The following is a 144,179-nucleotide window of genomic DNA, read 5'->3' as shown; positions in this document are numbered from 1 at the left end:
CTGTACTGAGCATTTTATACTTATTTTTCATTTAATTCTCTCCACAACCTGATAAAGTAGTGAAGCATATTCCCAAACTACCATTTTACAAATGAGAAAACAAAGCTTCAGAAATTAAATAACTTTGCCAAAGTAGCACAGTTACTGAAGGATGATGCCAGGATTTGGACTTGTATCTATCTGATTCCAGACTCCAAGTTCTTAACCAGTTTTTGGGTAATCTCTTTTGTATATTGCCTATGTACATCTTTGAGTTATCTCTTAGGGCTAGTTAACACTACAGTACATACTTATCTATATGGGAAGCTTCACATGTGGTAGAGACTGCAGTTTCTTTGACTCTCAGTTCTGTCTCAAGGCTTTGGGCATTTACTTACTCTTTCTAAGCCCTGAATTTTCCTGTAAAATGTGGATAATAATTTCTGCCTCAAAGGATTATTGTAAAGGTTTAAGTGTCCATCACACATGGACCTGACACATGAATGCAAATGGTAATCTTGAATAGTATCATCCTGTCAATAATATGTTTCAGTTCACAAATACTGGGAAAAGGCCTCATTGGCTATAAAGTACACATAGATGGGAATAAGCTTTTAAAAATGGAAATACATTTGATTTATAACATTGTGTAAGTTTCAGGTAAATAACATGATGATCTGATACATTTTTATATTGCAGTATAATTGCCGCTGTAGCATTAGTTAGCATCTCCAATACATCACATAATTATCATATCTTTTTTTTTTTTTTGGTGGGAATAATTAAGATCTACTGTCTTAGGAAGTCTGATGTTTATGATCTAGTATTGTTATCTATAATCACTATACTGTGATTTCATAGATCTCTAGGACTTATTTATCTTCTAGTTGACAGTTTGTACCCTTAAACAAACTCTCTTCTATTACCCTCACCCCTAGCCCATAGTAATCACCATTTTACTCTCTGATTTTTTAAGTTCTGCTTTTTTAGATTCCACACATGAGTGATATCATACAGTATTTGCCTTTTTCTGTCTGACCTATTTCACTAAGTATAATGTTCTCAAGGTCTATCCATGTTGTCACAAATGGCAGGATTTCCTTTTTTCTTGTGGCTGAGTAATATTCCAGTGTGTATGTGTGTGTGTGTGTGTGTAGAAATATATATACACACACCTATTCGATATGATATATATATCACTTATTCTTTATCCATTCATCCATTGATGGGCATTTATGTTGTTTCCATATCTTGGCCATTGTGAATAATGGTGTGATAAACATAAGAGTGCATATATCTTTTTGATAATATGTTTTTATTTCCTTTGGGTATATATCTGGAAGTGGAATTGATCAATTATATGGTAGAGTCACCATTTTTCATGTTGTAATACCGATCAATGCATGAAGGGTTTTTGGCCATGGCTTTCCAAAAATGAGATTATAAAATACACACTTTTCTTATGGTTCTTGTTAATCAGTATCTTGTGGAAATCTTCCATGTCAATTGGGGCAGCTTTAATGTGTTCTTTCTATGGCTGCATACTATTCCATTATGGATATACCATAATTAATTCAGCCATAATAAATCTGACTAAAAACACTCACTTCGTTTCTAGTTCTGTTTATAGTTGTTTACAACTCCAAAAATTCATCTTTAAATAACCAGTTCCATGTATCTTTATGTATTAGTATTAGATTTTTTTTAAATGGTAGATTCCGATGAATAGGGTTACTGGGTAAGTCATTTGTATATTTAATTTTAATAGGTACTGTCAGATTATTTTCCAAAAAGGCAGCAAATACATATGAGAATATGCTTTTCTGAAACATTCCCCTGTTGTTCATTTTTGGTTTTGGCAATATGATAACAGAAAGCAAAGTGAGACAGCAGAAAAATGAGCACTGGAAAGTAACATATTCAAATGTTTCACAAATATATATTAAAAAAAAACCAACTAAGATAAATTCAAATGAAATGAAAATGAGATACCACTTTATACCTAATAGATAGGCAAGTTCTTCCCAGGCACTGCTTTCCTGAGGTCCTTCCTGGGGACTTTATTTTGCTAATCCTTCAGTCCAAGGGACTGCAGGCTAGGGAGCACTACTGTGTTCTCTGGCTCCTCCTGTGCTTTGCTTACCTCCTCATCCCAGCCACTGCCTAGTTTGGGTGATGAGGCTGGAGTTGGAGATGAGAGAGGAAAGACGATTGTGTTAGTTAGCAAGTCATTCTTTCTGAGAATTCTCTGCCTATCTTTTGGAGAAGTTCATTAAACTCAGAATTTCATGAAGCAACAAAATGTTCATTGAAAATGACTGAACTCACATTAGGGAGTAAAGTTCTTTGCTGTTTATTATATGAGGCAGCCTTGCATATTTATGTTACTTCCTTGGCTTTGGAAAGGCACTGTGTTTGGGACCCCTGGTCCATTTGCAGCAAAAATATTTGATGTTCTCCACCTTCCATGTGCAACCCCTATGGCTGGGCTGGGTGACTAGCTTTGGCTAATAGACAATGAGTTCCTGTATACATATGATGTTTCTCTGATGAGACAAGGAAATCTCCCTCCACAATCAGCAGAGTCTTCCTTCTTGGAAGCCATGTGCTGAAAATGTGGGGACATAAGATGGAAATATGCTGGATCCTTGAGTCAGTTGCAGTTTGGGGAGCTCCTGTGAACTCCTAAACCCACAGAGGATTTTGAGTGAATGAGAATTCGAACAAATTCCTGCGTGTTAAGCCACAGAGATTTTGGTGTTTGCTACCACAATGTAACTTAGCCTACACTGACTATCATACTATTAGACCTATTCTAGGGGCAGCTCCTGTGTGTAATTAATGTCTCACAGATCAACAAAGTCATTGATTACCAATGGAATACATATGCCTAGAGAACACAATTGACAGCAATTCTTAGGTGAGCTCTAGACAAAAAGGAATTTGGATGTTTCAGGCCTCCTATAAGCTAATATACATCAGAAGACAGTTTTCTGGTGGTCAAAGATGGCAGCAGCCATATACAGGCAGACAGAAAGCTGGGCAGTATGGGATGTGGTCCAGGTGATGGCTAATTTGTGCCACTAATTCACTTTTCTATGCTTAAGTGAAAATATCTTAGATTTTTATAAGTTAAACAATTTTAGTGTTTTTAAAAATTTATTTTATTTTCTTTTCTCATGATAGTAAAATGCTGGCAAAAATGTCAGCCAGTGTATTAGCAGAGGTCAAAAAAAAAAAAAAAAGCTTTTGTCTATACATGGACAAGAATTGTAAAGGGAGATTGCTACAACCCTAGTGTAAGGGGCATGGTGGCAGTGGTGGAAGCAGTGAGAACCCCAAGAGGGTGACATTCAGGGAACAGAGTTCTTCTAGCTCACTTTAGAGATTCTAGATATTAAGCTAGATGGAATCTCCAAAGGTTGAGCTGGGGCTATTCTGGATGGAGAACATGGAGCGAGCATAGAGGCAGGAGAGTGATTGCTGGGCAATCATGGGTGAGGTGCTGAGGGAAAATGCCTCTCCCATCCTTTCTTCTCACAGAAGAACTACTCATCTAACTCTATTCTTTTTCTTTCTTTCTTTTTTTTTTTTTTCTGAAACAACAGACTTTTATTTTCTCACAGTTCTAGAGTTTTATTTTTCTCACAGATCTGGAGATCTGAAGTCCAAGATCAAGGGTCAGGAGGCTGGTTTCTTCTGAGGCCTGTCTGCTTTCTTGTAGATGGCTATTTCTTCTTCTTCTGTCTTCACATGATCTTCCCTCTGGGTGTGTCTGTGTCCTAATCTCCTCTTCTTATAAGAATCAGTCATATTGGGTTAGGGCCCACCAATATGACCTTATTTCAAATGGAATTAAAATAAGTGTAATTATCTCCTTAAAGACACTCTCTCCAAATATTGTCACATTCTGAGATCCTGGGGATTAAGACTTCAACATATGAATTTTAAAGGGACACACAGTTCACCCATAAAAATATCCAAATTGGGTAGTTTGGGAGAATTACTCAGGAAGCTTTAAAAAATAAAAATTTCTGAACCTCAAGCCTAATCTCTAAGAACCATGAGAGATAGAGTCCAGGGATTTGCCTTTTTTTTTTTTTTTTGTATTATGTTCAGTTAGCCACTGAATAGTACATCATTAGTTTTTGATGTAAGGTCTAACTCTATTCTTTCAGGGCTCCTGATTGAACCATGATGAATAGGGAACCAGTTCACTGCCCAGAGGAGGTAGGAGAAACTACTCCCCTGTAGTAGCATTCCTTGGCTCTCTCCTGGCATGCAGTTGATGCAGAAAGCTGCCCTCCAGCATGTATCTACTCTGACATCTGTCTGCTCTTTGCTTCTCCCACGTGAACTGAGGCAACTCATCTCCACAGCTCCCTTAAGCAGAATATGGGGGAGGTTTTTGGTTCAGCAAAAGGGGAGAGATCCTATAAATCTGCATGTTAGGCTCAAGGGAACCATAGGGCTCCACATTGGGCATAATGGGTATGATTGGGATTAGAAATAAATGACCATGTGTCCCATTTACCCTATTCTTCAGGAGCTCCTGAACAGAGGATGGGGCAGGAATTGAGCATTCCTCGGTCCTTGCCAACCACTGGCTAAAACCAGCAAAACTCTATGAGTAACTCTTAAAGATGGATTAACCAATATCTGAAAATAAGGATACCGATGATTTAACAACCTTCCTTTAGAGTAGTTGAATGGTAAATGACTGAAAAAACACTTTATAATTTTAATATATATGTATACGCATTGTTTTTTTTCAAATGTGAATCAGTGTATGAGAGTTTGAATCAAGTAAGACTTTCACAGCTTTACAAAATAGGGAATCCTATTTTTAGATTTTTTATCTTTTTTATGGTGTGATTAAAATAACCTGAAATTTTACCAAAAAGTTCTGTTTCCTAATTCTTAAATATACATAGATACTCATCCTAAGACTCATATATTCAGATCAGCAGTAATATATCATCTATTTAGATACGATAAGGTTTTTTTCCAAAAAAACCCAACTTACATAACTTTATTCTATTAGTTGTGTACTAGCTTGTGAGGTTTTAGGAAAGAAGTGAGCATGGAAATGTAAAAGTGGGCCAAATTCCCCTTTTTACTCTAAGAACGCAATAAGCAAGAATGAACCTCCTACTGCTCCATGCATATCTGTGAGCAGTAGGATAAAAAGGAATACTTTAAAGATGCTCTTCCAAATGAATTCTTTAGAGTTCAGCAGTAGTACTCTATGTACAAAGCAATCAGGGGGTAAAAAAATTGCTTTTTTCTTTTTTAAAAAATACAATGTATTTTGTATTTTTGGAGACCTCCTCCTAAAGTTTTTCATTCTACATATCCCAAGATTTTCTTTAGACATTTGGGACCCTCAACTGACATTTTCCAGTACTTAGAACTCTATCTTCCTTCTGAGATTACAGACTTGTGATAACTACAATATTCCCTTTTAATGTCTGCAGGTACCGATTAAAGAATCCCATACTTTCTCAACCAATTGTATTAAATAAGTAAAACTAAAATATGTATTATATAAAACACTATTTAACTCTTTGCTTCTACAAATGACTTGAGGTAGCCATAGTATGGCAGATAAAAGCATGATCTCTAAGATCAGCAAGATTATGAGAAGTTAGTCAGAGCTAAGCCCTCCAAGGCTAAATTTTTCATCTGTAAAATGAAAAACAATAATTCACATTTTATCAGGATTTTATGAAGACTAGTACTTTCATCAAAGTCATCAGTGACCTAAAGCTTGTCTAAGCCTTACTAGTCTTAATACCTTAGCTGTGTTTGGTGGGGTTGACTCCTTGCTTCTTGAAATGATTTTTCTTCCTTAGGTTCTGAGATACCCACTGACCTGATTTTGGCTTTCCTGTCCAATTCCTCTAGCAGATTCTTGTTCTGGAAAAGTATAGGCGGTCTCCTCAGGTCTTCTAGAACTTCATATATTCGCTCTAACCTGGCTATAAGCTGACAGGACTCAGATTTCTACCACTAGCCCAGACCTTTCTCTTAAGTTCCAGAATCATGTATCTAACTCTCTATCTCACATCCGGAGGTCTGATAGACATTACAGCCTTAATGTGATTAAAACCAAAGTCTGAATCATGCCTCTAAGCCTTTTTCATCTCAGTCAATGGTACCATCCTCGGTCTAGTTGCTCAGACCAAATTCCTAGGAGTCACTGTTGATTCCCTTCTCCTGCTCCATCTCTCAGTAAGTTCAATAAGCTCTACCTCCAAAATATAGTCTTGACCCATCCACTTCTTTTTTTTCCCCACTTTTTAAAATTTAAATTCAATTAGCCAACATATAATAGTACATCATTAGTTTCAGATGTAGAGCTCAGTTATTCATCAGTTGCATATAACATCCATCCACCCCTTACCACTTCCACGACTGCGATCCTCCTCCAAGGCATAACTGTCACTTGCCTGTCAACCACAACCAGTTTCTCTACCTCCACACTCGCGCTACTGCAGTCTGTTTTCCACTTAACAGCTGAAGTGATCTTCTTCATGCACTAAGCATGTTCTACCCTGCTTAGAGCCCTGGAGTTACATTACAATTAAATTATATCTGAACTCCTCACAAGGCTCCTCATGATCTCCCCAAGTTCTCCTTGCCTACCTGACAGGTCTTATACCCCTGCTCTCATTGATTCTGCTCTAGTATCCTGGTCTTTGTTCTGTCTCTCAAATATGTCACGTTTATTCCTATCCAGGAGTTTTTACCACATACTTGGAAGCTTGATCCTGGGTTTGTTATGGCTGCCTCCTTCTCATTCCTTCAGGTGTTAATGCCAGTGTTGTCTTCTCAGAGAAGTCTTCCCTAAGTTCACCAATGAAAACAAATCTCTAATTACTCTCTAGCATGTTGCTTTTTTTTTAAAGCACTTATCAATACTTAAAATTTATTTAGTTACACTTTCATTTACTGCCTGCATCCCCTAATCTTGCCACCAGATTATAAGTTTCTTGTGGTCAAAACAATTTAGTTTCCTATAGACTGCTGTAAACCCAGGGCCTAGGGCCACGCCTGGCACATTTAAGGGTGGACGAAGTAATTATTGGAGTTGTCATATCGCTACTTCAGCTGAAATTCAAACATTCACTAACGTGTGCATTAGTGATGGCCTTGTGATAATTTCTACCTTTGTTAGTCTTTTTATTCTCAAATAAGGTGCTACATCTCGATTAGAGTTGTTAACATGTGGAATATTGGTTAACCATGACTTCATTAGGCAAGGGAGGACTTGTAACTGCAGGGTTGTGTGTTATTTACACACCTGCAGTTACCATCAATGCATATAACCTTGGAGCCACAGAAATCCCAGTTAAGATCAACTAGTTTAACCACCTCATATTAAGGGAAATAAACTAGGTAGAACTTTCCCCCTAAGGAAAGTTTTATTAATTACTTAGATGTATAATTAATTGCATCACTGATTATTTTTCCCTACTTAGAAGCATTCATCAGTTTTGTTCTTCAGTTAACTCCTTTTGCCTGCCCCATCCTCCCCCGTCCCCCTTGTCTACCTTTTTAAGATGTTTGATTGATTTTAGTCATTTGAATTTTTGGTTCTTGTTAGTTTATTGAAAAATGTGTAGAATGATTCTATTGATTATATAATCTTTTATATAGTGTTGAAATTCACTTTCCTTGAGACTGTTGTAGTCCTATTAAGGATTTTACATATGTTTACAATACCAAAATTCATTTAAATAAACTTTTCCTGGCTTAAAAGTTTTGAGTAAAAGTTAACAGACTTTTATTTTAGAATTTAGTTTCAAAGTTTAAGCCACTTTGTTTGCCAAACAGAATTCAGGTATATGATGAATGCCAATTTTTCTTTGAAATTTAATAGTTCTTTCCAGGTTTTAGTTCCATGCACTAGATACTCTACCTCTACGAGCCCCTTGCAGACACAATCGTCGATTGAAAGCCTGGATGTTCATGCAGCACTGCTCTTGCTCCATGTTGCTTTTACATTTATATCAGACTAAAGCAGTAAGTGGATCCATATATAAATAAAGCTAATGAACCTAAGAAGTCATACTTTATATTTTATTGTCCTCTTAAAATTTGTTGTGTATGTATTGTTTTGTTAGAATTATTTTATTTTTTAAAAGATATTCAAAGGGAGGTGAAAAGAAATTTTGACTATAGAAACCAACCAACCAACCAACCCATAAGAAATGTCAATCCAGGGAGAGACAAAAGGAAAATCTGTTGTTCTGGAGTCCCACTTGGATTAACTATATGAGAATAAAAAATATGCTATAAAGAGCATCTGCTACTGGCTCCTAGGATGGTAGGAAAGCAAGAACAAAATAAGAATTGCTGGATCAACTGCTCAGGAATTTGATACCACAGGATATTGTAGTCCTTTGGGATTCTAAATATTCAGGCATCTGTTAGGTAGCAAATTCAGCTAAATATGGATCATCAAAGGAATACCAGAATTATGTTGAGGACAAGCTTATAATCTATAAAGAAGGAAATCAGTCACTGGGGAAGTCATCCTGGAAGAACATAACAATAATAGTTGTGCTACTAAGTAGAAGTTCTTGGGAAAAAGTATTTCCAAAAATTTAACCCTTTCACTTTTTTTTCCCATTCCCACCTTGCCAAAAAAGAATACTGGCTCTGGGGGAAGAGGCTGGCTCTGAGAAAATCAAGTCGGGCTATAGAGCCAAAAATATAACACTCATCGCTAGATGCTATTCCAATGGACTATCCCCAAATGAAGTATAAATTAGGATGGTTACCCCAATTATTTTCTGGCTTCACTTTATAGTCACAAAGGGAAAGTCGTTTCCTTGTTCTTCATAAGTATTTTATTTCCTTAAATTATCCTTTGAATAGTTGATTTCTAGAAGGAGAAATTGAAATGGGAAGCCTAACCTTTAAAAAGAGATTTAATATAGATCAGGATTCTGAACTATGGAAACTTAAAATAAGGTAGAATCTATTATCACTCTATCATTTCAGTAATATTAGGAACATGCGTTCTTTCATTCAACAAGTATTTGTTAAGTGCTGACTCCAGGTACTAGGTTTTAAGAATACAGTAATGAAGAAAAATAGGCACAAATTCCTGTTTCCATGGAACTTCCTTTCTTTCTCATAGGAGAGGGTTTGGAATTACAAAATTGCAGAGGCAGAAGACTCCCAGAGAAGGCTGATGTTAAGGGTGTATCCCATCAACCTATCTACCACTCTTCACTTTAATGCTAGAAATTCTCTCCACAAAATGACTTTCTGGGTTATATTATTTAAAACTTGTTTTTGTACTTACCAGTTTTTACCAAATAATGAACCAGCAATAAATTTGTGAGCCTTCAAATATTTGATAAAATGAGAAACAACTGGAAAATGTATACACCTTTCTTTTTATTTGCTTGCTTGTGGGCTTAGATAGTCCCTGAGCCTTTGTTCCTTATACTGCTGGTAGATCCATGAAACCCGGAGAGTAAAGAGAAACCAAATACATTTTGGAGATGCTTTGGAGAAGGATCAGGAGGAAGGAAAAAAATCAGTTACAACATCATAGGTCAGAGGTCAGGATTTAAACCTGTCTACCATCAGGATTCTTCTCATTAACCCATAGCCCTCTTTCTCCTTTCTCTGTTTTAGATAACCCTTTTATCTGCATTGACCAATTTGAGGTCCCCATCTATAGAACCACCTGAAAATCTTACTAGCATATCAGAGGAATGACTTGTGTGTTGGAAACAAAATATGGGTCAAATGAATAGTTGATATGCCTGTAGATGATAAATTATAATAGTGTTAATTGGCATTAAAAATTTCTCTTGGCTACACTCATTTTTTACCACCAGTTGCTATTGTACACAGGTTGAGAATTATTTAGGCCCTTTGGTTCTTCTTTGTCCAATTAGTACCTTTAGCTCCTGGTCTTATTGTCCACTGACAGCTCTATTAGCTATTCCTCAAATTAATTAATTCTGATCATTGTCTGATATAGTTTGGTGTCTGACATAGGTTTGGGGGCCTATCCTATAATTTTGACATCGGGGACTGATAACAAATTTGGCACAGGTAAAAGACATTAAGCTCTAACCCTTCTGAAAATTCCCAGGGCTTATTTTAATGGGTTAAACATAGTTCCATTGCATAGCTCGGATGGAGCTTTCATATTTACTTTTACAGCTCACCTCTTTAAGAAAGAACCTTCACAATGGAAAACAGCAGCAACAGTTGGAAGACTTTAAAAAGGAAGCTGTTAGTGCAGCAGTAAAATTTGGCCAGGTAAATTTTTTTCTCTCTCCCTCATTAGGTTTCAATATTCTTTAGTATTATGACTTATCCAAAACAGACTAGCATTGACTCGGAGCTTTCCGTTTTTCAAAAATTATGACATTTTTGTCTAAGCTCTATTTTAACCTGAATCAGTGTTTTCTGGGCTTGAATTTCAGTAATTCTTTTATTAAAAATTTCAGAATAAGGACTGCAGAAGTAAATGTTTGATCTATGGCATTAGTTAGGTCTTGCAGAGACTTATTTAATTTAATAGAATCTTTTTAATAGTTCCATCAGTATAGACATATGATCTCTTATGTTTATGTATTTTTCTTTAAAAAAAAAGCTTATTATGAAACTTTCCAAACATAATGAAAAGTAGAAAGTACAATAAACTTCCATTTATCCATCACCAGGCTTAAACAACCATCCATGTTTTGCCACTCATGTTTATGTTTTAATAATCAAGATTACTAGATATTAACAGGGAAGATCATCATCTGCTATTATTAAAAATGCTAGTAAGATTCCTCAGTTTGCAAAACTATGATTTTGGGTGAATTTCATTTTAAAAAAGTAGAGTATTAATTGTAGAGCAGTGACCAGATATGCTATATTGAATTTTAAAAAATTAGTTCTTATTTCTGCTTTTTGTAGCTAGTATTTAAAATATTGATGGAGTATGAAGTTTTGTTTTCCAAATGTCAGCTGTTCCTTTCTCTATTCCTGGTTCAAAGCCAGCATTGTCAGAAGGGAGACAAGTTGGCAACTAGCCTAAATACCAGTGGGAATACATCGTCTCTTTTGGACTTATATTCTTAAATACCACCTTAAAAATCTGTAGATAATTAGTGCAGCAATCTTGAAAATATTAATTAAGAAAAGGGCTAATAATTACTATGCTTTAAATTGAAAGTGATATAATTAGACTTAAACTGTGAGGTTTTTATTTGAAATTGATTAAGACCTTCAATGAATTACTTGGCAAAGAGAAATTTCCCATTTCTGTTCTTTACTAGTTAATAGAAATATAAACAGTCTCAAATATTTGTTTACTTATAGATTCTCTTGTCTAATTCCATTTCATTTTAATTATTTATGGGTAAAATGCTCTATTTCCAATAATGAGATTGAGCAGAACCGGTCAAATAATCCTGACAAGAAATGAAGAGATCTGATTTTGCTTTTAAAAAGCTGTATAGCTTGAGCATGCAGACATTTTCTTTACTGAAATTTTAGAACATTTTCTATAAATTTACTTTAAGTTTTTCCCAAATCATTGTTTATGCATGGGAAATAATGCATTGAGTTTCTTTTTTCCCCCCTCTCAAAAAAAACCCCCTGAAATGGTGAATTAGAGAAAGGTCTCAAGCTGAATGATGCCATTTTGAATAGCCTGGTGTTGACAGGCTGGGTGATAGTTTAGAGCTTTGACTGCTGACACTACTCTTGCTCTTGTGGATGATGATATCCCTGTGAAATACGCTGCCCTGATCTGCCTTCAGAAATCTTAACCGCATCAGTCAACCCCTGTTGCCTGAACCTATGAGGTCATCATTATTACTTCATTTTTTATTCCTATATAATCCAGGCTGAACTTCAGAAGCCTTTCTGCTTTTCCCATCACAAGTTATTACTCTGAAATATGGAAATAATCTGAGAGATCTTTTATGAAATGTATACTCCTCTATTCATCCTAAGTATGTTATTGAAGCAACAAGCTAATTTTTTGAACAATAGAGTCACCAAATCTAAATAAACTTCAGGTGATCAATAGTTTCCCTCCATGCAAATAATCATCTGGGCAAAAAAGACAACAGTGTAATACTAATGGAACAAGAATGACAGTACTGTGGAGAAAGAAGATGGAGTTTGATGAGAATGAAAAGAAATTTGAACAAAAACAATTAATGAGCTAATGAAAAAGTGCCAGAGATTGTTGACATTACTAATTTAAGCAATTTATTAAAAATAGTGGATTTCCTCTAAGTGGAAAGAAAAGTCCATAAGTAGAAATAATAAATTAGCAAAAAACTTCACAGGTAAAAGCTGACTTATATAAAATATGACTGGATTAATGACTTATAAAACCAATATGGAGGTTAAAATACTAAAGCAGTAAGATTAGTTATATTTACAAAAATTAGTCAAGGGATACACAGAATAAAAAGATGTGGAATTTGACATCATATACATAAAATGCGGAGGGGGGAGTAAAAATTTAATGCTTTTAAAATGTGTTCAAGCTTAAGCAACCACCAACTTAATATAGACTGCTATACACATAGAATGTTATATATGAACCCAATGATAACCACAAATCAAAAACCTCTAGTAGATACACAAAAAATAAAGAGAAAGTAGTGCAAGCACAACACTAAAGAAAGCCATCAAACCACAATGGAAGAGAGGAAGACAAGAAAAAAGGAACAGAGAACTAAAAGTAGGAGAACACAATTAATAAAATGGCAATAATTACATGCCTATCTATAATTCCCTAAAATGTAAATGGACTAAATGTTCTAATGAAAAGATAGGGTGGGGGCGCCTAGGTGGCTCAGTCGGTTAAGCGACTGCCTTCGGCTCAGGTCATGATCCTGGAGTCCCGGGATCGAGTCCCGCATCGGGCTCCCTGCTCGGCGGGGAGTCTGCTTCTCCCTCTGACCTTCTCCCCTCTCATGTGCTCTCTCTCTCTCTCATTCTGTCTCAAATAAATAAATAAAATCTTTAAAAAAAAAAAGAAAAGATAGGGTGACTGATTGGATGAAAAAACAAGACCTATCTATATGCTGCATACAAGAGTCTCACTTCAGACCTAAAGACATATACACACTGAAAGTAAAGGGTTAAAAAAAGATATTCCATGCAAATGGCAGCAAAGAAGAAAAAGCCAGGGTAACAATACTTATATCAGACAAAATAGACTTTAAAATAAAGACCGTGGCAAGAGACAAAGAAGGACATTATGTAACGATAAAGGAATCAATCCAATAAGAGAATATAACATTTGTAAATATCTGTGCACCCAAAACAGGGGCACCTAAATACATAAAGCAAGTATTAACAGACATAAAGGGAGGAATTGACAGTAATACAATAATAGGAGATTTTAACACTCCACTTACATCAATGGATTAGATCATCCAGACAGAAAATCAACAAAGAAACAATGCCTTTGCACAACACGTTAGACTATATGGACTTAACAGATTTTTACAGAATATTCCATCCAAAAATAAGAGAATACACATTCTTGTCAAATGCACATGTGACATTCTCCAGAATAGAACATGTTAGGCCACAAAACATGTCTCAATAAATTTAAGAAGATTGAAATCGTATCAAGCATCTTTTCTGACCACAATGGGATGAAACTAGAGGTCAATTACAAGAAAAAAAAACCAAACAAACCCTGGAAAACGCACATACACACGGAAGCTAAATTACATGCTACCAAACAACAAATTGATGAAGAAATCAAAAAGAAAATTAAAAAATACATGGTGACAAATGAAAATGAAACACAACGGCCCAAAATCTTTGAAATGGAGCAAAAGCAGTTCTAAGAGGGGAGTGTATAGTGATACAGGCCTACCTTAAGAAACAAGAAAAATTTCAAATAAACGACCTGAACTTACACCTGAGGGACCTAGAAAAAGAAGAACAAACAAAGGCCAAAACTAGTAGAAGGAAGGAGATAATAAATATTACAGCAGAAATAAATGAAATAGAGACTAAAGAAACTATAGAAACGATCAATGAAGGCAAGGTCTGGTTCTTTGAAAAGATATCCAAAATTGCAAACCTTAAGCCAGACTCATTAAGAAAAAAGGAGAGTGTACTCAAATAAATAAAATCAGAAATTAAGGAGGAAGAATGATAATCAGCACCATAGAAATACAAAAATATCTAAGAGAATACTATGAAAAATCATATGCCAACAAATTAGATAACCTATAAGAAATGGTTAAATTCCTAGAAACATACAACATTCCAAAACTGTATCAGAAAGAAATAGAAAATTTAAACAGAACAATTATTACTAACAAAATTGAATCAGTAATCAAAAACTCTAAAGAAACAAATGTTTGAGACCAGATGGTTTCACAGGTGAATTCTACCAAACATTTAAAGAAGAATTAATTATTTTTTTCTCAAACTATTCCAAAAAAATAGAAGAAGGAAACTTTCCAAATTAATTCTATGAGTCCAGCATTACCCAGATATTAAACCAGAGAAAGTCACTGCAAAAAAAAAAAAAACTACAGGTCAATATCTCTGACGTACATAGATGCAAAAAATCTCAGCAAAATATTAGCAAACTGAATTCAACAATACATTGAAAGGAATCATTCATCAATGATCAAGTAGGATTTATTCCAGGAATGTAAGGATGGTTGAGTATTTGCAAATCATTCAGTGTGATACGTCACATTAACAAGAAGGATAAAAACTGTATGATCATTCCAATAGATACAAAAAAAAAGTTTGACAAAATGCAATATCTATTCATGATAACAACTCTCAACAAAGTGGGTTGACAGGGAACATATCTCAACATAATAAAGGCCATACATGCAAAACAAACAGCTGACATCATATGCAGTGGTGAAAAACTGAAAGCTTTTCCTCTACAGTCAGAAACAAGACAGGGATATCTACTCTCACCACTTTTATGCAAAATAGTACTAGAAGTCCTAGCCACAGCAATCAGATAAGAAAAAGAAACAAAAGGCATCTAAATTGGTAAGGAAGAAGTAAAACTGCCAGTATTTGCAGATGATATGACACTATATAGAGAAAACTCTATAGATTCCACCAAAAAACAACTATTAGAACTAATAAATGAATTCAGTAAAGTTGCAGGATACAAAATTAATATATAGAAATCTGTTGCATTTCTATGCACTAATAACAAAGTAACAGAAACAGAAATTAAGAAACAACCCCATTTACAACTGAACCAAAAAGAATAAAATACCTAGGAATAAATTTAACCAAGACGGGGCGCCTGGGTGGCTCAGTTGGTTAAGCGACTGCCTTCGGCTCAGGTCATGATCCTGGAGTCCCTGGATCGAGTCCCACATCGGGCTCCCTGCTCGGCAGGGAGTCTGCTTCTCCCTCTCCTACTCCCCATTTGTGTTCCCTCTCTCGCTGTGTCTTTCTCTGTCAAATAAATAAATAAAATCTTAAAAAAAAAAAAATTTAACCAAGACGGTGAAAGACCTATACTCTTAAAAACTATAAGATATTGATGAAAGAAATTGAGGACAACATAAACAAATGGAAAGATATTCCATGTTCATGGATTGGAAGAATTAATACTGTTAAAATGTCCATACTACACAAAGCAATCTATAGATTCAGTGCAATCCTTATCAAAATACCAATAACATTTTTCAGAGAACTAGAATAGTTCTAAAATTTGTACCAACTATGAAATATCTTGAATAGCCAGAGCGATATTGAGAAAGAAGAACAAAGATGGAGGTATCAGAATCCTAGATTTCAAGACATACAACAAAGCTATAGTAATCAAAACAGTATGGTACTGGCACAAAAATAGACATGTAGATCAATGGAACAGGATAGAGAGCCCAGAAATAAAACCACACTTACGTGGTCAATTAATCTATGATAAAGGAGGTAAGAATATACAATGGGGAAAACAGTCTTTTCAATAAATAGTGTTGGGAAAACTGGATAGCAACATGCAAAAGAAAGAAACTGGACCGGGACACCCGGGTGGCTCAGTCGGTTAAGCATCTGACTCTTGGTTTCAGCGTAGGTCATGAGCTCAGGGTTGTGAGATCGAGCCCCGCATAGGTGTCCTCACTCAGTACAGCGTCTGTTTGAGATTCTCTCCCTCTGCCCCTCCGCCCTCCTTTCTTTCAAATAAATAAATAAATCTTAAAAAAAAGAATGAAACTGGACCACTGTTTTACACCATACCCAAAAATAAACTCAAAATAGATTAAAAACCTAAATGTGATACTTGAAATCTTAGAAATCCTAAAAGAAAATATAAGCAGTAATCTTCTGGACATCAGCCATAGCAACATATTTATAGATATGTCTCCTCAGGCAAGGGCAACAAACAGAAAAAAATAATTGGGACTATACCAAAATTAAAGGCCTTTGCACAGGAAAGGAAACTAAGAACAAAACAAAATGTCAAATTTGTGAATGGAAGAAGATATTTGCAAATGGTATATCCAATAAGGGATTAATATCCAAAATGTATCAAGAACTAACACAATTCCACACCAAAAAACCAAACAATTAGATTAAAAAATGGAAGAGGACCTAAGTAGACATTTTTCCAAAGAAGACATACAGATGGCCAACAGACACATGAAAAGATGCTCAACATCACTAATCATCAGGGAAATGCAAATCAAAATGAGATATTATCTCACACCAGTCAGAATGGTTAGTATCAAAAAGATAAACAATAACAAGTGTTGGCCAGGATGTGGAGAAAAGGGAACCCTTGTGCACTATTGGTGGGAGCATAAACTGGTGCAGGCACTGGGGAAAACAGTATGGAGTTTCAAAAAAATTAAAAATAGAATACCATATGATCCAGTAATCCCATTGCTGGGTATTTACCCAAAGAAAATGAAAGCCCTAATTCAAAAAAATATACGCACCCCTGTGTTTATTCCAGCATTATTTACAATAGCCAGATAATGGAAGCAACCTAAATGTCCATTAATAGAAGAATGGATAAAGAAGATGTGTTATACATATGCAACGGAATATTATTCAGCCATAGAAAAGAATGAAGTCTTGCCATTTGCAACAACATGGATGGACCTCGAAGGTATTATGCTAAGTGAAATAAGTCAGAGAAAGATAAATATCATATGATTTCACTTATTGTGGGAATCTGAAAAACAAACCAAATGAACAAACTAAACAATAAACAGAATCTTAAATATAGGGAACAAACCGGTGACTGTCAGAGGGGAGGTGAGTGAGGGGTGGGTGGGTTAGGTGAAGGGGATTAAGAGGTACAAATTTCCAGTTTCCACAGAGATGGAAAGTACAGCATAAGGAATATAATCAATCATACCTTAATGACGTGGTGTGGTGACAGATGGTGACTACACTTAGAGTGGTGAGCATTGAATATGGTATAGAATTGTCAAGTCACTGTGTGGTACACCTGAAACTAATATAACATTGTATGTGAACTACAATCATAAAAAAAAAAAAAAAGTGAATTTCTGCCTCTTTTAAAAATGATTAAGAATGTGGGCCCTTATCTAGATAAAGTTTGACCTGGGTGTGAATCCCAATACTTCTACCTGCTAGCTAAATAACTTAGATCTTGCTTCCATCTATAGCAGGAATTGGCAATTTTTTGAGATATAATTGACATAAAACGTTATATTAGTTCGAGGTGTGTAACAAAATGATTCGATATATGTGCAAACTGTGAAATGGTCACCACCACAGGTGTAGTTAACACCCTCACCACACAGTTACAATTTATGTGTGTGTGTGTGTGTGTGTGTGTGTGGTTGATGAGAACTTTTAAGATCTACTCTCTTCCCATCTTTCAAATATATGATACAATATTATTAACTATAGTCACCATGCTGTGTGGGATTGGCAAATTTTTTCTATGAAGGGCCGGATAGGCTTTGTAGGCCATATTGTGTCTTTCACGACTACTTAGCTCTGCTGTTGTAATATGGAAGCAGCGATAGGCAATACATAATGAATGAACAGGCTTTTTTGAATACAACATTACTTCAGTATCCACTGATATTTGACTTGCATGTGATTTTTTTTGTGTCACAAAATATTCTTTGGAATATTTTCCCTATATTTTTAAAGATTTTATTTTATTTATTACACAGAGAGAGAGCACAAGCAGGGGGAATGGCAGGCAGAGGGAAAGGGAGAAGCAAGCTCCTGTGGAGCAGGGAGCCCGATGTAGGGCTTACTCCCAAGACCCTGGGATCACGACCTGAGCCAAAGGCAGACACTTAACCGACTGAGACACCCAGGTGCCCTTGCATTTTTTTCACTATTCAAAACTAAAACCAATCTTAGCTTATGGACTGAACAAGAAAAAGCCCAGTTGGCTGAATTTGGCCTGTGGGACATGCTACTCTGAAACCTGATCCATAACAGTGGTTTCTAAGTGTGGTCCACATACCAGAACTACCTGGGAACTTCCTCAAAATGCAAATTCTTAGGACTTAACCTAGACCAATTGAATCAGAAACTCTTGGGCTGGAATGCAGCAAGTGTTTCAACACGAAGTTTTATTGATTGATTGATTGATTGATTGATTTTAAGATTTTACTTATTTATTTGAGAGAGAGAGAGCATGAGTGGGGGAGGGTCAGAGGAAGAAGCAGACTCCCGGCTGAGCACAGAGCCCCGTGTGGGACTCGATCCTGGGACTCCGGGATCATGACCTGAGCCCAAGGCAGTCGCTTAACCAACTGAGCCACTCAGGCACCCTAACACGTAGTTTTAACTCCACATGATTCTAATACACGCTCAAGTTTGAGAACCTTTGAGCTATAGATACTGTTACTTAACGGCACAGAACTTGAATTCTTGTGAGAATTAATGAGATATTGAATTAACAGTTCTTAGCATGATGTTGACGGCATCAATAGTGGTAAACACCTGTTTGCTATCATAAGCAAGGTCAAAGTAAGTTGACTTTAATTTTGAGCACACTTTTTCTTCTTTTTAGAAAGATGACTCTGTATGATAGTTTTTTGCAAGAAGGCCATAACCAAACTAATGTGAGGGATATATATATATATATATATATATATTTAGATTTTATTTATTTATTTGAGGGAGAAAGACAGCCAGAGAGAGAACACAAGCAGGGTAAGTGGGAGAGGCAGAAGCAGGCCTCCCGCTGAGCAGGGAGCCCGATGTGGGACTTGATCCCAGGACCCCGGGATCATGACCTGAGCCGAAGGCAGACACTTAACGACTGAGCCACCCAGGCGCCCCTAATGTGAGGGATATTAAGAGTGGATCATTCAAATCTTATTTGATTGAATTGATAAAACATGAAGATTAAGAAAATCAACTCTGGACAATACATCAGACTATGGTTTTCTTGGAAAACAGAATGCCTTTAAAGCTATTACTTCATTTGGCTTGTTAGTAATGAGAAAATGATAGACACAGAATCTGTGGTGTCACAAATCTCATAGCAGAATACATTTTTGCAAAAAAACAAGAAAGGCAAAATATGAATTTATACTTACAGAACAAAAGCACCTACTACACAACATTTCTTGTCTTTTATTTCTCCATGAACGTGTGGGCACAAGGGATGTTGCTGGTCATTTCCACACGGGTTATGAGAATCACATGCTGACTGACCTATCATAGGTTCTGGTTCAAAAAGGATTGAGTAGGTGAATGACAAAGGCAAAAGTAATATTACCTCACAAAATTATTTGTGCCTTTTGTAGAGCTGATGTCATGGAAACCTGCTTTCTTATGGAAACCTCCATCATTAGTGAGCTGAGCGTTTTGAAATATAATGAAAAATGAAAGAAGACTGAAAGAAAAAGACCATTTACATTTCTTTGACTTGAAGCTTAATACTGACTGTAAATGTTCCTAAATAATCACAGGTGAACACAAAACATAATGAAGTTGAGTTGACATTTTTCACGAATATGGACTTCATGGCAAGCCATACATAACACTATGTAGAGAAGAAAGGGAGGTTCTGTTCTGCCTTTCTCACAACCATCTGGATAAATTTTTTAAAATTAGAATTTTGGCTATGATTTATCTGGATAGCTATGACTATGACTATGTAGGTTTATAAAAATGTCCCACACAAAACATCCTGAATTTCTATTTTGCTTTTATATGTACATATTTTATTGCAGAGACTCACAGAAGTTCTTGAGTGACAGCTGGTCCCTTAATGTCCTCATCATGACCAGTGAATTTGCAAAAACAGATGAAATCCTTCTGTAAACTCAAGTAAACTAGAAATTAGAAAAAAAAAAAAAATGCTTGAGCAAGTCCCTGAAATCGAAATGTTTTGTTAAAAGTTTTCCTGTGTCTTGGTATTTTAATAAAGACCACATGATATAAAGCTTATTTTTTGGTTATTAACTTTGGTTGCCATTTCCGTAACAGTATATATAAAGATCAGACTTTTTTTGTCACTGTGGCCAGGATTTGCTAGAAAAGCAGCCGGAATGATGTCGCAACATGCACCTTGGCAGCATATCGATGCATTCTGACGGTTGAGTAATTCTGATCAAGAGAATATTAGATTTCATTCCATATATTGTGGAACATCTGACACTTTAGTATATTTCTTTATTCTGTAAGCTATCAGTGACATCTGCAAAGATAGCCTCTGTGGGAAATTTCTAAAAAATATTGTCAAGACTTTCTGGAGGACAAACGTTAAAGCGTCAGAGCTCTCGAGCAAGGATCGTGTTTGGTTTGATCCCAAATATAAACGACTACAATCCAGATGTTTCCTATTTTTCCATATCTGCAAGTTTCCTATGGTCATCCTTAACTTTACTATCTCAATCAGATGCCTCGCACTCTACTGTGGGAAGCCTGGAATCCGCCCCAATCTCGCTGGAGTTTTTCTGGAGTGCGTGTGCCCCTATGTGAGCGCACGTCTGTGACTTCCACGCGCTGTGGCTCACTCCCGGCCGTGGCCGGCCCTTCCAGCCTACACCGGCCCGGTGTGGGGTGCTGTTCCTCTTCCCGCACCCCAGCACAGCACCCCAGACTGGGGCTCCGAAGAGCCGCAGTCTTTTACCACAGCCTCGAGGGGTGCAGAAAGTTACCTACAGGTCTGAAAATACCTCAACTTTAATGTCAGGTACAGATATGAATGTTCCAAGCAATTTGTCAGCCATCCCCTCCTTGGGAAGTTTTCCATGGCTGTGTGCCCTTGTGAGCTCCAGCCTCCAGTTATGTGCCAGCATCCCTCTTTATTATTTTCCTAGATCTTTCTGGCAACCCCCCTTTCTCCTCATTCCCAGGCCCCTCTCCCAGGCTGCCTGCAGCCGGGCCAAATTCTTCTCACTTATTGTGCAGAATAACAGTGCAGCTTTGATTACTAGCTCACCCATCCAGTCCCAAACATCTAGGTCAGGGACCTGACCTTTCTCAATGAAAGGAAACCGCTTCCACCATGAAGGTGTTTTTCCCCAAAAAAGAGCTGTCTCCCCAGAGATGAGTTATGCCACATCTCTGGTGGGCAGAATCAACTCAGTTTTTCCTTCCAGTAGTGATTGCTTCTCTTTCTGATATATAGAGTATTTCCACCCAAGCAAACCGCAGTGCTCTTTCACAGGTAGATTATTTTTACCCCCTTGGTAAAAATACTGCTGCAAGACAATCTCTATAAAAGGTAATCCCATCATGCCATTCTTTTGGTTAAACTATGGGTAGCATCTCAATGCTCTCAGGACCAACTTTCTAATCTGTAACAGACCCTACAGAACTCTACGATCCCGGACCCACTCCCATCCTTGTACCTCACCAGCCTTGACTTGTCTGACTCTCCTTTTTCCCTGTCTTCTCGCTCTCTCTGAAGGTACTGGCCTTTTGGCTTCTGGAACAGAGCATGCGCTTTCCCACCTTAGGCTCTGTGCGTTTGCTGTTCTCTCCTCCTGAAAGTCTCTCCCCCTTTGTCTAGTGATTTCTTATCATGCAGATTTCAGAATGTTTCTTCTTAAGTTTTCCCTAACCCCCAGCTAAGTTTAGGGCTTCGGATGTGTATTGTCATTGCACACTGTCCTTCTCTTGCATGGCACTAATCCAAATTGTAATTCATTGATTTTGAAATTAATCCATTTTGCTATGGCTACTTCCATGCAGAATTGCCCAAGACTGTCTGTGTTCTTCTACTTAAGGTAGAAAAACTAACTTTTTTTCCTAGTCTGTTAACTGTCCCACCCCCTTCAGTGCTCCTCCAAACTCGGGGTTTGACCTCCATTGGCCAACCCAGGGTGACACCTTGCTCAATTGTGTCAATCACCTTGTTCCCCAAACTTCCTGTCTGCTTTCCAGTTAGCACACTCCTAACTCTTACCATCTTTTCCAATGTCTTGCATAATTGCGTAACCTTTGGCCTTTGTCTCTTGCCAGACATCCCTCACCCTCACAATCTCAGCTCAAACCACAATTTTTTCTTACGTCTTCTCACGGGCCATGTTCTCTGCACCTTCTGGGCCCCTACACATGCTGTTGCTATAATCAAAATAGATTATAGCCCTGCTAAGTCTTCCTTTTATCGATCTAAAGTCGACTTATCCTTCAAGACTTATCTTACATTTTAACCCTCTAAGAAGCCTTTCCTCACACTGTATATCCTTTTCACTCCAGCCTGCTTACAATAGGCAGAGTAACAGCCCTCAATGATGTCCACATTCTAGTCCTAATCCTTAGACCTGTATATATGTAATGTTACCGGGAAAGGCTGGATTGGGTTGTGCATGGACTATAGGTTGCTAATCAGGTGGCCTTGAAATGGAGAGACTATCCTGGATTATCTAGGTGGGCCCATGCAATTGCAAGAGTTCTTATAAGTAGAATAGGGAGCCAGAAGATTCAGGGTCAAAGTGTTGCAGCGTGAAAAAAACAAAACAAAACAAAAAAACAAAAAATCCCCAAAAAACTCCATTGGCCATGATGATTTTAAAGGTGGCAAGGGGGGACAAGCTAAGGAAGGCAGGCAGCCTCTAGAAGCTGGAAAAAGCAAAAGAAAACAAAGATTCTTTCCTAGAACCTCCAGAAGAAACATAGCCCTGCTGGCACCTTGATGTTAGCCCAGTGAGATGCTTTTCAGATTTCTGACCTCCAGAATTGTAATATAATACATTTATATTGTTTTAAACCGCTAAGTTTTGACAGTATGGTACAGCAGTCATGGGAAACTAATATAGTGCTCTTCCCAGGGCCTTCAAAATTCTGTACTTCTTTGTCATAGCTTTTATCATCCTGTGTTATAATTGCGTTTTTGCTGGTCTGACTTTATTAATTATTTTTATTATTATTATTTTATTATTATTATTGAGAGAGAGCATGAGAGGGGGTTGGGAGAAAGGTGGAGGGAGAGGGAGAGAGATACTCTTAAGCAGGCTCCATGCCCAGCACGGAGATCCTGAGATCATGACCTGAGCAAAGATCAAGATCAGACACTTATCCGACTGAGCCACCCAGGTGCCCCTGACTATTTTAATAGCCTCAAAAGTCCACAAGACAAGAGTGGTGACTTTCTTACTTACTGTTGTATATCCAGTGATAACTATAGTGTCTGGAAGATAATAGACTTTCAATAAGTATTTGCTGAGTAAATTAATGACAGAGCTAGAATTCAAACACAGATCTTTAAAATGATACAGTAGCCCTTTGGACCAGAAACAGGCACTACTTGAGATTTTCTTCCTCCAGGGAATCTGCCTAGAGGTCATCTGAAATCAGATGTAGGTTGGACAAATTTAGTTATTCGAGAAAAATTTCCCAAATATATGTTGATCCACAATGCTATGGCATCCCAGTTACCATTGAGAAGGAAAATATTTGTAAAAGAATTTATTGGATCCCATTAACTTCTTTAAGCAGGGGGATGGAGCATTTCTCATCTGCCCTTAAAATCTGTTACATACATATGTTTCCAGGATACACTGTTGGGAAATGACCAGAAGCAGCTTGGTGGAGAAAGGAAGGACCACACACTATGTTTCAGATTGCTTGGTTCACTGTGTCTCCACCCAGGACAAACTTAATCTCTTTAAAGGTTATTTCCTCAGGTGACATAAACACAGTTTCATCTGTTTGAACCATTTGCACAACAAAACTGGAACATCTTAGCATTCCCAGAGCAAATGCTGTGGGGAAGACTCTCTGCACGCTGCCAAGATCCTGCTTACCACCTCTGTGACAAACGAGAAAAAAACTTGGAGTTTTCATACGATAAAAACCAGATATTTTATTCTTTCCTTTTTGGTATTTCTCTCTAGTGAACAATTTGGTGGGTGAATATCAAAAGCTATTGGAACACAGTACATTATCACTCTCTATGCCTTATATTTTTAAGATGGAATGAAAGGAGTAAAAAAAAAAAAAACCCTCCTAAATGATTCTTTTTATCTTTTCCAAATACAGTAAAACTACCAACTAAAATCACTAAGAAATTAAAGCTGATTAAGGAACATTAGAAAAGCTGTCAATGTATTTTAAAAATCAGGCTAAAAGTTGCAGTGTTCATTAAGCCCTCAGGGGAGGAAGATAGGTTCTTTCAAATCACAACAACTGAAATGTATTTCTATTATTTTTTGCTCTAGACTCTTCCAGCACTTACCCTAAATTTTAGAGTGCTTCAACAACTTCAAACTGATAGAGAGGAAGGCTGGTGTGTGAGCCAGAGAAGGAGAAACATTCTGGACTCTAGCTAGCCGACAGGTTATTTTGCGGAATAGAATTTTGGTAATGTCTAGTCTAAATGACCCTGGAAATTTACACACATTTGCTTTGGACTAAAACAAGAAACATTTTGTTATAACTTTGTGGGTTAAAGTTTAAGAAACCTCCTTTAAAAACCTGGATATTTATTTCCTATAGAAAGAGTCTAGGGCGCCTGGGTGGCTCAGATGGTTAAGCGTCTGCCTTCGGCTCAGGTCATGATCCCAGGGTCCTGGGATCGAGTCCCGCATCGGGCTCTCTGCTCCTTGGGAGCCTGCTTCTCCCTCTGCCTCTCTCTCTCTCTCTCTGTCTCTCATGAATAAAAAAAAAAAAAAAAAAAAGAGTCTAAATTGCACGAAATTAGGAGATTTTAAAAGTAGTCAAGCAGACTCCCTTGGATCACAGGGACACGTCATCAGAAAGTTCTCCCCTGCAGTTTCTGCAAAGACTGTTCTATGAGAGGAGCCAGAGACTGGACTGCTTGCGGAAGTGTGAAAACTGAAGCATCAAACGAGCTGTGTGGACTCATCCCAGCCCTCCTGAATTCATCTGGGGTGTGAGCAGAAACCTAAAATCGGGCTCAAGGGCAGAATGCACATGGCTGGGTCTATCAGAGAGAAAACAGATTGACAACTTCAGGTCGGTTGGAAGATTTGGGAAATCTTTGAAAGTTTCAAAATGAAAGATTTTGTAAAGTGGTATGGGAAGCAATCCAGAGTAAAACAGGAAAAGAAAAAATGAACCCTCACAAAACTGGTTTCCATATGAGAACTGACAAGGCAAATATTCCTCTGATCTCTGTCTTGTATCTATTGGTAGGTTTCTACCTCCGGTCAGGCGATTCCAGGGATTTTTAAGCATATTCTAGAATAAACCCATGATTTCCAAAGCCCTCATTTCGCCTCCACCCATTTAAAAAGAATTTGAGTTGATTATGTCAGATTTTAATGCAGTGAAGCAGTTGCAACTTTTTAGGGGTTGGTTCTTCCCCAAATGCACGAAACACCTCACACTGTCTTCTCTTCCATCCGCGTTGGAACTGACCACCCACCACAACATACTTCACAGGTTTTGCTGGATCTAACCAGCTTACTGTGGCACATCTGTCTCATAAACATGCCATGTAAAAATGCAGTGTGGTAGTCATGGAGAAATAATGTAACCTTCAGTACTTTGAAAGCAGGTAATTTGCATTTTCTTTGATTATAGTGAAAATGAAGAGAATTAGTGTAAAGAAGTTCTGATAAAGCACCATGTTTATAGAAAAGACAAGAAACACACAGCTTGTGTTTTCAACACACCAGAACTTAAATTTATCATGAAATTGGGTAAATTATTTTGGAAGCTGGTTTCCTTGGAAAATAGAGGTCTGTTTTTAAAAATGGGAAAAATATAAAATGAATTCGTATTAGAGATATATAACAAGAAAGTATATTACAGCAAGAAAAATCTTACAATAAATTAAATATTAGATCTATGAGGAAGCACTTGCGAAAAGTCCTTGCGTGACATATTTGCTAGGTCGCTAAGTATTGGCTGAGTTTGGCGACACTTTGGCATTTCTGTTAGTATTTTCCACAGTGGGAAATTTCCTAATTAACAAAAGCTAATGTTAATGAAGAATGTAAGACTGTTTCCCTCTACCTAACTGAAGCCATAGACTGCCAGGTTCTGAGTTCTTGCCTTTTCTGTCTCATCCCTGATATTGGAATGACAATTTGTTTCTTGCCTGACAACTTCCTTTAAAATGGGATAGGTATTTGCCATTTCTGATTTGTTTGTGGGCTGCTCGAATTGCAACCTACCTGTTAATAGTGTGCCTGAGCATTAGTATGTATTCTTTAATTTGGAATCCTTAGAATACACACCTCCAGTTTATGAGTAGGGTTTGTTGCAAAAAAAAATTATACATTGTTTGGTGAAAACTCAGACTATGGTTTTCTATGGGGGTGGGGGTTTTCTAATGTTTTTTTTTTTATCCTTCAAAGATTATTTATTCAACCACTTCGTCCCATTGTAACAGATAATATTGGTACAAACTGGTAGAGCGCCTGGGCCTTGAGTCCTGCTCCAACCCCCACCTCCGCCGCAAATTTTACTTCCCTCTTGTTGCGCTTCTTCAATTTGAGGGAGGCGAGGGTGAAGGTAGATGGTGAAGAAGTGGTGAAGGAGCCTGTGGCTGGACATGAGAAGCTCCAAAGCCATTACAAAAGTCTCCCCTGGCTCAGAATTAAAGGGACAGGGGCTGGGTTAGGGCCCTGGTGGCGGAGACTCAGCGTAAGAAAATCTGCAGCTAGATAATGCACTCATAGCATGTGATGAGAAAACTTTGTCATTGACTATTACTGAATTAAATCTTAATAAAAGCCTGAGCTTTCCCCTCATCAAATCAAAACGGCTTAAGAAGTCACATATAATTTTGAATATCCTTTGAGCATATGTGATTTTCACTATAGTCATTGTGGGAGTTGTGTTATGGACAAATGTGCTCTAAGTCTCACCATTTAAGGCACTTATTCATGGCATAGACCCCCCATTGCAGTAGTCAGTAAAAATATGGCCCCCTCTTCTAGGAGATGAAAGTTTAGTGAGAATCAGTCCATAGGAAGGCAACAAAATTAATCAGTCTTTCAAGCAAGTAATTTGACAATTGTGAAAGGAGAGAGGCTTTTTCTTTTTATATATATATATATTTAAAGATTTTATTTATTTATTTGACAGAGAGAGACACAGCGAGAGAGGGAACACAAGCAGGGGGAGTGGGAGAGGGAGAAGCAGGCTTCCCGCGGAGCAGGGAGCCAGATGCCGGGCTCGATCCCAGGACCCTGGGATCATGACCTGAGCCGAAGGCAGACGCTTAACGACTGAGCCACCCAGGTGCTCCGAGGCTTTTTCTTTTTAAATTGGAAGTTTATTATCCAAATTGCAAGATAGTCAAATAATTAGCATACCTCATAAAATCTGAGTTTTAATTTAGCAGTCAAGGTGGTATCAATGATGGTCTATAGCTCGTGATAAAAGAAATTCATCTTCTTATGTGTCAGTTTTCTTGTTTTCAGAATCAGTGATGGTCAGATTTAACCATCTCTAAATGATGTATAGCGTAACTACACATAATTGAAGATACCTGAATTTATTTCCCCTGCTTTTCCTTGGTTGTGATAAATCTTCAGCACTTCAACCCTCCACTGCATCTTTATATTTAATTGAGGAATAAAGGAAACATCTTAGGAACAAAAGAACAAAAAAGTAGAAGTTGTCTCAAATTGATGAGTGAGGAGGATTAAGGACAGCCAAAAGAACTTGAATCCCCCTTCCCAACTTTTATTTTTAGGAACCCTTTCTACTCTTCCTCCCCCAGCTCTGTCTTCCACCTCAGGCCCTAGCTTTTTATTAAAACGCAGTATAAGATCAGTTTGCGGAGGGGGGGTGCCTGGGTGGCTCAGTCGTTAAGCGACTGCCTTCGGCTCAGGTCATGATCCCAGGGTCCTGGGATCGAGCCCCGCATCAGGCTCCCTGCTCAGAGGGAAGCCTGCTTCTCCCTCTCTCACTCTCTCTGCTTGTGTTCCCTCTCTTGCTGTGTCTCTCTCTGTCAAGTAAATAAAATCTTAAAAAAAAAAAAAAAACAGTTTGGGGGGCAGAGAAAGTGAAATATAATTTATTTAATAAAAATTACAGAAATGATTTAGGGAAAGTAAAAAGTAAATGCATAATTTGGAATCCAATTAGTAAATAAAAACTAATGTCTAATTCCTTTTCCATTTCTAAAAAAATTTAAAGTGAGGAAGTCTTTATTTAGTATGACTAACAGCAAGAAACATGATTTTATATCTCCTGTGAATGGCAACAGTATTGAGATATGTAAGAATTTTTAGTGGCAGAAGTAAAAGACATCTAAATAAAGGTCAAGCAAGAGAAGGACATTTTCAGAGGCCATTACCTAATTTTAAAACCCCATTTTGAAATTTATTAATTGAACATTTAATAAATTTATTTGGTTTTATAAAGGTGACATATATACTGTATCTTGACTTCTATAACCAAATTATAAAAGATAATATAACATTAACAGCAATAGTTGATTTTTTTTTAAAGATTTTATTTATTTATTCATAAGAGATAGAGAGAGAAAGAAAGGCAGAGGGAGAAGCAGGCTCCCCGCTGAGCAGGAAGCCCAATGAGGGACTCCATCCCAGGACCCTGGGATCATGACCTGAGCAGAAGGCAGAAGCTTAACCATCTGAGCCACCCAGGCGCCCAACAATAGGTGATTTTTGAATGTGATCAAGAAATGTGATGAAGCTTTCTCACTGAAAAATTAAAGCGAATGCAAATGCACAAAGGCAGTTTATACAAGGTTTATACTAAAGAATGATCCATTTAAATAGATGACATTTTACTACTTTTAATAGATGACTGGAAATGCAACCAAATGACAAAATGTATATAGAATATCTGACTATATTTGATTTAAAGAAAACTATCATAAAATCATGATTATAATTCATTTTAGTGACTTAGCACGATGATTACAGCAGCTATTAATCAAATGATTCCATGATCTACACAACAAATGGATATAAGAACAAAAGGTGACATTTAAAGAACTTACAGTATAACTTTAAAATGCTTTGACTTGTATACACTTGATTTTAATGCATCAAAAATAATGTGAATGTTAATTTTAGTCATATGTTACAGTGATCTGCCAAAGTACAAAATGCACCTCTGCAATTTTTACATTTCTAAAATTGTAGTTTTTATATCTGCATTCTCTCTGCACACTATTTTGAAAAGTGTCAAAATAGTTGTTTATTTAACAGTATAACATGGAGAAAGAGTGTATCACTAAAATGTATCTAATCAGAATTTATATAAATATATATTTATATAAATATATATATATTTACACCCCTCCATAACACACAGTTTGAGGTACTTTCTTGACCGTAATAATAAAATTAAATATTATAATTAGTATACTCCAAAACTAATAGAGATGAGAATTATAGACAATAATATTATTGTAGGACAGTTATTGATCAAGAAGTTCAATCAGTTTGGTTTTTGATATTTTGAAAGCACACACTAAAAAATATTTTTTGAGCCTCAAAAAATACATTACATTTATTTTAATGTAATTTAATTATAAATGATAACAATACAAACCAGTCATTTTGGGGAGAAACTTCATTTTCTAGAGCACGTCTGCGAGTAACTAAGGTTACTTAACCAGATTTTAAAACTGAACATGTTTGAACAAGCTACTTCTCATCTTAGTTTTCAAATTACAATAATGGCATGTCTTACAACTCTTAATGCCAATTATTTCTGTCTGAATTGGGTTGCAATCTTTATTGACACATGGAAAACCAGGGGGTTCTTCTCTTGCTGATGATTACATTGTTCTGGTTGTTAGAATTACAGTGTCTCTGTTTTGTCCAAAGCTAGTCAGAGCAAGTTTCTTGAACTTGGATTTATGACTCCTTCATTGTCACCAGTCTACCACGACCTCAAGAGTTGTGACCAAAGACTCTTCAACTTATATTTTAGCATATTAAAAGGAAAGGAACATCAGTGGGGAACCCTTGGCACAAACAACGTCTAGGAATATTTATTTGTGCGAGAGAAACCTAGCTATTGCCATTTATAAAAAAAAAAGACTTGCTTTAGCTTTCAGTTTTCTCAAACAGAAGAGGTAGACAAAGTACGTCCCCCGAATTTTATGATCATATTATGCCAAAGAAAACGAACGAGTCCATTTTAGGGGGTAAGAATTAAAGTACTTTTGAGCAATTTTTTTCTGTCGTCGTTTTCCCCCCTAATCTTTAAGTCACCGCTTCTTTTCTTACACATGGATACTTTTCCATTGTGACTTTACCTGTCTGTCTTCCCTCCCCCACCCGTCTCTCGTTCTCTTTCAAAGCATTTTTTCAATCAGCACATGAGGTTCTGAAAGAAAATTATTTAGTCTTGGCTTTTCCCTCAACTTTATTCAGCAAAGCTACAGACTTGAACAAAAGCAGTACTGTACCTGCTCCTGGCCGCTAGAAACAATGACGAGCGCCTTGATAAGATTAGATGTAATTTTAAATGCAGCAGGGACAAAGCCTCCTTCCCACTAACCCCACTCGCAATCCCCTACTGTAATTCCACCACAGTGAGCAGTTGAAAAATCCCTGACCAGAGCCAGACTGCTTGGTAAGCGCCACCTAACAGACATAGAAACATGATCTGCATCATTTTCAGGCTTGGCAGACATTTTGTGCATAAAAAAAGAAAAGAAAAGAAAAGAGAGGCAAAAAAAAAGGCCATCTTTGAAACCAGACACGAGCAAACTTTACATATTCCCAGTTTTATAGTTTCAGGAAGAACTTAAATCTGAAATATCAAACAAAAAAAGAGAAAAATATGTGAAAACACTTAAATCATTTTTAAAATTAGTTTTCTTTTTGAACAGCAACTATCCCTGTATGTCTAAGTTAAATTGTTCCGTGGATTGTGGAGTGTTTTGAATGACTGAAGTCAGCATAACTGTGTATGAATCGAAGAAGCTAGGTGCCGAGTGTGCGTTTTTTTTTTAACTCATAAAAGCTTACTTTTTAATTCTGTGAAAGCACCTATGGAGTGTTAGAGTTCTTTCCTTTTTTTTCCTGTCCTTTGGGTAAGAAATTTGACCTAATATATGTCTTTATGTGTATGTGTTATGTTTGTTCTGGCCACAAAATTCTGTTGATTCTTCTTTTCTTGTACTAGTATGTAGATAACAGTGTTAATTTTTATTGTCTTACACTGTATCTACTTATCTATCATCTATCTCTACCTATCAACTCTTTTCATAAATACAAAACACTGATTGTTAGATTTTAAGAGGAAAAGTATATTGACAGCACTAAAATGTATTTGTTTCATTAATTGTACAGATGCAAATCATGTGCCCCACACAAATGCTTTTATAACAATATATTATTTCAATTTTTGTGAAACAAATCATTTAAACTACCTTATATAAATTGTTTTTAATCAAAGAAACCCCCCTTTTATAATGTGGATAAGATCTCCTTAATTTGTCAGTTCTAATGCATTTTTTTTGTGTGTCAAATATTCTTTATAGGGGGCATGACTGCATGCCGAAAAGAAGTCAGATGTTGAAACTGGATAAAGAGTCTTAACTGACTAAATTTGAGAGGCTTACTAATCTCTGAACTTCTGATCCCTTAGCAGTAGGTATTTTTGAGTTAATACAAGAGGACAAATCTCTACACTCGTGTAGTTATGGAAATTAGTGGCGTTCTGAGCCTGGAGCCTACCCATTAACCTGACAAATACACTGCATGTGTGTGCCATGATTGTCCTTGTTTTTTGTCGTAAAACTTTAGAAAGCTGAAAAAATACAGTTAGAATCTCAATTTCTATTCCAGCCCACACTAAATGCATATGCTGTTTTCCTATAAGAGAAAAAGAAACCTAAACAGTAAGAATTTTCACAAGATTTCGTTTAATTAGATTCCACTAAACATTACTAAAATGTGTTATTTTCCTTGAACGTAATGGACTATATTGATTTTTAAAATTGTCTTGGTGGGAAAGAAAAGTTTTCTTCCTTTTCTTTGTCTCTTTTCTTTTCTTTCTTCTTTGCTCCTTGTTTTCGTTTTTTTTTTTTGGTTGTTGTTGTTGTTGTTTGGGTTCGGTTTTGGTATTTTTTGATCTTCCAGTAGTGGAACCAAATGTCTTCTGTGCTCTTCTGTCTCTCTTTTGTGTCCTCCTTCATCTGTTCCTGGAAAGATGTGCATAGGAATAGCCAACCACGTTAACATTGGGAAAAATGGTAAAGATTATTTTCCTTCTGACAACCTCTTCCCAGGTGTTTAGCAGCCTCTGTATGTTAGTAGATCCTCAGCAGTTTTTCGGAGCAGTTCCTTTTATGTTCCTCTCCTCCCTCCCTTCCTCATCTTACTTCCTGCAATGCACTGGACACTGTCTTAGGGGCCAGGGATTAACCAGACATGAGTAGGACACAGTTCCTGCTCTCAGGTTGCTCACAGCCTGGTGACAAGAGACTTAAGAAAAGAAGCAGTGTCTGCTTCCAGCCTTACCTTCTCACCTGCCCTTGATCAGAAGCAAAGCTTCCCAGTTTCCCATTCCTTCTCCCCCCCAGGAAGCTGGGAAACAAATGCAAGCTAACTTAACCGATAACCTTTACAAATGTTCTCATCTCAGACAGCTTTTTCATTTTAACTTCTGCCTGCAAAAGCTGGGTGACTACTAAGGCTTTTTGTCAGGAAAAGAGCACAGATAAAAGGGAGCGATCTTTTATGCTTGAGAACCTTCCTCAAAATCTCTTGATCATGACCAAAATATATTTATACTACGGTGGACCTCATCTTCTTGGTCCAGAGTTCATACAAATCCATCAGGATTCAAACTCAGAGAAATTAATTACAATTGTATGAATTTACTGTTTTTTCATTTTTATCATGTTCGGTGTATACTTTGTATAAAAGAAAAAGAAGCCAAATTACTATTTACGTGCCAACAAATTTTTATCATAAAACACACTTAGACATATATTGAAGTATTGTTTTCTGCATTACTAATATATCTTTGTAAAAATTAGAGATGACCTCCAGTTTCAGAAAGCTAATACCTGGCAACTGTCCAACTCTTTTTAGTGTATTCCTGCTAGCATTATTTTAAATCCATGATTAATACATGTTTGTTGACCTAAGATCACAATATCCACATAAACAAAAGGAACAAAAAGTAAGAGAAAACAATACATTTTTATTACGTTTTTAGTACTCTGAGATAGCAATTCTTAACATCTGCTTTCAACTTTTTCTGTCCAAATATTTTCATATTTTTCCACAACTGAGATCATAGTGTTCACAGCAGTTTTAAACCATTTTAACTTACCAGTGTATCACAATGCTTAAAGTTCACTAGAAGGATTATGCTTAATATTTCTAAATATGTTTCTATTTTTTTAAATATCTGCATTGCGTGAATGTAGAATTTATTCAAGATTACCTTTTGTTTCTTGTTTTCTCTCCGCTTCTATTATATGAATGCGTTCTCTTTTGGCTCTTTAACCTCCAGCCTCCAACTTTTTTTTTTTTTTTTTTTTTTTTTTCCCTATCCTGTCCCTTCTAAATGGAAAGTTTTTCCTTCCTTTATCTGCTTGTCTGGAAATTGTGTTCACCCCAACGTGACTCAACTGATAGGCCTTTTTCTCAACAAAATCTCCAATTCAGCTTTATCCTCTGCATTCCTATCATGCCTTTAGTATACTTGCATTGTGGAATTTATCACACTCTATATGGAAAGGTATTGTCAGAGATCCGACTCTGTAAGGCAGGCAAGTGTCATAACAACACATTCTCCTATGGGTCTATGTCGAATGTTCTGGGCAGAGCAGCCTCTAGATGGCACAGACTGTTTGGGGAGCTCCTTACTTGTCATGGAAAACAGAGGACCCTGAAGCAGCTGTCTGGCTAAATTTTATAATCTGCACGCGTTTATTGCACCACAAGTGAGAGAGTATGAACCCAGATCATAAAAGGGGTTCAGGCAAATGCAAATCTGATTGAAAGATTTGGGGGTTTCTCCAACGAGACTCAGGTAGAGGAAGAGATCGCAGGTCCCCAAGAGCAAATCCTGTTTGTTGAGAGGCTGATTACTGAGATCAAAATGTGAGAGGGGCAGGGGCCTCTGGGGCGCCCTGAGCCGGGGCTGGCGTGGTTGTGCCGGGCCGTGTCTCTCCTATGTGCCGGGAATCCGACCGCTGTGAAAATAAAATGACTTGTGCCACTAAGGACCTAAATGCTTTGCTCTGGAAACTGCCCCGAAGGGATGAGTCTGATCCACAGATAAAAGCTCACAAGCGTGGGTGCAGCCTGTGCCGTGTCGAGGTCCCGGTGCAGTTCGCTCTGGCCAGCAGGAGCCTGAAGGGTGGCAAGAGGTAGCTGAAGTCAACAGAACAGAAGAACCGGGCAGGTGCAAAGCCCGAACAGGGAGAGCCTCCAGGAGAAGGCCCCTGCCAGGCCCCCACTCAGCCCACTGACTCCTGGAGGGATCCCAAGTGAAGATCGTACTTCCTCTTGTCAGAGTGGTGGGGTTCAGAGTATGGCATCTAGTATGATACACAGATAGATGTAGAAAGTACATTTTTTTTTTTTTTACCCCTGCCTATTTCTAGCACTTAGTTCAGTGTCTTATAGATAATTCACTTATTTATTGAACCCATAAATATTATTATTATTGAGGCCTAATGTATATCTGGCATTCTTCTAGGTACTAGGACAAAAGTGGTCAGCAAAAAAACAGACGTGGTTATTGTCATGGAACTAAACATTCATTGAACTAGAATTTAAGCAAATAGATTTACATTTCATTACTTTCCTATCTCTTCATGCTGTCTATTTTGAGTATCATTAAATAACTCAATGTTATTTTCCAATATGTTCTTAAAAATGTGGAGGAGTAAGCAGTTCTAAAACATAAAGAACCCAACAGGTTACAAATGATCTTTTATAGGTGTTGTTAAGTAAATTAATACTTTGGAATATACGTTAGTTTTTCCAAGTCACTAGGCCCAAGTGACTTGCTTTGGCACCCTAGGCTGTAGGGGAAATGTACATTTTGTATATACGCAAAACTCAACTTATTTGGAACTGTCATTCCAAATCTCTTTATTTTGACCTGACAGTGAAGCATAAAATGAAGATTGATAATTATTTTGAACTGGATTCTTTAACAATTGTTATTGATTTCTTTTTTTTTTTAAAGATTTTATTTATTTATTTGAGAGAGAGAATGAGAGAGAGAGAGCACATGAGAGGGGGGAGGGTCAGAGGGAGAAGCAGACCCCCTGCTGAGCAAGGAGCCCGATATGGGACTCGATCCCGGGACTCCAGGATCATGACCTGAGCCGAAGGCAGTCGCTTAACCAACTGAGCCACCCAGGTGCCCCTGTTATTGATTTCTTAATGTGTTCAAGATATTATGCTTCATCTTGTGAAAGAAGAAAAGGCGAATAGAAGATTGTTTCTAATGTCACTGTAGTGTAAAACTAATAGATTTGGCCAAAGATGTAGTTTTTCAAAGCGAGTGAACTGCAAAGTGCTATTGTTGCCTGGGTGTGGACAGATCACAATCGTCCTCCACAGGGACCCGCCTACATGGGAGGGGGGGATGCGCATGTCGTCCTGGACACAGGCAGCAAATGGGATCACCCAGACAGCATGCAGTAGACTGAGTACTCTCAGGCACTCATTTGTGCATACCAAATGTATCCAAAGTGCCTCTATTCATTCCTCACTTGAGTTCTGTTATTTTTAAAATCCTAAAGTCGAAGAATTTTCTGTAATCACAATTATAAAATGGACAATAATTAGAAAATGAACAAGAGCTACCTCTTTTCAAAAGTCTTCTTCACTCCTGAAGGTGGCTCAATTACCAAAGTAATGTGTTTAGCATTTTTCATATTTTATAAGGAACAGCCACATGTTTAATTTTTATAGCAATCCCATGAACCCAGTCATATTATCTTCATCTTATAGGTGGCAAAACTGGGCCAAAGATATTAGGTAATTTGTCCAGTTTGACTGAGACAGGACAAGAATTTGTCAGTACTCAGAAAACACATAAAAACCACTTTTTCTTCTACTTTGGGCAAAACATGTTATACTTCTACGTAGTTTGGGCATATGCTTCTGGTGTGGGTGGCATGACCTCTGTCCATAAAGACTTTCTATTTGAATGGAGGTAAAGAAACTATTTATGTTAGACATGGAGCATCATATTAACAGTGCAAAATAATATAGAGTAAGTTGTAAGCATAAATTCTGAGGACTCGAGTAATGCCATAGCTCAGTAATATTAATGCTATTAATATTAGAGATATTGTTTTCTCAATGTGCAAGAAAGGTGTTCGGTGATTACCTTTGAGTCACTAGAATTTTACCCTAAAATAATAGCAGAGAAACCAGGAAAAGAAAAATGGCTGTCTCTGAACACTAGAAGGGTTTCATGGAGAGGCCTTTTCCTTTATAATTTCTAATTTCATTATTATGAAATGAAAAAGACAGGAAATAAAACACCACTAAACGGGGGGGAGAGAGAGAGAGGGAAGAGAAAAGAGACACAGAGGGAAAGAGACTCCTAGCTATAGAGAACAAACTGATGGTTACCAAGGGGAGGTGGGTGGGGGATGGGTGAAATATGTGATGCGGATTAAGGAGGGCACTTGTCATGATGAGCATTGAGTGATGTTTGGAAGTACTGAATCACTATATTGTACACCAGAAACTAATATTACACTGTATGTTAACTATACTGGAATTAAAAAATAATTTTTAAAAAACACTAAAGTTTTACTAAGGAAATGATGTTTTCCATATGAAAAATCTGTGTGTGTATTTTACAAATAAGTATGAAAGATTATTAAGGCAGAATCATTCTGTCTGAAGTTTTTAAGCCACGGTAGAAAGATGGACTCCCTTTACCAGGCCTTCTCTCTTCTCTCAGAAGGTGCTTGGAATAAATTGTCCAGGGGCGCATTTTCCTTTCGAGGAAAACCTTGAAGAAAGAGAGAATGTAATACCTCACCTCCATGTAATGCAAAGTGATACTTCTTCAAGTAGAGGTTTTATTTTACAACAGACCTACAGTATAGATTCCCACAGGTATAACACTGACCTACACCGAGAGGTTCTGAGATATCTACTAATTAGGGACTGAAGTTTTTGAAGAGAAAAAGATTAGCAAAGAAAAAAATTTCCCTACATCTTTCAAGCCCCAGGGCAGCTACCATGTACATGGACAGTGATGAGTTATGCTTGCCAAAGCATCTTCGCTTGCTGTTCTTAGAGAAATAATGGAAGCGAGTTTTGCTACAATAAATTTTTTTTCCATTTAGACTTTCTTCCTTATACCTTCAATTGAAAGAAATCCTTATGAAGGTTTTAAACAAGGAAGCATGTTTAAATTTAGACAGTTGATGTGTGACATTTTTTCTTTTCTTTATTTTTGTAGAGAACAATTGCACAGACTGATATTGCTTACAATGTCGATTAATTAATTCATTCTTCAGATATTTTGTCCAGATTCTAGCTGGTAAGCCCCAGGGTAAGAATTTGTTCAAGTAAAACAGGAATTTCTCTAAGCCAACATTTGAAACAATATTTGCTTGAATCCCACCAGCATTCTGAATTATAACCACAGAAATGAAACATTTTGGATGATGTCATTGTATCAGTATTTTTTAAGTTTTTGAAATGTTAATGTTTTCAACGAACATTGCCTTTTTGATTAATCTTAAGATTCCGTGGTATTTAACATTATTTACAACCGCTATGTTGTCTTTAAAAAATGCTGACACTGTGTTAAGTGAAAGTCAGCAGGGAGCCTGGATCAGACCTTCCCTTTGAGTTAGTCTGTGTGTGAGTTACCTCAGGCCCCTTAACTTCTTTGTGTTTCAGTTTTCTTCCTGTGCCCAGTGACGTTAATCAAACCCCTTTCCTAAGCCAGAAGATTTGGAAGGATATATGAGATACTATTTGTAAAAGAATTCTGAAAAAGATGAAGCCTTCATATATAAGTGATGTAATTGTGAAATATTCAATTCAGCTCTTGGTATTAACCAGACTATAATATGTAATCCTATTGATGCTTTCAATATTAGGTATTTATTTAAAACGAAGAATATACTTAAAGTGTGGAGGTCCCAAGAAGCAAGATGGCATAGTGCAAAATGCGTCGATTTGATGTCAGGGAGAATATAGTTGAAATCCTGCCTGCTACTTACTAGTGAAGTGATCTCGAACAAACTGTCTTCTCCAAGCCCCAGTTTCCCTACCTGTACAACAGGGATAGCAGAGTTATCTAACTGGGTTTTTACACAGATTTAATGGGGTTCACTGTTGGCCATAATAAATTTTGACTACTTCCAGGGATAGGTACTTTTAGAAAGTTGATTAATATATGAGCACAGCAGTTATTTAACTAGTGTCTGGTACTGTTGTTTCTTTTTCTTAAAAAAAATTATGTGACTATTACAGTAATCTGAAGGAATTTATGCTCCTCAAAGTATTTGAAATAACTAGGAGAACAGCAATGTATGGCTTTTATTTTCCCTAGGAAAAATTTTAGGGTTTCTAATTCCCTCAGAAAGATTTTAGGGTTGACATAACCAGATATTAGACAAATTGCAAAGTTTTAAAAAATAAGATATTTAGCCAGACCAAAGAGTATATGATTACAATAGAGGAATGGCTGCACTGTTTTCCTGGAGGTGAACTAAATAGTTTCTGGTATTCCATATGAATTTCTACACAGAATACATTTTCAGTCCCTAAGCTTTTTAGGATAAAGGTTTTTATGTATTTACCTTTTATTCAAATGAACAAAATTATAAGCTACATTAAATTATTATTAACTGTCAGTTTATGGGGAGTAGCTGGTTTTACTCATTCATCACTTGCTAACTTTAATAAGTTTTTCTTAAATTATTAAATTTCTTTTTAAATTTCAGCAAAAAATTTTAAGTGTTCGATGTATTTTCTCATTGTTAGGTTTCTGAAGAAATGAGGCAAAAATCTCTTTCTGATAATAAAAGTGATCTGGTATGATATGTACCATTGTCATAATGGTGGTAGAATTCTTAAATATTTTTATTATTTTTTAATATTTTGGGCCTTTAAAAAAAATTTATTTCTATACTCCCAATTTAAAACTAAGAGTCAAAAGTAATGACGTGTATTATTGAGTGTAGTTACATTCTTAGAAATGGAACAAAAGTCATGCATCTTCATCGCCTTAGAATAAGGCATTTGGGGATTCTCAGTTACTCTTGATCACTTGGAAATTATTTATTTTTGAAGAAGCTCACTGAAGCTCTATGCTAGGTTTTATGAAATATAAAACAAGCATTCAGTGCAGTTTTTAAAATAGTTTTTTAGAAAAAGAGATTCAGCTGTGAATGCTAGTTCTTTTTTTTTTTTTAAAGATTTATTTATTCATTTGAGAGAGCGAGAATGAGAGAGAGTACATGAGAGGGGGGAGGGTCAGAGGGAGAAGCAGGCTCCTCGGTGAGCAGGGAGCCCGATGTGGGACTCGATCCCGGGACTCCAGGATCATGACCTGAGCCGAAGGCAGTTGCTTAACCAACTGAGCCACCCAGGCGCCCGTGAATGCTAGTTCTAATGCATAAACATTCCCACAGTAATTTTGGTTAATGTAGATGAGGGGTGCCTGGGTGGCTCAGTCGATTGAGCGTCTGTCTTCGGCTCGGCTCATGATCTCAGGGTCCTGGGATAGAGCCCCACATTGGGCTCCTTGCTCAGCGAGAAGCCTGCTTCTCCCTCTCTCTCTGACCCTCCTTCCTGCTTGTGTTCTCTCTCTCTCTGTCTTAAATAAATTAAAAAAAAAAAAAAGAAGGTGGAAAACTAATTTTTTTGGGAAATCATTTTATACATTTATTCAGTATGTCCATATTAGTTAATGAAGTGATAGAGCTAATGGAAATGTCAAATGTAAACTTAGGGTGTTCATTGGGTACAGAGAAAAATTTTAGCATTTATATAGGAATTGTAACAATAATGGACTCAGAGTTAAAAATGAAAGGACTTCTTTTGAATTGGTAATAAAGAATATGAGGCCCTTCCAATGGCTTAAAGTTACTGTCAGTCAGTGATTCAAGCGAACAGTGGATTAATGGCATTTTGGTACATACTCTTTCTGAGAAAATGCAATAAGATCTGTTTTACTGATGTTTTCCTATAATGTGATATCATTCCACAGATATGCTTTTTGTAGGGAGTAATTATTTATACTGAAAATGAGAAGAGCCAGAAAGAAGATCCTTATGACCCAAAAGAAGAATTCTGTGAATAGATGCTATGCCATATTTTTAATGAGAAAGGAATCACAGTCTTGCTGATCAGATTCAGAATAAAGATGTGGCTATCATAAATTCACAGGGGAAGCTGAGTTAAAGCAAGCATGTTTCTGGGGGTTGGTATTGGGGGATTGTTCTCTTCACTGTTGGGCAAGCAGAACGAGAATATACTTCCAACTATGACTCTGGAGGACATAGTCCTACAAAAAGAAATAGAAGAGTGCCTGGAAATCTAAAAGAGAAATAGACACCTTGACTTTTTCTTTTTATTTTCCCCCCACCTTTTTTTTTTTTTTTTGATCAATGTTAATATTGTGGGCATATTCTCTGAAAAAAAGGGCTATTTAGGTATTAGACACTTAAAACTATCTCTTGAATGGATGAGATTAAATAATACACAGCAGTCAGGACTCTGGATTATTATTATTATTTTTTATTATGTTATGTTTATCACCATACATTACATCATTAGTTTTTGTTGTAGTGTTCCATGATTCATTGTTTGCGTATAACACCCAGTGCTCCATGCAGTACTTGCCCTCCTTAATACCCATCACCTGGCTAACCCATCCCCCCACCCCCTCCCCTCTAGAACCCTCAGTTTGTTTTTCAGAGTCCATCGTCTCTCATGGTTCATCTCCCCCTCCGATTTCCCCCCTTCATTCTTCCCCTCCTACTATCGTCGTCGTCTTCTTCTTCTTTTTTTTTTTTTTTAACATATAATGTATTACTTGTTTCAGAGGTACAGATCTGTGATTCAACAGTCTTGCACAATTGTGAATAAGACTCTGGATTATTTTTCCTGTGGTAAAAGGCTAATGTTAAAAATCCCCAAACATCCTTTCTGTAGTGAATTGCTGATACACTCTTAAATTTGGCTATAGAATATTAATACTTGCTGTTAAAGTTAACTTCAAATAACAAAGAGGTATCTATGTTAAACTTAGAGATATCTAAGTTCAAGTTGAGAACCATTAAGATTAGAGTCAAATCAACCCAGAAATAAACCCACAATTATATGGTAAATTACTCTTCGACAAAGCAGGAAAGAATATCCGATGGGAAAAAGACAGTCTCTTCAACAAACGTCCTGGGAAAACTGGACAGCAATATGCAAAAGAATGAAACTGGACCACTTTATTACACCATACACAAAAATAAATTCTAAATGGATTAAAGATCTAAATGTGAGACCTGAAACCATAAAAATTCTATTCTAGAAGAAAACAGAGATAGTAACTTCTTTGACATCAGTCATAGCATCTTCTTTCTAGATATGTCTCCTGAGGCAAGGGAAACAAAAGCAAAAATTAACTACTGGGACTTCATCAAAATAAAAAGCTTCTGCACAGTGAAGGAAACAATCAACAAAACTAAAGGCAACTTACGGAATAGGAGAAGATATCTACAAATGACATATTTGATAAAGGGTTAGTATGCAAAATATATAAAGAACTTATAAAACTGCATACCCAAAAAACAAATAATCCAATTAAAAATGTGCAGAAGAAATGAATGGACAGTTCTCCAAAGAAGACATCCAGATGGTCAACAGACACATGAAAAGATGGTCATCCCCGCTTATCATCAGGGAAATGTAAATCAAAACTACAATGAGAAATCACCTCACACTTGTCAGAATGGCTAAAATCAACAACAAGAAACAACAGATGTTGGCAAGGATGTGGAAAAAAACAACACTTATGCACTGTTGGTGGGAAGGCAAACTGGAGAAGCCACTGTGGAAAAGAGTATGGAGGTTCCTCAAAAAGTTAAAAATTGAACTACCACACTACTGGGTATTTACCCAAAGAATACAAGAACACTAATTCAAAAGGTAACATGCACTCTTCTGTCTATAGCAGCATTATTTACAATAACCAAGGTAAGGAATCAGCCTGGAAGTGTCCATTGGTCAATGAGTGGATAAAGAAGATGTAGTATATATACAATGGAATATTACTCAGCCATAAAAAAAAAAAATCAAATCTTGCCATTTGTAATGGCATGGATGGAGCTAGAGAGTATAATGCTAAGTGAAGTCAGTCAGAGAAAGACAAATACCATCTGATTTCACTCATATGCAGAATTTAAGAAACAAAACAAAGGGAAAAAATAAGAGAGAGAGAGAGAAATCAAGGAACAAATTCTTAATTATAGAGAACAATCTGATGGTTGCCAGAGGGGAGGGCGGCGGGGGATGGGGGAAATAGGTGATGGGGATGAAGGAGAGCACTTGTCATGATGAGCACGGAGTGATGTACAGAAATGTTGAATCACTATATTGTACACGTGAAGCTAATATAATAATGTATCTTAAGTAACTGGAATTAAAATAAAACTTAGAAAAAAGTAGAGTCTAAATAAAAAAAATTAAAACAAAGAAAAAAGTAAAGTCTAATCACCTTTTTTAAAATAAATGAACATTGTTTTAATGAATGCCTATTTTACAAAAGTAACTGATACAGAAAAAGTGGATGATGCTTATGTGCTTTTGTAATAATTTTAATTGACTTTTAAACTGTTTTAATTCACTAATGGAAGTAGACAAGGTGAAATACTGGCATGTTTTGTCTCTCTAGTTATTAACATAGCAATTTCCAATAAAATTATTAAAGCAAACTTTATTTTTTGAAAAATATTTTCTTATAAAATAATCTTAGCCCTCATATATTGAACTTAAAATTGAAGTTGGTTTTTATAAAAATTCCGGACCTTTACATTTCAAAATGACAGGAGGTGACGAGGTCAGGTAAATGACTATCATTTATGAGAGATGGCTTGAGGATATAAATCTTTAAATCTAAGTCAGGCAAGAAAAACATTTTGATATATAACCTGGTTCATTTTTTTCACTTCAATTTTCAGAAATTAAAGAAATCACTGCAAAGAGTAAAAGCATTTTGAGTATACAAATAAAAACAGAAAAGGACAAGCTAACAACTGGGTGCGTAAAAATCTACTTACACACACACAGTCACACGGGCCCCTTTGACTAGTCATCTACATAGCTAAGGCATTAATAGCTCATTTTTTACCTGATGATACACATTAGCTTCGGGGAGTATTTGAACCTTCCACTCAGGCTGCTAGTCGTGACACAGTTATTAAACTAAACCTATTTGTTCTTTTTGGAACTGCTACTAAATATCTGTGAGTAATGGTTAAGTACATATGCAAGGATAAGCGAGGTACCTCAAATGCAGTGGTAGAACCAAGAGGGGCAAAGATTCATATCCAACTTATTAAGGTAACTAAGCTAGTTTATATTTTTTAGTTTAATAAGTACTTTTACCATCACTTTGCAATATATTACGTATTTTCACCTAGAGAATATACTTATTCTGCAGACATATAATCTTGCCCCCTGCTGATAAACTAGTCTTATACATAGGTGATGCCCCACACCGCAGCAGTTTTAAGAGTTAAAATGGCCAGAGAAATTAACAGTGCTGATAGTACTAAGTTACACATTTAAAAGTGACACCTTTGTCCTTTGATATCATTTCCCAACAAGGTTATCACGGAAACCTCTTCCATTTGAAAGAATTGTGTTTCTGTCCGCTGAAGTAGCTGACAACACCGTGTGAGGTGACATGCAACTCTGGGTCCTTCGTTTTCTTTCTTTTCTTTTTTTTTTTTTTCTTTTTGGAGTTCCCCTAAAAGATTTTCGTTATCTGTCATCAGGCACAAGTTTAGATTCTACCGAGCCAAAGCAGCTTGGAATGTGTTGGTGAAGAGGACACTCCAGACAGGACAATATGCTTGTCCACAGGGCGAGCGTGAGGAAGAATGCTAAGAGGCTGCAGCGGGATTGCTTTAGCTGGGGTGAGCCTTGGAGGGGAGAGTGGAGCCACTGGGAAGGAATCCTGGTGCTGAAAGGGTGCACTTCAACCTTTCAGTTTGTACACAAGCCTCAGCACTCTCTGGCAATTGGCCTTCTTATGCCTAATTTCCAACCCACAAGTAGGAGTGAGGTTGTTGAGGATATCCTCACCCTTAGAGTTATTCACTTTGCATAATGACTCTACTTAGCACGTTAGGAGGGAGTGCTGATGTCTAAGTGCCCATCTGCTTCCATAGTCATTACTGTGCACCCTTCAATTAAGCAGTCCAGATATGAGTTCTTTCAAGATAAACTGAAAGCGATTATGGTGGTGGTTACACGAGTATGTACATTTGTCAAAACTCATCTAACACTTAAAATAGGGGAATTTTATTGTATGTAAATTATACCTCAATAGACGTGATTTAAAAAAAAAAAAGTTTAGGAATCTCAAAGTGTGAAGAATGTTAGATAAAATAAGAAAGCTGCTGTCAACAGGGACATGGTAATTTCTGCTACTGTTACAGAAATAAACTTTTCTGAGTACAGAATACATTAACCATTTACGAGAAATAGCAAAACCAGCCGACTACTGATGTATTTTACAATGATTTCCTAAAACAGCATGGCTCCCTTTTTCACCATTGTATTCCCATGGATTGTCTGGTGCACAGCACATAGCAGATACTCAGTAAATACTAGTGAAATCATTGATGTCTGAGTTGATGTCTGAGTAATTGATGTTCTGCACCATGTAAGTCTCAGGTGTTTTGAAAGATTCAGGGAAGCATGCCGAAGGGAAGATTATGTCTTGATTTATGCAAAAGCCTTTGCCAATTTGATTGCTTTCACAAAACATTTATTTTAAGTCATTTAAATTATGAAATCTAAAGAGGGAAAAACAAGGTAGTTAAAAGGGATAGGTGGATCTCCTCTTTGGTTGAGGGAAGATGGTGGATCGCAACATTTGGAGGAAAATATTTGTGGGGCGTGTATTGCAGGCTTTTCTACTCATTTTGTAGCTCAAAGCAAGAGCTAGGTTTGGCATTCAGTTGAGTATCTGACAGGTCTGAAGACTATGCATATGAGGAAAGTAATGCCTTTTGCCTTCTGCACTGTGGTTAGCTCTCACCTAAACACAGTTCAGGGGAAGGACTGGAGCCATCAGTTTGAAGTGCTAATTTGAAACCCTGCACCAATGGGGCTAAATATTTCAAAGAGTTGAGGGGGGTGGGAGGATGGGTTAGCCTGGTGGTGGGTATTGACGAGGGCACATTCTGCATGGAGCACTGGGTGTTATGCACAAACAATGCATCATGGAACACTTCATCTAAAACTAATGATGTAATGTATGGGGATTAACATAAGAATAAAAAAAAAAGAATTAAATGAAAGTGTTTCTCAAAATATTTTCAAACTAAGACTTTTGTCTAGAATGTTTCCAACCTGATGTTACTTACAATTACTCTTACCTTGTTTTCTTATAATGAACTCTTATTTAAGAAAGTTAGATCGCTTTACTTAATTGTTATGTGAAAGCCATGTAGACCGAAAGGAAGGGAATGAAAATAAATAAGCATTGTCGTCATCATGAAGCCTCTGTGGCTTCAGGTTTAGATCTAATGTTTTCTCCTACTAATTATGTTAACTTCCATCATAGACTCATTTCATTTTTACAGTTTTCTCCGTTATACTATAAACTGCTTCATGGCTGGGACTAGTTTAATCTCTCTGCACCACCCACACTATCTAGCACATAATATGATGCTTATTGAATATTTCTGAAATGACTGAATGCATATATTAACAAATAAACACACGCATGTGCATAAATACTGTGGTTCAACACATCAACTCTTTCCATTTTCTCTTCTTTCTTTTCGTTACTAGAACCCTCTAAGTTTACACTGAGCACGCGACTTCTCACATAGTTCCCGCTTTTCAATTTTTCTTGCAGCTAATTTTGACCATAATAATAAATCCAGGCCACTCTGATAGTATCAGAAAAGATGTCTACAAAGTTTGATATTTCCAACTGTAGACAAACCATTGGCCTTGGGTTTCAGCTCTTTTCTCATGAACTGGAGCACTAACTTGATTGTGAGTCAGCTCCAAACATGCGGAGGAGGATAATGTTCTACAAAATGACAGAGCATGAAGAAGGAAGTCTGAACCCTTGCATGACAACTTGCAGACAATGATCTTTTAGCATGGACCACGCAAACGGGGGCAAGAAAGAGAAGTAAGCATCTCTTTCATTTAAACTATTTTATTTGGGAGTCTTTGTTATAGCAGCTTCACTTACATAATAAGTAATATATATCATTTACTAATATGAACTGGTGACTATGTAACATGTACATGTAATCATATACCCATGAAGTAAGAGAGAAAGAAAAAAACCTAAATGACCCTCCTTAAAAAACAAAACAAAACAAAAAAACCTCTCCTTTGTTATTACTTACTTCACATGTGAACACATAATGCTTACATAATAATTTGTCACTTTCCAGACTTAAAAATAGACGACTATACAACAAAGAGTTGAAAGTCAATGCCTTGACTTTGAATTTGTGACTTGATCTTTCTAGGCTTCATTTTCAAAATCTGTGCTTTAAGCTCTAAAATTTTATTTATCTTTGAAATTCTATGAATTCTTCTTAATGTAATAGAAATAAACATTTTTAAGAATTCCAATGAGATAACTTCCCAATGATCTTACACATAGCTAAACTATTTCCAAACTTCACCACAGGGCTTATTAGAAAGAACGACATGCTTGCTTAGCATATTCTCACTGTGGCCAATCTTGGACATGCAACCTATATTCCATTATTTAGAAGGATGAATAACAAGATGCCCAGTGGTTATCTTAACAAGTCTTTTGCCTTTGTGATTTTGCTTTTAGGTTTCCATCTATCTGTAAGACCAACCCAAGAGAACTTATGCTAGTATAGATGTAAGAAAAACAGGAATTAAACTTTCCACTGTTCTCTTCTAAATTTTGCTATTTAAAAATTTTCACAGCTGGATTGAGAATATTTATTATGCTAGTGAGTGTATCAAAGATTTACATTCTTTGTTTTTAGTTCTTTTGATATTTATCATTCCAAAATTATTATAAAAATTTATAAACACTATAATAATTTTATGCAAGGCCACTGTGTGATTCAGTGGATAATGCAAAGAGATTTCAGACATGCTTTCTGTCTTTAAGGTGCCTGCAGACATGAGAAAATAGAATACATATGAACACACACACATACAGATAAAAATGGAAGATCATATTATGGATCTTTTTACTTGAGGAGCTCAGATCTGAGAGAGATACAAGTGACGTGGAGAAGTTTGTGGTTTAATAGTCAACATGGATTTGAAATGGACCTTGTGGTGTGAATAGCCCTAACAAAGAGCCCTGAAGTGTGGAGCCAGGTGTGGACAAGGTGGAGATGTTTACATCATATTTGCAAAGCCAGAAGTAGCCTGGTTTAATTGAAGCAGTCAGCTTGAGTAGGACATATGTGGAAGATAGGCTTTGGGGATTATTTTGGGCCATATCAATTCAGTTTTGCAGATAAACTTAAAAAGTATGGATTTTACTTAGTTTTTTTAAAGAAGGAAAGGTACATGAAAATCAGCTTCTTAGGAAGATTAATTTCAGACCATTATGTTAAAAGGATTACAGAAGTCAAACTGAAGCCCAAGAATTAAATTGCGCAAAAATTGCAGTTAGCCAGGCAGAAGTAGTTTTAAAGTAGAGGAAATGGCAAAATGCATGACTTTTAGAACCTTATTCTGTTGGCAAAAAAATATGAACTTCTTCCTTCCTCCCTTCCTCCCTTCCTCCCACCCCACTCTCTCTTTCTCTCTTTCTTTCTTTCTTCTTTCTTTCTTTCTTTCTTTCTTTCTTTCTTTCTTTCTTTCTTTCTTTCTTTCTTTCTTTCTTTCTTTCTTTTCTTTCTTTCTTTCTCTTTCTTTCTTTCTTTCTTTCTTTCTTTCTTTCTTTCTTTCTTTCTTTCTTTCTTTCTTTCTTTCTTTCTTTCTTTCTTTCTTTCTTTCTTTCTTTCTTTCTTTCTTTCTTTCTTTCTTTTCTGTTTCTTTCTTTCTTTTCTTCCAGGACTACTCTTTCTTTGGTCTTTTCATTGTTAACCCTTAATCCATCATGAGTCTTTCACATTGAGAATTCTTACTTAATTAGTCATACCAGTAAAAGTAGTAGTTGTTGTTATCATTTGATGATAACTTTTGTTGATCACTTACTATGTGCTGTGTTCCATCTTAAGCAATTTACATGTATTACCAAATGTAAACTGCATGTTAAACCATATGAAATTGCTGTTTTTACAGGCTAAAAATTAATGGAGAGTAGCAATTTCATACGGTTCACTTAATCCTCACACAACCATATGAGTTAGTTACTATTATTATTTTCATTTCCATTCAAGGAAACTGAGACATACAGTGTTTAATTTGCATAAGGTTGTAAAACTAGTATGTAGCAGAGCTAGGATTCAAACACAAGTAGTGTTACTCCAGAGCTTGTGGTCTAAGCCACTTGTTATCTGCTTACACTGTATACTTATATAATTCTCCTAATAAACTTAGGAAATATACACATTCTTATTTTACAGATGAGAAGAGTGAGGCACAAAAGAGTAACTTGCCCATAGTTACCCACATCAAAAGAAAAAGTCAAGATTTGAACCTAGTTCTGTCTGACTCTAGAATGTTAATGCTCAACCTCTTGATGAGGAGAGAGGAGGCAAGATTGGGGTCCCTGCTGACTCCCTATTGATATTTTTAAGAGATTATCCTACAATCCTTCATATTATTCTTTCCTGCTTAATTTATGAATTTTGTCATAACTCAAAATCTTCTATATCTGTAATCTTCTTTCTTGACACTCCAACTTGCCATCATTCTGTCTCTTCTGAGTCTACTGAACATTGCTTTTGACTTTAAACTAATATCCCTTCTTTAATCACATTTTATTTTACTTGTCTCTTGGTTGCTTTCTTGTTCACTTCATATCCAAATCATAATGGTTGCTACAGTCAGTTATTTCATCTCTACCTTCCTTATCATTTTCAATTTCCTCACCCATTGACACATTTGTTTCATTTTGCCAGTGAATTCCCACCCTGGCTCAACCAAACTATCAATTTTCTTTAATTCTGTTCTCAGGCAATTTGGATGTAGCTGAAGAAAATTACAGAACCATGTGGATTGACTTCAATATAAATGTATGGTTTCCGATCTAAGTTGGATCCTTGATACTACACAGTAATATTTTTTTTTGAAAAAAAGTCATTTAAATCATTTATCTCATTTTTATTCAGATTTTCAAATACACATTGGAGTTGTCTTAAATGATTTCTTCTGTTCTCAGATTGACAATTCCTTTTCCATTCTTTTCAGTCTTAATCTCTAATTCAGTGAAAAATGAAAACTTTGTATTCTTTCAGTCTTATGATCATGCTTGTTTATCTCTTCTCCCAACCTAATAATATTTCATCCTACTCAGAAAAAAAAGCTGCTCCCATCTCCCCCTCTCTTCAAAGATAACCCTTCTCCCAAAGTTTCATCCTCTCCTAGGGCTTTGAGCATTAGATTATCCTTTCTTTTTTGAATCATCAACTCCCACTAATTTTTAACAAATCTCTTGTTGCTGCTTAAAAACATACTCAAGGCTTCAGCCATTCCTTCCTAAAAAGAAAAACAAATCTGTCCTTGATCTGGATTCTATGATGACTTTTATGACTAAAGTTGCCAGCTCTGCCCCAGAGCCATAATGTGTTTTCCAATTTATTCCTGTGCCACTTTTCTTAGCTCTTCTCACAAAATGCTTCCTAAGTTTCAAATCTTTCCCATCCCTCATCTGGTGCTCTATTTGCCATTTTCAGCCTAACTTTGCTCCTGTTCCTTATACCATGAGCTCAGCTTTGCCTCTACTTAACTATGCCTTTTTTTTTTTTTTTTTTTTTTGCATAGACTCCCTACTGGAGAATTCTTCCAGCCATATGAGTGGAATGTAGATAATTCTTTCACTACCTGCCAACCTAACTCCTTTCTAAATGAAACTCTCAAATCCATCCCAAGTGTGGTCTACCTGGGTTGCCTACTCTCCATCTGTCTTTGATGTTTTATTCTCTTGTTATCTAGTTTTATTCTCACCGCTCCACTGAAATTACTCTTCCCACCATATTCAATGACCTCATTTTTTTCTCTTCCTGCTCTGTGGTCAAATCATCCTTCTCCAACATTTCTCTTTTCTGGATTCTTTGATAATCCTCTCATTTATTAATTGATACTGTAAAAAAAATGGGAGCATGTTTTATTTTATGGGCAACAAACTAGACTCCAGGAATGCAGAGATGAACGAGGTACACTTCTTGTCCTCAAACCCTTGTTCTAATGAGGGAGAGAGATAAGAAAGGGATCATTTACAAATAATGTATTAAATGTTATAATAGAACATGAAAAACTTAACTGAATGTGGTAGTACAAAAAGGATGAAAGGAGAGTTTCTTGGGTTGGGAAGGCTTCTTATACTTCTTTCATCCACATCCATTATTTTATCTTCTTTTTCTGCTCGTTAAATATCAGCGTTCTCCAAAGTTACCTTTTCAACTTTATGCCCCTCTTCTTTCCTAACTCTACTTTATCTTTCCTTTCGAAATGTCATCCATGTCCCTATATTACCTCACTTTAATGTCCAACTAAATATTAGTAGCTTATTTCTATCTGCCAAGTTCAAGGTCAGTTGTTGCCTCCTGCAATCTTTTCAATATCTTGAAAATATGCTTATTTGATTGCCTAAGAAATATGCTTTTCTTCCTGACTTGCTTTCCTTGGATAATAGTCTTATCTATTCAGTCCCCAAGTTATCGACCTCACATTCATCTGGAATACCACACATTGTTTATATATTTGGATTCCCAATTAGGTAATGTGTTATGTAAATACAGACTCCTTTCATGTTTGATTGAACTCTGACTGGAGTATTCAGGGCTTAATGATGTTTGTAAATGAATGCATGAAAATGAGGAAACACATCAGGAATTGTTAACAACATATTAGAAACCATAGGTTAGATTTAGGTTTGAGTCTTGGAAATGGGGGGACGGTCATGTCATCAATATTGAGTGAGGGAAAGGAGGAATATTATTTTTAGGTTTGATATATTGGTGAGTTTTGCAGGTAGAGAGATTCAGGTTGTATTTGGAAATACTGTTCTGGAATTGTAAAGAAATTTGAGAACATTCACTGAAGAAAGGGATGGAAATTGCACCTTTAGAACATGGATGCAGGGAAATAGAAAAGGGTAAATGGCTCAACGTTCTTAAAAATGATTAATAGCAACATTTTGGTACTATTAAGGGCATAGAGACTTTCAGAGGGATTTTATATATATAGTGTTTGGAGTCAAAGTTGAATATCCAAGTGAAAACAGCCCTGCAGATTTGTTTAGACAACTCTGGAGAAGCAAAGAGCCAACTGTGCTAGAAGTAATGAACATAAAGCACACTTCCAGGAATTTGGCAGAAAATGGAGGGAGAACACATGATAGTACCTGAAGCGGTAACAACGTCAAATATTTTAATTTTATTTTAACTTCCTTTGCTTCTTTCCTTTTTCTTTTCCCCCTTTTCTTCCTTTACTTTTATTTAGTGGGTAGAAAAGGGAATCTTACTCTCTTCGTAGGTAGATAGGAAGTAGGTAGAGTGGAAGAGAAAGGTGAAAAGGAATAATTGAGCATGAACCAAATTTAATGAGTAGCTATCTTGGAAGGTGCTGTTGGGTTAAACAAAGCCCAGCCGGTGTTGGGAAAGTCTATTCATTGTGCCAGGCTGCAAATAATTCTTTCTCGAGGGCATAATGCTACCTTGGTGACCTGAGTTCAGGATTCTAAGGTGATTTTTTTTCTTAAGTTGGGGATGTTCAAGCATGTAGAGATCTAATCCTACCCCTGAACCTTACATACCTTACTTTGTGGTTTTAAGGAAAATGGGCCAAGGCAATGAATAATAACATGGGTTTCACAGTTTGGATGCGGGTTATGCACATAACAAATATGTTTGCAATTTTGATAATTTTAGCATTTCTTTGCTAACAATTTATTTTGGGAACACAAAGTTAGTATTTGCTCAGGTGCAAACCATAGGGATTTTATCAAGTATAATAAAATAATTAAAATCTTCTGCAGAAATTGAAAAAAATTACATTTATATTTTATAGTAAATTGTCTTTGTAAATACTAATTCATTGATGCTAATATTATCTATCAACTTTTCCATGTGAAGACCCCTGAATAAAACAGAGAATTGACTGGAATCATGTTTTCTTGTATTGGCAGCACTCCTGAATTTGTGCCTTCTCCAGTTTAGGAGAAAGTTTTTAAAAATTTCATTCTTTAGTCAACAACATACATTTTGTATGTTTTTCCTAACGATTTCACAAATTCATTCTAGGATTTACATTTATTTAAAAATATCCCTTTTTAAAGTTATAATTTCATTGAATTCTGAACTGAGTCCCTCAAATACAACATACTTGAGTTCAGGCATCTTCAAGCCTATAAAATGTTTATGATTGATCTAAGCAGTTTTCTATAAAAAGTTGACACGATGATACCACATAATGAAATAATCTTTTTTGCCTAATACTTAATACTTTCACATCCTCAAATTTGATTGCAAATGAAGAAATTACAAGTTTTTTATTACTTAGAAATATGTGAATTTCTGTGGGCGCCTGGGTGGCTCAGTTGGTTAAGCGACTGCCTTCGGCTCAGGTCATGATCCTGGAGTCCCGGGATCGAGTCCCGCATCAGGCTCCCTGCTCGGCAGGGAGTCTGCTTCTCCCGCTCCCACTCCCCGTTTGTGTTCCCTCTCTCGCTGTGTCTTTCTCTGTCAAATAAATAAATAAAATCTTTAAAAAAAAAAAAAAAGAAATATGTGAATTTCTGATCCAGAAAAACGCCTGGAACTTTCTACAAACATTCAATTCTTAAATAAAAGTAGTTGTTTCTTGGTGCTGTCATCATTTGTAAAGAGATTAATAGAAGCTGACAACATGTGCCATTTATGTGTCAGGCTGGTTAGCAGAACCTTTGATACGCATAATTATTTGTCAGGTAACACATTTCTCGTTATCTCTTCACCTTTAAGTGGATCTATCCAGTTTGGGTCATTCCTACCTGTTTCTCCTAGCAATGCTTTAGCACAGGCCAGCCCCATGAATTTTGCATTCCTCTTATTCTTCTTTCTTAACACACTGAGCAAATCCTATTTTTTAAAAAAGACTTATTTGTTTATTTTAGAGAGAGAGTGAGCAAGTGGCAGGGAGGGGCAGAGAGAGGGAGCGAGAAACTTAGTTAAGCAGACTCCACGCAGAGCACGGCACCGGGCTTGATCTCATGACCCTGAGATCACAGCCTGAGCAGCAACCAGGAGTTGGTTGCTTCACCAACTCTGCCACCCAAGACCCCCTGAACAAATCCTAGTTTTAAAATATCTGTTAAACGTTTCTCTACAGCAGTACAGCAAAAATGAGGTAAGAGATGGCACGAAGGATAGATTCCAGTCTCCAATGTGAACACTTGGGTAGTGAACCTCAATTACTTGTATAATTCTTTTAGTTTGGTATCTACCCTTTATTTCAGTTGAAATAATATATATATATATATATATATCTAATATAAAATATATAATAATGTGTCATATATAATATAATACCAAAATTTAAAAGTTAACTCACCAAAGACATTTAACCAATGTTAGCTTCCAATTTTAAATGGGTGTCTGACCCCAAAATGGTTTAGAACTTCAACATTTGACAAACTAAACAAATCTAACAAATCAGCAAACAGAAAACAAAAGGACAGATTTCTTTTCACTAATTCCAACTTTCTCATTTGCTATATGTTCATTGTCTTGAAGGTCTTTATGACTGTGCAGTTTTCTTAGTAGAAGGTAAATCCATGAATTCAGCTAAGAGTAATTTCTTCAGATACACTGCTTTTTTATTCTTTTTTGGAGTGTTCTCAGCGAATTCAATCCTATGTTTTCTGAGATTTGTAATAGTTAATGCAATTCCTGTTTATCATGAAAGTCACTACACTTATATTTTGATGAGGTGTAAAATTAGTATTTTACTGGTTTTAGAAGTCTATACTAAGTGATATAAGAAGTTACAGGGGAAAACCTATTTTTAGACTCTATTTCTTTGGCATAACTGTTTATTTGGAGAACTGTGTCCCTAATATTCTAACTGGATATATAAATCATTAGTTCTTTTGTTTTTCTTTGTTTGTGGTTTTTTTTTTTTTTTTTTTTTTTTTTTTTTTTTGGTAAAATGGATAGTCTATTACCTATTTGGGAATGACTGCCTCTTAATATTTCTGTAACGATTGGTCATGCAATGTTTTATTCTTGATCGGGTAAAATTAAATTGTATTTATATTATTTCAATTCCATGAATTTCTAAAGCAGTTAGGGTACAAACTTTTGTATGAAAAGGAAAGTAAATTTTCTATGTATGATAATATTGCAATTTTTAGAGTAGTTCAGATAATTCAGGGGGAAAAAAACTGTATACTTTATACAGTGATTAAATACATACACCAGCCTCTCAGATTCAACTTTCAATCCTTTTTATAACTTCATCTAATTTTGCATTAAATTTAATTTTGATATATTTTATAAGATATGGTATGTCAGTTTTTATAAAGAATTCTTTTATGTATATAGCATATGAAAAATGCTTTTAAGTTACATTGATTAAAAGATAGCTTTCTTTTTGCTTTGCCAAACCCATCATCTCAAACTGGCAATTAAAGGGTTATTTAATTGGAGAAGTTCAGAGTCAGATCAGCATTTCCCAGTGGCACATATCTTTAGCAGTAAGTGTGGAAGCCAACTCGGAAGAAACACGTTTGAAGTGGCAGAACTAATCATGCAGAAGCAATTTGCGATTTTCTCTCTCAGCCTAGATAAAGCAGAGCATTATGACATTGGCTGTGCTGAGCAAGGTCAATTTACTGTGAAAAGCCAGCTATAGACTCCAACTTCAAATAGACTTTTATCCTGCATAGCTAAAAACAGGATTTACTCTACTGCTTACACTACAGAATGGGCAAAATGAAGTGGACAATTCAATTAGGATGCATCCGTATTTGTCACTACTTAAAAAAAAACAAACAAAAAACAACTGTTTCAGATAATCAGCTTGCAACTAGATCTCAAGATTTCTCCCACCCCTGGGAGTGAAGTATAAATGCTTGCAATAAAGTTTTTTAGTGTTTTTAAATTTAACCGTTAAGAAACTACCAATTGCCTTTAAAAAAATACAATGCTGACTCTTTTATTCCATTTAATTACATTTTGGCTTTAAAATGAAAGATTCTCCTCAGAAATAAATTCAAAACTATCATTACAAAAACATAGCATATTAAAAGCATGAAAGAACTTTTTTGGCTTAACATTTATATAATATGCTATATGAATGTTTAACTTATTCCTAATATAGGAGACAGTACATAAAGATGATCCTACTTCTGTTGGACTAGATAAAAAAATTGAATTAATTTTTGGAAATGATTATATTTATGGGAGCAATCCATATAAATCGTTTGGCTAATCACAGTGAATAAACATAATCTATTCTCTAAGCCATGGGGAAAGATACTCTCCTACCTTCTTTTTTGGCTGATGTCCAGAGCAGATGATTCTTATGAAAAATGAAATAAGAGTGTACCTTAATTAGCTGTTCAAGGATTCAGTCATCTGAGATATCTGTGTTTTAGTGCATTTAACTTTATTAGGTGCATCTGATAGACTCCTTTGGTCACAATTTATATTGATAATGGTGCCAATAACCAATTATATTCAAAATATCATGAAAGTGGGATGGAAGTTGTTCCCAGAAGCTGAGCCAGAACGTAAATGAAGATATGATTAAATGTCATTATTATTATAGTCCATAATAAAAAATATATATCTATGCCTAGGGCACAATAGCTCTACAAATTAATGTACCAGTCAACAGTTTTCTGGACCATATTCTGGTGCTCCTGTTAAAAGTTTCACAGCTGATGGAACTCCACAGTGCTGACATTCACTCCTGGAATATTGAAGAAACCAGTCTTTTAATATTTTCATTGGCTTACTGAGATGCTGAGGTCATGCAGAGCGCATTGGTCTCCTGCTTTTGCTGACCCAATGATTGACAGTAATGTAATGTTCTTTTAGAATTTATGACTCTGGGTAAAGGACAGACTGAAATATGTGACTCAGGTCAAAAATGAGGATGAAGAATATCAGAGATGAGGTACTCATTTTAAATAGAAGTATAGAATCAATTTTTGATTGTGTTTTAAAGCTCTACCTCGAGATAATTGAAAACAGATATGAGATTTTCCTCTCTCAGAGACTAGTGTTTCTGCTTAATAACAGTCAAAACGACATTAAAAATTTTAAAGCACATATGTGTAAATGAATTTTGCTTTTCATTTTTCAAACTTAGGCATTCTCGATCATTTATGCAGTCACTTATTTTCTTTTTGTTTCAAAGGACATGTGTTCTCTTAGATAATCCTCCGTAACTCAGGATCTATTGTGCATTTATAATAGTTGGGGTTGGTGGGTTGTAAATTTTATGTTTCCATTGTATTATAGCATAACTGAATTCCATTCTGCATGACAAAATATAATCCGGTCAGTGATTTGCATATGCTATATTTTCACACAAGTAAAATTTTAGATTTCTTAAAAGTAGAGAATTTTAAAATATAGAGGTTATCTCTTGAATACAACTTTAATATATACATAGTATTCAGGGGCACCTGGGTGGCTCAGTCGTTAAGCGTTTGCCTTCAGCTCAGGTCATGATCCCAGGGTCCTGGGATCGAGCCCCACATCAGGCTCCCTACTCTGCAGGAAGCCTACTTCTCACTCTCCCACTCCCCCTGCTTGTGTTCCCTCTCTCGCTGTCTCTCTCTCTCTGTCAAATAAAATCTTAAAAAAAAATATATATATATATACATAATATTCTGTAACTGTAATAGTGAAGACCCAAATAATACTGTCATGTCATTATGTCACATCATAGTGTTAAAACTTCATTGGAATCACCTGGCTAGTTTCAAATTATATTGTGGTTGCTCTCACCCCGTGAAATTGTGATTTAATTGGTCTGGGATATTGCCTGACCACAATATTTAGAAAGTAAAACATGCCAACCATTTCTTGGTCTACGTAATTCCAATTTACTGGTTAGTTCATTGCAAATTTGGGAGTAAATGTTGTAAGTTTAAATACTTTTTTCCTATTTACTTGGATCTTTTCTTCAGTTCTTCATCTTGCCTAAGTAGAACCCAAATTATAATATTTTTCTTTTGTGTGTGTATGTGTACAGACTAATTTCTTAGAAATCAGTTTTAACACAAACATTTCAGTGTTGCATATAGGAAATAATTTTTAATGTGTTATTTGAAATGCACCTATACAAATTGTTTCTTTAAATTATTTGCAATATAACAATCACTGCAATAGCAATTTTATGTTGAATCCAATTAACATATAAAGGGATATTATAGATGTGAAGGTGCTTTTAAAAATTCAAAGATCTAAACAAATGTGAAATATTGGTGTCAAGATATTATCGTGTATCAACAAATATACTTAATTGAGAAATCTATGTTCATAGTCACATTATCCAAGCATTTTCATTATGAAGAATATTTAAAGTAGCTTCTTATGTAGTCCGTTTGACATTTTACATTTTACCTAACTTTAGTCAAATTTCTTAAGGTTTTAGAGTTCAGGATGTATTCGTGTGTGTGTGTGTGTGTGTGTGTGTGTATCTTCAAAAACAATCTCAACTGTAGTACATATTTTGCATTTGGATAATCTAATCATGACATCTATTCTAATACTCTTGATTTAGTGTCCAAATAAGATACATCTTCAGGCTTAGTAATTATCAAACAAGTTATGAAATTATTTCACTTTCTAACCTGCCATGACCAAGATAGTTGACTTACATAATAGTATAATTACGCTTAAAATCGCGCAACCCCTTCAAAAAAAACAAAGTATCCACAAAAGAAGACAGCAATCTGTGACAACGCCAACTTTCTGCCCATCATTGGTAAACTAACAGAACAACAAACAAACATGAGTCTTGTTGTCTCGTTTACATTTTGAGGAACAGCTTTATCCTAATTTCTTACAATTCAATTGACAGCATACTGTTTGTCAAGAGTACAAAGCAGCAAATGAACAAAAATGAACAAAACAAAGCCAAGTCATAATCACCTCACCTTTGCTCTCACCACAGAAAATAATCTTTTCTCTTTGGAAAATGTACAAGCAATTGGAATAAGTCAGATGCAGTACAGTACAGTACATATCAGCATACAATCATTTTTTTAAAACTGAACAACAAAACATCCTTCTTAAATGCTTCATGGAAAGTTTTTAGTATTAGGTATAAAATTAATACTCCTGAATAACAAATAGAAATATGAGAATAGGTATTTTGAATGACATCACATTTGCCTAACACCTCTTCCCCCCAATATTTGGAAACAGAAACTTCCAGGAAAATTGGGAAATGAAGAGTTAGTTTTGCACAGAAAGTAGAAAAGAAATGACAAAGATATATTAATTTTGGGAGGCTATAAAAAATGAGCAGAGAATCTGGTACCAGTGCTGTATCAGGACTTTCTTGTTAAAACTTGTAGGAAAATTTCTCCCCTTGAGTTGAGTTATTCAGCTAAGTGTGTGTGTGTGTGTGTGTGTGTGTGAGAGAGAGAGAGAGAGAGAGAGAGAGAGAGAGAGATAGCAGAGACAGAGAGACCATGCTAAGTGCTGGGGGAAGGGGTGGTTCAAATTAGCAAGTGACTTTTTTTTTAAGTTAGTATTCTAACCGGAAGAGGAAATTAAAATGACTGATTATATCTATAGAAACTTAGGCTAGAAAAAAAATGTTTGTCCAAGCTATTTAGAACAATAGGATACCATTGAAATAAAAATATTGTCCTTCATTTCTAAATTTCAATTTTGAATAGGTATAAATGAAAGTTGCTTATTGAGGAATAGTGATTTTAAGTATTCAGTTGTCTTTGAAACTGAGATTATCCAGAATGACAGGCAAAAAGAAATGAATCAGAAAATGAATAAACACGCAAACCTATAGACCTCCTTTAATTTATCTTCAAGAATTTATATCTCTTTTTGGTTCTATCCAAAAGTAACCCTACAGTTATCCCCCTTCATGGGGATTTCTAAGTCCAGAAGTCCCGTGATCTGATGGAAGTGCTGTCTGCTTCCAGTGTATTGAAAATTGGGGTTGCTAGATTATTTTAATACATTATTAAAGAGTAGTAGATATTACTGATGTTTTCTTTTTGGTACTTGTTTCTACTGCTGTTTTGTTACTGTTCAGGAATGCCAGCATTTCACTTCTGAGACCTGTTCATGTTTGACTCTTGACCTAAAAATAGTTGAAAGCATTTTCCTTCTTCTTCTTCCACATGGAGGATACTAGAGGCACCAGACCTGTGTGGAAAGGAGATGCAGGCTCTCGTGCTTTGGCAGGTGAGGGGTTAGGGATTCAGTCAGGCCAGGAGTCCTGGGGATGGATGAGAGGGAGGGGCTCCGACCTGGATGGAGTAAATGCACGTCTAGTATTTCTGAGTTTCATACTATGAAATGACACAGTCTTAGGAGTTAAGAATGGTCTGCCTTGGAATCATTGGTGTTTACACTTGAGAAGCATTAATTTTGAGACTATAAAGGAATGAGAAAGTCAGACTACAACACAGTCAAGTGGGAAGGTAGGTGATGGAATGGCAGAATACTGGGATTCTGGCTTTGACCTCATAGTGTTACATAAACCAGCGGATGTCTCCCTGTCCAGTGTTCCCTTCTGCAGACTGAGATTTTGTTCTTTTACCTACCACAAAGAAGTGCTATCTTAAAAACTGTTTGAAGATGTTTTGCTTAAGATGGTCAGAATTTAGGCAGCTCTGCATCCTCCGTGAAGTATTTCTCGACCTATCAGTTTCTCCTTCTTCCCCTCTTCCTTCCTTCCTTCTTTTCTGGGATCCTCTTGTTCCAACATACTAACCAGGATGGCTGTGTACGGTTGTGCAAGATGTGTATAACACGGGGGTACTGGGTATTTATTTAGACAAATGTATTTGTATATTTATTTAGACAAACTTCAGGCAGATGGCAGTAACATGTTTTGTTTCAAAAACATCCATACATTACAAATAATATTCTGACAGGTGGAAGTAAAGTATTTTCATAAAGGCTTTTCTTTTTCCAATTAGCACAAAAACATTGAGTCAGCAGTGGCCCATGCAAACTGTATTCTAAATGGCCGTAGGTCTGCCTTCCTCCGTAGTCAGGGGCTTCATAAGGGAAGGGACAGTTTCTTATGTAATTGCGTCTCTCCCACCCTTCTGAAGCAGATGAGGTACACTAGAACTTAATGAAACATTACAGAGGGGACTTCTACATCTGGGTGGGAGAGGCCTGGTGAAGTAGGAAATGATGACTAAGTTTAAGGTTCTAGGTCTTTATGAAAGTTTTTATATAAATTTAAGATGATATTATTAGTAAGGCTAAGTAGCTCCAAGGTCTCCAGTAGCTCTTAGGATGCTACAATTTAACCGTTACTGATTATATTGTGTGGTGAAACTATGTGAGAGGAACCTGGAAAGGTCTTTTTGTTCATGTTTTTTGTTTGTTTGTTTTTGTTGTTGTTGTTTTTCTCTCACTATTTCTAACTCCTGTACTTCCATAAATATTTTAAAGTAATTACTCCTAAAAACTTTTTAGCAAGTTTATTCGTACTTGGAGCTTAGAGTATATGCAGTACATGGGGAGGTTTTATCAGAAGTGCCTTCTGAGAATTAGAAAATAAATTTGCTCTCTGGAAGTTAAACTGTAAATCAAGATATGATGGATCAAAGCAGGTATTTTCAAAAGCATCTTAAAAAGAACCTAGCCAGACCGGACTTTAATCTGACAAAAGACAATGTATCTAAAGAAGGAATGTGTCCATCAGGAGGGGGCTTGGTCACCTGTGCAAGGTTGGGAAAAGGAGGATCCCAGAGGCAAACTTCTGCCACTCTTGGAGGTGTCCACATGCCTTGCTTCTCCGGGGTCAATGCAGAACCTTCTAAACTTGGTTTCTACGCTCCTGTGTCCTGTCCTCTAAAATCCAGAGTGAACCTTTCAAAAGAAAAAGCAGATTATGTCATGCCCGGGCTAAAACTCCAGTGACTTTCTCTTGCATTTAGAACTAAAGTCCCACGTCACATGTTCCTGTCCATGTCTCCAACCACGTCTCAGCACTATGTCCCCTTCTACCCTCCAGACACTCTGACCTTCTTGGGTTGTTTCCACAAGCACCCTCTTCTCCCTCGAGGCCTTTGTATGAGCCGTCCCTTCTACCCGCACTGCTCATTTCAGGCAGACCCTTTCTTAAGCTGTCAGTTTCAAAGTCATTACCTCAAGGGCAGCTTCTCCACACCATCTAAGTAGACTCTCTATTACATTAATGTATGGTAATTATCTCCATAATTTTCAGGTACTTATCATTTTCTGATCTTTTGTTTGTCTGTTTGAGGTGGACACTGCCTAGACAGTCACCAAAATTTGTTTACTCTTTTCTACGCAGTAGGCGAGGGAACACAACAAGGAGCTTACCACCTTGTGTTGTGGAGACAGACAGATCAACAAGCTTGCCTCCAGATCAGAACTATGGGCAAAAGTTAGGGTTGGGCAATCCAACGAATACTCAAGAATCATGCAGAGATCACAGAGGGTATGACCTCATGGAGTACCAGGAGTTCGAATTTCAAGGCAGGGTTGGGTAGGCTGTTCTGGGATGGATTGGAGCTGCATGATTGGGCCTAGGCTCTACATAGGCACTGGTAACCCAAAGGACTTGGAAGGGGAGGTCAAAGCAATGTGCTTAGCAGAGGGCCTGAGCAGAAGGCCCAGAGTCCCAACCTCAAAGAATTTCCCCAATGAGGTGCACGTCAGCTCTCAAAACACTTCCTGAGAAAACCCCGGGCAGTAGGCTGACTTTGGCAGGTAAATAAACATTGAGCTAAGTGCCCAACTTCATGTTCTCACTCTGTAACACTGTCATTTGGTCGTGAGATGGGTCACATTCTGTCCCCTTTCCTCTGGGTCTCCAGGTACTCACGCAGAGTTTCAAACATGTCTGAACCTGAGCCAGACTTCTTCCCTTTAACTCCACTCCCCCGGATCAAGTCTTCCAATGCCCGCCTGGAATTTTCTCTGTTAGTTTCCATCCTGTCGTTATGGAAAAACAAAACGCAGCCTGAGAACCTCGCTGTGCAGGTCTGTGTGTGTATTCCTCCTCACAATCTCCTTGATATTGGTGTATAACAACAGCCAAGACGTTTTTCAAATTTAATTCAAAACCGGCCTTGTTTGGTTTTTAATCTTGACGACTGTGAATTCCATCTTAACAGAGATTAAAGATAACAACAGAAAAAGTTAAAATTACAAGTCAGTCCATTTAAACATCAGGAACCTACACAGAAGAGTTTGTAATTGCCGGCTGATAATCCCCATGGCCTGTTTAACAGGGGGGAGCACACTGGAACGCTGCAGGGGAGTCGTCAGCCTGAGAAGCAAGGACTTCAGCTTCAGGCTAAAAAGTCAGGATAAGCTTGTGACTTACGTTGCCACCCGTGACTCAAAGAACATCTATTCTTTCACATGACAGGTTTTCTAGTTTAAAGCGTATGCATGAAAAGGAACATGCCTTTCACTGATGCATCATTGTTACTGTGGTTTAACTTCTTAACCCCTCTTCCTGTTGAAGATTCCTCCATAACTGAAGTGTCTACAGCTTCAGCTGCTAATTACATTTCACCTACGAGGCTTGGAAAAATAAAATTTAGGAAAAGAGTCTCCGTCGAGGTGTGCATTGGAATTAGTTTTAAACAAATTCATATTTTGGGTGATTTTGCAAAGGAAAAGTTCTTTCCGATGATCCATGTAATTAGTAACATAATTGTGTCTTGGTGAGCCCTATTTTGATTTATTCAAATCAACCTATGTTTTTAAAAACGTGACTATTATTTAAACGTATTCCTTTGAATAGTTTCATATTGGATACCGGAAAAGTACAAAATGGCGCAGAAAATGTATATTTCCGTCAGTGTTTACAATTTATTTTCCTTTATTGTATTTGATCATGAAGTGTTATTGCTGCCTTCAAAAGGAATTTTAAAGAAAAATCTGATTTTATTTATTTTCACCCAGATTTAAAAAAAACCCAACATCCTGATGTTATTTACCTACTTAACATATCTTATATACACTTTGCTTAGCTTCCTCTAATGTTAACATCCTATACACCATGGAACATTTATCAAAATTAAGAAATTATCACTGGTACATTCTATAAACTAAAATGCAGATCTTATTTGGATTTCCCCCGTTTTCCCACATGTCATCATATATTTGTCCAAACCTGTACAATGTTCAACCCCATGAGAGAATTGTAATGCATACTATAGACTTTGGGTAATTTGATGTGTCCATGTAGGTTCATCATTCGTAACAAATGTGCCACTCTGGTGGGGAATATTGACAATAAAGGGATGCTATGCATCTGTGTGTGTGGTGGGAGGACAAATGAGTAATCTTAGTACCTTCCCCTCAGTTTTGCTGTGACACTTAAACTGCCCTGAAAAACTTTAGTTTTAATAATAAATTTGTTGACTATATTCCTATGTGTCAGTTTCCAAGTTTCCTATAATGTGCCATTTGATAAATGCATCGATCCTTTTGCCAATAAAACCACACTATCTTGATTATTAAAGTTTCATAGTCCATCTTGAAATTCTATGGAGTGAATTCTTCAGTTTTATCTGTCGTTTTAAGAATCGTTTTGACTTTAAGAATTTTAGTTACTTTTCATTTCCTGAGAAGTCAAATCCATCACTAGTTCTATAGACCAAGGTGGCAGAATTTGGCATCAAAATGATTTGGTAAAGGAGAAATATACTTATGTTTGCTGTCAATTAAAATCATGATGTGAATGTGAATAAAAGTTAAAATTGTAGGTTAAACAAGAAACATCTGGCTTTTGGGATTACGTTGCAAATTAAGCATACTAATGGCACATATTTTAAAAAGTCTCTTAAAAATAGATTTAGATACATGCCCTAAACCCAAAATGATATAGATGTGGAGAAAAGTTTTGTTCAAAAAACTCAATATGGTAAAATGTATCTACCTTGCCATGTTTCAAATTTATTAATATTCTATAATGGCATCTCTTATTTTTTGTTCATTCACTTGATATCTGGGCTAATTAATACAGAAGCCAATGATCACTTCTATATTCTTGGCTCAAAACATACTATAATTTTGAATTTACTTATTGGCATACACATATCTTCTAAAAAATGGATTTCTCAGTAACATAAAACTATACACTAAATATAGATACTTAAAAATATTGATGAAAATCTGCATAATATTTTAATCACAATGTCATTCTTACATTATCTACAAAAGAACTAGCTGCTGTGGTTCTTGTAAGTAAATTTTACACAAAGCACACATAGGATATGAAATGATGCAAATAAAGTCATGTTGCAGTAAGAACTGTACTTTTATTACTACATGTTATGCTATCAATAGTTACATTAAATCCCATTTAGGAGGCTAGTTCTAGTGTATGTACCTATTTCAGATGTAACTTCTTAAAATTTTATAGGCAAAGTCCTTCAATGAGCAATGAAAAGATGATTAAAAAAAAGACGGTTGAATAGAAAAACAGCCGGCAACAGTAATTCATTTTGGATACAGTTTTACTTTTTATGAATAAGTCTGCAAAATATCAACATAAAGAGTGTACTTTTTTTTATGAATGCAGCCTTAATACTGAAAGCCAGTCCAAATAGTGAACATTTAAAAATTCTTATGACATGGGATTACACCCTTGTGGTTCACTCAGCACATGTTGCATTGGTTTGATTTTACTACTCAAAGAAGGGGAGAGTACAAGGCAAATAATTTGGTTTCTTTAAAAAGAATCTATGTCATTTTATTTTTCTATGTTATTTAGGAAATGACCAGGGTAATGCCATACAAAAGAGGTATCTGTCTTTATGGGCATTTCAAATTTCATGTGTATTAAAATATCATTATCATTAATAAATGCTCACTTTATATGAGGTACTCTCCAGAACCACTAGAAAACATGATACCTGACCACAAAGAACTTTGTGATTAAAGCAAGAACAGTATAAGGGATATTTACTAGCCTATATAAACATTTTACCAGCTCATTCTGCCCCATGGAACTAAAGTGAAAAGAATTAACATTTGTAACTGCTGTCCAGCATCAGGGGTTATAGATTAGTGAAGTAAGCATATGACGTTTGTTTTTCCCTTAGCTTGAGAAAACAGGGCAAACAAATTAAATACATCAGAATTTTGTCCTCTTCCTGATATTGTCAAGTCAAGGAGGCACAAAGTAGTGAAGAGTCTTTCTTTGTACCATTAATTACCAATCAAATAAACATACAATCTAAGAAAAACAACAACAAAACAAACAACAAACAACAAACAAAAAAGTAAAACAACTTTAAGATATATCCTGCAGGTCCTTTATAAGAAATTTCACAGCCATTACTGTCCTCAGAAGAGAGTAAAAAATAGAACCAGAATGAGCTGTCCAGGAAAATGAATTCCAAAGTATTGGTATTTGGGTAGACAAGTAAGATTTCACCAAATGAAAATCATAATAATAAGTTTGTTGTAACTGAACCTAAATAGTTGTAACTGTAAAAGTTATATAATTGGGATCATTCCTAAATTCTTGATTTAGACTGTACTGGCAAGAGAGAAAATATGCTGTTTATTAAAAAATAAAATTATATTAGTGAAATTGGTAAAGGGGATTCTTTACTGAGAAAGATCAAATCCTGATTATATTTTTGAGTATATTTAAATTTGGCAAATAACAGTTCAAATTTTGCATATTCTTAATTTGTAACAGGTGATGCTTTCTTGCGGAATTCCTGTTTCCAGAAACATACTTGAAATAAGACCAAGCATAATAAGCCTTAGCCAGTATAAATTGCTAAAGTAAAGATGGTCAGAGGACTCACTTGAAATAATGGCACTGTGGGATTTAACTTATTCTTATAACTATAAAAATCGTAATATTGATTAATTACAGTAAGGAAATGAAATATAGAAAAGTGTAAAGAATTAGAGATTATTTGCAATTTCAACACCATAAAGAAGCTCTGTTGATAGTGTATTCAATATATGTTACTTATTTAATAAGACTGAGATCATGCTTTATCTATAGTATCATTATGAACATTGTCTCATGTAATTAAATATTTTTTAAACATAATTTTTTTAAAAAGATTTTATTTACTTATTTGACAGAGAGAGACAGTGAGAGGGAACACAGCAGGGGGAGTGGGAAAGGGAGAAGCAAGCTTCCCGCTGAGCAGGGAGCCTGATGTGGGACTCAATTCCAGGACCCTGAGATCGACCTGAGCCAAAGGCAGACGCTTAACAACTGAGCCACCCAGGAGCCCCATTTTTTAATTGTTCCATAATATTTTCACTTTGTGGATGAATTTTATTCATTCTCTGATTCATGAACACTAATGTTGGGTTGTTTCCATTATAAATAGCTCTACACTGAAGTGAATAATCTTGAACATATATTCCAGATTAAATCTTTGGCAGTGTTCTTGGGAAAATAAGAGGGTTACTGGATAAAACAGTGTGACTATTTCAAGTGTCTTGACTGATATTTCTCAATTGTTTCCTAGAAAATTTGCTACATTTAGCACATCTCCAAAGTGGATGAAACTATTCATTTCATCTCACTTTTGCCAAAATAAAGTATTACCATTTCAGTCTTTGCCTTTTTAAGATATTAATAAACATTATTAGTTTAGTATTTTTCCATGTATTTGTTATTTACATTAATTTTTCAAATTCTTTCTGCCTTTGCTAACTTTTCTATAAAATTTATGACTTAATTTTTTCTTTTAATCTCTATTGAATTTTCCCCTTTAACTAATCAATATATTATAATAAATAAATTTTTTCCATTCCAGAAATGCTAATTAGTTATTCTGAATTATTTTATGTAGTTACTACTATATTTATTTTAGGAATTTCTATTATATTCACTTTAGGCAATAAGTTTAAGTGTCTATGGGTATTTTTATCTGTTCATCTGCATCATATTTTAGATTTATGATCCTCATTAAGTCAATTTGAAGTCTTTTTAATCATGTTTGTGTGTGTGTTCTAGAATTATTTTTATTAAAACATAAGATATGTTTTATCTGAACATATCTGAAATTACTGAAATTTGAAAATACTTTCTCTGTGAAGCTATCTTGTCAAAAGTTTCATTAGAAGGTAATTCTTTGACAATTTTTCCATTTCTTTGCCAGTTTTGTTTTACTTAGCTAATGGTTTTGGGTGAAATCAAAGAAAATTCAAAAGATAAATGAAAGAACTGAAGAATACAAGAAGTCCTTTTTTGGAATAGTGTTTCAGTAATTACACCGAAAATGCTGGTCAGTTGGGTTAGGTAAACTCTTACAGAACTGTTTTCATTAAATCTTAGGTGGGTAAGCATGGAAGAACCACCAATGGTTAACTTTCAAGGCCAAGAAGTAGAACAGGATTAGATAGATTTTTTTAAAAAATTTTATTATGTTATGTTAATCACCATATGTTACATCACTAGTTTTTGATGTAGTGTTCCATGATTCATTGTTTGCATATAACATCCAGTGTTCCATTCAATACGTGCCCTCTTTAATATCCATCACCAGGCCAACTCATCCCCCCAGCCCCCTCGCCTCTAGAACCTTCAGTTTGTTTCTCAGAGTCCATAGTCTCTCATGGTTTGTCTCCCCCTCCAATTTTCCCCCTTCATTCTTCCCCTCCTGCTATCTTTGGATAGATTTTGATAGAACTTATAGGCAGTGAGGACCTTAAGCCATGCTTTTCTTATGAACAGTCTAGTTGAAAGTCTGCAGAGCTCACTTCTGGGGCCTGCTGGAGTGGAATGAGGCCATTGAGTAACTGAGAAAAATGGAAAGAAGCACCATAAAAGCAAGTGGGCGATGTCCAAGAATTATCAGTTATGTTGCTGTTATATTTATTATCTTTTTATGTGCTTTCTCCTCCTCCTTTCCTTCATTATCACCTGCATCATCATTGTCATGACAATCTACTACAGTATCACAAATCATATATATTAATTAATGTATCATATATTTAACTGACCACTTATTATATATATATTTCCATATAAGGGATTATGCAGAATACTAAGGAAAATGATAATCACAATAGCATATAAAGTATATTATAGTTTATAACAGCATTTTTTTCATTTATTACCAAATTATAATTTGTTTGGGATTGGGTTGAGCAATAAATCCTGAGGACATATCACTGTGACCTGGTGAGGAAGGCATCAAGGAAAGCATCACAGAGGAAGGAGGATGTGAAAAAGTTTTAGAATAGAGCATCCTACTAGGAAGGAAGTGTTTCTTTGACCCCGGTGTATCATTGAAAGAGGTAGGGTAAAAGAGTGGCATGATAAAACTAACGTTTAGGACTATTAATCTGGAAGTCATGTGTCAAATGAAGTATAGAAGGGAGAGATCAAGGAAAGGCAACACAGCTGAAAAGCTACTTTAATAATCTAGATAAATGAGTAAATGTCTAGAATACAGAAGCTTTGCAGTAGAGTAAAAAAAAAATCACTGAGTTCTGTTGAGTCAGAATATCTAAATAGCTCTGGAATGTCCACTTTTTCTTATTTGTAAAATGTAGAGTTTGGATTATCTAGAAGCTGCTTTCCATATCTAAAATACGGTCATAATATGTTTCAACATTCAGTCTTCCCCCTCATCCTCTCCTGAAAAGCAATGGAGGTAAAAAAAAAGTCATATTTAATTAAGCCTTTAATTAAGTCCTTAGAGTCTGGACTAGACCTTTGGTCATAGTCTCCATCAACAAGATGTCAAAATCTTCAGTTCTTACCTTCAGTTCAGTCAAAACTTCAAACAATCATATGGACGAGTGCCAAGAAATATGTTTATGATCCACCTGGCCATGGGGTTTAACATCACACAGAGAAAGTCTTAAATATTGTTAAAAATAGCAATTTTTGAGCATTACTAAAAATATATTTCTCCAAGGACTTTTACTTTTGAATTGCAAAAAGTTTTTATTCCTGCCTCAGATATTAACAGATTTAAGCAATAAGAATTTGGATTTCAGGAAACAGAGCTAGATAACAATGATAAACTATTTTTTAAAAGACAATTTTCTCTTTATTACTCCTCCTTCCACTAGGAGCTCTCCCCTTCACCCACCTCAGGTGGCCATGGCAATTAAGAAACAAATAAAAGCAGTAGGGGATGATAACATTGCTTTCCAGGAAATAGATGCAAATAAGGTACATTATAAAAGAAATGGCTGTAGAGAAGAAAGATGTTACATTAAACTAATTTTTATTCCCCTTTCTTAGACTCCCTTGTCCCTTTCCTCATATCACAGTTATTCTATTTTCCACTCAAACCACAAGAAATATTTCCATAATGAAAACATAAATCAATTTTTGAAGACCTCTTAAAAATTAAAATGCATCCAGCCTGTGAGAGACAGAATGAATGACATGGGTTTCCAGGAGCAACAAGGAAGTTCCAGGAAATATCGTGGATTTTGAGCACGAGTATCAGGTCATACTCTTAAGAAAGAAAGGAGATTCAGTGTCCATCAACACTAGAAAGAAGTAAATGTTTTCAAACATTTACTGGTTGGCACATATCAAGAATAACTTTCAGCTGAAATAAAATTCCACGCTCAATTTTACTTATTTTTTTATACCCTGACTTGTAACCATTTCTTCCCTTAAATCTTGGGACTTGACAGAAACAGGGCTCATGGTTGTCCTTGATTTAGAGGTGTTCCAGAACCTGCACACAGACGGGTACGGTGAAGTTTGTAGTTTCACTGAAACAGAGATATAATAAAGATTTGCTGGTTCTTTGGGGCAAATAGACTTTGGGCAAAGAGATGCAGGAGAAGTGTTCTTAGAGCAAAAGAATGATGGTAGATTTCCAATTACATTAAAAAATATTTTAGGGGCGCCTGGCTGGCTCAGTTGATAGAGCATGTGACTCTTGATCTTGGGGTTGTAAGTTCGAGCCCCATGTTGGGTGTGGAGAGTACTTAAAAATAAAATCTTTAAAAAAAGAAAAGTATTTTATAAAAGGCTTTTATGTAAACAAGTATATGTGGAAAAGTGAACTGTAAAGAAAGGCAGACTTGCAAACCATGATAAAATACAATTAATTATGACAGGTTTTGTCACACTGTTTTTCTAAAGGTCAAATTTAATCCAAAAGTATCACACTTGATGTTTTGAAATTCTTTTGTCATCAAAATCAGTGATACAGTGGGAGTCAATATATCCAAAATTCATATTTTAGACTATTATATGTGCTTTTTTGTATTGGGTTATCAGTAGAGTTGACTCAACTCTCCGCTCAATGAAACCCGTAAGTACTTAGATATTACTAGATGTAAGACTTGATGATATTTCAACAAACATTTGAGCTTGTTTTTAAAAAGGGCATTTTTTGAAATTTTACTAAATGTTAATAATGTGAAGTTCATTCTTATTCCGAAATGGTGTTAGTTCAAAAGGTTCTTTGAAGTGCTTTGAAAGATTTTTAAAAACATTGTTCACAAACAATTTTGTTTTTTACAGACTGCTTTGCTCATTGGCACACCAAGACACCACTTCAAATGTGAGAGCAGTGCTGTGGACAGGCAGGAAGCGTCCCAAACCACCAGGGCTGTTCCTAGACAGACAAGATGCAACCCCGGGGAGAATGACTTAAAAAAAAAGAAAAAGAAAAGAAAAGAAAGAAAGAAAGAAAGAAAGAAAGAAAGAAAGAAAGAAAGAAAGAAAGAAAGAAAGAAAGAAAGAAAGAAAGAAAGAAAGAAAGAAAGAAAGAAAGAAAGAAAGAAAGAAAGAAAGAAAGAAAGAAAGAATCTCTCAGACCAGAGGTGAAAAGTCATTCACCAAGTACACCAGTTTCTGTAACCAGAGCCTCCAGGTCCAAACCTCATGCTATAGATAGTGTGAAAACCACTGCTGGGCACTATTGATCTCTGCAGCTAAAGCCAGATTCCCAAAGCAGAGTTCCTGCAGCAGTGTCTTTGAATTTGGAGATTAGCAATAGGTTTGCTCCTCAGTAAAAATCTATTTTCAGGTACATTGTCTGAATCAACAATATGAACTTTAAATAAGTGGTTCCCACACTTTTTAAATAAAAAGAGATTTTCTTAAAATAATACTTTAAAAAATCCCATTTGATCCTGAGAGGTTCTCAAGTGTATATTAATTGAGAAAACATACAAAAGCCAAAACTAGTAAGAATGTATAGTATCTTCAATAAACTTCAATTTTGTCAATCATGAAAATATTTACAATCCTTTGAATTTGAGATATATACGCATTAAAATTATAGTTTATTCAAACATTGGTTAGAGCTTTGGACCTCTTGTAATAGCTGTGAAGTTCATAACATGGGACCAACTACACTCTTCTCAAAATTTTCTTTTTGGCTCTTTTACGTTTAAGCTTACCTACTTGGAATCTCCAACTAGGAATATGGTTCAATTTACAGGTTTCTCTGAAAAGTGATTTTAAAAATAAAGCAATTTATGTTAAAATGCAATAGGAGAGTTTATTGTTAAGAACTCTATTGTAGGGGTGCCTGGGTGGCTCAGTCGTTAAGCGTCTGCCTTCGGCTTAGGTTATGATCCCAGGGTCCTGGGATCGAGCCCCGCATCAGGCTCCCTGCTCCGCGGGAAGCCTGCTTCTCCCTCTCCCACTCCCCCTGCTTGTGTTCCCTCTCTCGCTGTGTCTCTCTCTGTCAAATAAATAAATAAAATCTTAAAAAAAAAAAAAAAGAACTTTATTGTAACTATTTGGATCGTGAAGACATATTTTATAAACAGTATGTATTTGCAATACTTGGCATGATGTGTATTGGACAAGAGACAATTTAAGAGTTTGTCTGTGTATGGAGTTATCAGATACAATATGAAAGAAAGATCTTTAAACCAGTGATAACTTACTGTCTTGTTGGTAGAAGAGTAAATATAATAGAGTTAGGATAAAACAATCATAGATTAAATGCCAATTTAGGTATTTTTACCACACCTATAAATACCACATTTGGAAAAAAATACACAAAAACATGGTATTTGGCATAAAAACAATTGGGGATCTGAAGTAAAGACTGGATCACAGAACTGGTTCAGTCAGAGGGGAGAAAATGACAAAATGTGTTAACAACTAGCAGAGGTAGATGGGAAAGGATTTGCATTTGCATCTGAGTCACAGAAGAAGAGGTAGGTAGGGTTCAGTATTAAAATTAATCAGTGAGAAGATATTTTTCGGGCCATAAAGACAGTTACAGTAAAAATTTTTATTAATGAACGCATGAGTAAGAATGACAAGTCTTAAAATAATAATATGCCTCTCCCCCTAAAAAACCAGGGAGATTACAAATCTCTCTCCTGGAAACTCCCTTCATTAATTCATTGACATTGGAAAATATAGTAATTTGTGACTTAAAACATTAAAGGACATGAAGTATAAAAATTTAACCATTAAAAATTAGAAAATAATACCTTGATTGTTTCATAAGTAGAAATACTAATAGCTACCAAAACTCAGCCACAAGAACTAACAGATACCAGCTTTAAAACTTAGGAAAAAGGAAAAAGAAAACAACTTAGGAAAAAGGAAAACAAAGGAATGTTGAAGATGACATGCTATAAAAACAAATCCTTTGTTTTATTTTACTCAGAATATGAATACTTTCTTGGTGTTATCTTTAAAGATGTTATTACAGTTCTTGGATGTTTAAGAGTTGAAGTGGAAATATCTTTAAACATCTTCTGGCTATTTGTTACCATAGTGAATTAAATAAGACATATTTTCACATTAACTTTTTTTCTCAGTCTTCACCCACCACTTGCTCAGCAACTTCAAAAACATACGTTTTGTAGTGCTGTCCCAGATGATAATTAACTCCACAGAACTGGGCTGCCTTTAAGGCAGGCTCATTTTTGGTGGTTGAAGCAGTGTTACTGGAAGAAATCACCTTCAATTTCTACTTACTGTATTCCTAAAAAATCTCTGTCCCCCATGTTTTTTTGAGAAAAGAATACTGATGTATTATCAACATTAAATAAGTGACATAGGTAGAATATATGTCTAGAGGACATGTCCCTGTTAGATTGCATATTTGTGTTTTTTTCCCTAATGAATAAAGATTCATACAGATTATCCCATCATGATACAAACTAAGACCAGGGGAGGAGAAAACATGTTATTGGCATGGTAGTTAAGGAGCCCATTAGGGATTAAGAGTATGCCAGGTACTTATTTTTAAAAAGGACTGCCAAAGATTTAGGTAAATGTCAAAGGCAGAGGTAAACAGAATATGATTTTATTTTACATATCGTGTGTTATGAATGATTTGGTTTCTTTACATCCCAGTGGAGAATGGAATAACTGTCTCCACGCTAGAAGCTATTGCTCACAAGCTCTCGGCTCCCTAGGAGTTGATTGATTGTTTCTTGCTCTTGCATTACCAACAATGGCTATCAGGAAAGACTCAGTCTTTGTGACTCTGCAAAAGGATTTTTGTTTATTTTTGTTACTACTGAGTGGAAAAAAGCACACATGTATATAAACAGCAAATACTCAAATTGAACTTGAGATCTTGGTGAAATTTACACCGAGCATCACAAACAAAGGGGCAAATAAGAAAAGAAAAATCGTGAAGAAAAGGCAGGAATCTTTTATATTACTGAAAATATACATAGAGTTTTCTATGAGAAGACTTGGCTTATAAGGAAAAGTCTGGGTAAAATTTCAGGATTTAAGAGAATACCAATAAAGTGAAGATTGACATTAACCAGACCAGGCTATAAATACCACACAAAGAGACCAAACCAGTCCTCCCCTGACAGATCTGGCCACCTCTCCCCTTCAGAACAAACCTATAATGAACAACACTGGAATAAAACCTGTTGTTCTTTTAGGATCAGCGAAACTTAATATGTTAGTTAGAGCACTTTTGTTTTTGGATGAGTTCAAATTTGTGTATTTACCTGATCACTGTGTTAAGTATAGGTTAAATCGTGCCTCATAACAGTGCAGTCAAGTCTCTGCAAATGTCATCATTTAATCATCTCTATTATCTTTCTTGTCTTATCACTCAAACTAATATGACTTCTTTTCTCTCAACAGTATTTTGATGTGGAGGAGGAAACTCCTCTCATGTTTAAGAAAAAGCTCTAATTACCTGCACTGAGAAAAAGGAAAATATTAACTTGGATGTAAATATACCTCTTTTTTTCTGCTCTGTACTGTATTCTTAGAAAATACTAGTGTGCAGAGCTTGTTTTATACTAAAAACTCTGGCTTATAAATTTTTTTATTTCCTTTTAACCAATGAAAATCTGTTTGATAATCTGTGAAGATAGTTCAGAGGTGACATGATGTTTAAATTAAAATCATTATGATGAGAATCTAGACGGTTCTTTTGTATTCCAGTCTGAAGCACAGTCCTAGCACATGATAGATGCTCAATAAATATTTATTTTTACCAGTGATGGCAATGACAAATTGGCCAATATCCTGTATATATACAATGATATTAACAGGCCAATATCCTAGATATATAAAATGATATTAAGTAAACTCACATAGTGATAGCACAAAATTTAGTTTTAATTGTTTCTTGTCTATATTTTATATTTATGATTGAGTTAAATTTGGTGTGCTTTTGTAGTAACTTTTGAATTTCTAAATTTTACATGGGTTCAAGGTAAAGTGAAATCATATTCCTTGAAACTATATAATTGAAAAGGGAAAATTAAAAAAAATAAATTTAACAATAGATTTGATCAGACTATTCAGGCTCAAAATGGGACTAGTAGAACCATATTTACACATATCAACTAAATATGCAGCTATTATTATCCATACTGATAAGCACACATCCAGTGAAAGAATGTTCTAAAAACTCACACAAAATGAGCTGAAAACACAAGTCCTTCATTATCTGGGCTCACTTTTTAAAGGATAAATGAGTCTATGGGTACCTGGCTGGCTCAGTTGGTATCATGCGACTCTTGATCTCAGGGTTATGAGTTGAGACCCATGTTAGGTGCAGCAATTACTTAAAAAATACATAAAAATTAAAAATTAAAAAAAATCTTTAATAGATAAATGAGTCTAGTGTAATAACATTTTACAAAATTGCCCTGTGTTTCATTTTGAAGCAAAAATAAGCATAACAATGATATTATTAATAATCTTTCAGTATATATTGAACAATATAGTTCAATAATGAATACAACAAGGTTTAAATATGTCAATTGATATGCATTCATGGATTTTGTCAAAAGAACTTAATCCATCAGATGTGAAGAAGAGTCACACCCTATTAGGAAAAATGTTTATTAATCCTTCCACTATAGACAGTGCAACAGGTATGTTAAGAGGATGAGCAGTGATAAAAATACAATTGATATTATTGTCTTGTGACATAATCTAGAGATAATCCAAAATCTAAGATATTATTAAAGTGAAGTCTAATATCATATGAAATAATATAACTAGGGAAGAGGAGGAGTATTACAGATTTTCCCATAATTTTTGTACAATATATTACACAGGTCACTATAGAGAAGAACTTTTACTTGAAAACATTAAAAAAAGACACAAGATGGAAAAAATATTTAATGTTTTCATCACATCATTAAATAAGTCAGCAAGGATCTAGTGATGGCTATAGTGACTGAGAAGACTGGCAAAGCGTGTACAAATAGTGGGTTTTCTAAAACTTGCTGCAGAAAAATGTATTTTTCTCTTATCGTTTGGTGTACAGATGGAGTAGTTCTTAAGATGTATCACATTTCAGTAAAGTGATAGATAAATTTCATACAAATTATATACCTTATTAAATTCTAATCTTTTAATTGCAGATTTTTCAGACCTATTTGTAGTGATACATTTTTAAATTTATTATTATTATTATTATTATTATTATTTAGATTTTATTTATTTGACAGAGAGAGCACAAGCAGAGGGAGAGAGAGGGAGAAGCAGGCTCCCTGCTGAGCAAGGAGCCCGATGTGGGACTCGATTCCAGGACCCTGGGATCACGATCCCGGCCGAAGGCAGCCGCTTAACCGACTGAGCAACCCAGGTGTCCCGTGATACATTTTTTAGAAAGTGGAAATGTATTGACTGCTCCATGGCAGGTTGTTAGCACAAATATCTCAAATGAGACAAGATACACTGTTTTCAAATAAACACATTTGTTAACTAAAATGAGCTCAGATACAGTATGGCTTTCTCATCTTGAATATCTTGCTAATATTTGGAGTAAGCCAAAAAAAAGCTCCATTTGGCAGTTGATATATCAGTGTCATTGTACGTAATGAAAACTGAAGATAAGGTTTTAGCAATCAAAACAGAACTCTAAAGCTTTGATTGGAAATGCAAGCAAAATATATTTATTGATTTAAACCTTTGATAGAGTGCTTTAGCTAATTTTGGAAACTGACATTGTTGAACACAGAATGGATAAAAGATACGTTTGAAAATTATTTTTCAAAGAATGATGATTTAAAATGGACGAGGAATTGCTCACCAACCAATTTCAACTTGAAAATTTAACAATGAAAGATAGAGAGCAGATGTTGGATAATGTTAGTGATTTAACCTTGAAACAATTTTCTGCTACTTCTCCTTTAGTCTTCTAGATGAGTTAAAGAGCAGAGCATCCTAAAATTGCAGGATGAACCCTTAAAGAACTGTTGTCATTTGCAATTGTTCTATGTAATCCAAAATTGTTTTTATATGATGCAACTCAAAATAAAACACAGAAATAATTTGGGTGTTATAGCAGATAAAGATCCTAGCTCTCATTTACAATCCCTGCTTATAATTTTTTGCCCTGAAAAGAACCCTCCTATTCTCATTGTTTGCCTTTGGAGTAAATACTGTATATTAAACTTCAAAAAATGCATACAAATACATTATCATTTTATGTATATACTCTTTGTGGTTCTATGCTAATTTTCATTTAGAGAAAAAGGTTAACCTGCTAAAAGTGTTGAAAAATAGGTTCTAGGTGTCCTGTTCAAGTATTAATGTCAAGGACATTACCTCTAATTTTCTCATGTAAAATATGGTGATCATAATAATTAACTGCCAGGGTTGTTGTAAGAATTAAAGGCAATATATAAAATACTTGAAGATAATTTAGCAAGCAATATTTAAGCACCTAGTACACTGTCTGTCCTGAAATAACCATGCTATAAATTCTGTTGTTACTATTATTACTGAAGGAGGTGCCCTCTTTGTGAATGAAGGAGAAAGGATTCATAGGGAACACACTGGAGTGTCAGGGCATTTCTGGCCTCCATATTACAGCTCAGCCACTAAGATTTCTTCACTTGTCATAGTTCCTCTCGAAAACCTAACAAAAGCTATGGAATTGCTCCCACAAATGTAAACTTTTGGATTTTTCCAGTCTTCATAGATTTCTTAAAGGATCTGGTGTATCCAGAGAGTCCAGATTAAGATTTCTTCCTCAAGTTTGGTCTTTAGAGATTGTAGTAATACAACTAGTTCTTCACTGAATTAAGCCCAGGATTTTTTTTTTTTTTTCAGATATGTATTTAACAATTCCAATGACTATAAGATTACAGAATTCACTTTATTGATTTATTGCTTTGTTGTTTGTAAAGAACATCCCTATGGCCACTAAATTGACCACTCTCAGACCTAAGCTCAAATTTCTGCACAGTCCCTTTTCTTAAAACGGAGAAAATGGCTGGGAAAGAAGAACGTAGGACTGGCTTCCCTTTCTTCTGGTAATAAGGCTATAATTTTTGGAAATTCTTTCCCCCAGCTATGATATGACACTCATAAAAATAGAAACATGAGTACCGTGGATAAGCAAAAATTAAAGGAGTAATGCAAATGAGCTTTTAAATTGAGTTAATGCTTTAACTTAGATTACTAACTTATATTTACCCAAATTACAAATTTTTTTAAGTGAGCCAAAGGGAAAGCAACTCATTTCTTTTATATTCTGAATGTTTTAAAAAGTATTTTCGGATAAAAACCAAAGGGTTTTCTCTCTTCTTTCTTTTAAAGAAATAAAAGATGTGGATGATTAGCATTACAGTACATCAGTTAGTGTCTCCGTTCTCTTCATAATATATCAAATGTCAAAACTTCTCTCTTTAAAATAACAAAAATGACCTTTTGGTGCCATCAGCTCTGGCTGACCTTTGAGTAGCCATAACAGTGGCAGAGAAACAATAAAGATACATCAAGCAAGAGTTACTTTTTGCCACTGGGATACTCAGGGCACAAACCAGAGTGCTCTATGGGATTTGAGCTCCTAAAATGTTTAAGTAAAAATTAACAAAAGGACTTTCTACTATGAGAATCAACTTTATGACCTTGAAGTGGTATTCAAGTATTTCAGTTAACATAAAATTTACAGCAGTCTGCACTTCAGAGAAAGCGCCATTTTCAGAACATGCTTTAGCAAGTGATATAAATAACAACATTTCGAAAGCTACATATACAGCTTAAAGTAAATTTATTAATGGAAAATATGGTTTAAACACAAGAGTGGTGTGGCTTAATTTAAAAAATTTAATATGGAATAATAGTTTTTCATTTGACTCCTTCCCATTAATTAAAATGTTAACATTAGCTTGTCACAGAGAAACAATTTCTTTTCAAAGGACTTAGAACCACACACTGGCTGATGTTTGAAATCTTTTATCTATATGATTTATCTGTAAGGCACCATTTAAACATTTATTATCTTTGCCGTCCAGAGTTTCTAATTTTGTTTATGTTTTTCATAAAGTGTGGAATCACAATTATAAATTTATATAAACCCAAGCTCAGTAGTTAAATAAGATGAAAAGACCTGAATTATTTCAGTACATTCCAGTGTGTGCAAATTGGGATTCTGGTTACAGTGAAGCTCTCTCTTTCAGTTAAGTTGGAGGGAGGGAGAGGATGATTTCATCAAAGGGAAATGGGTCTGTGTAAGAGAATTTGGCCTGCCAAAGAACGAGTTCAGCCCTTCAAATAAGGTTTCAGTAATTACTTAGTTGCGTGATGCTATTTGTTCATTGATAGACCCTATGGTAATCTTTCTCTTGGTTATTTTTGCTGTAATCTGTTAACTATTTTCTTAATTATCAGTTTTTTTAAAAACATTTAACCAATCTTGAAGTCTATAGCAAAATAACTTGGAATCTCTCTTAGAATAAGGACACAGTTGTTCAATTCTCTCTTAGGCATTGGCATTTAAAGTATCTTTTAAAACAATGTGTTCTTGGGTACCTGGGTGGCTCAGTTGGTTAAGCGACTGCCTTCAGCTCAGGTCATGATCCTGGAGTCCCGGGATCGAGTCCCGCTCAGTGGGGGGTCTGCTTCTCCCTCTAACCCTCTTCCCTCTCATGCTCTCTGTCTCTCATTCTCTCTCTCTCAAATAAATAAATAAAATCTTTAAAATAAATAAATAAATAAAACAATGTGTTCTTATTTGCAGATATTTGCCTCATATAATTAAAATTTAGATTTAAATTTATAGTAGCTTTTGTTAGAAGACTTCTAGTAAATAATTCTTGGCTTCATTCATTTATTCAATGGGCAACCTATTAAATATTTACTACGTGTTGGGCTCTCTTCCGTGATCTTGGAAACAAAAATGAGTAAAACAAAGACAACACTGGTACAGATCTGTGATTCAACAGTCTTGCATAATTCACAGCATTCACCATAGCACATACCCTCCCCAGTGTCTATCACCCAGCCGCCCCATCCCTCCCACCCCCCACCACTCCAGCAACCCTCAGTTTGTTTCCTGAGATTAAGAATTCCTCATATCATTGAGGTCATATGATACATGTCTTTCTCTGATTGACTTATTTTGCTCAGCATAACACTCTCCAGTTCTAGCCACGTCATTGCAAACGGCAAGATTTCATCCCTTTTGATGGCTGCATAATATTCCATTGTATAGGGGCGCCTGGCGGCTCAGTCATTAAGCGTCTGCCTTCGGCTCAGGTCATGATCCCAGGGTCCTGGGATCGAGCCCCGCATCGGGCTCCCTGCTCCGTGGGAGGCCTGCTTCTCCCTCTTCCACTCCCCCTGCTTGTGTTCCCTCTCTCGCTGTGTCTCTCTGTCAAATAAATAGATAAAATCTTAAAAAATATATATTTATATTCCATTGTATATATATACCACTTCTTCTTTATCCATCCGTCAATGGACATCTTGGCTCTTTCCACAGTTTGGCTATTGTGGACATTGCTGCTATAAACATTGGGGTGCACACACCCCTTCAGATCCCTAACTTTGTATCTTTGGGGTAAATACCCAGTAGTGCAATTGCTAGGTCATATGGTAGTTCTATTTTCAACTTTTGAAGAACCTCCATACTGTTTTCCAGAGTGGCTGCACCAGCTTGCATTCCCACCAACAAGGTAGGAGGGTTCCCCTTTCTCCACATCCCTGTCAACATCTGTCATTTCCTCACAGATGTATACCTCTGAAACAAATAATACATTATATGTTAAAAAAAAGAAGAAGAAGAAGAAGATAGCAGGAGGGGAAGAATGAAGGGGGGGAAATCGGAGGGGGAGATGAACCATGAGAGACGATGGACTCTGAAAAACAAACTGAGGATTCTAGAGGGGCGGGGGGTTGGAGGATGGCTTAGCCTGGTGATGGGTATTAAAGAGGGCATGTTCTTCATGGAGCACTGGGTGTTATACGCAAATAATGAATCATGGAACACTACATCAAAAACTACTGATGTAATGTATGGTGATTAACATAACATAATAAAAAAAAATTGTAAATGGATTCTTCCCTTTACACCACTATCCACTGAGCAGTCACAACCTTGTTGAAAGTTGTTAGCTGCCCAGGAAACCAGAAGGTCCATCATTGGTTTGGGACCATTGGAAAAGCTCACATGTTCAAGTACCCTGACTTAAAATGCTTTACGTGAAGCAAAAAATAGTCATTCTGTTAAGAGAGCTGTGAACTTAAAAAACTTCTCTCTTTGATTAATTATTCCACCCTAGGAATTGTTGATGTCTAGGTATGTTTCACCCAGTCTGCTTCCCATCAAGTTAGAAGGAATTATACCCTATTTCAAATCATGATTTTTTTACAGTTGAAAGCAACATCATGATGTCAGGAGATTGTTAGGTTTTTGAATTGTGTGAGAGCTGAAATAAAACTACACAGCATGCTTGTTTGAAAAAAACAAAAAACAAAAAACAAAAAAAACAAAGACAACACTTAGAAAGAATAAACCTTGTTGAATTGTGCTGCATCTCTATTTCTTCTCCAGTTCAGCTATATCATGCTAAAATGGTTGGTGGATTTCACAAAAACTTTTGTGGGGAGGGTATGATGGGAATGCGAAAGAAAATAGCATAAGCCATATAGGCAGTAGTTCTGAATAGAAAATTGTAGAAGTTACTAGTCTTTCCTTTTAGACTGTCTTTCCTTGCTGTCACCCCAAATAGAAACCCCCTTCCTCTCTTCTTCTCTTGTCTTCCTTTTAAGACTCGGGTGAAGACACAACCTCTTCCAAGCAGCCATCCTGTTCTTCAGTCCTTATTTGGCTTGTGGAACTTCCTGAGGTACTTACTGCTGTTACCACTCATTTGATATTAGCATATGTAACTATGAATTATCTATCTTTATTTAGTGTTTGCCCTAAACTTGCAATCAGGATTTAAATACTGAAAAGAAGGATTCATATCTTCTGGGGTTTTGTATCCCCAATGAGGTGCCTTAATCATATGGGACACTGAGGAAGTGATTATGATATTTTTCAATATTTGTAGCCAAATATAGCACCTCATTTATTGCTGGTTAAAAACAAATAACAAATAACAAATAACAAAATAACAAACAAATAACAAATAACAAACAAATAACAAAAATAATGCTAGCTTCTCTCTTTCAGCAGTCATTTAAAGTATGACAGAGAGTAAACTAATGAATTTCTGCTAGGAAGAAATTTTAAGTGGCATCTAAATTAGAAACTATTTTCTTCCTCCAAAAATTTAGAAAGGCTTAAGAAATCCATCATGCTATATACTTGCAAAATTCTCCAAGTCTATGTCTTGCTAATCTGTTTTCCAAATGGCAATCCCTTTAAAGCTGGAATCTGAGACTCCCATCTTTTTGCTTAAAAATCATTTGGTGATCCCCCTTGCACTCTGAAGCTCCAACTCCTTAACATGTAATACAAAAGTTATCTCCTGACCAACTCTGGATTTCATTTTAGTATTTTATTCTCATGGTCTCCATAACGTTTGATAGCCAAGTTGAATTACTGGCTCCTTATAAGATCATCTGCCTCCTCCTCTGGGCCTTTGAAGTGGTACTTATTTTTAGAATAAACTTCCTTCTTCTCTTCCCTTGGGTAAATAATTCCTTTTGTGTCTTCTGTGAAGACTTTCCTGTCCAGTGTCCCTCTATCCCCCACAGTATTTGTGCAAAGCTATGCCCAGTACTACTCAGTTACTCATCTCCAGGGCCACTGTTCACATTTAGTCTCTTCCAATTGCACTGTGAGAAGCCACTTACCTAGAATAAAGTGTGGATGTACACAACTCCAAGGACATGTCTTTTGCTAGTTTTCAGTCCTTTCCTAAGACCAGTGTTTCTATAAGTAGAATCTTAGTTTGCCATGTGTCACAGTCATATAGGTGTACTTATAAAAACTGAAGCCTGACTAATTTGACAGAACATAGTCCAGGTTGCTAGTCATTGGGTCTTGCCATTTGTTTTTTAAACAAGCTACTCAGGAGATTTTTTTTGCCACCTACAGTTTGATAAATATTTTAGTTGACTTGAAATTCAGGGGGCACCGAAGAGTGTCCTAGCTATGTCTATATCTTCAACACATACCCTGGAATGTAGCAGAATTTAATATTTAAGTGAATATACTTTCCTAAATATGGAAATAATCTTATATTCTACAAACTTACTGTAATCTTTTACCAGTTACAAGAGGTTTTCGTCAAATCTTTGGTGTTTTCTACATAAATAGTCATGGCATCTGCAATCAGTTTTATTTCTTCCTTCCCAGTCTGTATAATTTTATTTCTTTTTCTTGTCATGTTACATTGGCTAGGACTTCCACTATGATATTGAACAAAAGTAGTGAGAGGAGACATACTTGCCTTGTTCTCAATCTTAGGGGGAAAGTATCTAGTTTCTCATCCTTAAGTATGATGTTGACTATAGGTTTTTGTAGATATTCTATATCAAATTGAAAAATTGCTCTCTATTTTTAGTTTTCTGAGTGTTTTTTTTTTAATTTTGAATGAGTGTTGGATTATATCAAATGCTTCCTATACATCTATTGAAATGATCATAAGATTTTTCTTCCTTAGAATGTTAATGTGCAGGATTACACTAATTCATTTCAAATGTTGTATCTTTACATAGTTGGAATATCTGCCATTTTTTTGTGGTGCATAATTACTTCTACACACTGTTGAATTCAATTTGCTAATATTTTGTTGAGGATTTTTGCATTCATAGTTGAAGGTATATCGGTCTGTAGATTTCCTTTCTTTTAATGCCTTCAGTTGGTTTTCATATTAGGGTATTGGTGTCATAGAATGAGTTAGGAAGTGATCCCTCCACTTCTACTTTCTGGGACAGATTGTAGGAAATTGGTATCATTATTCCACAAATATTTGGTAGAATTGACCAGTGAGCTTATCTGGGCCTGGTGCTTTCTGTTTGAGGTTATTAATTATTAATCAATTTCCTTAATAGATATAGTCTTACTCAGATTATCTATTCCTGTGAATTTTAGTAGATTATGTCTTTCAAGGAATTGGTCCATTTCATCTAAGTTATCGAATTTGTGGGCATAGAGTTGTTGATAATATTCCTTTATTATCCTTTTAATGTCCATAGAATCAGTAGTAATGACCACTCTTCCATTTCTGATATTTGTGATTTATGCCTGTTCTCTTTTTTTTTTTCTTTGTTAGCTTCACTAGAATTTTATCAATTTTCTTGATCTTTTCAAAGAACTAATGTTTGGTTTCATTGTTTTTCTACAATTGATTTCCTGTTTTCAATTTCATTGATTCTTGTTCTCATTTTTAATTTCTTTTCTTTTGCTTACTTTGCTTTTAATTTATTCTTTTTTTTTCTAGTTTACTAAGGTGGAAGCTAAGATTTTCATTTTTAGATATTCCTTTCTAATATATTTAATTTTATAAATTTCTCTCCATCCCACAAATTTTGATAAATTGTATTTTCATTTTAGTTAAAAATATTTTTATTTTTTTATTTTTATTTTTTTAATTAATTATTTATTTGAGAGAGAGAGAGAGAGAGAAAGAGTGCCAGTATGTGTGTGAACGGAGGGAGGGCAGAGGGAGAGGGAAAAGGAGAAAAGCAGACTCCTCGCTGAGTGTAGAGCCTGATGGGAGGCTTGATACCACAACCCCAAGATCATGACCTGAGCTGAAATCAAGAGTCAAAGGCTTAACCAACTGAGCCACCCAGGCACCCTGAATTAAAAATATTTTCTAAATTTTGTTCAGATTTCTCTTTTCTATGTATTATTTAGAAATGTATTGCTTAATCTCAAAATATTTTGGGACCTCCCAGCTATCTTTATGTTTTTGACTTCTATTTTAATTACATTGTGGTTTGAGAGTATACATGGTATGATTTCTATTCTTCTAAATTTGTTAAGGTGTGTTTTATGGCCCAGAATATAGTCAATCTTGGTAAATATTCCATATGAACTTGAGAAGATTGTGTACTCTGCTGTTATTGGATGGCATAGTTTATAGATGCCAATTACATTCATTTGATTGATGGTACTCTTAAGTTCAATTATGTCCTTACTGATTTTCTGTCTGTTGGAACTGCAATTACTGATTGAGTGGTGTTGAAGTCTCCAACTATACTAGTGGATTTGTCTGTTCTCTTTTCAGTTCTATCAGTTTGCCTCATATATTTTGATGTTCTCTTGTTAGGTGCATATACATTATGTCTTCTCAGAGAATTGACCTCTTTACCCATGGTTATTTTTCCTTTTCTGAAGTCTACTTTGTCTAAAATATAATAGCTACTCCAGCTTTGATTAGTGTTGATACATCTTTCTCTGTCACCTTACTTTTAATATTTCTGTGTGTTTGTGTTTAAAGTGGATTTTTATGGACAACATCTAGTTGGGTATTCTTTTTTAATCCAATGTAGAAATGTCTTTTAATTAGTATATTTAGATAATTTGTATTTTTTATTTTATTTTATTTTTAAAAATATTTTATTTATTTATTTGACAGAGAGAGATAGCAAGAGCAGGAACATAAGCAGGTGGAGTGGGAGAGGGAGAAGCAGGCTTCCTGCTGAATAGGGAGCCTGATGCGGAGCTCGATCCCAGGACCCTGGGATCATGACCTGAGCTGAAGGCAGACACTTAACGACTGAGCCACCCAGGTGCCCTGATAATTTGTTCTTTAAATAATGATTGATATAGTTGGCTTAGTATCTACCATATGTAATTGTTTTCTACTCATTTTTCTTTTTTTATCTTTCACTTTTTTCTATCTTCTCTGACTTTAACTGAACATTTTATATGACTCCACATTTTTCTATTAGCTTACAAACTATCCTTCCTTTTAAGATTTTTTTCAGTGGTTTCTCTAGAGTTTACCATATACATTTACAACCAATGTAAGTCTATTTTCAAGTAACACTATACTGCTTTACAGGCAATATAGGTACCCTATGACAGAGTTTTCCTCATTTCTCCCTCTCATCATTTATTTATTTATTTATTTATTTTGGAGAGAAGGAGAGAGAAAGAGTGAGCACAAGCTGGGGAAGAGAGGCAGATGGAGAAGCAGACTCCCTGCTGAGCAGAGAGCTCAATGTGGGGCTTGATCCCATGACCCTGAGATCATGACATGAGCTGAAGGCAGATGCTTAGCCCACTGAGCCACCCAGGTGCCCTGTTGCAGTACTTCTGATTTGTATTATTTCTTTTTGTTTCTTTCTTTTTTCTTTGATTTTTACCATCTCTGCTTACATCGTCCACCTATTTTTGCATGTTGTCCACCTTTCCATTAGAAACCTTGGCATATTAATCAAAATTGTTTTTAAAATCTAGGTCTGATCATTCCAAAATCTCTGCAATGCCCGAGTCTGGTTCTGATACTTCTTTTGTATCTCTTGACTACATTTCTTGCTTTTTTAGCATGCATGCCTTGTAATTTTGTTGTTGTTGTTCAAAAGCAGACATGATGTGTTGGGCAAAAGGAACTGAAGCAGAAAAACCTTTAGTGTGAGATTTTATATTTATCTGGCTGGGAGTTACACTGTATTTACTGTTGCTATAGTTATTGTTTCAGAGGTTAAAATTTCCTCTGTGTCATTGTTTTTGTCTCTTCTCTTAACTCTGGTTTTTCTAGAGACTTTTTTTAATAGGGTCTGAGACTTGCAGTTCTTTCGGCTCTAATTCCCTGTTACTACCCTGGAGCTTTACCAATTTGGTCAAATTCATACAAACAGCAAGTAGATTGCCAGGTTCTGGAGTGAGGAAGTGTTGAGGAGTGATGGCTAATGGGTACAGAGTGCTTTGGGGGAGAGTTATTAAAATGTTCTGAAATAGTAGTGGAGATGATTGCACGACTCCATGAATGCACTAATAATTATTGAACTGTACACTTTAAAAGGGTGCATTCTATGCTATGTGAATTATATCTTAATAAAGCTGCTTAATAAAGCCTGATTTAAAAAAAAATGGGTGAACATATTTGATTTGGTGACAAGGAAAATTCAGAATTTTTTTTTTTTGGCAAAGTGCTGCTTGCAACATTATGTATAGTTGGGGAAAATTGGAATATCCTAAATTATGCTATATTGAAACTCTAAAACTTTATTCGGTCACTAAAAATTATGTTATAAAAAATGTCAAAGGTTAAGTGAAAAATCAAGACAGTATTAGATGCACAGTATAATTCAAGTTTTATAAAATATATTTATGTGTTATATGTATTTCTGGATATCGCTGTAAATTTATATATTTTAGTAAGAAAATAGCATAAGGGAATTTTTAAAAATGTCAACAGTGTTTACTTGTAAGGGGAAGTGTTATGTGTGATGATATTCTACTATTTTTCTTTGACAAAAAATTTTTCCAATTTCTTTTTTTTTTAAAGATTATTTATTTATTTATTTGACAGAGAGAGACACAGTGAGAGAGGGAACACAAGCAGGGGGAGTGGGGGAGGGAGAAGCAGGCTTCCCGCCGAGCAGGGAGCCCGATGCGGGGCTCGATCCCAGGACCCTGGGATCATGACCTGAGCAGAAGGCAGATGCTTAACGACTGAGCCACCCAGGCACCCCTTCCAAATTTTTTAAAATGAACATTGCATTATAAGTGATTATAAAATAAGCAATTAAAGATCATTATCTTTTACTTGTGATTCTTAAATCGATGGTATATGATGTAAGGTGAAGCCCCCGTACAGAACTTATTTATATGAATAATAAATAAGAATAAGTGACTTATTAATCAAAACTTATCATCGAGTTCTCACTCCCCTTATCAGTATATTCAGCGGTTTTGCCAGTGCTGCTGTAATACAAGCAAATGAACACAATAACACAAGCGGCTTGTCCGTCTTTCTTAGGAAAATCCATTTTAGGTTAAAGATTTTAGCAAGGTAGTACATGGTCAAGCAAGGCAATGTAGAGCACGACCTTGGAACTAAACTTAATTATGTAATCACTTATGAGGTAATTCTTATGGAGTTCTGTAAATTCCATTATAATTTTTAAAAATGCATTTGTAATGCCCCTTTAGCAACCAACCATAAGATGGAGGAGGTAAGGCAAACTCATTTTACGGAAATAGAATAGAGTTGAAAATTTATGGGAAATTCTGAATCAAGTTCACAATTTTACCCATTACTCATAATGATTATACAAAAACCAGAACAGGAAGAAACTGGACTTATTAAAAGAAGCATTAAACAAAGCACTAAGCAATCTAGGCTTGCAAACTACTGTATCTAGAAGCCATGTTCCCCTGTGGACCTGCCAGAAAAACACATAAAAGACTAAGAAATGTTGATGATATGAACTTAAGAAACAAAATATTCCACCTGGAGCAGTTTTCTTAAGTTATTTAGACTTTGTTACATTGCTTAAAAGCAATTCACATTATCCTAATAGGTCCAAGCAAGCATTTTAGGTAACATAGCACATGATATCCACATTGGAGCAGACCCTGAAATATTTTTAAGTACTTAGTTTTCCCAACTTCCTATTTTTGTTTTCTTTTGGTGACCAAAGCCCTAGCTGCATATTTTTTCAGAAGTTCCAAAGGACTTAGTGTTTCTACCAAATATTTAGAATTTTATTATATTTTGTGATATACCACTCTTTTTAATTCAACCAAGATGTTTTTCTTATTTAAATGAAGTTTCTCCAAGGAAAGAACTATATTCCATTTTTTATATATTTTTTCACAAGAACCCAGACTTGCACTGGGCAATGCTTAATAAATATAAGACCTAATTTTGCTGATGTTACCTTCTTATCTATAAACTTCAATTTAATTGGACTCAGATTCACAATTTCCCTCAGAAACTCTGCATTTACACTATATCACATCATATCATCTTATCATACATTTTATATGGTCATTCATTCATGCGTTTGTCTATTCAACAATTTACACCCAAACTGGTTTTCTTCTCTTTAGGTCAGGGCTTGGAAAACTTTCTCTGTAGGGAAAAGGAAGTATTTTAGGCCTTGAGGGCCATAGGGTCTCTGTCGCAGGTACTCTATTCTGTGTGTGTCAAAAGCAGCCAAAACAAAACATAAAGGAATGAGTGTGGCTGGGTCCCAATAAAACTTTATTTACAAAACCAGCTGCAGGTTGTATTTAGCCATGGGCCTGAGTTTGCAGATCTCTGCTCTGGTCCATCTTCTTCATTCACAAATTCTCCGTGCATGTTTTCCAATCACCAGGAGACAAAAATCTTCTAAAAATCATACCTCTCCATTGCTGATAAATCTTCAGTAACATTAATGCCATTCTCAGCCTAGTTTTTAAACACTAATTTCTGCTTTCTAACATTCCAAAACATCTGCTCCTACAACTAAACTTGTTGGTTTCCCAGAGTCCTGAAAATACCGTGAGTCTTCTCTGGGCATATTTATACATCACATTCTATTACTACTAAATTGCCCTTTTACTTAATTTTTCAAGAATCACCTCCCCAGGACCACTGGGTGGCATAGACAGTTTAGCTTCTCACTCTTGGTTTCGGCTCAGGTTGTGATCTTGGGGTCGTGAGATAGACAACCCCCCCCGCCACAGTCTATTTGGGATTCTCTCTCCCTCTCCTTTTGCCACCCCCAACTCCCTGCTGTGCTCTCATTCTCTCTAAAGTAAATAAATAAATAGATCTTAAAAAAAAAAAAAAAACACCTCCCTTATTAAGCATTCAAAATTACTCTTTCTCTGACTGCCCTAACAGGAAGCTGCCTAGCTGTGATCGTCTTTGTATAATTCATTTAACTGTCTATTATTTCCTATTATACACCTCATCTTTTATTAAGCATAATCACTATTCAAATCATCTTACCTTTTTTAAAGTTTATAATTTTATGTTCCTAATTAGAATGTAATTCATTAAGGAAAAGAACTGTTTTATACTTAACGAATTTTCCCCATTGGATCTCCCATTGTAATCTGTTGGGGTTAGTGTAGAGCATGAAATCTGCCATAATACCTGGCTTGCTAAAATGTAACACAGAGGCCCCTGGGGGCGAGGAAGGGTTTCAGAGAAGGGCGTAGGCCTTTGAAATGCCGAGGCCCACGTGACCACTCTGCCCTTGGATGCCACGGGGAGTTGCCTTCCCGGAAGCTCTCTTAGCCCAAACAGCCACCCTGTGATCTAAGAGATGTATGCATTGTCCCCTAGGCTATGTTTAGTAGAACACGCAGATTAGCATATCTTATGTTTCCCTTAAATCCTCTCAGTTTCAGTAAGACCCCCTTGTCACACATCACATACTTGAAAAACAGTTATAAGGATATCCTGAAGGACCAATAAAAGCGGGAGCAAAGAAGAGCAAAGGGTCTTTGTCTCTGAGCGTTGACCCCCTCAGCTTCTCCTCTCTTTCACAGCAAAGTTTGTAGTCATCTTTCATCCGTCGGTACAGGGATTGCTGGCCATTCCCGGCAGTAATCAATAGTACACAGCAACCTGTTCATCCAATATGTAGAACTAGACCTAGATTTGAGGTAGGACATAACTTGGACTACCTGCTTTTTTTCTAATATGGAGGCAGTATCCAGGAGTGGTCTCTTCTTTGGTAAAGTGATTGCTCCACCATGAGAACAGGGATGACTTTTCTGCCTTGATGCAGGACGAGCTGGTTTACACAGGCATGTGTAACGGATGCACTTGAAATCCAGGAAGGGGTGATTTCAATCAAAATGGTTGCACTGAACCTGAAGGGGAAACCAGAGGCAGAAATTAGCACTACTAAAAATCCATTCATGGCTCTCTAATAGGTTCAAATACCGATAGGAGGGCCTCTCAACAGATGAAAAAAATATGGGCCTAAAAAAATGTGGAGATAGGCAGAGAAGAGAACAATAAGAGGCCTCCTAGAAGAGGCCATGGGGTTGGCCTCCTTGAAGAATTTTGTTCTTGATTTAAGGTATGGTTACCAAATCACAGGGGTAGAATCTGGTCATCATTTTCCCTTTTATGAATCATTTCCTTTATGATCTAATGGTTATAGTCAATGTCTAAATGAAAACGTAACATTCTTTCACTTGGAAGTCACCAAGCAGATGTACAATTTTTCAATTTAGTTTTTCTGCAATTGTAATATATTGGTAAGAAACACTCTAAGTACCCAACTGACAAATATGTCTTTACAACTTATATACTTAACATTTTGACATTCTTAACAGGTACATAGAAACATGTCTTAAATGTGAGAGATCATTTATTATAAGGGTTGAATTACTTAATGTTTCTGAGTCATTATCTGCTACATCATCATGTTATTTCCTTATATTTTTATTCATAGACTGTTATTGCTTTTTCATTATTAATAAAGCTTTCAAAAAAATCACACAAATAGTTCATGCACATTACTGTTTGACTTGGTGGCTGTTACTCTGTAGAACTCCTATTAATATCATATCCATGGAAGTGTCTCAAGATGACAGAACAGATTACAATTGATGGTTCATAAAATATTTTTTTCTGTCAGAGAAAATAAAATTTCTGTGGAACAAACATATAATTTGGGACAAAAATGAGTAATTTTAGTAGCATTTGGTATATATTTCTAATTATCATAAATGATATTAACATATGTAAATTAATGTTTATCAATAGCTATACTAAATTTTTAATAATATTTGACCTAGTTACCAAGTGTTTATCACAACAATTTTTTATGAGCTTGTAATAGATGAATAAAAATAATAGTTAACATACAGGTAAAATATAGCTATAGCTGTTTTTCACTAGATAATATATTTTTTTTCCTTTAGAGGAGGAGTAAGGCAAGTTTCTATATAATGAATACTTATTTTTCTATACTTTTAGTGTGTACATGGTGAATGTAGAATGAATAAAGGTTTGTTGTGAAATTTCTGTTGTTACAGAAATGATTAACAGAAAAATCAAGAACGTTTTAAATTATCTTTCATATCAGTTTATATTGATTCAATCTCCAAGTAGTTTGCAAAAGCATTGCAGGAAATGAGATCTTAGGAAAAACTTGAAGTGATGGTTATTAACTTTACCTGTCAACTGGACTGGGCCTTGTTTTATCCAGATATTTGGTTAAGCATCATGCTGGGTGTGTCTGTGAGGGTGTTTCTGAATGAGATTAACATTTGAATTAGTAGGCTGAGTAAAGCAAACTGCCTACCCCAGTCTGCTTGGGCCTCTTCCAATTCACTGAAGGTCTGACTGACAAAAGATCTGAGGGATAAAAAGGCTGATTAAGGAAGAATATGCTCTTTCTCTGCCTGGCTGTCTGTTCTCTGTTTGACTGTCTTCAAGCTGGAACAGAGGTCTTCTCCTGCTTTTGGACTTGGGCTGGAACTTACACCATCAGCGCTCTGTCTTCTCAGACCTTTGGACTCAGACTAGAAGTACACCATCTGCTCTCCTGGGTCTCCAGCTTGTTGACTATAGATCTTGAGACTTCTCAGCTTCCATAATCACATGAGCCAATTCCTTATAATAAATTTATTTATTATAACATCATCTATCTATCTATTATCTATCTATCTATCTATCTATCTATCTATCTATCTATCTATCTCTATCTACCTATCCATCTATCCATTCATCCATCCATCCATCATCTCTCTTATTGGTTCTCTTTCTCTGGAGAACCACTAAAGCATTAGCCTTGGTGTAAGCAATCTTCTCATCCAAGACCCCATTCTGGAGCCCTCCTGTGCCATCTCTACAGGCGCTCTGGTGGTTTTCCTACATATTTCCCAAATCATCTCTATCTCTGTCTTTGAAAACACATACCTTTGTGATTTTTCCTCCAACTACATAGTGAGCACCTAGAAGACAGGGATGATACCACTTTCATCTTGCCTAGTGCAGTCCCTGACACTTAGTAATGACTCAGTAGATTTTAATAGACTCATACATGCATATGAAAAGATAGAGATTGAATTTGCCTTAATCTGCATACTGTCTCCTAATTCTCTCTGCATATTTCTAGAAATCAAATCTAAGTAGAAGGAAAAACAGAAGCAGATAAAAGCACACTAATGATTCCTTAGCAGACAAATATAAATTCTTTCTGAAAGTCAAGTAAAAATAACTAATAAACTCAATACTTTGAATGATCATTAAATTCAAAGATATCTCTTTTTGAATTCTGGTATCTATGCTAAAAACCAGGTGTGTGAATATTGCCCTTCCCCCATTACAAGCCTATTTTAATGGTAGTACCTTTTTTGATTGTAGATAAATTTTCTATGTGTAAGCTGTGGGTTTGGGAAATACTCATAAATGACCCATGTCTCATATAAGAAACAGCAAAACGATGGCTCAAATAGGTAGGCACAGAAATGACTTCAGAGCAGAAATAATGACCTAAACAAAATTTATCTAGGAGAATGAAAAAAAGTAATGAGATATGAGAAACAAGTGCAAATAAAAGATCCTAACTTTGAATGTGTCTAGACAAGTGGGGGAAAGACTTACGAGTGTTTGGCATGGTTGAGTTCAGTGGGTAAGAAATCTAGGAGGATGTCTTCACAAAAGGTAGAAATGACTGAGATTTTTAGCAGAAACCCTATTAGAAAATATTGAGGACACTGCCTAACTGTCCTGTGTTGAAACAATTTGGATCTAAGAAATCCAGATCAAACTTAATGGTTATTATGATAAAACTGCAATAATCTATATTCTTGTTTAGAGAGCAGAAGTTAATTTTGTTCTGAATCACAGGGGAGGAGCAAAGTGCCAGGCTGATCAAGGGAGCTGAATAAATAATTATTTGCTCAAGTTTGAAATTTTCTAATAAAAGAGAAAAGCACATTATTCATTGAAAATACTCAGCTTGTTTTCAAAGTCCAGAATAGGGATGATCTTGACTAAATATAAATGAAATGTTATAGCTGTTCAAAAAAGATAATGATCACAATATGCTGGGCATAAATCTTTGAAAGTTTTATAGAATAAAGAGTATTGGTCCAGCTCACGACTGAATATAGAGGATGTTAAGACTTGAAGAGGACTTTGGCGGAGAGAATGGGAAGACCAAAGGCTTGAAGGTGGCAAAGTAGAAGACAGGATGTGGAAACCTGGAGTTGTCCAGTTTAGTGAGGGTATTAGGGACCTAGTAGAGAACTGTAGTACCAACCAGAGTAGTGAATTTGGATTTCATTCTCTGAAATCTAATTCACTGAATGCTGCTTAGCAAGCAAATAATGTGATCACATTTGTGTTCTTTTATAGGATACAATGAAGAAGGCAAGACTGACTCATTCAGGACAGAAAGAATAAGAACTAGATCTGAGGTAGAAGCACTGAAAATGGTATTTGAAAGAAAGAAAATGTAGTTAATATCTACTGTAAAAGATTAATTAAATTGGTGACTGCTTGGATGGGAGATTGTGCCTAATATCTTGAGGAACTTTTGGGAGTTGATAAATTAGGTTTTGATATTTAAGAAAGAAGTTGCAAAGGTATATAATAAATCCTCAATACATATTTGAGTTAATGAAGAATAAGTGAAGTTATCAAAATATGTAAAGGACCCTCAGGACTGGAGATAAAAATCTGGGAGTTCTGGTCACTCTTGTGCAGATGAAATAACATTTAAAAGGGGTGGGGGTATTTAAAAGGTTTTAAGTATATGGCTGGTTTATTTCTCAAGAAGTTCATTGAATTCTGAAACTTCACAGGATAAGAGACTTAATAAAAATAATCTTTAAATCTCTGAAAAACAGAGAGAGTTTTTCATAGCCATTCAGTGCTGAGAAGACAAAAATTGATACTCAGGCCCTACCAAGAGTTGGGTCCTCAAAGGAATGCTAGGTCTAAGGAAAAATAAAATGTCAACTGAGCCTTGCCAAAATTGCAATCCAGCCTTCATTCAGGTCCATTCCTGGTTTGGATTGAAGATGGTTGCTCTTCTCCCCACCCCAGGCCATGTTCCCCCTCTGAAGCCTCTAAGGAAGAATGAACTCTGCTTTTTCTTAGCTTCTGGTGGTGACCAGCAAACCTTGCTGTTCCTTGGTTTATAGCTGTATCACTCCAATCTCTGTCTCCATTGTTACATGGCCTTCTTTGTTCTGTGTGTTTCTACATCTTCAGATCTCTCTGTTTTTATAAGGACACAAGTCATTGGAATTAAGGCCCTTACTAATCTGGTATGACCTCATCTTAACCTGGTTACATCTGCAAATATTTTATTTCCAAATAAGGTCATGTTCACAGGTACTGGTAGTTAAGACTTGAACATATCTTTTTTTGGGGGGGGACAACAAAATTTAATCCAAAATAGGGGGGAAGGTAGAAAGCCAGTGGGCTGGTTTTATATATAAATGGATTAGCTGTGACTCAGCTCCACAGATTGTTGCCATCTGGGCTTGCTGGCCAGCATTACCTACCACATGTGAACTGTGGGCTGCCAGTTTGCATATTTTGCTTTCAGGAAAGGATTTTCCTGAAAACCTTGAGGAAGGTGGTTTGTTACTGGAGATTAATAGAAGAGGTCGATTGTGAACAGAGAGCCTTTAGTTTTACATGGCTTTAGAAAATAGTAAATATGTCCTACTATGTAGTAGAAGAAATATTCTGGAACATCAAGACTGGCAGAAATACTATAGTTTTGGAATGTCAAAGAGCCCTATCATAAATATTTGGGGATATCATTAAAAATTACATCCAAACGATGTAGTGGGCATAGAGAGACTCATGTATAATGTATAGCATTATGATCAAGTTTTCTTAGAAAGTTTCCAATTACATGTACCTTAATCCATAGTTACTGGGTTTATTTTTTTCCCCTATGACACATTTATGAACTTGACAAGATCACTTCAGTGCAATGAATCTTGTTTTAAAAACAATCTCCAAAGGCATGGGATAGGAATGCAGTCTGTTTAGATTTAGAATCATTATGGTGAACTGCATTTTGGTAGTTCCTAGTGTGAAAATTATCTATCCTGAGGAATACTTACTATGTAACTCAAAGAGATTACTCAATATGAGAATATATTCTCCATTGGTAGGGAGAGACAGGACTTGAAATCTAGAGAGATTGCAAGTGAAATCACAGTTCATGTCTGAGGCTCACAATGTCAAAGGAATTAAATGAACAAGATCCAACCCAACTGTCTCTTCTAGGAGTCAGTTATAAATAACTTCTTGTGTAGTAGACATTTCCTAAGGCCTTATATTTCTGAGCTGTATTGAATTTTCCCCCTGCTGGAAATACCAGAACTGAGTAGAATATTTCCCCGAGGCACAGATAATTATATATTAAATCCTTTTTTTGTTGCTGTTTTTTGTCTTTTGTTTCTAGAAGCATAGGACACTCAACCATGGACTTTGCCGATGCAACAAAATTTAAGAATGGCCTTTTTAGTGGACTTTCACACTCTCATTGCCTAACTAAGGTTATACCCTCCCAATATCCACCACCCAGCTGTGGCTGTTTTGTTACACTGCAACACAAATGTTAAACTAACATAACACAAATTCACAGTTCCCATGTTGGCTAATTCCACACACAATTTTAGCAATTATCTTTTCCATCACCTTTGCTCATTCCATCCCACTATTTCCATATGGGCCCACCATTAGATTGTAAATTCTGTCGAGGACAATGAGACCTTTTCTTTTCTTTTCCTCTCCCTTTATTAATGTGCATTCACATATTAATCATTTTGCAAATATTATTATAATAGCTTCACAACACTAGCTGGCAAATTGAAATAATTCAATTTTTTCACTATGAAACTATTAATGTAAAACAACAACAAAACATAGTTTAAGCTAGGACCACACAGTATAGTCAAATCATTATTAATCACCAAGTAAACTCCAAAGTCAGGCAAGTGAATTATTTGTGCCTAGTGCAATTTTTACATTATGACTTCTCAACTATGTCCCATGATGGAAACACAATTAATTAATTGACAAAACTCCAGTTGATTTTATGAAGCACTAGATTGTGCTTACTTTGAAATGGAGGAAGAATTTTTGCCTACCCAAAGCAGTGAAATAAATTTGTTATATTTATATTATGGAAGAAAAAAAAACACTCAGTTTCTGAAAAGATTTAGCTCTTTGGGGATTGCAGTATTTCAATTAATGACACTCCTTCAAATCTCTTAAATCCTGCATTTTTGCTCAAAATTCTATTATCATAAATTTATTCTGTTGTGTTAGGACAAGTCTAAACTAGCAAAGTGAAGAGGAAAATAGAGCCAATTATTCAGATAATTGAAGTATTTTACTTTTTTCTCATTACTGTATATTTTCAGATAAAATCTTTTAAAAAATCTGATTACATGTGGAATTACCCCAGTTTCCTCTCTAATAATATATATAGTTAGATTATATTATTTAAAGTTTCTGATTCTTATGGACTTTCTGACTTTGATACTTGTTCTATGTAGGTAAATAACTCCATTAGCAGGGCTAAAATATACTTGGGGAATTGAGCTCGGAGTAAAATGTTAAGCTGCAGTTAATGATTTTAAGTATTAGAGAGTTTACCCAAATAGATATATGAAAATCTCTTCCCTGGAGTCTGGAGCCACATAAGGAAAATAAAATAAAAAATCAAAGTAATTACCTCAGTAAATAAAGTCCCAAATTCATCTCTTAGATGCAAAATATGCAGATAGAAGTTCAAAAGAAAAAAAAAAACTTTTGCTAAATCATCCAAATTTGCACTTCACCTTATATTTTGTCACTTATATTTTTGTAATTTTTATCATTTAAAACTAATGTTTGTTTTCTAAACTTGTTTTTTCATTTCAAAATAAGACATAATGATTTTTTTCTGTCTTGGTGTAAAGTAGAAAAGGGACAAGTATTTGTTCTTTAGAACAAAAATTACCTACCTAATAATCTAAAAAAAATTATTAACTACATTTCTCTCTTTATTTGCTACAATCACCCTTATATGTTAGTTTTCTTTTTATTTCTAAAATATTCCACAATTGCTTATTTTTATATTTTATTGAGCCATTAAAATATTTATTTAAAGCAGCAACTATAATGACTTGGAGATAGCTAGCTCATTACACAGGAAAAATAAATTTGTTGAACATATAAAAAAGCATACTTAGGTAAATTAAAAACATAAATGTGAAAAGTAAAATGAGAAAGACTTAGAGATTTGTGGTGAAGGATTCCTTAAATCAAAAGACATACTGTAGGGGCACCTGGGTGGCTCAGCTGGTTAAGCGTCTGCCTTCGGCTCAGGTCATGATCCCAGGGTCCTGGGATCAAACCCCACATTGGGCTCCTTGCTGAGCCTGCTTCTCCCTTTCCCTTTGCTGCTCCCCCTGCTTGTGCTCTCTCTCTCTCTCTCTCCCTCTGTGTCAAATAAATAAATAAAATCTTTTTAAAAAAGACATACCATAAAGCAAAAATGAGAGATTGAACACATCAGTTAAGGCCTTTCATTCAAAAAAGGGCAGCTTTGAGAATATGAGTAGAGGCTGATATTGTTCTAAAACTGCAGCAGGTATTGTCTAAAAATGACAAAGACTTAATATCTAAAATATGACTCATGCAAGTCAATAAGAAAAACAAACAAGAAACTGAGTATAAAAATTGTCAAAGAAGGAAGAAATTCAAATAGCTCACAAATATATGAAAAAATGATTAATCTCATAACTAATCAGTTATAAATTAACACAGCAATTAGATATTTATATGCATCCTCCTTATTGAAATTTAGAAAGTACCTATATTGGCCAGGATGTAAGAAAAGACAATTCCTTAATCATTGCCTACTGGGTATTTACAGAGAAATTTTTGCATAACCTATTGTTGCCTTTGTGTGTGTGTGTGTGTGTGTGTGTGTGTGTGTGTGTGGTAGCAAGAATACAAAGCAAACTAGGTGTCTATCACTACGGAAATGGATAAGGAAAAAGAAGGTAGATACAGACAATGTGGTATTATGATGGAGTTATAATCAATGAACTAGACATACAGCAAAATGAAGAGATCCTCAAACGCTGGGTGAAAAAGCATAAGAAATAGAACATTTATAGCCTCACACCACATATGGAATTAAAATACATACATATACAAAACAACATTACATAATTCACTAATACAGGTATTACCAAGTACATTTAGCAAATAAAAATAGAATGTGTATAGAATGGGAATGAGCTTTGTTAATGAAGAAGAAAAAATAATAAAACAGGAGAAGAATCTCACGCAGACCAAAGTGATTGTGTTTCTGTTGTGCAAATAAAACAAATAAACAAGGCCTTCATATTTCATTCCTTGTGAAATCAGAGACTCTTACCTTTTCCTCTGATATTCTCACTCTACCAATTCACATAATGATATTTATACTTCTCAGCTCTGTGATTCCTTTGATTGACTTCTGCCTTATCCACCTTACCTTTGTCTGTTTCTTTGTTATTCTCTGCCCTTGTTGATTCAGTGTCTCTTGTTTTATTGTACTACTCTAAAGTCTAGGCTCCCTGCTCAGCAGGGAACCTGCTTCTCCTTCTTTCTCTGCCTGCCACTCCCCCTGCTTGTGCTCTCTCTCTCCCTGTCAAGTAAATAAATAAAATCTTAAAAAAATATATAGAGTCTACTTATTTTTTAGTTAGATAGTAAGCTCTTGATGTAATTAACTCTTATAATTTTGCAACTTTGAAATATTCACATAAGGGTTCCAAGTTTTAAAAAAGCCAAAGATATTTTATTTCTATAACACACATTGACTACACTATCAATCATGGGTTATACCTAAGAAAAATGATTCCACTACTGGAATTGTTTACTCCCCATAGGGGAGGATATCAGAGGATCAAGGAAGATTCTGTGCCCTTCTAAGTATTTTCTCCATATGTTGGCTATTACCTACAATTTCTTTACAAGCTATGTCGCTTTTCTACTCCACAATTAGTCATATAGCTTACATTTGTAAAGCTCTGTTAAGAGCAATGGACCCTAAAAGAATGAGTAGGAGGGCCAGGGAATAAACAACAGAGCAAAGGATAGCATTTTCAAATGTTTTTTTGCTTACAATTGGCAGTTATCATCGAGAAATATGAAGAATTCTTTAGTTCAGGACTAGACTTTGCCCTTTCTTTCCAAAAGAACATGGGATGTGGTACCAACAGAGACCACATAGTGTTTCTAGACTTGGGTTTCCACCCTGAACTAAAGGTAACAAGGAGCCATACTCCTGCCTTACTGCTTGTGTTAGATGAGGCCTAGTGGAGGTCAGAACTTTTACCACCACCCAGAGGTTATGAGGTCTTCCTTCCATGGTATCAGTGGAGGCCATGTGGGGAGCCAGAATTCTTATTCCTACCCAGCAACAGTTAGCAGGCTCCCCCTGCCTCACCCCAAGTGTCAATGGAGGATGAGCAAGAAACCTGGACTTTCATAATAACCCACTGGCACTCCTCATTTTCTGAGTGTTATCAGAGGATGCCTACTAAAGCAAAAGATTTGAGAAAGATTTGAACTTTCATAACATACCCAAAATGTCAGATTTTGATAACAAATTATGCAAAATAGAAAAAAGAAACAATTAATAGATGTCTACACTGAGGTGAAACAAATGTTAGAATTATCTGACAAAGATTTAAAAGTAGCCATCATAAAAATGCTTCATTAAACATTTAGGAATACACTTGAAATTAATGAAATATAGAAAGTTTCAACAAAGAAATAAGAAATATAAAAACTAAATGGAGATTTGGAGCCAAGAAATGTAATCACCAAAATAAAAAGCTCAATGTATGAGCTAATTCACAGAATGGAAAGAGCAGAAGAAAGAACAAGTAAACTTGAATATAGAGCAATAGAAACTGCTCAGTCTAAACAGAAAGAAAACATACTAAAAAAAAAAAAAAAAAAAAAAACAAATCTTAGTGATCCATGGAACTATTGCTCAGATCTAAGATTCTTGTCTTTGGAATCACTGAGAGAGAGAACGGTGCCGCTGAAAAGTCTGCAAATAAGTTCTATGTAAAAACTTCCCAAATTTGTCAAAAGACAAAAATCTGTAGATCAAGAAACCAAGCAAACACCAAACAGGATAGAAAGTAATCCATCCAGATTATAATTATAATCCAGATTATAATTAAACTTCTGAAAACTAGTGAAATAGAATTAGAAAAATAGTGAAATAGAAGATAGCTTGAAAGTGGTGAGAGAAAAACAACCCCTTACCTACAGGGGGGGAAATAATTTGAATGACAGAAGATTTCTCATCAGAAACCATGAGGACTAAAGGAAGTGGTACAATATTTTTGATGTGCTGAAAGAAAAGAACTGTCAACCCAGACTTCTATAGACAAGGAAAATATCCTTTAAGAATTAAGGTAAATCAGATAATCTCAGATGAAATAAAACTAAAAGAATATGTAGCCAGCAAATAAAATTTAGCTTAAATGAATGGATAAAGGAGGTTCACTAAGTAGGAAGGCAATGATCTAAGGAGGAATTTTGGAATATTAAGAAGGAAGAAAGAATAAATAAAAGAGTGAAAATATGCATAAATCCAGTTGACTTTCCTTCTCTTCTTGAACTTTGGAAATTATATTGGATAGTTGAAGTAAAATTGTAATGCTGTCAGACATGGTTCTCAATGTAGGTAGGGTATATACATACTGTGTATGTGTATACCTCAGCCACTAACAAAGCTATGCAAAGACAAAAAACATGATTATAAGTCAAAATGAAATTTTAATAGATTTTTCAGGTATCCCATAGGAAGGCAGAAAAAATCAGAAATTTTTAAGAGAGGAAAAGACAAAACAAAAAATAAAATAGCAGACTTAAGCCCTAACATATTAATAATCTCATTCAATGTAAATTTAAAGCAGACAATGATGGAGTAGCTAAGAAAAGATCACCCAACTCCATGCTATCTACAAGAAACTCACTTCAACTATAATGGCATAGGTAGATTGAAAGTAAAAGCTTGGCAAAAAGATAATACAATGTAAACATTAATCAAAGAAACCAGGACCAGCTATACTAATATCAGGCAAAGTGAACTTCAAAGCAAAGAAAATTACTAGAGCTAGAGACAAACATTACATAATGTTAAAGGGTAAATCCACTGAGAAAACACAGCCTTCCAGATGTGTATGAACCAAGCAGCAGAGCTACAAAATATATGAAGCAAAACCTGATAGAACTGAAAGAAGAAACTGACCAGCTCAAAATTATTGTTGGAGACTTGAACATTCTTCTTTCAATATTGATAGTACAACCAGAGAGATAATCTGCAGAACTCAGTCACCTCATCTACTGACAGAATCTATTCAACATTTACAGAATACTCCACCCAAAAGAGCAGAATGCACTCTCCTCTAGACCCATGGAACATATACCAACATAGACCATGTGCTGATTCATAAAACAAACCTCAACAAATTTAAAAGGATGGCAATTATACAAACTTGTTCTCTAATCACAATGAAATAAAAATAGAAATTAAAAAAAGAAACATAAAAAGAAAATCTCCAAATACTTGAAAAATAAATAATGTACTTCTAAATAATCTGTGGGTCAAAGAGGGGATCTAAAGGGAAATAAAAAAAATACATTGAACTTAATGACAATGAAAATACAATATATATCAATTTTTCTGGACACAGTTAAAGCAGTTGTAAGAGAAATTTATAGCAGGAAATGCTTAGATTAGAAAAGAGAAAAGTCACAAAACAATAATCTAAACTCCCATCTCAGTAAAGTAGAAAAATAAGAACAAAATATGCCCAAGGCAAGAAGGAATCAATTAGTAAAGATACAAGCCTAAATCAATGAAATTGAAACCAATAGAGAAAATTGAATAAACAAAAATCAAACAGATGCAACACAATGGATTCCTTAAAAAGATCGATAAAACTGACAAACATTTAGTGTTATAGATAATTTTATATGTCAACTTGGCTAAGCCCTAGTACCTGTTTTTAGTAAAAAAACTATTCTAGATGTTGCTCTGAAGGTATTTTTCAGATTTGATTAACCTTTAAATCAGTAGACTTTGAATAAAGCAGTTACATTCCATAATGTGGTTGGGCCTTGTTCAATCAGTTGAAGGTCTTCAGAAAAAAGACTGAGATAACCAGGGAAGAAGGAATTCTGCCTTCAGACTCAAGACTGGAACATCAACACTTGCCTCCAGCCTGCTAGCCTTCCCTAGAGATTTTGGTCTTGCCAGCTTCCACAATTGTGTGAACCAATTCCTTAACCAACCAACAAAACAAACAAAGCTCTTTATACATACTGTTGGTTCTGTTTGTTTGGAGAATTCTGGCTAACAAATCTAGCACTGCTAAAAAACGAAAGCGAGAAGACAGCAATCACCAGTATCAGGAGAAACAAGGGCTATCACTACTGCTGATATCAGAAGGATAATAAGAGGATACTGTGAATAAATTTCACAGGTTAGATGAAATTGGTCAATTCCTCAAAATGTACAAACTATCACAACTGACACAATATGAATTGGATGATTCATATTTGAATAACCCTGTAACTATTAACGTAATTAAATTCATCATTTAAGAACTCATGAAAAAGAAGTCTCCAGGCCTACCTAGATGGTTTCACTGGAGAAATCTACCAAACATTTAAAGAATTAACATCAATTCTACACATTTTTTTCCCAGAACATGAAAGTGGAGAATACACTTCCAAATTCATTTTATGAAGCCAGCATTACCCTGGCTACGTGGCTATGTGGCTATGTGACTGTAAAAGGGTAGCCTGAGGGAGATCTTCATGGTGATGACATTGTTCTGAATCTTGATCAGATCAGTGGTGGTTACAGGAATCTCTGCATGTGCTGAAATGGCATAGAACTATACATACTAATTGTTCCAATGTCAATTTCCCGGTTTGATATTGTGCTATAGTTATATAAGATTCAGACATCAAGGTGAAATCAGGGAAAACTGTGTGAAGGATACACAGGATCTCTAGTATTATCTTTGGTACTCTCTGTGAATGTATTATTTCAAAATTAAAAATTAGGAAAAATCTTAGAATTTCATGCACTCTTTCAATTAAACTTTGGTGCATTGTAAGATTATTGGGGAACTAAAATTTCCCAGTGCCTTTGGACACTGTGAAACATGACACCTCTAGAAAGTAAGTTCTAAGTAATTCATGCCAAAACATCGAACACAGTGCCTGATTTATGGTAGGCAAATACCAAAATACTAAGTATTTTTCAGAGTTTAGAACACAAAGGAACAAAAAGTGGCTCTGGGAATTTGTAAAACAGAAATTAATGAACAAGTTTTCTCCGGAAAATGTACGATGGACTTTGTTTTTCTTGTTAATCTTTGAGATGATGTTCTTTTATCAGAGTATTATCCAGCCAAACTGTCACTCTCCTTCGACTGCTGGATACTTAAACTAATCTTCCCATTGCCCATACCTTAAATTAAAGGCATAAAAAATGCTACCTTTTGTTTATTGTAGATATAATCTACCTTAATGTATGTTATCTCTTTTAAACTCAAATAACTCTAAGATATAAAAACTATAACTACACATATATGGGAATCTTTGATGAAGAAATGAAAGGAATTAATAAACTTATATGGCTAATGAGTGATTTTTTTACACGAAAAATGCAACTTCATGTCAACAATCTAGAGAAAGAATAATAGTATGTATAATAATCCTTAAACATGGATGGTTGCTTACTCTAAAGTTGGTTAATATTCAGTATGTTTGGACATATCCCTAAGTTCTTGGCAATAGAACACAAAATTGTGCAGTCCCAGTTAGAGAAAAAAAAATGACATTTGATTGCTATAACATAATAATGATATAACCTCTTAATGTGCTTCTGACATAAAATATTATGATGTCAACAATCTTTTCATGCTTGGAAGTAGTAAGAGCGTTATATGCAATTTTGGTCTGAACATTTTAAACCGATGTTGGCTGGTAATCCATAAAAATAAGAAGATGCTAAAAGGAATAAATACACTGTCCATATGTAGGAAAAAAGCAGTTAGAGCTCTGTAGTTCATAGAGTGGAAAATAGAGTAGGTCCTTGAATGTATTCCTCCAGAAAACCAGAAACAGCAGCTTTGGTGGTGAGGCAAAGGGCATAGAGCCTTTAGATAGAACTTTTCAAAGTGACAGCTCTGGAGATGTGAGCCACTGAGCAGTTTGAATTTGGCCTTCCTTTAGGCCAAGCACAGCCATCAGATAATTTCTTGCGTTTTCTTTCAGAATTATGACTTTTTTAAAAAAATGAGCTGAACTGAGGTTTCAGTACATGTACGTCATTACCTTAATTAAAATAGAAAACCCAAGCATGTCTCTAGTGATTGCCATGTTTGACTTCATCTCTTTCATAATCTTAATTGTCTCTTTAATTAAAGAATTATCTTAATGATCAGTTTTAAGATAGTTGGAGCCACGGTATTAGTCAATCTACTTATCTCGAACTTGTAAGGAAAAGTCAGAGTTCAAGGTTAGGTAAGAGGATTTTTTCTTCAGATTTTTCTTTAGATTTCCAGGCATAATTTTGTTCTCTAATCTTAACACTTGATGTGTTAAGAATCATTCTTCTATTCTTTCCAAAGCTTCTGATGACTGCATAGTTGACCAGAAAGAAGTCTCAAACTAAAGACTGTTGTTCCACAAGTGTGTGGAGGAAGATTTTTACTCATTTGCTGAAGATTTGGGTTAATGTAGTATCTAGACCATCGGTTTTCTCAAGTTTTTAAGTGTTCTCTTATGACAAATATACACTTAGCATGTAACTAAGTTTTGTTGTTGCTGTTGTTAAAAGCAAGATCAAGTGAAGTTTACTGGAGAGATCTTAAAACTAGCTTCTTGATAATCCCACTAATGCAAATAAAAACTGTATAATGAGAAATAGGTGCAAAGAATTATTTTACTCCAAAGGAATCTGTCACTTTTCTAGCAGGGTGTTGTAAATATCATTTAGGAAAAAAAGCGATTGGTATTAAAATACACACAGAAGGACTGTGGGATATTGTAAAGAGCACAGACTGAAAGTCAAGAAAACTAGAATCAAATCTCAGATCTGCTTGTATTAATGGACAGGTCATTTAATCTCTCTGTCTCATTTTTCCCATTTGTCGACTGGAAATAATACCCATTTAAGGATAAAATATATTATTAACTATGACTAAAGAATGAATCTTGCTTTTATTGGTAACAGGGAGGTTTTAAATCTTGTGTTTATACCTTTTTTCTTCCTGAAAATGTGAATAATTTTCTTAAAACAGCAACAAAAACAAAGTAGAAAGTCTTCGTTAATATGGCATGACGTATGACACATCCACGTTGGTTACTGATAATACACCAATCACTGAAAATAGTCTAAGTTTGAGACTGCTCAATAGGTAAACTAAAACCTACAAGTCCTAACATGGACCTGTATTTACACACAGATGTACCCGCCTCTCAAAGTAATTGTTTTCTAACAAAGTATTGTTTATATGTTTCATGCAAATTGGTTTGAAGTGTTGCTTAGACAATCTTATTATATTTAGGAATAAAAACTTCCATCAAGAAATTGTACAAAAGAAAATGGACACACCAGCTGGGTAAATCTATCATATGCGGCGGCGGGGGGAGAGCACTTTTAATTAGCTGAGTGAATGCAGTTTGCTGAACACAGAAAGCACAGCCTCAGTCATATTAAAATGTGCCTAATTTTCTGTGAAAAAGTCCCATCTGAACAGGCTTGACCACAGTCAATCATACTAAAAGCCACTGGTGCTTAATTTGATTTACCAATATAAAATGCAAATTAGGTTATTAAGTGGAGTGGCAGACTGAGTAGGGCCCCTTTCAAACCATCAAGTTAAATGCAAGCAGACAGCAAACTGGCTGTGCAAAGAAAATTTTAGCATATTCGTTTGATTAGTGCTACAAAAATTTAATTAGGTTGGCTAATTACTTGACAAATTGCTCTACATGAGAGAAAAAGCAGAGGAGTTTTTTTTTCCTTTTTCATTGCAAATATCCTGTGTGTATTTTAGCCCAAATGCTATCTGCCAATTTGCAAAAGCATTATTAAATGAATGGAAGATGGTCTCCAACAATGGTAAATCGTATAATGCATATAATTAGACAAGACCCACACAACTGTACCCGTATGTCCATACTCTTATGACTAAAAATATTTAACACAATATTTTTACGTAACTACTGTCAAAACAGATTATCACAAAGCAGTCAGTTGTTCTTAAGAAAGAAAATATTGTGCATGATATAGAAAAGAGACATTTGTGAAATTCCTCCCAGAGGTGTTTGTTTGTTAACTATTAAATGGTGACATGCTGAAGTTTATCATCACAGAAAAGACCCTGTCGGCCAAAACATGCCTGATTGAGGCCAGGGTTACAATGGAGTAGAGAAAATTTCTCTTTGTGGTAGATTCAAAATTTAAAACTATTAAATAATTCTCAAAGTCTACTGACATCTTGTAAGATTAATTTTCCTTTTTTGGATGCTGTTTATTAGTCTTCATTTCTTCCTCTGTCTTTTCCCAGTCACTTCATAAGAGAGCAGACTTGAAATACTCATCTTTGGGGAAAGCTTGCAAGCTGTGTGACCACAGAATGAAAAAAAATTTTCAGTCCATGTCAGTATTTTATTGAGAGATTAAGAATGACTTTGAGTAATGGAAAGTGTCTTTCTCTGTTCAAAGGGAAACTTGATTTTCCTAGAGAAAGTATATGTTTTTATCAACATTCAAGAGAACAAGAAAGGGGATTTCACATAATTGTAGCATTATTTGGAGGACTCCCAATTTTTTTCATATACTTTATTTGATTTTTGTTGATTTTCTAAAGAACTAGTGAACTCAAGCACCATGATTTTACACATAGATGACCACTTTGCCTGTTCAAGTGGAAAAAATAAGTATCATGTTTTATAAACACAAATCTTAACAGTTAGTAATTAGATACTATATTTAACCTGTTCTAAAGTGACATTCTAAGAAACTACAAAACTACAAGAAATATTTGTGAACATTTATGCAGGCTGTGCCTTATTTATTTATTTTTTTTGCAATTAACATTTTCTAACTTAAATTTAGAACACAAACATAGTAACACAGCACGATGCAAATGTGGTAAAATTATTTTATGTAACATCCTTCTCATTGTTGCCATTATATCCTAACTTAACCATTTTTACTCTTTTTTAAATTTACAACCATCACCAAAGGAAGTAGAGTACAGATTATGTGGGTTATGCAGACAACTTTACTACTGTAGAATAAAGTTCTGGGAAAAAGTTGTGGTCTCCTAAGCATACATTTGGCCATGAATTTCTGGCATTACATATAATGGCCTTGAGGACTCCATCTTTATATGCAAAGGTAGATTCTACAAAACATTGGGTCAGAAAACATGAAATTCATGGCAAAGTAATAGCATTTTTTAATACAGCACAACTATACCAACCCTTGGGATTTTTCCTTTCAAGGTATTGGCCGATTTTCTCTACTCTCTCTTTTTCTATTCTTTATTTTCAATTTGATAAACTGACTGATATATCTGGTAGCTACTGTCATAAAAAATTGAAGTCTGAGACATTTTATTAAGGGCATGGGTATAAAACAGTAAAATTACTAACTTGCAAATATGTTTTGTGTGTTAATATCAAATGTGTTTGTCCAATGAAAGCTGGCATATTAATTGCTAAAGATGTGATACTCTCTGATTATAATTGTTATGTGTTGCTTGGAACCAATTACATGCATGTATAATTATAGCAGTTGTCTTTTATCGAGCCCCTACTATGTGAAGGCACAGAGTTTAATGCTTGCATTTATTTTATTATTTAGTTCTTTTAGTAAACTCAAGATATAAGTATTATTGTCCCCGTTTTAGAGAGGATGAGATTGAGACTGAAACAGATTAAGTAAAATCCAAAATCAAAGACCTAGCATCTGACAAATCTGGGATTTAAACTGAATTCTGTCTGAATTCCAACATCTTGTTCTTTCCCTATGCCACGAGTAGTTTTTGAAGATACATTTTTAGTGCGGTTTTATGCATGTATGTACTTGTGATATATAATTGGTGTATTTGTATATAATTTGAGATTTTATGAAACCACTGTGATTTGTATAGAAAGCCTATAGATTTTAGGGAGTCTATATCAACTATGGTGATTTAGATAAGAATCTTTGGGAACATCGTATCTTCTAAAGTTGCAGACAGAGTCAAATTATTTGCCATTTTGGAGACATCAAAAGAAACATACACACACACAAAAGGAAGACAGGTATGGGATTGGATTAGGAAAACTGAAGTTTCCATCGCCATGACAACAAATACACTGGGGAAGAATATACCAGTGTATGAAGACATGGGTTTAAAACCAGCATTAGCCTCTTAAAGGGCTTCATTTTCCTTCAGTATAGCTATGTTGTGAATAAAAAATAAAAAATCTTGGTTTCCAGATGGGATAAGATTCTTCTCATTAACATTTTAGAGGTTAAATTTAAGAAGGCTTATTTAAGATACATACATATCTATGGACGGTAATTAGTTATCTGAATGTCTTTCTACATGTTATTGATATTCCTGAAAGCCTTGTTTCAAGTATTTGATAGACAATAAATAATTTTTCATATAGAAATATTAATCCTTTTGAATAGATTTGAATTAATAGTAAAAATTCTCCCACAATTTCAATTTTTGAAAAGCACTCTTTGGATTTTGAACTGATTGATAGATGACTCTAAGATACACAAGATTGCAACTACTAATTCACTACATTTTAAAGTACACTAAACTATGAATTGCATGGTGTTAATTCAATCATTAATACATATCATAATTCCTTCAATACTTTCATATGCAGAAAAAAAATCTTGCTATTTCAGTTGAAAGAGGAGAAGAATCATGTGGAATTTCAGAATTAAAAAAATGATTTGGTATTTTGATCAAATAATTTTCTAGTGTTCGGTTGTATTCCTCAAGTCCCTTGACTTTGTCAAAGAAAGCAAACATCCTGTTATATGGAGGTCTCATTATAATGAGGAGAGCCTTACCAAGAGTTAACTCCACCATCTGCAGGGTCCAGGGAATACTTCCTCTCCCACTGTGGGAATTCTCCTCATGTAAAGTGGCCAGTTGTTCATCGGTTCTATTTTGTGTTCACAAAGGAAAAGTTTAGCTTATGACCTGTAGTTTCATGTTACCATGTGTTGTTATGTATGTCATCTGTGATGCAAAATATAAACACAAAAGCTGCTATGCAGTTAGAATAATAGGTGTATGTACTTACTGAGTTGAGAAGTGCCAGGAAAAAAATGCATGATCTTCCCCAGTTATTCATAGCCAGAAAAAATTACCCTGATATTTAAGTGTGTAAACAAAAAGAAAAATAATTTTCCAGTGAGAACAAAATTTAAGCATTACAAAGAAGACCATAAATTCAGAACTAGTTTATCTGGATTTAATGAACCTAAAGAAGGTACTCTGATGAAAAGGAAAGAAATTATAAAGAATTGTTGCAGTTCAATTTCAAAATCTCAAATATTTGAGGTATTAAGACTAAAATTTTCACCCCTTGTCACAAATACAAAATTAGCAAGAACATCATTTGTTATTTATTTGCAGAATAATTCATAGTTAATTGTATGATAAGGGAATACTTTTACCCTAACATTTAGATAAAATTATCCAATATATTTGCAGGTAGTTGAATAAGGTGGGCAGCATGCAGATGAGTGCTAGAGGCTTTCTCCTCACATCACTCTGACACAAGTCTAGCTAGTTCTCAGGTCCTTCAGCCAAGTGGTTTAAACACAGTTTCCGATATCAGGGAACTTCATTTTCATCCTTTGACTTAAGAGCTTAAAATAACCACTGAACTTCGTACAATAAAAGCCATAAAACTACCAAGAGTTCTTCATGAGGCAATAGCTGTGTTTGGCATGTGAATTGCTATGGTGGCTTTTCCATTCGGCATTTCTAGTCAGGTCTAGAAAAGTAGAGGTAATAATAAAACAAAAATAATTGTTGAACCATACAAAAGTTAACTTGAATCAACTGTAATTTTAGAAGAAAATCATAGGTTGGCTCACTTGCTGTCAGAATGGTCTATACATTCATGTTCTTATATGCTATAAAATCCAGATAAATTTTTATCTTTCATGTATTAAGTCACTTTCTGAAAATATTTTGAAATTGCTATGTAAAACTTAATATGACCTGGTATTCAGTAATAGTTACTAGTCTTGCTTTAGCTATTAGCCCCATCTATGGCTTGAGAGTGACTTAGAAGAACAGAAGACATTAAAATGGACTGTCTACGTTCAATTCTGAGTATCTCTTTGCTTCACTAGTTTTCATCTTGGTGGTAAAAAACATGTCTTCAGCTTGTGCTAGTGCTGGGTACAACACTCTGAGGAGCTGAGGCACTAGGTATGGTTAAATCAGCTTAACATTATGGCTGCACAGTATTAAACCAACATAATTATTATCATTTATTAATTCATGGGATTGTCAAATTGATAAAAATTATGGTTTTTTTGGAGGGGTGCAAAAACTAATTTACAGTTTTCTACTAAAACTGTAAATGCAGTAAAATCTTTGGTGCAAAAGAAATGCTTTCCTGCTTTTCCCTTCCTTTCCCATTATTAAGTGATCATTTTTAATAGCAATTGTTCTCTTTGTTTTTCTTGATGCTAGAGAAATTATTGCCTAAGCTTAAACAACATAGTCTGTTCATCTGAGGGTATATTTTTCCTTCTGCGGAGCCAAGTACTTTTGGGTTTTAGCAGAACTTACAGACTTCCAGGAGATTTTTGCTGCTTTAAGGCTAATTTTGTCTTTGTTTCTCCCAAAGTTAAAAACACTTGGTGCAAGTCACATTAACAAAGACTTACCTGTACTGAGATTCTAAGGTGAAATCCAGCTGGGCTTGCTGCTATCATATAGGGCACAAATTAATCAGCAAAATCTTTCACTCAGCTGAGAAAACAGCTTCTTTCTCAAAGATGTAGGTAAGGACAGAATCACCTTAATGGGGTTCTATAGGAAGGGTCTCCTATAAAGCCAAAATTTTGCAGTGAAACTTCAAATTGTCTCTGTTTTTCCCTTAAAAGTAAACCACTGATAAGGATATATGAGAATAATATTTTATACACAATGAGCCTTCTAGAAGTTGATCGTTGTCCACTTCTAAGAGTGTTGAATTGTCTCCCTGCCTGATAAGGTACTTGCTTCTTTTATTTCCCAATATTCTCTTAAGTATTGGTTACACATATGTGAAACATTCTTAGTTTATCATGATACTGGAAGTTTAGCATTACAAGCTGTGAATATGTTTTAGACACCCGAGAAAATAGGTACAATGTGCAGAATGACCATTCGGCCATCTTGGTCCTGCTAGGGTTTCTTTGCAAAGGCATAAAAACACCAGATCTTGCTGCCGGACACTATCATCTTTCTTTACTTTTCTTTAAATGGGAAAATTGTATAGAATGGCAAAAAGAAAAATAGTTAACAAATAGCACAATATAAAAAAGCCACCTTCCCAAACTTGTGAAAATTTAAAATTATTTGATTAAGAAGCTCTTTTCAAAAATAGTGATTAAGCTGCTCTGGCATCAGTTTAACCTATAAGCTTAACTTTTCTTTTTCCACTGAGTTACCTAAAACAACTGTAAATACTAATGTTTTTAAATTCTAAGACAGAATCCTAAACTTCGATGTTAACTGCATTTGTTTTCTAGGGAAAAGGAAGAAGACTTTTAACACTTCAAAAATTATAATTATAGATAACTTTTCTTTGTAAATTTCTTCAAATTATTTTAACTTGTTACAATTCCTTCTCTTCTAAGAATAATCTATTAATATCTTATATGTTATTCTTATTTTTGACTACAATGTATGACAAATTAACACAAACATGTCTAAGGTTTACTATATTTTATGTTGTATATTTGCACAAGTCAGTTTTTGATAAATATTCTTAATAAACTCTTTTAATAACCAAATATATTAACCACAATAGAATCAGAGGGAAATAGACATGACCAAATTGTTTTAAATTTTCCTAAGGTAAAGATGTCATAATTTTGAAAAGACATGGCATTTTATACTTTTAAATATTTGCCTTTCATAAATTTTCCCTATCTAAAAGTAATATTTTGGGGGGTTATTATATATATATCTGTGGAAAAATGGGTGGGTTTTGGGTTAAACAGTTGTTTAGCTCACCAGGTGAGTGCTATGTAAACATGAATAAAGACTATTCATTTTTATGCACTTGTTAGTTTAAAAATTCTCCTAAAACTCATTTACCTCCCCAATGGAGACATTGAGGTCATTTGCAAAAGTTCACTCTTAGAGAAAAAGATAATCAATAAATCTAATATTTTTTCTCTCTTCATGTATAAGTATCTAATTGTTGTGATGAGCACTGGTGGTTGTATGGAAGTGTTGAATCGCTAAATTCTACACTGGAAACTAATATTACACTGTATGTTAACTAACTGGAATTTAAATAAAAATTTTTTTAAAAAAGGAAGAATATGTATTTTCTTTTCAAATAGTAACTAGACCCTACTTTATCTTTTTTTTTTTTTTTTAATGGTAAGGCCTCTGATGGAAGGTAATATGGCTGTCTTCTATTATCTCAACATTTCCATTCCTTCATTTATTAATTTATTTATTTCACAAACTTTTACTTATTCATGAATTCACTTATCACACAAACTTTTGAGTATTTGAAGCAATGGGAATTGTACTGATAAATAAAATAATGAATTGGATGAGAAATGAATGTACATAATATTAGATTATTCCAAATATTTGAGTAGAAGAAAGCAGATAATGCAAAAAGGTAGATTAAATAATGATTTCAACTCTGGAGCTTATCTGTTCAAAATCTATGGCCTATTACAATGAATGAAATAAGGAATACATAATAAATATCAGTCATGCCATATTATTAAGGAACTTACATAAAGCTTCATTTTTTATCTGTGAAATGTGAATTTTTTTTAAAGATTTTTTATTTATTTATTTGAGAGAGAGAATGAGAGAGAGAGAGCACATGAGAGGGGGGAGGGTCAGAGGGAGAAGCAGACCCCCTGCTGAGCAAGGAGCCCGATATGGGACTCGATCCCGGGACTCCAGGATCATGACCTGAGCCGAAGGCAGTCGCTTAACCAACTGAGCCACCCAGGCGCCCTGAAATGTGAATTTTGGATGCAGGCATTGCTGACAGTAAGGTAACTCCCTTCTCATGAAGCAATGAAATCAATCTTTGAAGACTACCTAAGTGAGGAAGCTTTCAGGTTTGCTTGTCTCAGGGACCCCCTTTTCTCAAATACTCCTTGAGCCTTCTTCATACTGAAGACGGGCTTTTTCCTCTCAGGTGGGTATGTGTTTTTTCTCTTAAAACTTCTCTAAAGCAGAGAATGAATGTAAACAGTAAGCTTCAAAGAATTTCTCTGCATGCAAGCAATTGCACTGTCAACAAAACTATGATTAATGATATTTTATATAAAAATTCATAAAAAATAACAAGGTGCAATTAAAAATACTAAAGAAGAGAGCATTATTTCTTTAACACTTGAAAAATTACACATGCTTATAGATACTCATGAATTAAAAGAAAATACTTTGGGTAATTAGTTGAATAATGGTTAACAGATCTAATTTTGCCACTTAATAAAACTTGTGATGAAAATAATGAAGTTTATTTTTGTTTAGGAGATTTCTGTCACCAAGGACAGACAGACGGAGAGAGAGAACTGAAACATATCAGGTCAGCATATGGCTGTTTTTCCTCTGTAGAGAACACATTACAAAATTACAAACCAGGAAACCAGAACTGTGATGTTTCCAAATAGTATGAGAATATATCATGTGAACCTTTAATTTTTGGCACCCTAGAATCCTTTAGCTATTTCCCTAATTGTGATTACTATGCAAATTTCAGGAATAAAATTTTTTTGTGTATTTTTCTCTTTCCTTTTCCTTCTTTATTTTTTATTTCTATAAATAAAGATTTATTTATTTATTTGAAAGAGCTTGAGAGAGTGCATGTGTATGTTCCTGGATGCACGGGGGGCAGGGGCAGTGGTGGGGCGGGAAGAGCAGAAGTAAAGAATCTCAAGCAGAGTCCCTGCTGAGTGTGGAGCCCAATGGGGAGCTCCATCTCACGACCCATGATATCATGACCTGAGCTAAAACCAAGAGTCAGAGCTTAACCGACTGAGCCACCCATACGCTCCTCCTTCATTATTTTTAATAGCTGATAGGAAATAGAGAAGTTCATAACACATATGTAGGGGGAAAACTCCCAAGTGTACTAAACTGGTAGTTTTCAAATCCATCACTCCCTCTCTTTGGCAGAGATGAGACAGTTACAAACACACACCTGAATGTATTCTTCTTCTAAAGAGATACGCACCACCAGTTCTGTGTGTTCATTGGGAACACCCTACAGTCAGTCTTCTGATGCTTTTGCCACAAAGGCAACAAGTGAATCATAATTCCAAGCAGATAAACATTGCTGCTCCTAGTCAGTCCTTTCAATCAACCCAAATCTTCATAGTTGGAGCTCTAAATATGTGGCTCTCCTATTGTAGAACTTTACTTATTAAAGATTAAAATAGAAAACATGATGCTTTCTAGGAGAACAAAGGCAACTTTTTATTACATCCTTTATTGTGTCTCTAAACCTCTATGTGTCCTCACGTTTGTCATAGCTTTATTTTCTACAGATTATTGAAGTAATAAATATTTGATTATACAAAACATTGAAAATAAGGGAAAAAAAACTTTAAGGAAGGAAATCAAAATAAACAAATGCTGCCACTCAGAATTTTAAAATTTTGAAACATTTTTTTCAATAGGGATATATATATGTGTGCATTTCCTCTCTCATTTTGATAATATTTAGACCACATTATATATATGTGTGTGTATAATACTTTTTCACATTTCATCATGAGCATTTTCCATGTTATCAAATATTACTTGAAAACATGATTACTAATGATAAAGCAGATAGCATGGTATTACAATAGGCTAAATATCATAATTACTTAGACTAGGCTGTCACTGTTTTACTTTACAACTATAGTGAGCATTCATGGGCATAAATTATTGCATACATTTATGGGTTTTCTTTTAATGGATTTTAATTACAAATGTAATACATGGCCCTGGTTAAAAAAAAATCACACAGCACAAACGAGTTTAAAATGAATAAGGTTTTCCTTCCCACAGATGTCTGATCTCAATTATAGACATTTCTACCATTAACAGTTTCTTATGAATTCTTTCAGATTTTTTTGTAAATGAAGCTGTTTTGCACATATTGTACCTTAACTTTTTTTTTAAACAAATTTTTTTCAAACTACCTTGAGGGCTTTCTGTATTTGAACCTTAAAAGGTAATTTATTTCTAGTAATGTTTTCGTTCTATTCTATGCATGCTCAATGCCGTAATATATTTAATTATTTTCCTCATGTACTCATTTAAGTTCTTTCCTTTTTATTCTATTAAACAGCATTACAAAAATATTTTGGTCCATATATTTTTCAGCATGGGTACCAGTAACTGCAAGATAAATTCCTAAAATATAAGAAGCTAGGTAAGTATTCAAGTGCATTTAACAGTTTAATAGTTATTTTCAAATTTCATTCCTAGAACTTTTTACCAATTTGTACCTCTGAAATAAAGTATGAGAGTGTCTATTTCCCCATTTCTTATTTTTTGCTGATATATATGTTATTTATCTTTTATTTTTCACTGCTTTAATAATGAGCAAAGCTAAGCATTTATTTTATATTATTTGCTCACCCTTTCCTTTCCTTCCTTTCCCTTTCCTTCTTACTCTCCTTTCATCCTTCTTCTTTTGTAAAACTCTCGATAATATTTTTTATCTGTAAGGCACTTATTAACTTGTAAGTGCCTTCATATATGTGTGTCTGTGTGTATTTAACTACATATAAGTTTAAAAACCTCTGCATAACAAGCCATCAAAAAGTGGAAGAGGAAATAATTAATTCCTCTTTTTATTTTTTATTTTTAAAAAAGATTTTATTTATTTATTTGTTAGAGAGAGAGAAAGCACAAGCAGGGGAAGCAACAGGCAGAGGAAGAAGCAGACTCCCCACTGAGCAAGGAACCCAAGGCAGGACTCGATCCCAGAACTCTGGGATCATGATCTGAGCCAAAGGCAGATGCTTAACCAACTGAGTCACCCAGGCAACCCTTAATTCCTTTTTTAAATAATTTGTTGTACAAAGTTTTAAAATTTGTATGTTAAACTTATCAGGCTTTTAATTTATGATATTTGAGTTTCAGGTCATACTTAGAAAATCCTTTTCTTTTTTTTTTTTTTTTCCTTTTTTTAAGAGAGTGAGAGAGAGAGAGAATCTTAAGCAGACTCCTCACCTTGTGCAGAGCCTGACATAGGGCTCGACACAGGGCTTGATCTTCCCACCCTGAGATCATGACTTGAGCCCAAATCAAGAGTCAGACGCTTAACCGACTAAGCCACCTGGGTGCCCCAGAGAATCCTTTTCTTCTCCAAGGTTAGTTTTTAAAGTTTGTGTTTTTAACTACATGGATATTTGGACAAATTCTCTTCCACAAAAAAAAACATTAAATCTGCTGGCAAAACTATTTTTGAAAGTATTCTTAAAAGTATCAAATAATGAACACAACAGTAAGAAATGATAAAGCCAAAATCTACTTGGAAGAGTGAATTCCCAGAGGTAAGAGAAACACTGAATCTCTTTCTGTCCCCAGGGTATTCTTGAGACCAGGGGGAATAAGGATTCAGTTCCCAAGATCTTGAGGGAAAGGAAGACAAAAAGCAAATGCTTGGGTTGACTCAAGGTGGGGAATATAATGGAAGATTCTCTCTGCTTAAAGCAGGAATCCAAAGGCTATGCTCTTTGTGAAAGCATGATGTGATGGTAAAATTCTCTACTCCCTGCCCCTCAATTACTCAAGGGAATTTGATTTAATTCTGAGCACAGCAGGGAGGAAAATCCACAAGGTCTTGTAATGATTACCCAGTCTTTGTGTGGATGTGCAGCAAAAAATTCTGTCACCTGATGGTGCAAAAATATTGCAAGTCATACAGTTTTTAAAGTGATCTCTGGCTAGTAGAGCTTCCAAGGACCTGTAGTAAGCAAACTCAAAGTCCCTCTGCGGTAAAGAATCTTTATCCTTGATCCAAATAATTTTGTAAAGTAGTTGAGCAGCTCAAAGTAAAAACAAACAAACAAACAAATAAACACAAAACAAAATGAAACAAAGAAAGTTCCAAACTCAGATCCAGTAGGAACAAGAATGCTATAAACAAAGCTGGTAAACTTTCAGGTATGGGAATTATTAGACACAGTTACACAGATTGTAAAATAACTATGCTTACTTTATTAAAAAATTAAAAAAACAAATCAGAAAATATATCCAGGGAACAGGAAACTAAGATAATCACTGAGAGGTTTGGAAACATTTAGAAAGGAGCTTAGAAGATATAAGAATGAGATAATTGAAGGAAAAAAAATGTAATGATGATATGTTCAGCTATAGCTAGAGTGTCCTGGAATGATGGGTTAGTAAAAAGCCATTAGAATGCAGCCCAGTAAAGTACAGGTGGCAAATATAAAAGAGGCTAGCAGATGAGGATAGAGTGAGATATTCTAACACTTGTCTAATCAGAATTCCAAAGACTAAAGAGATGACAGTTAAATCTGGAGAGATAATAACTCAGAATATTATACATTGTGTAAACTAAAACATCCAACAAATCCAAAGCAAGAAGTACAGAAATCAATCCACACTAGATACGTCAGAGTCATACAGAAGAATATGAAAGACAGAGATGTTGAATGCAGTCAGAGAAGACAAACTAACTTCAAAGAAGGAAGAGTTAGATAAGTATCACTACCACCTCAAATTAAAAATAAATGTCAATCTCAAAACCCACAATAAGCAAAATTGTCTTTTAAGAATGAGGTTGTCTCCCTCCCTCTGTGCTCTCTCTGTCTCTCTCAAATAAATAAATAAGATTTTTTTTAAAAAAAGGAATGAGGTTGAAATAAAATTCAGACCACAAATGTACCTAGTTGAAGGAAATTCTCAAGGATATACTTCAGGCACAAGAAATTTGAATCCAAATAAAGTTGTGACATGGAAGAATTAAAGAGCTAAATAAGTGATATAAGTCTAAATAAAACTGATTATATGAAATAATAGTGCAGTTGACCCTTGAACAACATGGGTTTGAACTGTGTGAGACCTCTTATATGTGGATATTTTTTGATAAATACAGTACAGTATTGTAAATGTATTTTCTCTTTCTTATAATTTTCACAATAACATTTTTCTCTAGCTTATTTTATTTTCAGAATATTGTATATAAAACATATAACATATGAAATATGTGTTAATCAACTATGTTATCGGTAAGTCATCTGGTCAACAGTAGGCAGTTAGCAGTTAACTTAGAAGACATAATTCCCATTGATAGTCTTCATGGAAATTGAAATTTAAACCCCAATGAGATACCATTACAAATTCTCCTTCTTTCCAAAAACCAAATACCTTCTAGTAACAAGTATTGGTGATGATATAGTGCAACAGCAATTCTTCTACTGTTGGTGGGAGTGTACATAAATAAACTTCTTTGGACAATAGTTTGGTAATATTTAATAATTTTATGCCTTGCTATATATCTTAGTTAAACTTTCCAGTGAGTACCAGTACTAGAATATTCATGGCAGCATTTTTCATTCAGACACAACCTAGAAAATTGAAATGTCAACTATAGTAGAATGGACACATAATTTGTGGCTCATTCCTAGGAAGGAATGCTATGCAGCATGTGCTAAATGTGGAAATGTAGGAACTGTAGCTATGCACAACATAGATAAATTCCACAAAAATATTTTGTAAAGAAGCAAAGCACAAATAAATACATTATATGCTACTATTTACATATTGTTCAAAACCAAGCAAAGTGACGCTATCTTTCAGGATCACTGGGAGCCCTGCTGTTGAGAGCTGAAGTGGCTCCTATCAGCCAGCAAGAGCTGGTTGTTAAATTTTCAGGAATTTTTAACCATTGGTAACTTGAAATTTATCATTATGAAAGTATTTACACCATGGAAATCAGAAAATGCTACAAATCAGAGCTTTTGGGTTGTTTTTTCTATGGAGAACTTTAGTTGTTAAATATTTACCAGCATACTATTAATTGAGGGACACTAAGGTTTTTAGAAAAATCACAATTGTCTATGTCTATATTGGATGGTGGTTAAATAGGTTTTCGCTCTCAAGTTAGATTTTAACACTCATGCATTTTTATGTTCTTTTCTATATTTATGTTATCTTACAATAAAAATAATAAAAGCAAAACATTTCTTTCAATAATTAATAATTTCATAATTTCATGCTGTTAGAGTTCATGTATAAGTTTTAAAAAAAAATTTTTTTTTTGAGAGAGAGAGCATGAGCAGGGGGGAGGAGGGAGGAGCAGAGGGAGAGGGAGAAGAAGACTCCATGCTGAGTGGGGAGCCCCATGCAGGGCTTGACCCCTGGACCCTAGGATCAGAGACATACTGAAGAGTATGAAAGACAGAGACCCAAGCCAAAGGCAGATGCTTAACCGACTGAGCCACCCAGTTGCCGCATGTATAAGTTTATGACAATACTGGAATGTATTTTAGTAATAAGAATGAAATATGAAATCTTGTCTCATGGTTTTCGAAACTGGTTAGTGGCGAAACCTGATTTGGATACAACTGTCCAGTTCAAAGCCTTTATTCTTTGCTCTACTGGAAGATACCTTGATTATGTCATGTATTTTTATCCAGTTTTCCACTTGTCTTTTTGTAGCACCCTGCTCGAGAGTCACAAGGATGTAGGTTAATGGTATGAAGTCACTTTTGCACCATAAGGTCAAAGAAATGAAATTATTTTGGCAACCAAGTAGTGGGATTGATTCCATGATTTCAAGACATTTGATTCCTCAATTTAAATAAATGTGAACAACTGAAGAATATTGTAACAGTCAAGAGATTGAGAATATAAATATAAGTAGTCACATGCTATCATAATACACAGTCACTGGATCATATTTTCTTAATGCCTTATTTAATATTTCTGGGAAAAAATCCCTTTTAAAAAAAAAAGATTTTATTTATTTATTTGACAGAGAGAACACAAGCAGGGGGAGCAGCAGAGGGAGAAGGAGAAGCAGGATGTCTGCTGAGCAGGGAGCCTGATGCAAGGCTTGATCCCAGGACCCTGGGATCGTGACCTGAGCTGAAGGCAGATGCTTAACCAACTGAGCCACCCAGGCACCCCTAGGAAAAAAATCCTTAAAGTCAGAAACATCTTAGTTTACTATTACTTTTAGGTTCAACATTATACATTAGAAACAGGTATGCTATAAATAAAAAATCTGTTTATTTACTGATAATTTTTGTTCACAGCCAAATCATATATCATATTTGTGGTACCTGGGTTTTTCTTCCTTGACTTTATGTCTAAATAGATATGTTTTCACCAAAAAGTAGCTCTGAGTATTATAGAAGTATATCTTAATAACAAAATAAAATTAAGACTCCTAATTAAAAACTTAGTATTTAATACTGCTGGCTGTGACACAGTGTAATTTACAGCTTTGTAATTCCCCTTGATGGAACACAATCTTTCTTTGCTTTTTTTCCAGGGAGAAATCATGCCATATTAAGCAGAGTTCTGATACTGTCACGCTCTTATCAGATTACAGAAAACACTAATCCTTAGGCCATTCATCTGACTCCCTATTTCTGAAGTAATCCATGTTTGGCTGCTCTCTTGAGAATTTGCCCTTTTTGAGGATGCTGAGATCAGCCTTATTGTGCAAAGTGATCTTGGTTTTATGCAAAAGATGTCTTAGTTCCAGATGTTTAGTAAGAATTTTATTATTTTTCACTCAAAAATCCCAACTATGTGCTTGTAAATGTTGTTCGTGCTCATTACTTCTTTCTTCCAGTGTCCTCTACTAGAGGGCAATCAGTGAAAAAGGAGGTATTTTTGTGACTTTTAAACAACTGGGTGGCAGTGGTAGGAAAAGAAATAATAAGAAAGAAAAAAAAAGACAACAGAATGAGAGATCTTAAATAAGCTTGATTTCATTCATTAGTGTTTCGTCTACCCAATTGACACATACTTCAAAATTAAGTATATCCTGTATTTAGCCTTTTTATCATCATGAGAAAAATACTTGTAGATTAAGGGACTCAATTCTTTTCTTAGGATCAGGATTGAATATTTCTTTCTCTTTTTTTTTTAGATTTATTTATTTGAGATAGAGAGAGCACGTGTGCGATGGGGGGGAGGGGTAGAGGGAGAGAGAATCTTAAGCAAACTGTGCACTGAGCACAGAGCCTGACGCAGGGCTCAGTCTCATGACCCTGAGATCACCACCCAAGCCAAAACCAGGAGTCCGATGTTTAACGACTGCACCACCCAGGCGCCCCAGGATTGAATATTTCTAATAAAGATAAGTCCCTTTGGGAAACCAAGTCAATGGAAATTTGAAGAATTTGGATGGAAGAAGATACCTACAAATATAACTTAAAATATTTGAATGAATGTATCCATTATTGCAAATATGACTTCCAGAACTATTTCTTGGAAAACATTCCCAGGAGAAGATGATTTACAATTGGATCAAGAATTATGATTGAATAGAGAACAGATTTTGAAAGACTAACATGTAAATGAGTTGTTCTGCACAGAACACTGTGATCCACAAGATATTAAAAGATGTTCAAAAAAGAAAAACAAAGACTCATTCTATGATTAAATAAATTTTAGAAAACGTGGGTAAAGTAAATTTAACGATTTTGTTTTTGTAAGACCTCTGTTCATCCCACTATATAGACCTAAGAGAATGTTAAGTTTTCCTTGACCATGGACCAAGGGATCTCTTTCTCTTTCTCTCTGTATGTATATATACATAAAGTATATAATAATATGATATATATTAATTTTTAGGTATACATTATATGTATATTTATAATCTTGGAATATCTAGTAACATCTTATGCAAGAAAGGGTTCTATGAACAATGCTATGATGGGACATAGTCAAATAGATATATTTGATCAGCAGTTGGGAAGTGTATCTGGGGATATTTGAAATCAGTGAGGAGGGTGGATTGAATTATTGAAGAAAAAAGTTTAAAAATTGAACACAACTGCAAGCAAACTTTCTGCATAAGGGCAAGAGGAAGCAGTCATATGATAAGAAGGGTGGGGAATTTGTGAGCATGGCTGGAAATTAGGAGAATGAACCCCAAAGAGGAGGAGGAGATGGAAGGATACAGAGTAGAGACAGAAGCCAAAGTGGAGCATAGGGAGGAGGGCCACATATTCTTCTAAGACAAAAGGTAGAAATGGGGGCTGAAGTGCCTCAGGATAGCCTTATTTCCCTTTGTCAATTTTTAGCAGGGAAGCTCGTAAACATTTAATTTCACAGGTAAAAATCCCACCTACTGCAGAATTTATCATTAATGTTGACTCTGAAGCATAACATTTAAAGTTTTCTTTTCATCATTTATTAATTTTAATAGTAGAATTCAACATTTATTTATTGATGGGTGAGAGATCTATAAAGTGACTGATTATATCCTGATATATGTATCAGTATATACTACTGAGCGTATAGTCGAAAATGAAGTTCAAAGGAAATTAAAATATGTCAGATAATTAAAAAATACAGAAGGATAAATCCGCTTTGTCATTAGACAATCAGAGTTAAGTCCCTGACCTATATATACTCATTCTGCCACTCTTTAGTTATGTAAGTAGAAATTAATTCACTTGGTGTTGATATTTTATAATTATTATCAATATTTCAATATCTTTCAAATAGAAAAGAAAGATTGTCATAAAACCTGGGTTTCAAACATCTTATATGAGCCACAGTACATTTATTTTAAAGGAATCAATTTAGATTAAAAACCCATAAACATTTTATTTCTTGGAGGCTTGATTGAGTTTCCTCAGACATAATTTTCCATGGATGTGTTTAGATAATTGTCTAAGAATTGATGTTTTAAGTATTTTGATGGAATGATGGACTATTGTTGGTAATAATGAATACTTTATACAGTGTCTCTGCAACAACCACTAATTAGCTTCATTATAGCCCACAGTTAATTCCTGCGAATAACTTATGTAAATGATAAAACTCTAGTAGTTTTTCTGAATTCCCTGACAATGAGATTTTGAGAGTAATAAGTGTGGCAAATTTCTGACAGCAGGTACATGTCTTTGTTGCATTTTGAGAAAGGAATATTCCAAATACTAGAATTTATTTAGCTGTGGAGGTTTTTCCTATTCCAAAAGCTTTGAAAGTATAAACTGAGAAAAGCAGGCTAAAAAGAGCTTCACATTTGATTTGCATCTTAAGAACAAAGAAACAAATGAAAATGTGACTATTGTCTTTATCTTCACGGTTATTGTGTGCAGTATCCTTCTATAATCTTTTCTTGTAATGAGGCTTAATAGCTGCCTTTGAGATATTAATGGAAATTGTCACAGACAAGGGAGATATTACTGCATCTAATGAACTAAAGTAAGACTAAAAGGAAGGGAAAAGGAACAATAAGTAAAATCTGCACAAATAAAAAGAATTTACCTAGTTTCTAAAATTTAACCCTATAGATTACTCTGACATAAAATGTAATAATGGAAATGCATTACTAGTCAGTTTTCTAAGACATCAGTTGTCAAACACAACTGGCAGTTTCTTTTCTTATTATTTTGCATTTATGTGGTATTTAAAAACCTCTTGACTTCAACTTTATCCAATGCCCTAAAGAAAGACATTTTAGGGGCGCCTGGGTGGCTCAGTCATTAAGCGTCTGCCTTTGGCTCAGGTCATGATCCTGAGGTCCTGGGATCAAGCCCCGCATCAGGCTCCCTGCTCAGCGGGAAGCCTGCTTCTCCCTCTCCCGCTCCCCCTGCTTGTGTTCCCTCTCTCGCTGTGTCTCTCTCTGTCAAATAAATAAATAAATAAATTCTTTAAAAAAAAAAAAAGAAAGACATTTTATACGGCTCAAAGGACAAGTCAGATCATTAGATTTATTGCAGCAAGCAAGAGGACAGATTCCAAGGGGGGAAAGTAATGGTAATACATTCAGGTAAAGTAATGGTTAATAACATAAAGAACAATGTAATAATTTCAATTGGATTCATCCATATATTGAACAGATGTTTGGAAAATTTCAAGTTTAAATCAATTTTTTGCAGTAATTATACTATTGACTCTGATTTCTTCAATGCTCACCTTTGGGTTAAAGTACTTGAAAGAAAAGTTGACACTTAGGTATTATAATTTCATAAATATACACTCTTTTCCTTGATTCTTGAAAACTGAGAGGTGAGTACCTGCCATTTGAGAGCTAGTGTATTGCCATCTGATTCAATGAAGGATGTACAGTTGAGCTGTCAGGTAGGGAATTATGAGGTTAGTGTATAAGTTATGATGTCAACCAGACTTCTTTTTCTCAGGGCATTCCCTGAGGAGCAAATTGTAAATAACGCCATCCAAACTTCCTAAGAACAAGATGCATGCCAGGTTTCTGCCAGGATAGCAGTTGATGCCTAATTGAGCCCAGGATTGTTAAAATGTCTCCTTTTTATAGTCCTGAATAATGTAGAGCTAATGAACAGATTCCATTTCAGATTTGAAGTATCAGCTCCCTAGCAAAGATTCCTTTATGATTTGTCTTATTTTTTTTTAATTAAAAACATAGAGACTGTTCTTAGCACAACCCCTGTCTACATATAGATGCTAAATTCTCATCAAAATTTGTATGTGAATTGCTCATCATTCATATACAGCTATTCTCAATAAGAACTGACTGGGTGAATTGATTGGTCTTGAAAACTACATTCCATTTTAATCATATATTTTGGTTCAGGAGTGAAAAAACCTGACTCCTTGTCCATGGCTGTCTTCTTTTTTCTCTGACTTTCAGACATGTAGAACATTCCCGAAATTTTTAGACAGTTAATGCTTATCCCATGCTTAAGAAGAAATACTTATTTTTTCCTTCCACTGTGGATATTACAAACAGAGATTAGTGGCCTCTCACTTCAGAGCTGTCAGTGTTGAAGTGGCATGAGCTATTAACATTCTATTGTAAGTGGTCAGAAGCTTCCTTCGGCATTCCTGTCCAAAGGCCACTAAACCTCCCAGTTTGTGTTGTTTTCACTAAGATAATCCATTCCTGTCCTTTTGGATCGGTTGGTGCCATTCAATATGCCGCATTTACTAATGATCCTACGCAACCACTGAATCTCTTCTATTTAAAAAAGAAATAAAAGGTAAGTCTTACATCAGGCTATACTCATATTGATGTTCTGATTTGGCTTACACAGAAATATTTTATTCTAGGAAAAATGATATGAGAGGAAATGAATAATGTGTGAACTACCTTTTATTAGTCAAATAAGACTAAGTATCATTCTGGTTTCGTATCAGAAAAACTGTCACAAGTATCAGAAGATCCTTCATCTAACCACTAAGATGGAATTATGTGGAGCACTAACAGATGTCTAAAAGCTGGAATCCATCCTTTCCTGGCTCTATGCTTCCCCTAAATTATAGGATCAGTACAGTCTTTATAACAGTCCTAAACTGGCATTTGTTTATTGAAGGAGATAAACTACAGTACACATTTCTAAGAAGACTATACATGTATTTTTGGTCATCTTATTCAGTTAATTTAAAAAGGATTACATATTCTTTCCCAAATGTTCTAAATCTTATAACTGTATCTTGGGTAGAAATCAAAAGGTAGAATGTGTTTTCATATTTTGAGTATATACCTGTCACATAACAACAGTCTTGTAAGAAAATTATAATGAATTTTCTTTTTTTCCCTCAGTTTTATTGAGAAATAATTGACATACATCGCTGTGCAAGTTTAAAGCATACAGCGTGATGGTTTGATTTACATATATTGTGAAATGATTAACACGATAGGTTCAGCCAACATCCATCTTCCCATATAGATACAATAAAAAGAAAAGAAAGAGGAAAAGAAAAAAGGGGGAGAGAAAGCTCTTGTGATGAGAACTCATAGGATTTACTTTCTTAAAACTTTTCCTGTGTATCATACAGCAGTGTTAGCTATAGTCATTTTTGGGTATATTACAACCCTAGTACTTATCTGTCTTAAAACCAGAAGCTTGTATTTTTGACCACCTTCCTCTTTCCACCCTGTGCCTCTATTAAGTCTGATTTCTTTTTCAATGAGTTGGGTTTTGTTTGTTTGTTTGTTTTAGAATATTCCTCATAAAGGTGAAATCATAATAAGTATTTGTCTTTCTCCTCCTGATTTATTTCACTTAGCATAAAGCCTTCAAGGTCCAACTAGTAATGTTGAGCATTTTTCATGTACCTGTTGACCTTTGGCATATCTTTTTTGGAGAAATGTCTATTCAGGCCATTTCCCCCATTTTTAAATTGGGTTATTATTATTTTTCTTTTCTTTTCTTTACTTTTCTTGCTATTGAGTTTATGAGTTCTTCATATATTTTGGATATTAACCCCTTATCAGATATATGGTTTACAAATATTATTTTCCACTACATAGGCTGTTTCACCTTGTTGACAGTTTCTTTTCCTGTGCAGAAGTTTTTTAGTTTGATGTAATCCGACTTATTTCTTATTTTGTTACTTGTATTCTAAATGTATACCCAAAAAATCATTATCAAGACCCATGTCAAGGAGCTTTATTCCTATGTCTTCTTATAGGAGTTTTATTTTTCAGGTTTTACATTCAAGTCTTTAATTCATTTTGAGTTAATTTTTGTGAGTGATATAAGATATGTGTCCAGCTTCATTGTTTTACATGTGGATATCCAACCATTCCAGCACTATTTATTGAATAGACTCTTGTCTCCATTCAGTATTCTTGGTTCCCTTGTCAAATATTAGTTGACCAGTTATGCTTGGGTTTATTTCAGGACTTTTGATTATGTTGTATTGGTCTTTTCTCTATTTTTATGCCAGTACCATACTGTTTTGATGACTACAGCTTTATAGGATAGCTTAAAATCAGGAAGTGTGATGCTTCCTGCTTTGTTCTTCTTTCTCAGGATTTCTTTGACTATTCTGGGTCTTTTTTGGTTCCATATAAATTTTAGGAGTGTTTTTTGACTTCTGTAAAAAGGAAAAAGTCATTGGAATCTTGATAAGGATTGCATTGAATCTATAGATGGGTTTTGGTAGTATTGACGTTTTAATAATATTAATTTTTCCAAACATAAACACAGGATACCTTTCCACTTATTTGTGTCTTATAATTTTCAGAGTAGAGATCTTTCACCTCCTTACTTATTCTTAATTATTTTATTGTTTTTGATGTTATTGTAAATGGGATTAATTTCTTTAGTTCTTTCAGAAAATTCATTGTTAGCATATAGAAGTGCTACTGATTTTTGTATGTTAATTTTGTGTCCTGAAACTTCACTGAATTCATTCATTAGATCTAACAGTTTTTTGGTTGGTTCTTTAGGATTTTCAGTATATATTATTATGTATACAAATGAGGACAATTTTACTTCTTCTTTTCCAATTCTGATACCTTTTATTTCTTTTTCTTGCCTTATTGCTGTAGCTAAGCCTTCTAGTACCATGTTGAGTAAGAGTGGTGAGAATGGATACCCTTGTCTTATTCCTGGTCTTAGAGGAAAAGCTTTCAAAACTTTCCTCACTGAATATGATGTTAGCTATGGGCTTGTCATATATGGCCTTTATTATGTTGACATATGTTCCTTCCATGTCTAATTTGTTAAGTTTTTATGATGAATGGATGTTGAGTTTTGTGAAATGTTTTTTCTTGTCTATTGGGAAGACCATATGATTTTTTCTTTCATTCTATTAATGTGATGTACCACACTGGTTGATTTGCATATGTTGAAGCATCCTTGAATCCCAGGGATAAGTCCCACTTGGACATGGTGAATGATCCTTTTAATGTGCTGCTGAATTTGGTTTGCTAGTATTTTAATGAGAATCTTTTCATCTGTATTCATTAGAGATATTGTCCTGTGGTTTTCTTTTCTAGTAATACCCTTTTCTGATTTTGGTATCAGAATAATTCTGGCCTTCAAAAATGAGTTTAGGAGTGTTTCATCCTTTTCAGTTTTTGGAAGAGTTTGAGGATTGATATTAATTCTTTATTAAATGTTTGGTAAAATTCACTGGTGAAGCCATTTGGTCCTGACCTTTCTTTGTTGGGAGGATTTCGATTACTCATTCAATCTTCTTGCTCATAATTTGTCTATTCAGATTTTCTATTTCTTCCTGATTCAGTCTTGGTAAGTTGTATGTTTCTAAGAATGTTTCCATTTCTTCTAGGTTACAGAGTTTGTTGGTGTATGGTTGTTCATAGTAGCCTTTTATGATTATTTAAATTTCTGTGTTATCAGTTTATAATGTCTCCTTTTTCATTCATAATTTTGTTGATTTGAGTCTTTTCTCTTTTTTCTTGACTAGCTAAGGATTTGTTAATTTTATCTTTTCAAAGAAACAACTTTTAGTTAGATTACTCTTTTCTATTGTTTTTCTGTTCTCCATTTCATTTATTTCTGCTCTAATCTTTACTATTTCCTTTCTTCTGCTAACTTTGGGCTCAGTTTGTCTTTTCTAGTTCCTTAAGGTTTAGAGTTAGGTTATTTATGTAGGATCTTTTTGCTTCTTAATGTAGGCATTTATTGCTATAAGCGTCCCTCTCATAACTGCTTTTGCGGCATCCCACAAGTTCTTGTGTTTCCATTTCACTTGTCTCAAAAAATTTTTTATTTCCTCCTTATTCTTCTTTGATCAATTTATAGTTCAGGAGATTGTTGCTTAATTTCCATGTGTTCCTGAATTTTCCAGTTTTTCTCTTATTAATTTCTAGGTTTTGTCATTATACTCAGAGAAGATACTTGGTATGCTTTAAATCTTGAGTTTGTTAAGACTTGTTTTGTGGCCTGACATATGTTTTATCCTAGGAAATATTCCATGTGTACTTGAGAAGAATGTGTGTTCTGTTGTTGGATAGAATGTTCTGTATATGTCTGTTAAGTCTATTTGGTCTACAGTGTTGTTCAAATCTGCTTTTTCCTTATTGATTCTGTCTGGATTATCTCTTCATTGTTGGGAGTGGGGTATTAAAGTCTCCAACTATTATTATATTATGGTTTATTTTTCCTTCTAGCTCTGTTAGCTTTTGCTTTATATATTCAGATGCTATAAAGTTTGGTACATAAAAATTTACAATTGCTATATCTTCTTGATACATTGACCCCTTATATCATTATGTAATGACCTTCTTTGTATCTTTTCACCATTTTTAGCTTAAAGTCTATTTTATCTGATATAAATATAGCTATCCTGGCTTTTTTTGAGTTACCATTTGCAGAAAATACCTTTTCTCTTTTAGTCTACATGAATCTTTAAGACTAAAATGAATCTCTTGTAGGCAACATGTTGTTGATCTGTTTTTTTGTTTATTTGTTTTTTTAACTACTCAGCCATTCTATGCCTTTTAATTAGAGAATTGAATCCATTTACATTTAAAATAATTATAAATAGATAAGAACTTACAATTGCCATTTTATTAATTGTTTTCTGGTTATTTTGCTGATCCATTATTCCTTGTTTCTTATCTTGCTATTTTTATTTTGTATGTGTTCTGATGTCTTTTGGTATCAGTATGCTTGGACTTCTTTACCTTGTTCTTTTGCATAATTACTATTGGATTTTTCCTTGTGGCTACCATGAGGCTTGTATAAAATATCTTAAACTTATAACACCCTATTTTAAACTGGTAACAACTTTGGTATAATTCATAAACTACACTTTTACTTCTCCTTTCCCTCACATTTTAGGTTATTGCTATTTTTTGTATTGTATAACTAGTAACAAATTATTGTAGTGATGGTTATTTTGTGTTCTTTTTTTTTTCAAGTTTGAGTTATAAGTGAATTATACACCATTATTACCGTATTGCAGAATCTAATTATGACTGTATATTTACAATATACACTACTTTTATATGTTTTTATGATGTTAATTAGTGTTCTTTTACTTCCACTCAAAGAACTCCCTTTAGCATTTCTTGTAAGCCAGGTGTGGCAATAATGAACTGTCTCAGCTTTTGTTTGTTTGGGAAAGTTTTTATCCCTCTTTCATTACTAAAGGACAGATTTGCCAGGTATAAGATTCTTGGATGATGATTTTCTTTCAGTATTTTGAATATGCCATCCCTTTCTCTCATGACTTGAAAAGTTTCTGTTGAGGCTGTAGGATGGGCCCCACATTTGCCTGGATTCTCTGGTCAGATTTACTAGCCAGGACTGGGTACCATATTTGGTAGTAAATGAGGCTGTGAGTTAGCTTCCCTGCCCTAGGAGGGCATCAGGATGGGACTCAGGGCCTGTACAACTCACTGCTTGTGTACTTGAATCAGACCAGAGTGTGCACTAATCTCCCTGGTTAGGTGAAGCCACAGGATGTGCTCTGAAGACAGGGAAGACACGGGTTTTGTTTTCTGTGTCTCTGTATGTAGGGCCATTGAATGGATTATATAGCCTCCAGGGTGCTGTGGTCAGTTTTCTTGATTGGACAGCCTAAAGGCTGTATTCAGTGATGAACAGGGCCATGAATTAGATACCCTGCACAGGTGCAGGGGGAGAAGCAGCTCTAAAGCTGATAAAGATCTTTATTTGTTGGTTAACTCAAGCTGACCCTCACCCCAAGTTCCCTGACCAAACAGGCCATTGGCTTTGTTCTGTAAACTATCAGTTCTGCCCACTCACCTCTCAACTCAAGTGCCACTGGACTGCACAGATTCCAGGAGTTGTCTCCAGCCCTTCTGATCAGATAGGGCCAGAAGATGCCCTTCACAGCAGAGGGGTTATGTCTTAGCTCTCTTGCCTGGATAGGAGGAGGAGGGGATGCTCCAGGCTACTCCCATTTAAATAGGCTTTGCCCAATACCTGGTTGGGAAGGGCTGGGAACTACCCTCAGTCATGGTTATAAATTTATCCCCTTGCACTTGCATAGCACAGAAATGTTCCACATCTGGTACTGGCTTTGCTCTGGGGACAATCAGCTCTGCTTGTCCTCCTCTTGGCTCAAGTGTGACTGGGCTGCATAACTTCCAAGAGTTATTTCCAGCTCTTCTGCTCAGTTGGGGCTAGAAAACATTCTCCACAATGGGTGGGGCTGTGATTTAGCTCCTTGCCTGGTCATGGGCAAACCAGGCTCTAGGGCCAGCAAAACTCATTTGAAGATCTGAATCAGGCCGATCTGCATCCCACTGAGTTCCCTGGTCAGAGTGCACCCTGACTTGTTTCTGCAGATGAGAAAATCCTTCAGCTGGAGTTACTACTTAGATACTGTTGGTATGAACTTAGTCTGCCAAGATTTGAGTATTGGTTGTTGCAAGCTCCTCCTCTCTTCATCATAGTCAGATTCCCAGTAGTTAAGCCCCCCAGATTTTCCTGAAATCCTCATGGGGCAAGCATAGAGTAGGGGTTCCTGAAAAGTAACCCACAATGCTGACAGACCTAATTATCCTCTCTTGTTTTCTTTTCCCACTGGAGGAACTGGAGGCTCAGGGGAAACCTCTCTGTGTAGTGCTGCACTGGCCTGGGAAAGGGGCAATGTGGTCAATGTATAGCCTTTTCTTTTACCCTTTGAATGTAGTCTGTCTTGGTCTCTGTGGTTCAGGGTGGGTGTTTCAGCCTACCCCCATGTTTTAGGATTCTCTCAGCGGTGCCTTGTTCTTGAATATCTGCTGGTTATTTTTCTTTGAAGGGGAACAATCTATAATGTTATTTTGGTAATGTTACTCTCAAGGTGTTTTTAAATTAATTAATTAATTGTTTATTTCATTAATGATTTTTTGTGTGCTTATTTTATGATAAGCACTATGCTAGACATTTGAGCTAGAACTGTGAACACATGTGACAAAAATTTCTAGGCTATAGGATTTGCATTGCAGAGAGAGGAAATAGAACCTAAATAGATAAATATAGTATATTAGGTGATGATGAGTGCTATGAAGAAATATATGCTACGAGGGGGAAAAGAAGGGTCCAACAAGGGAATACTATATTTTATCTAACTCTTAAGTTAGAATGAGATTGATTTTTCAGATATGAGAAGTTAAGTTGTGCTATTAGGTAACTCTAATTTGGTTTTTCTTCACTTTATTGTCAAGCTTTTATATTTGCTAATTATTTAAGCTCTGGTCTAAACCTCCAACTTTTACATGTTGCTAACATATTTATGTGAATTCTGTAATCTTCTTCAGGGAAGGAGGAAAGGTTTTGGACAATAGATCAACAATTACCTGGGTTTCATTTAGATTTAGTCCTCTCTTAAGTCACATTGATCTCTAAACCCCCCTCAATTCTGTTAATTTCAAATGCATTCCAACTTCTGATAAATAAGCAGACAAAGGAGAGAAAAGAAGAGAATGGCATTTTGATTACTGTGACTATATTCTTTTAAATATTAGAATTCTAATGAAAAATGTAAATCTTCATAAACAAAACTTTCTATTTTGTATTGCCTTCACTGCAAGAAAGTCTAATGAAATAGATTCCATTTTAAAATTAGTTTTTTTGTGACCACAGAAGACTGATTTTGTGGACTCTGAGGAGCCAGACTAATTGTGGCCCAGTTAGAACAGGACAGCTTTGCTTTTATTAAATGATGTCCAAGGTTAATGTCAGACTGCATAGATCAACCTGTCCTCCACTTAGCTTCAGTGGGAGTTGTATGAGTATGTAGAGTGTGAATTTGGCCTTAGAAGTCTAACAGACAGTGGAATTACATAGATTACTCTTTTAGGATCTTGTGATTATTTTTTAAAAAATTGGTTAATCTCTTTGACAGGTCCCATGCACCACCTCCCTTCTTTGAAATGTGAGCGACTTTCCCTTGAGGGATAAATAATCTCATAGAAATTTCCATACACATTTCTGTCTAACAATATTAGCCTTTTTAAACAGAATGCAACCTGTACAGATTTTATACAAAAGAAATAAAGTGTCACTTTGCTCATGATATGCACCAATTTTTAATTTATATTTCTTGAATTTTAAAATTTAGAATTATTTAATTCACAATTTTAGTGGATTCCAATTTTTACCAGAAACATTTATATTATTGCTAATTAAGTTTTCTAAATAATTATCAAATTTTTTACAACATATAATTCTATTTAAAATAAATAAATCTTTTTCTTCTTCCATCTTCAGAGGAGTAAATTGCTACATAAAATTAATTTTTCTTTTCATCATAACTAATTACATACAAAAGATTATAAGGTAATAAAAAATGATGTGGTGTTGAGATTAGGGGACATCATAGGTATATTTAGCTCACATGTTTCTGTTCTTTTCCACTGATAGTCAATTTTTAATTTTCAATAATTTATAAATAGCCTCATATAAAATATGTAACTTTTCTATTATGGGGAAATATTCTAGTCTGCAAAGAAAAATAAAATGGAAACTATTTGTAATAAAAATAGATTGCTCAAATATTTAATTGAATCTCTGACAGTGCTTGTTCGAACACTTTCACCTGTATCCTCTTATCAAATGAAAATAAAAACAGTCATATAATTAAAATAAACATCCTGGAAAATTAAACTAAGCTTATTAATGCTGATGCATTGATTTGAATAACAACCATACATACCTAGAACATTTTATTATATGATTGGAAGTATTTATTTGAAATATATTATCTCTCTTGGGATAAATAAAATATATTTTGATGTAAAAAGATTTAGTGCAGCTGTTTTAACAAGTTAAGATACAACTTTTATTCATTCTTGGATTTAATAAACATTTATGGGAATAAGCTTTATGCTGAGATATGGGCTAAAAACATGTATGAAGAGTTTCCTACACTATGAAAGACATGCAATGAAATAAATAATGAAGATATGATGGAATTGTGCAATAGCAAAAATATGAACAACATGGTACAAGAATTTAATAAGTGGGGCAACTTTGTATGGTGGATCAAAGAAATTTGGCACTAGAGGTAATACCCTTGTTGTGCCTTGAAAAATAACTAGAGTTTACCAGGTAGAAAGCTGAGTAAAGGTGAGTATAGAGGACAACTCAGAGAACAGGGAAAAAAACAAAACAAAACAGGATCTAGAGAAGTGGGCAAAGATGACATGTTCAGAGAGCACAGAGTAGTTTGATGTGACTGGAGAGAGGAGCTTCACCTTCGAGGGATCAGGCGCGGGGTAGATCATAAAAGCTTTATGAATTGATTCACTCAGAAAAATTGGTACAGAATCTAACTAGTTCTCAAGTACTGTGTTACTCATTATAACTGTCTTGTGTCCCTCAAAATATACCAAATCATGAAACAATTAGTCTACAAGTTGGAGCCTTCAAGTAGAAATGATGAATGTGTAGATGTTATACTCAAAGGATAAGAAAGCCAGCACATTTATGTTGGTTGCATTAAAATTTGGAAGGAAAAACATTGTGCCCCTTGTTTGTTCTCTTGTTTTCTTATGTTGTATTCAGTATAGATGAAAGAGATATATAATCAAAATAAAAAGCTTTAGCACAGCAAAGGAAGCCATCAACAAAATGAAAAAGCAACCTGCTGAATGCGAGATTTTTGCAAACTTATACAACTCAACACCAAAGAAAAAAAGAAAAGAAAAAAAAAACCCACCCCAAACAATCTGATTAAAAAATGTGCAGAGGATCTGAATAGACATTTTTCCAAAGAAAGCATACAGATGACCAACAGACACATGAAAAAAATGCTCAAGATCACTGATAACAAGAGAAATGTAGATCAAAACCACAATAAAATATCACCTTGCACTTGTCAGAATGGCTAAAATCAAAATGACAAGAAGTAAGAAGTGTTGGTGAGGATGTGGAGAAAAATTAATCCTTGTACATTGCCAGTGGGAATATAAATTGGTAGAGCCACTGTGGAAAATGGTTTGGAGTTTCCTCAAAAAAATAAAAAATAGAGATGCCATATGATCCAATAATTCCACTACTGGGTATTTACCCAAGGAATATGAAAACATGAATTTGAAAAGGTACATACATCCCATGGGTGCCTGGGTGGCTCAGTTGGTTAAGCGACTGCCTTCGGCTCAGGTCATGATCCTGGAGTCCTGGGATCAAGTCCCGCATTGGGCTCCCTGCTCGGCAGGGAGTCTGCTTCATCCTCTGACCCTATCCCCTCTCAGGTGTTCTCTCTCTCTCATTCTCTCTCTCTCAAATAAATAAATAAAATCTTTAAAAAAGAAAAGAAAAGAAAAGAAAAGGTACATACATCCCTATGTTTATTGCAGCATTATTTACAATAGTCAAGATATGGAAGAAACCTAAGTGTTAATCAATAACTAAATGGATAAAGAAGATGTGGGTATATATATATATATATATATATATATATATATATATATATATATAAAGGATGAGATCTTGCTATTGCAGCCATAAAAGAAGGATGAGATCTTGTCATTTGCAAAAACATGGATGTAAATAAAGGGTATTATGCTAAGTGAAATAAGTCAGATGGAGAAAGATAAATACCATATAATTTCACTTATATATGGAATTTAAAAAACAAAACTAATGAATAAACAAACAACAAAAAAGCAGAAACAGACCCATAAATACAGAGAAAAAAGCAGAAACAGACCCATAAATACAGAGAACGGGGTGGGGAAGGAGGTGAGGGAATGGACAAAATGGGTGAGGAGGAGTGGGAGATACAGACAGTTATGGAATGAATAAGTGATGGAACTAAAAGATACAGCATAAGGAATATAGTCAATAATATTGTAATAACACTGGATGGTGACAAATGGTAGCTACACTTGTGGTGAGCATAGCATAATGAATAGAGATGTTGAATCACTATGTTGTACACCTGAAACTAAAGTAACATTGTGTGTCTACTATAGTCAAAGAAAAAAATTTAAAAAAGAGAGATATGCAATCAGTCTTTGGGGGAGAACACACAACATGGTTCTAATAGTTTCAGTAAATATTGATTGAGTACATTTTAAGAGCCAGAAGTCAGAGGTACACATATGGATAATATATGCTTCTTACCTTGAGGATTTTATGATCTCCCAAAGTAGAGAAATAAACAGATAATTTCAAAATACCAATGTAAATTATAAGAAAGGACCACCACATGTAGGATGCCTGGGAGCACAGAGAAGGGTCTTCCAGGCATTTAAGCAAGACTTCTTGGATGAGGTCCCACTCAGCTCAGTGTAGAAGAATAAATAGTGAGCACCCTTTAGTAGAAAGAGACTGAGCAAAAGGCAGGAATATCTGTGGCATTTTCATTCAGGAACACAAGGAGCTTGAAATTCTTACAATGTCAACTATGAAGTGGATGGAGAAGCTTAGAAGGTTGAAGCTATGGAGATAGACAGGGATCAGTCAAAACAGATGGGGGCTTATCTCCATCTTATGGAGTCTGGAGTTAGTACATTAGGTACTGAGCCATTGAATGGTTTTCAGGAGAGGTAGGGCATATCATATTTGTATTTTAAATCGATATTTAGCTGCAGTGTGTTGCTGGTCTGTGTAGTAATGGGAAAAAGATTCCAGGCTCTAGAACTTCAGGAAAATTACACATCTCATTCACGACTTGACACAATCACTTGCAAACTAAGCAGGCGCTCCATAAATTTTTGTTGAATAAATGAATGAATAAACAGTTTGGGGGTTATGGATGATAAAGACAAGCCTGAATCAGAGCCTCGGTAATAAGGAGTGGAGGAAAAAAAGAAGGATATGCATACAGGAAAATTTTCTAGGAATTAAAGTTTAACAAACCATGGTGATTAGTTCTGAGAGGGAGAAAGAAATTTAGAACGATTTAAGGGCTTGAGGAAAGGGTACCTTTTGGTCATGTTGATTTTTTTAAAATTTTGTTTTATTATGTTACGTTAATCACCATATATTACATCATTAGTTTTTGATGTAGTGTTCCATGATTCATTGTTTGGGTATAACACCCAGTGCTCCATTCAATAGGTGCCTTCTTTAATACCCATTACCAGACTAACCCATTCCCCCACCCCCCTCCCTTCTAGAACCCTCAGTTTGTTTTTCAGAGTCCAAAGTCTTTCATGATTTGTTTCCCCCTCTGATTCTCCCCCACTTCATTTTTCCCTTCCTGCTATCTTCTTCTTTTTTTTTTTTTTTAACATATAATGTATTACTTGTTTCAGAGGTAAAGGTCTGTGATTCATCAGTCTTACACAATTCACAGCACTCATCATAACACATACCCTCCCCAATGTCTATCACCCAGCCACCCCATCCTCCCACCCCCTACCACTCCAGCAACCCTCAGTTTGTTTCCTGAGATTAAGAATTCCTCATATCAGTGAGATCATACGACATATGTCTTTCTCTGATTGACTTATTTTGCTTAGCATAATACCCTCTAGTTCCATCCAAGTCGTCGCAAATGGCAAGATTTCAGGGTTTTTTTTTGTTTTTATTTTTTGTGATGGCTGCATAATATTCCATTGTGTATATATATATACACCACATCTTCTTTATCCATTCATCTGTTGATGGACAATTAGGTTCTTTCATAGTTTGGCTATTGTGGACATTGCTGTTATAAACATTGGGGTGCATGTACCCCTTCGGATCACTGCATTTGTATCTTTGGGGTAAATACCAAGTAGTGCAATTGCTGGGTCATAGAGTAGCTCTATTTTCAACTTTTTGAGGAACCTCCATACTGTTTTCCAGAGTGGCTGCACCAGCTTGCATTCCCACCAACAGTGTAGGAGGGTTCCCCTCTCTCCACATCCTCGCCAACATCTGTCGTTTCCTGGTCATGTTGATTTTTAATTCTGTTCGGAAGACAAAAGTAGGACACACATATTCTTGCTTCTTAAAGATGAATTGATATTTTTGGCTCATATACATCCAGCGTTAACAGGACTCCAGAAGAGTTATTGCTTGTTATCTGTGTGTGTTTGGGGGTGTATGTGTGTGTGTGTGTGTGCATGTACATGACTACACATAATACATATACAAAGAGATTGTAAGATTTCTATGGGCAGAAACAGTGTCTAATACTTCATGAAATGCCTACATTCAGTATACAGCACAGGCTTTTATTAAATATCTGTTAATCGATTGGCATTATTGTTCTAATTTAAGTCAAAACTTCAAATAGGTTTTTTAAAAATATATTTTCATGGTAGATATCATGATACACTTCTAGAATCTCTCTAAAATACTATCTTTACTCTCCATCCCATAGGAACTAGGTATAGGAGAAATGCTCTTATAATTTGTTCGTTATGGTACTTTGTTACCTTATCTTCATCAGTGCCTTGGATAGATTACTTTTATAATAAAACGTGACCTACAGTAATGAGGACAGATATATTGTCCTTGTCCTGCACTGCTGATTCCAGTTGGTATGTGGACTTTTAACTTCAGAACCTAGATCAAGATCAGCCCTTCTTGTTTATTATTCCAGTTTGTGGTCTCTGGCTTTCTACTGTGACTTGACAGTCTCCATTAGGCTTTTTGTCTTATTTCAATGTATTTTTTTAATGTACATGAAATATATCTCACAGTGCCTATTAATTTATTTAAATACCTGTGACAACTTCAGCAGGGGTGATATTATAGAAAAAAACATTTTTCCTTTAGGAAAATGAAGAGAAAATATAATTCAGGAAAAATAGTATTGCACATTCTTTATGAAGGGGTGTGGGTTTTTTTCCATGTAAAGGGCAAACTTGAATTTAGTTACACTTAGGTGTTGTATGAAAGGCCTTGTGCTTGTTGTCAAAAGGAATTTTAAAGGCCAAGAAAATGAACCAAATTTATATCTATAAATTAATATTATAATAGTTAAAAAAATACCTTGCACAGTTTTAGCTAGTAGAAACTGAGTATAATGATGAACATAAAGAAGTAAAAGAACAATATAATTACTTCATGCTTAAATTTGCTTATCCTAACACCTGAAATATATTGCTGGAAGAGTGAATAATTTAATGCAGTTTTATTTTTGCCAGTGTCTCTCGGTAAAAATTCTGATAGAAACAAACTCACCTTGAATGAGATGCTTCTAATATCACAAAATCAATAGTAAGTTATAGTCCCATAACAATAACTAATTCAATGTGTTTCACTTGGGTAAGTTATTTAAACCTACAATATTTTTTTTGTCTGTTCCATAAAATGGAAAAAAGTATATATATTTAAATCTTGCTATTAGAGGTTGCTGGTAAATATATAATTACTTAATGTATAATTTATTCTTCAATTCTTTGCAAAACAGGTAAAATTAAATGGTGGAGGTGGGAAGAATAAAAATTCGAAATATTTTTTTGAATGAATGAATTAGCAAGTAAAAAAATATTTGATATGACCAATGCATACTCTAAATATACATAAATTTTTTAGATTTTTATTTATTATAAAAATTGAAAGTATTGGAAACATATCTTCTCATCTTACAGATCTATGTAGCTATTAGAAAATCCCCTGCTATTTGAAGTTTTCTCCAAAACTGTGCTTGATACTAGAAAATTTCCTTCATTATTTGAAAAGCACATTGCAGAATAATCCCTTTAATCTACAAACATTGCAAATAAGAAAATAACTATAACTTAATACAACAAAGAATAATTCATGTGGGATCTCAAAATCAGATTTGTTCTTTATATAGCAAGAAGGGAGACAAGTGGATTAAGTATGAGTAGTATCTTTTCAGCCTGGGAAATTGTGTGGTCATAGAGTCATATATTTCTAATTGTGTAAGTTGGCTCTGGGCTCAGGAAAATATCACTTGGATGTCCTTGTCCTGAGCATTTTGATTTTTTAAAAATATATGAGTCTCCTTTAAAAGCTTTCAGGCATGTGCCTTGAGGTAGTAAATCAAGTTTACCTGAGTGTGCATTATAACTGTCTAATCCATGAAAGTGATACTCTATTTGTTTTGTGATATTTGATTCTCTGTTAAATACTTTAAAATGGAGGTTCCTGTCTGGCCGTGTGGTGTGAGGGTACTTAATATCTAAGAGGATTCAGTTGTCATGAATCTATTTAGAGGGTCTTAAAATACTCCTTTAGAGAGGAGTCTTTTTGAAGACTAGTCTATTCATTGCCCATCTCTTAAAGGTAAAAGTTGGCAATTATAATGTATCATGAGGGACCATATATTTCTCCTCTTTCTGTCTAGTTCAAGTTTGAGAGCACTAAAATGGAGCTAGAAGGGGATGTTAGGAAAATTTAGGGTTACATACTGTCTACTAGCTTTTAGGATGCAACTAAACCGGAAGTGACTGCACTTGACACTAATTAGATTTTTGGATTATTTTATTAGGCAGGATGCATTCACTTAAAACTATTCCTTCATATACATGTTGTAAAGAGATTCTTCTTTCTTATACCATCTATAAGAAGTAGCATATTGATATGGTAAAATAAAATTTATCTATGAATAGAAAATAAAATTTAAAACAAAGACAAATTTAAAAATAGCTACACAGATCTTTAAAACATTTACAATTTGTTACCAAATGATAATATACCATCTTAAATTAAAACTGAACTCAAACATAATAGAAACTTATCAAATACTCCAATTAAACTTGAAGGTTAGGTTTGTGACAAATCAGTACTTCCAACTATTTTGTTTTCACACTTTGAAGTGGGGTTTACATTTCTATGTTCCCTTTCAGCATACGTCCGATATCAGATAACTATAATTATTTGACAGGAATTGATGTATTGCCTTCCAAATGGTGAATTCTATTTTAGGTCCTAGTTATATAGCATTGAACAAGACATTTATTTATTCCAAAATATTTATGAAGCATTTTTTTATATCGCTGACATTGTTATAGGTTCTGGGGCTAAATAGCAGGGCTTGAGGGGGGAGACAAAAATCTCAGTCCTAATGGTTTGTGTGTATGTTGTGGGAAGGAAAGTAGAAAATAGACAAGATAGTAAATAAAATAGAAGTGGTTAGATGGTAGTGAGTGTTAATGGGGAAATATAAAGCAAGGGAGGGATATGGGGAGTGTGTAGTGGTTATAGTGACTGGGTTTGCCATTTTTGATGGGGTAGTTAGGGAAGTCCTCGTGGAGAATATGAAATATAAGTAAAGGCCTGGAAAGAGATATAAGGGAGTGAGCCGTGGAGATGCAGCAAGGAAGTGTATTCAGGAAGAGAGAAGAGCAAGAACAAAGACCCCAAAGCAGGCATCAGCATGGTGTCAATCTGACAAGGCTGAATGTCTTAGAGGATAGTCAGAGAGGGATAGGAGGAAATGACGAGGCAGCTGCATCCTTAGAGCTTTGTGTACATTATAAGGACTTAGCTTTCACTTAGAGGGCAGTGGGAAGTCACTGAAGGGCTTTGAGTGGCAGAAGGATAAGATCTGAGTTTTATTTTAATGGGATCATTCTGGATGCTGGGTCAAGAATAGATTGAAAAGAGAATGGTGAAAACAGGAAGTCCATTTAAAAGGCATTTTAATAATTCACAGAGAGATGTGGGTGGAATAGACCAGAGTGCAGAGGAAATGTTGGGTTCAAGGTATATTTAAAAGTAAAGTATTAAACTGAACTTGGCCATTTGGTTGTAGGATATCACGGAAACAGAGGAGGGGCAGAGTTATTCCAAAGATCTTAGCCTGAGCAACTGAATACATGAATTTACCATTTCCTGAGATGAGAAAGACTCTGAGAGGAACAGATCTGACATGAAAATCATGAGCTCAGCTTTGGCATGCTAATTGTGAGTTGGAGTATCTAGCTATGACTCTGGAATTTGGAGAGACCATTTAGGCTAGAGAATAAAATTGTCCTTATCATGAACATAAGAATATTTAATGCCATGTGTTTTGATGAGATCAGCAAGCTGGTGAGAGTAGATTGAAAGTAGAAATGGTTTCCTAACTGCTCTGTGAGCAACTGAAACATTCAGAGGTCTGGGTGATGAGAAGTGACTAGTGAATGACACTGAGAAAGGTTTTCTAGTCAGGTACCTGGAGAATAAAGTGAGTAGTAAATTGTCCTTGAAGTTAAGTGAAGAATTATTTCAAGGACGAGGGGATGATCAACTATGTTGAACACTGCTAAGTCAAGTAACATAAAATTGGGAATCCCCACTGGATTTTAAAAAATGGAGATTGGGACGCCTGGGTGGCTCAGTTGGTTAAGCGACTGCCTTCAGCTCAGGTCATGATCCTGGAGTCTCGGGATCGAGTCCCGCATCGGGCTCCCTGCTTGGCAGGGAGTCTGCTTCTCCCTCTGGCCCTCCTCCCTCTCATGCTCTCTGTCTCTCATTCTCTCTCTCTCAAATAAATTTAAAAAAAAATAAAATAAAAAAAATAAAAAATGGGGATCATTAGTGACCTTGATAAAAAAAAGCAATAGCAATAAAATCATGGGGGGAAAGGTCCAATTCAGACAGGTTAAAGAGAAAATGAAATGGGATGAGAGATATTTAAGTAATGAGTTTGGACATTTCTTTCAAGGAGTTTTGCCATAAAGTAAAAGAGAGCAAAGAATCAAGAAAGGATTTTTTTTTTTTTTCAGGATTGGTAAAAATAACATATTTGTAGATGGATCAGAAAGATCCAGTAAAGGTGGAAAATTTAAGAGACAT

This window comes from Mirounga angustirostris, unplaced genomic scaffold, assembly GCF_029215605.1.
Source record: "Mirounga angustirostris isolate CCGP_5_RB_7025 unplaced genomic scaffold, mMirAng1.0.hap1 SCAF_7, whole genome shotgun sequence".
Classification (NCBI taxonomy): Eukaryota; Metazoa; Chordata; class Mammalia; order Carnivora; family Phocidae; genus Mirounga; species Mirounga angustirostris.
Note: the sequence above shows the minus strand (reverse complement) of the source record.